This window comes from Lipophrys pholis (assembly GCF_963383615.2).
Source record: "Lipophrys pholis genome assembly, chromosome: 6".
Classification (NCBI taxonomy): domain Eukaryota; kingdom Metazoa; phylum Chordata; class Actinopteri; order Blenniiformes; family Blenniidae; genus Lipophrys; species Lipophrys pholis.
Window position 1 is genome coordinate 22,283,723 of NC_137629.1, and position 131,017 is coordinate 22,414,739.

Consider the following 131,017-nt stretch of genomic DNA (forward strand, 5'->3'; position numbering starts at 1 on the left):
TGACAGTGGGGTAGCCTCTGGGCTTTTCTGACAGGCCTCCGGGGCATTGCCAAAGCAGGATGCCACTGACTGCTTTTCTGTCGGAAAAGTGCCCCAATAAACCCGAGCAGAGGGGGACCCGGCTCTTCCTGCTCATCAACACAGTGTGGGTGCTAACGCTGCTGTTTTGAGATTTGAAACGATAATGAGGCATATCCACACATAGAAGCGTTGCATTTTCCCCCCCCCCGCTGCTCAGCTGCTCTCTATGTGAAAACTGTTAGTGCCTTTTTTTGTGTGATATATAAATTATAGAGAATTTCTGTTTTGCAATGAAAGGGTTAAATTGTGTAATGATGTGCCTATCAAAAATGTATTTAGATTTAATGAACCAGACCCACCACACTGTTTCTTACCTTTGTTTTCCATCCACCTTTATATTTCAGTGTCTTTCATGTGATGACTTACCAGTCATCGTGTTTTTTTTTATGTTTTTTTTTTTTACTATTATATAAAAAGAGCTTCCTGTAGCGGTAAATGCAAAAACATTATCCATAACCCTATCATACGCCGTTCCTCTCATCTGTCTTCACAATCTCAGAATTTCATACAAAAAAACACGCAGATATAGAAATGAGAAGAATCTCATTCAAATATTAAACAAGCAATTGTTTGATATTTTTTTTATAAACTGTCTTGTGAAGTGAGTTGTATCCTCAGACCTATAATTAATCACGGTCCTGTATGGTTTTCACAATTATAGATTATATGGATATATGCACACACTGACATTCATCATACATCCAGAGCCTTCACATTACAGCGGAGGACTACTTGTTGGTAAGGAGGAGAGTCTGTTATTTCAACCTCTTTATAGTGACATTTATGGTTTAATATGTTCTTTGCGGTTGAAGTGTCTTGTACCTACTAAAAGCTATAGAGCTCCATACGACCTTCAGGAAAAGGTTGAAGATGTCCACGACTATGAAATAGGATCCTCAGCAAAGAATCCTAACTAAACCCCTCCAGTTTCAGTTGAATCGGAGGAATACAGTACCTTTGATTGGCAGGTCCCAGAAACAAAATCGGCTCATGATCACAGAGTTGGATCCAAAAAGCAGGAACTGGAAAACCTCCAGAGTTTCACAGCAGGTACCTCTTGAAGCTGTCCATGTCAATGTGCAAGTGCCTGCAGTCTGAAAGACATTGCACAAGTTTGATTTCTTGTACGAGGAGTTCCTGGAAATCACTCAAAACCGTGTTTTTCCAATAAACATAGGCTCAAAAACCAGATCTTCTGGGAGGATGTGCCCTGAAAAAATGAATGAAAGACATATTGGCTTGTCCATATGTTGAATTCAGGCTGCGGGTAGTTTTTACTATTTTAATTTTTTTTTCTTTAGGGGGAAGCCTCTTTCCACCTGTGAAACATGACAGAAAAACATGTTGTGGTTTGATGCTTGCATCAGTCACAGATTCAGTCCTACACTCCACATCATCTCAAAGAGATTAAGCTTTAATATATAATGTGTATTCATCTGCCCAAAAGTAGTGGGTAGTGTGATAATCCCACAGGAGCAAATCCACAAAGTAATGACCCAAAAAAAATGGATGGTATTAAAATGAAGGAAGTGAAGCCCAGATGAGAACCACATTGAAAAGTTGTGAGGGGATTTAAAACAAGCTGGAGCAGAAAACATGACAAATTCTCACTTAATGATTTTATTATTTTTTTTTTTTAAAGAAAGTGCGAATTTTCTCCTCCTTTTTGTCTGAGATTAGTAGACATTTATCAGAAAAAGGAAACTCTCCTAAAGGAGCAAGGCTAACTTGCAGAGGTACCTAATGTTCCTCTGAAAAATACAACTTTCATTATTTTTAGCTGTGGAGGCAAACCAAATCACTTTTGTAGGAGTTGCTTCAAACATAATTTAATAGTTACAAGGTCATATACTATAGTATAGTATGTATTTTCTCACACGACTGTAAATGTTTATTATTGTTTATTATGGTTTGTTGATTACTGCTCTCCTCAGCATCATTGTCTGGAGGATGAAACTATTAATGATCAAATTCAAAACACACATTTTACGGGAATAAAGTCTTAAAGTATGCATCAATTAAATGTAATTTAATTTACGATCCTTGAACATCAGGAGACTTATTGCTGATTAATCTCAACGGCCATCTGTGTCTTCGTGACGATTAGGACATCCGGCATTCAACGGGCCAACTCTCACTGGGTGTGATAGTCGGGGTGGGCTGTGATTTAAACTCTTTGAGGGTGGGTCATCCTCGCCTCCCACACGGGGAAAACTTGCAATTACTGTTATGCGGCTGACCCATAACATGCTCTGTGCAGAGTATTTCTATAGTCATGGATTTTCTTTTTGTGCAATCTGTTTCCGCGTGCTGGTTTCTTCTCCATATTCTGAACAGATTTCTTGTAAACGACGAATGCCTATTTGTTGTATTGAACAACTTTTGTTGCTGCAGTTTGTTCATTTGCATCTGCGAGAGGAGCAGCTCTCTGATTTCATTGTAACATTGTGTAACGACGGCTTTCTGATCTGAAAATTTCCCACAGCGTGTTGTGCTTCCCCACGCGGCCAAAGGTCAGGTAAAACAAGCACATTTTGATATTCAGAAAATAAGAAACTCCTGTTAAATAGTCACCCTGGTGGTGTGTTTTTCACTGAGCTGCAACAGCTCGCCCTTATCGAGGATTTCAATTTGTCCATCTGCAACCCACTCGGTGCATTAGCTTGACGACTAATCAGTTGGTAAATAATTTACATGTGGAAAGCGCTGCCCTCATAATCCGGGGTGTTGCCATCACTATTGAATGATAGCGGTGCGTGACCTAAAAACTGATGGGAAGTTTTGGCTGCTTCAATCAAAACAAAACTATCTATTGAAAACTGACAGCGACTTCAAAGTGACCGTCCGAGTGCAGAGCCGAGCGCGGCGCAGCACAGGGAGGCCCACAGGCTGGAAGTTCAGCGAGAGAGTGAGTGGGTTGCATGCATGCTCCACATCCTTCCTAAGATAGTAGCCATGGGGCAGAAATGTGTTTCCTGACCTGAGGATGGGCTTGGTGGAGCGCTGACACTTCAAGGACAGGTCCTTGAGTCCTCAGATGTCCCTAAGGGGCCACAAGTATTATAAATTTGGACCTTTTCATCTGACAGAGCAGAGGTGATCTGGCTTTCCTGCATTGGGACTATAGTTTATTATTGTTAAATGAATGACTTATGTGCGCAGTTTTTTTTTTTCCTCCAATAATTTCTCCATACAAATGCCTTTGTTTCCCTTTGCATTGATGACTTTGTTTGCTCTAAAGCGGCGATGGGATTTTGATATATCCCGAGACAAAGCTTTGTCAGACAATCCAACCCGATTTAGTGAGCTTTATTCCTTTTGAACTTGAGGGCGCTGCCAGCCTGGAACCACAGGAACATTTTAATTAGAACCATTCAATCACAACAGAGAGGTGGTCTGCCATAGAGGATCTGGAGGGGAAACACAAGCCCACAATAACACACAATGATCCTTACGGTTTTACACTTTCACATTGGTTTCTTCATAGTTCAATAAAAACATTCATATCAAGAAAAAAATTGTTTTCTCATGCATCTCATTGACAACTGCTGATTAATGATTGGTGGCGAAGTGTTGAATAGTTCAACCGGCGCAGTTAGGAAGGCTTCAGATTCAAATATAGCTGCATTTTTGTTCAGTGAACCTCCAAGTGTTGACAGAGTATGCTATTGATTTCTACAGCGTGGTCCCTGTTTTATAAAAACAAAGCTGTCTGGGATTGATTATGTTGGCTTGAATTGGTATGCTGGGTTTGGAGTCTGCGTGAGGCAACTGTAGGTTGAAGCTGCTGCGACATGCGACAGGTACAAAGAAAAACAAAGCACAGTGTGTGAGTGCGTGTGTGCGTGCGTGCGTGCGTGCGTGCGTGCGTGCGTGCGTGCGTGCGTGCGTGCGTGCGTGCGTGCGTGCGTGCGTGCACGCGCAAGCCTGACAGTGCACGTTCCTCTGGTCCTCTTTGACTTTTCATTCTGAGCGTATATGGTACACGGGTTTTCAATTTTCTGAAATCTCCCTCTGTAAAATGAAACTGGGCTGCCAGCAGCTTACAACATGGGCATGTTGTGCTCTAAGTACAGGGTTTTCATTCACACTCCGAGGACTCCCTGAGGTGGGTGGATGAGGGTGGTGGTGGGGGTGGGGGGGTGGGGGTGTGTGGTTAACAGGATTTGGACAAGCACTCTGTGCAGGTTACTTTCAATGGAGGGATCACCACAACTGACCCTCTGCATGAATAATTACTGACACTTAACAGAAAAAAAAACAAAAAAAAGAAACTCCCGAATCCCTACTGAGCTCAGTTTTTATTTGTCTAACGTGAGGAGGAATTTCCTTTCCCCAGACATTGTCTCTTCTTATTGATGGCTGACATTTGACCCCGACAGATAAAATTGCACACACCTTTTGGTATTTGCACGCAGATAGTACCTTTTATGGGTATTGTTTTACGGATTTAAAAACAGCTGAAGAGAAAAAGGCATGGTGTCAGGATAAAAAAAGCCTTTAATATTCCTGTGAAGGTTCAGGCTGTGTCTGATTTTGCAGTGCTGTTTGCTCAGCTCCTGTGGTGACACTGCAGTCTTCCCGAGGCAGCTTTGTGAGAACTGCTGATGGTTTCAGGATTACCTGCTGAGCTGTTCATGATACCTTTTAAATGCTCGGGGAAATCCATGAAATTAAAATCAATATTAAAGAGTTTCTGCACTAAGGCTGCAGATGATAACCCACAGCTCCAGCACAGCATCTGTAAATGGTGTCATTGCATTGTGTTGGGCTCCATCAGCACAACACAATGCATCGTTATTCGTCAGTCTTGTGCACGGTGAATGAAGCCAGTGGGATCTTGAAGGGAGGAAATTTGTCATGGACGTTGAGGAGACCCACACCCACCGACCCTCACTCACACTCCTCCAATTCAGCTGGTTTTATGAAGTGGTGGGTGTGCAAGCCTCCAGTCACGAGCAAAGGAAAGGGAAATCATTGTAAATCCCATCCACTGCCTCATGCATCCTTTTGACAAAAAGGAAAAGGCGTTTGTTTGTTTTGTTTTTTTCAGTTTTCAGTTTCCCCTCAGCACTCCGGGCTCTGTCCTCTCTGTGCGCACCAGAAGCATCGATTAGGAGCTTCACCTGAGTTTCCCTCAGTCACGGACTTTTTTTTTTTTTTTTTTCTTTCAAGCAGCATCCCAACATCTCCCCCATTATCCCTTCTTCTTCTTCTTTTTCCCTTTTTGTAAAAATAAGTTCGATCAAGGTTGAGCAGCTCTGGAGCGGAGACCCGGAGATGAAGACAGATCTGACGTCTTTCTGTCGGACGTGGATTGGAATAGCGTGCGCATCAGGTGAGGGTGCTCCAACAGGAGAATTAAAAAAAAAAAAAAAAAAAAAAGTTTTGAGCGCCCAACTTTTTCATTGACTGGAAAAGGTCGAGCTGACACCACTTTCTTCCCAGATTTATTGACTTAAAAGTTTTAAAGCGACGATTCTTCCACCAGCTTTCTGCGCTTTTTAAGTTGTGATTTGATTTAAACACTTTTCCGTGATTGCCAAAAGTAATCCGTCAAATTCAACGAGGTCTGTGCAGTTCTTCCATGTTTGCTCACTTCGCTTGACTTGTGCTTTTAGTGTGTTTGAGGTCGCCTTTTCTCAAAGAACAAGGATGATGACTTGTGAATGACTGCAGGTTTGAATCCTCTCCTGCGTGCAGATAGGCACTAGGGGGAGGCATGCTGTTGTTGTGTTTGATTCACATGGTAATTGATGGGGGGGTAGGTAAAGTGATGTGGAGATCCCTTCAAAACATGAGCTGGCTGTTTCTGTAATGCCAGTTTATTTATTTGATTTTTGCGAGGAGAAGGAAAGCAGTCTGATCTGCCTCCACATGCGCTTTGTTGTCACTCTGCTGGCAGAGAAAATCCAATGGAGGAGAACACTGGAGAGTAAATAATCCAACGCGCAGCGTTTTCTTTGCACTGTTTGGATCAACTGAATGTGTTTGTTTGAGTTGTTCATTAGCTATCACTGCCGAACAGCTGTTCATAAAGAACATGGGAATAGTTTTGTGATGAGCAGTGGCCATATGGCCCTCTGATTCACAACTCCGGGGTTGAGGGGCAGCATTCTCTCTTAAATTTGTGACATATGAATTCAGAGCGAGAGAGCAACCTCCTCCGGTTACGACAGTAGTTTGGAATCGGATAATAAATTCACACGTCTGCTCATCTTGTCTGTTCTTTTGATGCCTTGTATAGAATTTTTCAAGGCTCCAAAAAACAAAGCCAAACACAAAATATACCTCAAACTCATTTATCCTCATGTCACATTTTAAGACAAACTTACTTGTAATGTGCTGGCTGAATGGCACACAGCGCTTATCTTTTTTCACTCTTTGCTGAACACATACAAAAGAAACAGAGCCTTTGCTGCACCGTCCAGGAGGAAAAGCACGTTGTATAATTTCTAAAGCTCTGTCTGACCTTTCTTGCCATCACACAAATCCAATACTCCTTTTATAGTAAGTGTGGCTTCGTCTATTGATAAACTTACTCATTGGATGCATGTACAGCCATACTCAGCTTTCATTTTCCTCAATAGATGCTTAAAAAAAAAAAAAATAAATTTTGAAGAAATATCCCGGAGGCAGAGCGCTTCATATCGGAGTCTTCACATTTTTCAAGTGCAGCCTCAGAGCAGGAACCGGTTGGATCAAGTGCTACATTAAAATAGTGAGGCAGCAGAAAGTGAATATGCTCTGACCTTTTGCACATCAGGTCGAATTGAAAACACATTTTTTTACTCTACTCTAACAAGTAATATGCTTCAGTTGAAGCTTCTCTTTCCCATTCGGACTAAAAGCTTCAATATGTATTCCTAAAATCAAACCAAACAAATTGTATTTTAATACTTCTTTGAACCACAAGGTGGTGTCATGAGCCTTTAACCAAAAAGTGTATTTCATGTTTTATATTCCCTTTTTCTTTTCTTAAAGCAGCCAAAAGGACCAAAAGTTATTGACTCATGTAATTAAACAATTATATCCAGGGGACAATTAGCTGGGGATTACGTGCCCACCATAGTTTATGCATCCCCCTTAAGCTGAATTTTTTTTTTTACTGCTGCGACATGTCTGCACATTAGCTTCAATTTCTTTTTTCTTTAGTTTCAATTTCTTTTTCTATGACCATGAATGGCTCTTCTCATGCAGCCCCTCTGACCTGTGGTGCACCTCAAGAGTCAATTTTAGATCCACATCTCCTTTTGCTCCATCTGCCGCCGCTCTATTTATATTCTTTTCCTTACTTTATGTCTAAAGATTGTTTGTCAGCTATACACGTATGGCTTATTAATTTGTTTTCTAAATGAAAACAGAGGTATCACAACATTTTTTTATTTTAATACGATTGAACCTAATATTGTTAGTTTTCCTTTTTCTGTCTTACATATGTGATTTAAACCAGTTGTCAGGATTTTCAAAAAATAGTTTTAGTTAATATCTAATAACTTGAACACATTTGCGTTTTTTCAGCTTTGTGCTGCATTGCAGTGGATGAAGCTTGACCCTTGACTGGTTTGGCCATTTGTTAGGCATGACGATGACTTAAAATGGGATTGTTTACACACGGGTGCTGAGGCAAAGTCACCTTCACGTCCCCTATCTATGAGATCTGTTTGTTGCTGTGCCCCTCTTGCCACCTGCTTCAGGCAGCAGCAGCATTTATTCATTCCTTCTATAAAGAGTTGAGGTTTTTTTTTCTTCAGTTGGAGCATATAAATACTGGCCAATTTCGTAATCGCAAGTGAAAACACATTTGTTCTGGAGGTTTTCATAGATGGGGCCATTATTTTTAATCCCTACCATTACAGGATACAACTACTCCTCCATTTCTTCATTAATTGTGGATTGATAGAATAAACTACTTGTTTGTTGCTACTTTTTTTGCGACAATTATGCTACATAAGTTAACTCACCAAACTTTTTTCCTCTCTTGGATTCGGAACATGACAACCCTCCAAGGCAGAAAAGGGAAAACTTTGAAGAGACCGATTTGCCTCTTGACTCATTTGCAAAACCCCACACTGAATTAATCAGACAAAAAGTTTTGTTTAAGAAGATTAAAAAACGACCCAAAATTCGCTGATTTGTCCCTAACTTGAAGGTTTTTCTAATCCGTCTTAACCTCCTAAATTTCTCTTAGCGAAATGCCTGATGTTGAGGAGACACCTCTGAGTCTGATGCAAGCCTGATGAGAGCAGTGGCTTCCCATTATTGTGATCACAGGGGAAGATTGAGGCAGAGTGGATTGTAGAGCTGCCAACCCAGGAGTCATTGTCATTTGAGGCGGATAGAGGATATAAATGACGCTGCAGCTGCATTTATGAAGCTTTGAGATTTCACCGAGAGCCATTTTCTGTCATTTTCCTGTCACGCTCTGGTTTGAAAAACGGGTGGTTCCGAAACATTCATCACACGGCTACAGAAATTCAGCCTTATTTAAGAAAGATACCGTGGTGCAACTTTGATTTTGAAGGGCACTGTTGAAATGAATTTTGAGTCACTGATTCATCTCCTTGTAATTTCCTTATTTTTGTTGCTGCATAATTAGCTGTTGAAACCCTTCTCAATAGAAAAAAAATAGGAGGGGAAAAAAAAAAGCTTCTTATGAAAGCGACGCGTCTTTTTTTAAACATTTGCCCAAGAGCCAAATGCTCTCAAGCTTACTCTGTGTCTTCTCTGCGCATAATATTGATATTTCTTTTACCAGTGTTTTCTGTACGCATGCCTCTGCTTGATCAGATCATCCCAGAAATCTGACTGAACTTTAGGTGTTATTTTAGTTGTCCACTTGTAGAGGTTAAGTTTGTTTTAGCCAACAAAACCCGTCTATTCTCAGGGCTGATCTCAGGGATTCAAACTCAGAACCCTGAGGAGCGGACCCCCTGGCGTCTGCCCTGCAATATCTTCCTCTATCAGCTGGAGAGCAGCCCGGGTGAAGGAGGAATGCTGCCTCTGCTCCTTGTGGGAAACTTTCTTTTTGCGGTAACGTCCAAATAAACAGCCAATCTGCTGCCTCAGTCATCACTGGCATGGAGCAGCGAAGCCCCCTTGGGCTTGTGGGACGTCTGATCACTCACATTCTCATCACACCGAGGCACCAACATGTTGGGAGCTGAGAGATAAGCTCTTTAACACCAGGAATCTGCAGCAAAAGCCAAATATGTGTCCGAGTTGGTGTTAGATAGTTGATGAAAACCATCTGTGGTATTTCTCGTTTTATTCCTCTGACCTCTCTGAGTGTTTTGTGCCAGGCTATTTGAGCTATGTTAATCACATTTTTGAATGGCAACGTAAATAAGACGGTCAAACACTCTGATCCAGATAAAATAAAATTAGTAACCATTTTCCTCCTCCCTTGTTGCCACTGACACGATTTGACATGTTTACTTATTCCTTTAACTATAAGTAGTTGGCTATTCAATAAACATTAAAAAAAAAAAAAAAAAAGGATCTACATTAAAGCAGAAAAATGGAGCATGGACATTTGACTTTTATATTTAGTGAAATAACTTCATTTGATCATTTAGTATCATACTCATGGTACAGAGGTGCGAGTTCTAAGAACTCCTGTTACTCCCCAGCTTTTTATTGAACATTTGTCTGAACATGACATTTTATTTTATTAAATGAAATATGTCAGCATCGACTGGCTGGAGTTTTGTGAGGAATTTTGTGCTTTGCTCAAGAAACACTGCAATAACTTCAAAGTTCCTTTCACTGTCATTCTTATTCACAACAATAGCCACAAACTGAAGTTGATTTATGTCACAATTTTGAGTTCTTGAGTCAGACTTACCTGAGAAATACCTTTTTTTCGGAGTTGCAATTTTCCAGTAATTATTAAGAAAATATCAGACGGTACAAACATAATAATAGCAACGTTTGTTCATACTGGGATAAAGGAAAAGAAATGAAAGATTGAAAGGGTAAAAAACTTACTGCGGCAACTGAAATCAAACACTCGTATCAGCCATTTAAGCACCAAATTATGTGTTGTGTTCTGCCGCCTGCAAAGTTTGTAAAGGCTTGCTGCTGCAATCATAATCAAACCTCTGCGTTTCATCTTTCGGCTTCTTGATTCAGAGGATTTCATGCATATCATTCGCCTCCATCTTCCCCATCGTGGTGATCGGATAGTTTTTTCTATCCTTCTCTCCCCCGATGAAAATCTAGGCGTCATTATTTGTCACTTCCAGCTCAGCCTCTGGTTTTATATAATGGCACGGCCTCAAAAACATACCTAACAGCAAAACCCACTACTGTCTCTCTCTTTCGCTCTTTTCGCTATGTTCCTGTCACAGATCAGCCCTGACACTCGTTTCTACCCACTCCATCCTGACTGCACTCACTCCATCACCACTTTTGTCCCTGCTTTTCAGCTGTGGATTGTGGAACCAATATACTTCAACTCATCCACTGCCTCTTCTCCTCGTTTCATCATCTTTCCACCCGGCTGCCGTTAATTCACACACAAGTATATTGGCTTGTCTCTGCCGACCTTTCTTTAAAGCCAGTTACTTAATTTGGAGATCACAACAAGCGTTTTAAAACGAGTTCACACAGAAGCGACAGTAATGGGCGTGTCAGGTTTGAAAAATGAGTCAAGTTACTCCACCAAGCTGACCAATCACAAGGTAAAGCTGGTCTCACGCATCACTGAAATGATATGTTGCAGCCACCACCGTGTCTCAGTTTACTTAATCATCAAGAGAAGCATACTGACAGTTTTGGTCTTGTAAGGATGGATGATCCCAATAAATGAGTGTGCCGTTCATCACAGACAATTACTGCTTTCGTTGCATCATATCACCACTCCGTCCTTTTGAAATCCCACACTATTGTGTTCAACTGTAACAGTATGACTCGCCTGTTCAGCTATGAGATGCACAAAGAGAATAATTAAATATTAAGAGTCCAGAGCCATCTCTTCATAGTAATTGTTTGCATCCCGACTGTGCAAATCAAATGTCAGCCGCAGCAGGAGCCGGTTTCACGCCATTTTCTTTGCAATTTGAAAACACTCAGCAACACTTGGAGTAATTACCATGCAGATGAGATTTAACCTACTGATTCGCCTCATATGTCTCTCTCTCTCTCTCTCCCTCTCCCTCTCCCTCTCCCTCTCCCTCTCCCTCTCCCTCTCCCTCTCCCTCTCCCTCTCTCTCTCTCTCTCTCTCTCTCTCTCTCTCTCTCTCTCTCTCTCTCTCTCTCTCTCTCTCTCTCTCTCTCTCTCTCTCTCTCTCTCTCTCTCTCTCTCTCTCTCTCTCTCTCTCTCTCATGCATGCAGGCATTAGTTTTGAATGCCAGGGTACTTGAACTCTGACTCTTTTAGTGTGGCAAACCTCTCAAGAGAGAGCAAGAGGCCACACTTATACATCAACGTGCTTTTACCTATAGGAGATGAAAGGTCACTGCTGTTGTTTGCGGATTTCTATAGTGTAAAACTCCAACACATTTGTTTTTAATCTTGGAACGCTAATTCAGGATGGATCAGGATAATCACATCTTTGACATGCCAATGACATGAGATTCACAAGCCAATGAAAAGACATTAAGTGTGAGGCTCTGTGGCATCTAGTACCTGATGGCAGCGCTTGTACTCTGACAGAAACTGGATACTGGGGTGCGGTGGGTGTGACACACTTAGTACAACAGTCAAAAGTGGCCCCGTTGCTTGGAAACAAGCATCATTCAGATCATTTATCAGTTTGACTCCAGTCAACGTTGTGACTACTTTGGAATGGCTCCTCAGAGTCAGCCAGCTGTGGATTGGTGCCTTGAGATTCCCAGTAGTATTGGTCAGCCTTGCCTTTGGCTGAGGGTCACTTGAGGTTCATGGGAAAGAAGCCATTGGCAAAGCCTGAGGAAATTGCCAGCTTCCCTCCCCTTTAGGCATTCAATACGGTAATTGTTGACCCAGTACTCCCTACTTTGCCCTTGTTTTCTACAGCATTTCAAGTCGCCACTCTGATTTAGATCTCTGGGTGATCTAGCGCGGCAGCAGAAACTTGTTTATGGCCCAAATCTCCGGGAATTAGGTAACAAGTGCGATAATGGGGCTCCTCAAAGTTTAGCCTCCAAACAGTCACAGCGTGAGATGTGGGAGCGTGCGAGCCAACACGGCAGACCTGGATTGTGCAAGTCTCTCTCGCTTGGTTGTTTTTCTCCAACACAGTTGTAAAGAAGATATTTCAGACGTTTCCTAAGAGAGAAATCATTGCCTGGAGCCAGGATGGAGCATTTATGGTTCACTTCAAATGAGGGAATATCTCAGTGATAAAAACGATGACAAGCAAAAAAAAAAAAACAGTGGCCTCAGAGGAAGAGTATGAGCTGTCCGGTGTGCCTTTGTGGCAGGTACAGGAAGGTTTAGTCAGGGAAAGAGGTTTAAAACATAGGAAGCTGGCCCAGATGGCTTGTTGCCCCATCCTTAATTTCACAGCCCTCCTCGGGCAGGATGTTGCAAAGGCCTGTGTCTCCCAGTAGCGGAGAGGACAGGGACGTAGTGGATGTCATCCTCCTCCATGTTAACAATGAAATCAAAGCCAGGCTGCCAGTCAGGCCGTCGCCTGGCTTTGGCCCGACCTTGTGCACAGATGACAGAGGAAGTGGACTTTATTTCTTTCAGAGGGAGAGAGAGAGAGAGAGAGTGTTGTAGCCTGAGGCCAGCTGACTCCACATCCAAAGAGCAGGTCTGTTTCATGGCCTGTTTGGCCTCCTGTCCCTCACTAGATATATGAGGGCAATTTCATTCTGCTTCAGCTTTGGCCCTTAGCCAGATACCGTGTGACTGAGGTCGCCACGTTGCTGAAGTGTCACTTCCACTTCGACCTCAGACCTCAACCCCTCAGAAAATGCATTTTTTTGGAATTTGCAATTTCCATTATCCAGCATTTAACCTTTCATAATTTAATTTGAACCAAGTGTCAGTGCAGGTGCTTTTAAATCCAAGTGCCTCTCTAGGCAGTTTACTCATTTCTACCGCATAACCACACAGCAGCAGCACAAATACTCTGCCCTAATTACTCCATCTGCAGAAACCTGCGTCTTTATTTCTGAACAGCTCCCCAGTCGCATCCCCTTTGCCAAACTAAGACTCTGAGAAAAGCTTTATTTGTTGACACAAGGCTCCTCTTTTCCTGTTCCTGTCATGTGACTGATCAGAGACAAAACTGCCGAGGAGCTCGGGAAAACACTGGCGACAAAGTCTTCTAAGCTGTCCATGAAAAAGGGAAGTGGGAGAAGCACAAATGTGATAAAGAAAACAGGAAATTCGCTCCCAATGAAAAAGACGTGCAGGTTTTCACACGAGCTCTAATGTGACGTGCCCTGCATTGCGCCGAGCGGAGAGCGGCACTTTCGTCTTACCTTTAACGCTCGCGACTCCTGCCTGCCTTTCATCTGTCTGCTTGACGGAGAAGCTTTACATTTTTAACTGGCTTAGAAGTCCTCATAGCATAGTGGCTCCCTCCCCCCCCGTGTGTGTGTATGATTTATCTCGTCAGCAGGTGTCCTCCATAACCAAGGATGTCCCGTCGCAGTGACGAAACCACTCCTATAAGTCGCCTACCGAGCTCAGCCAAGGATAATGCAAATGTACGCGCACAATCATTTGAAGTGGTTTGAGTTCTGCTGTACAAATTACAGTAAAGTTTAGCCTGGAGTAACTCCTTACACAACAACCACATTGTACGATGCGAGTACAAACTACCGTCATCTTTATATAACTGCAGAGCTACAAAGGATTTTTCCAATTTTCCAAATCTCGGTTGCAGCTTTGCACTAACAACCCCACTGATATGTTAAACCCTCTCCGTTGATGCCTATCCATTAGTAAGGCACAAGATACACGTTCGTTTGATTTGTGGATTCCTACTGCGATTAAGAAACATTGCAGAGGATGGAGAAATGTTCTGTCTTTGTGGAATTCACATGGCGCAGCACAGAATAACATAATAAATTTGAGGTCAGGGAAAGATGGTTTAGATATGAATGGAAACACGAGAGTGAGTTTTGTTAGTTGTCGGGAATGACATAATAAATAACAAGTCACTGTAATGATACTACCTTTGGCTCACTAATAACTGTTAACATTTCAAATGAATGATATCGTTTGACTCACTGAACTTTCCCTGAGCTCTCTCTCTCTCTCTCTCTCTCTCTCTCGCTCTCACTCTCGGTATCTTTCATACCTAAAATGCAGCTCAAATTTAAAAAAGAGAGATTAAAAATACATTCAATTCAAGAGCATAATTTCAATATAAATAGAGAGTAAATTTTTAAAGAAGACTAAAACAAATGAGATTATATAACACACAAGAGTCACATGCTGAAGTCAATAGTAGCTTAGTTTATCTGAGTTGCAGTTATTGGTAAGATACTCTAGGTGGTAAATACTGCGTGCTGTGCCCGGTCCAGTACACTCATTACTGCTCCTCTGCAGATAAAAGGTCCCTCCAATGGGTCATCAAGTCTCCAGATAAAATCACCCTCCTGCCTTCCCTGGACGATCTTGCCACCTCACATTGGCTCAGCAGAGCAACCAACATCACAAGCAACTCCTCGCACCACGCTATCTTTTTGAACCACCGCTGTTGGGCAGACGGCGGCGAGCGCTAAAAACACCAGACACCAGATTCAGAGGCATTTATTTTCCCCCCGACAGCCATCGTAGTCCTGAACAGACAGGCATAAAAGACTGTTACAGTCTGATCTGCTGCACTGAGCCGACACCCAACAAAACAACACTGTTTTCCCACCGTGTCCACACGTATTTATATACGTTTGTCCATTTTCTATTTTTCTTTATTTACCTCTCTCCTCGTTCACTCATTTATGTTGTACTTACTGTGTTCTTGAATGCTTCAACTGTCCGAATATAGAATCCAGTTATGAAGCAAAATGATCTATCTATGAAATACACTTGGATAGGCTTGCCAGAAGTAACTGAGTATACTTTGTTATATCTGATGTCTTCTGTATTTTACAATCAATGCTACAAAATATCTTAGAAACTTCTGAAATTAAATAATTAACAAAATTCCTCTAATATAAAACATAAAATTTAACAAGAGGTCTCATCATCCAATTTTAATAAAATGACTTAACTGTGTTTTCAGTGTAATGAACTCGGTAGATTAACAACCACAGAAATAACTTCACTTCAGTAGTGCATGGCAATTATTTTCTCTCTCTCTATATTTCTTCCAAGCAGTACTTTATAAGTATTTATCTGTCTCAATGCATATTTGCAGATGACCTAATGTGCAATTTGACAGCAATATTTGACGTAGCTCATGTGCGTTATAGGACATGAGTGGTGCTCTCTTTTGCGCCTCTATTCATCAGGCCAAGTTACAGAAGATCTTCCTCTGGCATGCTGTTTACACTCTCTGCTTGACAAGTATCGGGCCGTACATCTTCCCTTCCTGTCAAACACGTATATGAGCCTGACACATCAAAGTGTAGACTGATGCACATGCTGAGAGAACGGGCCCAGTTGCTCCTCGAAAAACGCAGACCGTTAGCATTTGCTCGTGTGTACATCTGGTTCCTCCATTACTGCACAGACATGCGGGCTGGGCAAGGCAGAAAAACAGCTGTGGGAACTCGTGTGTCAATAATGTAACCATCTCTTTATGACCTCTTGTCATTGTTTGAGTTCACTGAATTATCCTTTCCATCTTTTGCAAATCAGTTCTTTAACCAGTCATTCAGGAGAGTCTTACATTTCATTATTAAACCTTTTAAATTTTTTCTGTAGAGCCAGATGGATCTGGTGCTGGTTACTCTCTTAACTCTATTTGTAAGCCTGCACTCTCACAGCGACAAAGAGAAATCACCTCCGCAAAGCAGCAATCAAAAACCAGCTTTTTCAGACGTCTCTGTGATAGAAAACCTCGTCAAACATGCTTTCAATGGGCACTTCCTCTTCTACTCTGCTGTAATTGTTGCGGTCCGATTTAATTATCTTTTAACCAACCCCCGGAGATCGGCGTGTCAAATACTGAGAACACCGTGAGCTGAATGACAAGATTTCGAAAGTCATTAAAGGCATTGTCATCTCAAGAACCAGAAATATGGAAAAAGTACACAAATCAACGCGCGGCGCATATCCATCTGAAGTTACACTGGTGTTTATATTCCCTGTAATCGTACGATAACACAGAGAGTGAGTCATCTTGGAATGATCCGTGTTTTATCTCTTAGGTTAAAATGTGTTGCCGCTTTTTTTTTTGTTGGTGGGGGTTAATCGTCCCAAAGCTGCAGCTTATCTTAGCACCACCAGCTGGAATGCCTGGGAAAAGAGGAGATCCGAGCTCAAATAATATTTTGGCTCTCCGCCCGTGTTCACATTTGTAAAGTGGTTGTCAACGAGCCAATCGCCGTTCATTCAAATGTTTTTAAGGTCAAAGGATTCATTCTGGGTAGATAAGTAGTCTCTGAATGATTGAGTTCGCCGCAGAGACTCACCTGCAAAACAGGGCTTTTAACACTGAATTTGCATTCTTTATCACATTTTTAAACAAACTTAATACATTGCAGTTAATTCTCATGTATACTTGCGTTTCCCACGGCACTCTACCTCCCCTGCATGTTTCAGAAGCCTCACGACTCCAACACACCAGGTTGTTGTTGGATGCCGACAGAGTTTGACTGAAACATCTTAAACATGCAGGACATCGTGGCTCTCGGACCGTGATGATTGTAAGCTACTCCTGTAAACCATGTAGCTGGATTTCACATTTTGAAATAATGAACTTCTGTTTGATCCTGTTAAGTCTGTATATTTAATCTACAAGCAACAAGTCTGGATTTATTTATTTATCGCAAAGTAACATTAACATTTAATGATGGGTGTATATTATATATTAATCAGTGTTTCATGACTGCAGTGCATTGATAGTATAACAGCATTTACTATGATAGCATGGCCGTGGTATAAAAAACACATGTAATGAACTATAGATGTTAACTGTGATGGATTTCACAACTCACCAATCAAAGAATTTAACATCTCAAAGAAATATGGTAACATCAGTGGCTCTTTGTCAAGTTGGAACAACTTGTAATATATTCAGAAACATTCAGCTTGAAAGCCATGGCAGCCTTGAAGCTCACTTTATACAATTAAAGAAAGTTCAGTAATAGTTTGAGTCTTCCCACCGAGACCAGGGGCCAGGGTTCGTGGTTTTGTCCAGTAATGGACGTAAACAATCAAGAGTAAAAGTTTGATTAAATGTCCAAGGTTGTTTTGTATGTTTTCATTTCATGTGAAGTACTACTGAGAGCTGGATCTATTATTTCTAAGAAGAGAACTGACCGAGGGAGCAGCCATTGCAATATTTACAAGACCGGAGTGAAGGCAAGCACTACAGCCTGGCTTTCACACAGAAAACAATGTTCAGGCTCAGCATGACACCAAACGTACTGTAGCTGTGAGGCTCCAGTAAACCAAACTGGGGTTTTGTTGCCTCAGTGTTTGATTCCCTCGAGGTTCTTGAGTTTCATGTTGGGTCATGTTGTTCACAGTTGTGGCTCTAGTTTCATGGTTTATGTTTCATTTTCATGTCATGCTTATATGATTTTCCTACTTGTACAAATTCCTGTTTCATGTCATCGCTCTGTACATGTTAAAGATCAAGTCTGGTTTCATGTTCCCTGTCTGCAGTCATGCGCTCATTCGAATGTGAACCATAAGTGTTTCTTGTTTATTCCCCGCTCCCTGTTTGAATGTCCTATCTCCACTCCTCGCCAGCTATAAGTAACTGTGTTGTGTGTTTGTGTGCTGGTCCCGCCTTTGCTTTTTTTTTTTTTTCTACATGTCTGCTTAGTTCTCTCTTCTGATTTTCACCCATGACTTTTCTGGACTTTGCGTTTTTGTCTGCTTGGTTTTCCTGCCCGCCTTTTTGTGACCAGAGTAAATGGCCTGCACCTCCTCCCTCGACTTTATTTGCATTCGCTGTTCATGCTCCTTGATTGATAATGTGTTTTTTAGTACCACCAACGGAGAAAAACTGTTCTCAATCAGTGCTACCACTCAACCGTTTGATGTTTTATTGCATCATAAATGACAGGCAATATTATTCCATTTACTTGTTTATAATATTCACATTCATAGCACATTTCTCAGACAAGCAATAAAGTAAATAAACATGACTCGTGGTAATTCGTTGTGTCAACGAATGTCGGCATTTAATTCATCCATCTCCTCTACTATTTTATAAAATTAGAATTTCAGCGTGTTGGAGTTGATCTTAGCTGACAATGGGTGAAGGCAGGTCAAACCCTGGACAGTCCATCGCAGGACAAAGACAATGAGACGGACAGTCACATTTTACAGGCTCTATTTAATCTCAAATGCATGCACCAAGAAAACTCTTGCTCACACTGGTAAGAACATATAAACTCCAGACAGACAGCTTGATTATAAACAATTAAAAGAATAAACTTATTGGCTTCATTTATGCATGCAGTACAGTATCCGTAATTAGTTATTTCCACTGTGACCACCACTAAGTAAAGTATATGTCACAATTCAGACTACTGGTAGTCCTTTCATAAACACAACAAAAGACTGTAATAGCTTACTGCATGGAGATAGATGTCTAATGTATTCTCCAATCGTCAATATCTCATTGATAACAGCCATCTCATACGTCTGAGACAGACGGGTTCAGATGGGCTTCTCCCATTCAAATCAGATCACTGGAGAATCACAGTCTTTTAAAACCATTGATCCAAGCTGCTGTGAAGCAAACTCACTGCTTATTTGTAGGTATTTGAACTGCCTTTCTTCCATCGAAAACTTTTGTTCAGGAACAACGCCCATACAATTTATGATCGCTGTCTTTATGTGCTTCACAGTTTAATGCACATTAAGATACATGAGCCACCTCAGTGATAACAGTCATAACAATCTGTCACGAAAAGCAGCATGGAAGGTCACGGCAGAAAAATGTGTTTATTATCATGACAAGATATGCTATCTGCCGCGAACCTCTACGGATTGATGTGTTTGGGTTTTCTTTGGCATTCACCTCATATTAACGGTACATTAAAGCAGTGTGTGCTTTTAATTGTGTGTTTGACAGAATGCAAACACTCACTAATGGGATTATATATTTGCTTAAACCAGTTGCGTGGCTGACAGGCTGACCGACAGGCTGACCGGGGTCCACATACCACGAGTCTTGACAGGGAAACTCAGTGTATACATTATGCCGTACACCCGTATGGAACATATTGACATCTGGCAGTAGACATTTCCATCAGTGTGAAACGTGGGGTGAAAGTAGCTCCAGGAGCACTATGCACGGACGCCACCTGCATTATATAAGACACAGACCATGCCCTCATCCCACCTCTTCAGTCTGAAGTGTCCAAACAGCAGAGAGGTTGATGACTGTTTTGGCCCCGCGGACACGTTAAAGCTCAAACACAATAATTTTTGGGCAGCCAAAGGATCGTTGGCTGCCCTTTCCCTTTCGCTGTAGGAAGTACACAGTTGCCGCTGCCTCAAAAAGGCATACAACATCAATAAGAACAATTCACACCCTGGACACGCTCTGTTTGAACTGAACTGCCGTCAGAGCTTTAAATTCAAGGACAAGCAGATTAAAGTACAGTTTCTACCTAACAACAATCCCCACACTCAATACAGAAAAACACATTTGATGAGCAACATGTTGTATAAGACACAATGACAGGATGCATGCTTGTCTGTGAGTAATGGGTGTCTGATTGTGTTCTTCCTATCTTTTTTATTTGCTTTTAGTAGATTCTCCGCATTATGTACAGATTGGATGGCACTTTTACATTTTGTTATACTTATTACATTGACAGAGATCTTCATTCAGCAGTTCTGACCATGCCACTCAGGTTGATAAGTGTTGTATAAGATGTCCAAAATAGCAGCAAGCAATGTGGTGCACATCATTCTCTTAACTGACCTTGAAAATATACTATGTCAGAGGAGCTGAGCTCAGAATGCGCAGGGATCTTTCAGGTAAACTGTGTGGGTGTAAAACATTTGTGTCCCTCTACCTCTATGGTGAGCCAGTCTCACCATAATGCGTTTTCAGACAGACGAAGTTAAAGTCGTCTGTTGCTTAGCAAATGTTTCCTTTTTCAGGTTTCCCCAACAAACGCACCACCAGCATCTTGTTGTTTTATCTCCCGGGACACGCCAGTCAGTCATGACATTTCAGAAAGATTTACAATTTGCATCCTGTCTGTCAGTGGGCGATCTCCCGGCAGATTGGAAGGGAAGCATCCATCACCCAGACTCAGCTACATTAAATGAGTACAGCTCATTCCTCAGCCTCTACATTAGTCTTCTCACAGATTTCTCCTGTTTGCTGATCATGTTTACTGTTTTTCTTCAGGGACATTTTAAAAATCTACGTCGCATTCACGGGCTTGAATGTTCCATTTACAAATATTTGGTGATGTATTTGTCTTCTTTTGCATCCATTTATGAAATCATGGTGTGCACATTCGTAACAGCAATTTTGAAATTATTCTGACATCTGTAGACGCGGGCATTCATTTCCGGTAATGTTTGTGTGTGTGTGTGTTATAAATTTGATATTAACTATGGCGAGGCTTCATCCACAACAATAAATCATGCTATTTGTCAGGCATTCTTTTCTGTTTAGCTTTCCAAAATGGATAAATATGCGTTCCAGAAAAAGTTAATCATGATCATTCATCTTCATTTATTGTTCAGACTTTCTCATTTGCCACTTCACAGGGTTTAGGTTGAGCTAAATTTAGTCTCATTGATGTATCTTGTAATGGCTAAATGGTTGTTGCGGTCTTTGATACGACTAAGAAAACTAAGAATGGAAGCGAGTAGGGTTAAAAACAGCCATCCTGTGCATTCGTATTCTCAGTCAGTCTCCATTATCTCTGTCACAGCCCACCTTATTTCTCTTTTCACTGCAACAGCTATTACTCACACAAATTCAACATGTTTACGTCAATAAAAGGGTAACAAGCTGTGTTTGATGATGTTATCAGATGCTTTCTTAGTTGCACAACCAGGAAATGCATCAGCTTCGGCTTTTATAATGAAAGTAAAAGGCCATTCCACCGGAACCAGGAGCGACAAGTCTGAAAATATTTAGTGTTGACATGTATTGGATTATTGCCATGAGTGATTTATATGATAAAAGATATTTCAGTTGAAAACACAACTTAACCTGATGGGTAGCATATTAACTCACACAGTGCTGAAGTTGCCGGTTTAGGGTTGTTGAATTCATTCCCAGCTTTCAAACGAGCTTTATAGTCACTTGAATGTACTACACCATCTCTGACTTGGCCACCAAATGTGTTTTGCACAGGAAGAACCGAGTTCTCAATGGAAAGGTGTGGGAGGTCTACAGATTGGATCAGGACTCAGTGAGGTGGCCTCTTTTGTTCGCCTCCCTCACACTGTGCAAAGGAAAATTTCTTCCTCCCAAAATAGTGAAAATGGGAGCTTGTCCTGACAGGAATTTCCTTTCTCACTTTCCCCCCCTGTCCACAGCTCTGGGGGGGGGGGGGGGGGAGGGGGGGGGGGGGGGGGAGGGGGGTCCCATCTTGGTCCCTGTGTATATATATATATATTTGCCTGCCCTGTATTTGGCTTGACTGCCTTCTATTTCCGAGGTGTGAGGAAGAGTGGCCACAGCAGTGCTGTGTGTGCGAGCGGGGAGGGGGTTGGGACTGAAGACGGTGGAAGGTTCACATCAGAGCTGAGACAATATGTGGGGGAAACTTCGCTTCTCCTCTGAGGCAGTGTGAAACTCCTCTGAAAGAGCGGGGAAGGAAGACCCTGCTGAGAGCCAAGCTGGGAATGATTGATGGATGGCCACCACTTCCCACTTCAACCTTCAATATGTTTGTTTTTCTGTCAGCGGGAGGATATTGGCTCATATTCATCCAAGTTTATAGTCTGAGCATTGTGTGGGTTTTGAATTATTAAATGTATAATTTTTTTAACATCCTTGCAAAGACAGAAATGGACCAACCGTTTAAATCTGCAATATTATGACTTTTGTCCTCATTTTTCTGTGATGAGCATGAAAGAGGGTCAATGCCCATGGCACTCAATCACAGTCATTTCAATTTTCTAAGGCAGGTGCTTTTTTGCTTCAGTTCCAAGAGGCAAATGAGAATACCGATACAATACTCACACCTGTAAAGTGAATATGAGGCTGCAGCCAGCTGCATCATCTGTTTAGTTTGGGGTAGCAAAAGGCTTGGAGACCTCGGGGACGCAGCTATCTGCGCTCTGTCCAGAAGTAATCCACCTTTTTCTTTTTTCTTTTTCTTTTCGAGGCCCACTGCAAATACAAGGAGAAGACAAACAATCAGAAGAAGGAAAAAAAAAAACAAAAAAAAAAACAAAAAAAAACCCCACCACAAATAGCACACACACTGCAACGGAAGTAACCTTCAAAAGCAATGGTTCCAAGGGAGCATTAACAAGTGATGAACACACCTGGACACAGCTGGGACGCTGTTGTGTTTGTGGTTTTGGCTTTATGTTTCCATGGTTTGTGATTCATAACGCTCCCGAAGATTGACAAAAATACCTGTGTTGTTGGGGGAAAAAAAAAAGATTGTTATTCACCATTATATGTTTACTACATGGGTCAGATTGTGCCGATATCTTCTGTTAACCCTGCACTGTGTCTGTAATTGTTTTTCGTTCTGTATTTGCAGCATTGTGTCATGACAACATTGAGGGAACTGATTAAAATCTGAGAGCTTAGAAACAACAACAACAAAAACCCCCACAAGTGTTATAGATTGCTATAAATCATACTCATTAAATAATTCATGAAGTAAAATACATAAGCTGCTGCTTGGGGTTTCATTGTTAGAATACAGATAAGAGGCTGATCTTGATTTTCTTTGCTAATCAGCATGTTCCCCGGTGTGACCCAATCCTGATTCACAGAGGGGGGACGCTTCCCAGCACGTTTCAAACGTCTCTCTACTCCCAAACAGCTGCTTCAAATAAAATTTGTGATCAACCTCTGTCAAAGCCTGATAGCTACTTTTCCATTAGAATCAGGTACAATGGACATTAATTTCTGCTTTCAAGTGACAATCTTGAAAATCTTCCCGTGTGCCGCCTCACATATGAGTGGGAGGAAGAGCAGTTATCTCCCCTCTCCAGCATGAATGGTCTATAGGAGGAACAAGCACACGTGGATGACAGAAAACTACAGGGAGTTTTTTGGTTGTTTTTTTAGCACTGTATGTGCCACAAATCCCTTAATCATTCACTCTATGACACGTCTGTGTGGTGAGCTCAATGGCAAATTCTCAAAAGAAAACATAAACCATTACTAGGGCTCTTTAATATGAAGATCTGTTCTTTCCTTCAGCATGACGTCGAGTTGTTGGCCATTCATTATACACTACTGTACAACATTTAGTTGTAAAAGAAGAATCTGATGGTATTGATGGGAATGATGAGAACTCAGTTGTCCCCCATCTCAGGCTGTGCCCGCGTCCACAGGAAACTGAACTTGGAGGAGCCGATTTGGAGGCGGAGTGCTTTCCATTACAGCTGTTCCTATTGGTGTGTGGATGTGCTTTAAACGGGTGATAAAAGCACCATGTTATCATAATTATGTAAATCAACATTTCGCACTGTTTCTTAGCTCCTTTGATTGCTGTGGTTCTCTGATTTGTTTTCTCTTACAGGCTGAATGAATATTGGACAGATTGTGATTGTTTCTTTCTTTTCTTTCTTTGTTGGTTTCTTCTATTTTGAATGAATAAGAAATGAATTTCCCAGGGTGATAAAGGAACATTATTTTCTTTTTCATAATACACTGAGACTCCTCAAGTGGTGCATATAGGTTATAGTAGTGCATACATTCAGATGTCACGATGAAACAATGAATAACCTTTGCAGTGCCACAAATGGAGAACAGTTATTGACACAGCCAGCAACACACATCTCGCTCGCTTTACAATATTGCAAGTGCAAAGGTGTTCACGTGTAAATTGTGGAATCAGGCAAGATCGCTGCAGTCGTTCATTAGATACATAATGACTTATTATAAATTTCTTCAAAAGAAAATTTTGGGCGAACAGCTTTGAGTCCAAGTTTTTTATCTACTCCTGACTTTTGAAAGTTTAGTGTATCTTTGATGTTTTTTACTCTTTTGCAGTCTGAGAGTGAGCCTTTTCTGATCAATCTCTTTCTGCTGAGTTCAACCTTCACCGCAAACAAGATTATCATAATATTTACATAAGAAAACCTTTGCTGCACTGTGCTCCGGGAGCAGCAGGACGTGTTGTCGGGATGGGGTTTGTGTACAAGATTAGCAGCTGTCCAAAGCTTGTGGTTTTGATTGGCAGCAGGTCGTGGCTCTTATGAAACAACTCGTTGCTTTCTTCCTGCTCGCCCGTCCAGCCGGCGGGTCGGATCACACCCATTTGAGGATGCATGAGTCACTTATGGAAAAAAATGTGTATGTTTTTCTTCTCCTATTCAGTTTTGAACCCATGCTCTCTCCTCTTTGTCTACGAGAGGAATTATATTGAGCTGATGCATAGAATTATTATAATGTATTCCCACGGCTGTTTAAGATGCCGGCCCATTTGTCCTTGAATAATCGGAGTTGGAATTATTCCAATCTACAGTGTATGAATTCACTGCTCACATACCATCCGTCGTTTTCAAGCAAACTCAGTCTAAACAAAATGCGCATTTGTTTCTCAAATGGAAAGGAAGCCTTTCAACTACCATGTCAACCTCTGCTTCTGCTCTGTGTGTGTTTTGATCTCTAATGGTATCCAGGTGCTACATACAGTAAGTCATGGTGACATTTTTATATATGATAGACTGTCGGTGTGGAGTCAGACTCAGAGCTAATAGCACCCTGAGGGGACTTTGGGATGGTAATGACATTCTAGACTGGCTGTATTAAGAAAGCGTGGTGAAGTGAATGCATTAGTAATGAATCAAGGGCAAATGGTGTTTGTAGCTTTTTCAGGAACAAAGAAAAAAGGAAGCAGGGAGCACAGAGCAACACTACTTCATGAGTGGGTCATGATTCCTCGAGACGGGTGTTTTTCAGCACCCGGGGGCCGAGGCTTTGGCTGCATATTTCCTTACAGCTTGTAAATGTAATAAGAAACGTGTCCGATTTCAGATTCCTGATGTGTTTTGGGGATTTGACAGCCTCCCAGAAGCTCTGGCAACAAAAAAAACAACAACCCAGAGTTGGATGGACCTGTGTAACATGAACCTAACACAGAGGCCGGTTTTGCTCTCCTCCTTCAGGTCTGGTGATCGGCTTTTCTATGACTCCACCTGTCATAGACAACACCAAAGGAGAACTAGTGATTCCAGTTAATGCAACACTCACTGTTACATGCAGGTATGTGTGTGTGTGTGTGTGTGTGTGTGTGTGTGTGTGTGTGTGTGTGTGTGTGTGTGTGTGTGTGTGTGTGTGTGTGTGTGTGTGTGTGTGTGTGTGTGTGTGTGTGTGTGTGGCACACTGTTTAATCTTATCAATGAATGAAAATGTAATAGAGAAAACGCACATCACCTTCCAAAATACGGTAAGTGCAGTACATCTTGTACTCACATGATAGTAAGCGATGGTGACATCATACCCTTACACACCTTACAGATGCACCGATCAGCCATGCTATTATAACTGATTATGCCGTGATGATGACACCTGTCAGTCGGTGCGACATATTAAGCTGCACAGGAACTTGAAGTTCGTTCTTGTAGATGTGTTTGAAGCAGAAAAATGCAATCGTGCAGGCAATCATTTCCAAAAACTGCAGCTCCTGTGGGGTGCGCCTAGTCTACAGTGGTCAGTATCCATCAAAAGTGGCCCAGGAGGAGCAGCGAAGCAGCAAAAGGAATGATGGGCGGCTAAGGTTCGATGGTGCTATGTGGGGAGAGGAAGCTTGACCGTGTGGGCCAATCTAACAGACGGACCACAAATTGCTGCCGAAGTTAGTGCTGCTTCTGTAGTGTGGTATCAGAATACAAAGTGTGCAAAAGAAATTCTGGAGAAGAGCTGCGGGGAATTCACTAGACTCAAGGATGATGCGGAGACTTTATTACAGATGAAGTTAAGATATAAAGTATATTAGAGGATTGAGAGAGAGGAGTTCTACACCGAGGACTTGTTATCCCAAATCTACCAAGTCGACCTTCAGGGAACATATTCGTGTAAAAAGCGACAGCATACTGAAAATAGGCTGATTTCAGATAAGGGTGTGAGTAGAGGTCCTGACGATGCTTTGTCTCAGTTAAGGACACAGAAAACGTGTTTAAAGAGATTAAGAGATTTCTCAAAGTGGAGCAATTAGTTTTGTTGTTTTTTTTTGTGGCGGACAAGGTCAAAGGGCTGGGAGTGGTCAAGTTTTCTATCATATCCCTCCTCTTAGATCGAGTGATCAACAGTGCGTCACTATAAGATACATGATCATGAACCCACTCAGGAAAGGTGGAAACACCGTTCACCACTCAGATAAAAAGTTCAAAAGAATCAAACATTAAATCTCTTTCTGCATCACAGTTCGTTCTTTATGGAGCTTCTAAAGAGGACTGAAATATGCAAAGAGTAAATTAATTTCTATATAAAGTAAATCACATTTTTTTAAATGCAATCTACTTGCTTCTGATATTGTGCTTTTTTCTTTTATTAGATTACTAATGCTGATAATGAGCCAGTAATTATAAAAGAATGAAAACTACTTGAGTTAATTTTCTGTATTAAGTAGTCACATTGTCATTATGTGTATTTTTTTCACCAGTGACACTCAGTGCATGTTTCATGTGTTTTCAAGGCACAGGAGGATGAGCCCACAAGGCAGAGTTTGCACCTCATTGCATGACCACAAACTCAATGTTTTGCCCAAACGAAGTAATGATTTTTGGTTTGAATGGCAGACTTTTCACATGATCATATATTAATGTTACCAGCAATTAACATGAAGCCTTTTTCAATGTTTTAAATTTTGATATTGATATCTTGCTTTGCACTAAAGCTTGTTTCACTTTTTGATATCCATTGATATACAATACAAGAGAAACTCCTCCTGTATTGATGCATTGTGACTACTTAACATTCTCTCCTCACAGTTTTCACAACACTTGTGCTTTGTGTTTCTGATGGGAACAAGTTGAGTCAATTTTACTCCCAGACCCACAAATTACAAGTTTCGGGACATGTTCACATTGGATGATGAGTTCAAATGAGAAAAAGCTGTTCTTCCAATTCAAAGTGGGAGCCAACGTATTCCAAACCATACCCTCAAGAGGCCAATTCCCCAAGGAAAATTCTTTGTTCGAAAGCTCAGTGAGCTCTGATTTAATTGAGCCTGTGCAAAATATGAATTTGCTCATAATAAACATCTTTTATCCTTATGAAATCTCAGCTGCATTGTTCGCTGCCAAGCCGTCATTCCATTAACCATTTGGTTTCTGTGGTCAAATGGAAGAAATGCTGTCTTTGGAAAGCCGGTGATACTTTTGGACTCTCGGTGCAGGTCTTAAGTAGCTATTTACCTAAATCCTTGCATCGCTGCATGGCTGAGAATCAATCAGTCAGATCCATTTTAGTTTGTTTAAAGTTTTTGACAGATAATTCTAGAGGACCCAGGTAGATAGGCGCTAATAATAGGGCCGGGAAATAACCTGCAGAACATTCCCATTGTGCTCTGTCATTTTTCTGTCATTTCCAGTCATCACATTTCGGCTCTGCATGCACTGTCTGCAGACGTGGGCATTAGTATTAGGTGATGGTAGGTCGGTGATGAAAGCAAACACATCAATTCTCAAACAGCCATTATGGTTCGCCTTAATCTCGTTCGTAACGCCCTCAGGTTAACAAAACTGAATTAAGTTTACAAAGCAAACAGGGAGGCGTAGTCGCAGCACTGAGGGAATTTGTAGTGACACACAAACGGGCGCACACACACACACACACACACACACACACACACACACACACACACACACAGACACACACACACACACACACACACACACACACACACACACACACACACACACACACACACACACACACACACACACACACACACACACACACACACACACACACACACACACAGACGCACTGTACATACGTATGCATGTGTGTCGTACCTGGTAATTCTGATGTGATGCGAGATCTTTTCTCTTTGAATGGTTTCTGCTCAGGGGGCAGCGCACTCTGGCCTGGGCCTGGCCTGACCAGACCCTGGTCGGACAGGAACCAACAGACCGGGAGACCCAGCTGGCCACCACCCAAGAACCCGGCCGGCGGACGGCCTTAATCACCGAGTGTGCGGGGCAGCCCGAGAGGCAGTACTGCAAGAGGCTGGTCCTGCATGGAGCGCAGGGCAAAGACACGGGCTTCTATCGCTGCTACTACAAAGACGTCAAGGCCATCATTGACGGCACCACTGCCGTCAGCGTTTATGCCTTTGTCAAAGGTTAGTAACTTTCCCTCACACGCATAGACACACTCACAAGCACAACTGCTGACATGAACTATCCTAATGGAAAATTGCAAATATTCAAATGTCTTTTTCACCGCTCGACATAACATAGTCATTATAAAGGAGTGACTCCGTATTTTCTTCTCATTTATTTTAAAGGGTAATTGCGTAGGGCACATCAGATATAAAAACAACGTTTTCAATTTGGACTCAACATATAATTTTCCACCATCTCTTTGAAAATAGCCTGATGTAGCAGTGAGTCTGCATGTTTGCGGGTTAACTTTGGTGTCAAACTGTTTTTTAAAACAGCAGTTTTCATATCCTTGCATGGTTGACTTGGCTCAATGGGCCTTCAAAGCTGTATTTCTGTTTTCTTTGGCCGGTTATCCAACTGAAACAGATCTCATGTTTGAATATTACTTTCATAATCAAAGTGGCAGCTGCTTTATTAAAACTGAACGCTGTATTGAGGTCACCTCAGCAACACCTCACATACAGACAGGATTAAGGTTTCGGAAATTAGAGATGCAAAGCTTTTTATAAAGATAGGAATGATTATCCCTTGTTTTTCAAATTAAAGGAAGGAAATGTTTTTTTTTTGTATTGCAATATGGCAGCAATTGTTAATTTCTAAGAACGTTAGGTCTGATAAAAACTGTGTGATGACATCTGTTTGTTAAAGATAATTTTTTTTTTAATCACCTGGATGTTGTCTTTAATTGGCAAAATCAAATGTACTCATTGTAAGTGCAAAACGTAGTGCCTAAGCAACTCACAACTTAAAGAGTAAATTATAGTGAATGCAACATGGTGCCAAGAAAGAGGGAGCCATCTACTTATCTGATGAAGTCTGGAGCCAGCCAGGAAAGCTACAACACACACAAGGTAAACACAATGTCTTGTCAGATTATTTAACTGAAAAAGCCTGGATTAAGATGTCCTCCCAAAAGAGATGGCTGTTTTATTAGGTGTTCAAAAACATAAAATATAACACCATACCTTCAGTAAGTGGGTCCGAGTCTGTGAGATTCTGTTAAATTAACAAGTTCAAAAGTTTCCTCAAACAGTCCAGAATAAGAAGTAAACAAGGGGGGGAACTCTGTTTTGCCTGGTAATGATATCATAGCATGCATCATCTCTTCATGTCTTGAAATGAATTTATTTTACATAATTTTGTTAGGAAAAAATAAAAAGGATTTAATGAATTTTAATGTTATGATGCATGACTTAATATAATGTTGCTTTAATAGAAGTTTTACTATGATAGCTACTATTTACACACACCATGATATATTGAATGTGTGCCGTTGGGTAGGGCTTGCAGGTGATCGGTGAAAGGAAGGGGAACACAGGAGTCACAGGGTATCGGAAGAAAAAGAAGGCACACTGTGGAAGGCATGCCTAATTTATGTGATTAGGGAAATCATTTTTCTCCATGTAACCTTTCCTATGCATATTTAACAGTCAGGACGCATACCAGAGACAGTGGGCTGTCGCAGTGCAGTACCTGGGAGCTTAGGGTCAAGGCCATGCTCAGGGAAACACAGTGGTAACACGTCGGCAGCGGCATTCGGACCTGTTAACCTTGAAACGCAACCCTGGTGTTTACATATGTTTACAGGCATGGTTTTACATGTATATGTGCATGTTGTTTTGTTTCTGAGTGTTATCCCTAATGGCTTGCCCTTCTTTCTATACTCCACGCACTTTGGGGGTCATGTGGAAAGAAGAGCCTGATGCCTGTCATGTAAAGGAATCCTACTGACCAGTTCACTCATGTGAAGCGTGTGTTTATTCCTCCTGACAGGGTGCCAAAACAGTTTCCAGAGATCTAACCAGTGAGTTGATCTGAAGCAGATGAAGTCGCGACCATAAATTAGACCCAGCGTGTGGTAGCTTTACAGGGGATTGCATATGGGTTCAATTTTCCAGAGTGTTTTTTAGAACAGAAAGCAGTAATGCACTATAGCTACGGGCTTGCTCAGCGATAAACCCGCACACGTAAAATGCACAACAACTCTATTTCACCTTTTCACCTACATTCACATGCATAAACTCAGATTTATATCCCTCGTGCTTTGCAAACTTCTCTTGCCTTGGGTGTGAAATCTCCACTTCCAAAACACACTGTAGCTGAATGCCTGCAGTGATTTATTGAGATGAACTTAAACTGTGGGGACTGTGTATTATTTCGGTGCTTGTGTGTATTTAGCGCACCGCAGGGCAGAGGATACACGCCGCTCGGTAGGAGCCTTTGTTTAGCAGCTGGAAGTGATAGCATTGAATGCTAAAGAAAAAGTATGAAAATAAGAAATGGTTATTATTGGGGGGGGGGACAGTCATCCAACCACCTTTTCAGAAGTTGCTGGTATTGAAAGGAAAACCAGGGGAGATAATAATAATAATATTGCGCTCTCATGCTGTGAGGATATGAGGTTTTGTACTGATAACGACTGAAATGCAAACTGGGCACGATTGATGTAACGTCTCTTACAGCCCCACGTATCAGTGACTGTGAGTCAGGCTGGAAAAAAAAAAAGAGACACATGAAGGTATTGTGGATAAAACACAGGAGAGACAGCTTGAGATTGATTTCTAACACTATTTAGAGGATTAAACCCCTCGGCTGTCCCTCTTTTAGTGTGTAATAGCAGTTCTTAATGCCGTTTGCGAGGTGGGGACACACTGAACTGTAGCTAATCATGATAAACTCCACATAAGGTGGGTTCTCAGGGGTCATTATCAGCCTGTCTGCTCATGAAGTTTTCTCAGTAATAGCTGTCATTACCCCGAATGGTTTCACGCTTATCCTCTAACAGCTTTCTGTCGCTCCCCTCTTTCAGACCCAGAGCAGCCCTTCCTCAAGAGCGCTGGCAACGGAAATGGCCTGGACACTATTTTAATCACGCGCTTCTCCACGCACATCATTGTGCCATGTTTGGTCACCGTGCCCGAGCTGAACGTCACCCTTCACGCGGTTTGTGCCCGCCACAATTTCTCAGACTCCATTACTCCAATTGAAGCTGTCAAGCTATGCCTTAATAGATTTGCAGTGTCTGTAATTACTTCTGTGTCATCTCAGTATCCCACGCCTCTGGAGGCGAGCGGGTTGATGTGGGACAACAAGCGCGGCTGGTCCATTCCCAGACGAATCATTGAGAGCATGCCCATGCTGATTGGGTTGTCTTGTTCGGCCACACTGGAAGGGAAACAGTATCACTCTACCAACTACCTGATTCACTCTACTGGTAAAATACACCACAGTCTATGTGATCTGTGGCTTGATTGTAATCTTGGTTGTAGAATGTTACCGACTGATGGCAATTCTATATATTTTGAGGTTTCTTGTGCATATTGGATGGCAACAGGAGTTTATTTTCTGTACAATGGTCTTCCTTGATATCTTGGCTAATCTACATTCAATTACCCATTCATCGATCCTTCTGAGCATCTTCCTTATCGGCCTTATTAAAGTTATCGTCACAGGTGGATGAAGGTTTTCCAGTCGACCACAAGCAAAGGGCAAGGTACATCCCGGACAGTGCAAACACAGTGAGGCAGACAAACCTATACTTACCTGCAATTGAAAGATTGTTTTAGGAAGCTAGAGTACCTAAAAAAAACAAAAAAGAAATCCCATAAAGGCATAGATTAAAGATACAAACGCAGAAACTCCCCAGCCTCTATCACTGAGGCTTCCTGCAGTCAGGCCATGGCCAGGATGCCACCTGCTGATATTTCTATTGCACGTAATTGGAAAACAAACACAACCCCCAAACAAACAAACCAACAACAAACAAAGCAACCCATTATAATGAGACATTTTGATCTCTACCCAGAGTGCTTACATGTAAAAAAAGCCTCCTTAAACATAATTGAGATTACTGTGTTTGACTGCAAATAGCAAAGAAAAAGCATCTGGTGATAAATTTTGTCCCATAATTGACAAATTTTGCAGTAAAATGCAGTCAGCGGGGATTTTACTTCCTCTAGAAATGTAGAAATTTGTTTCTCGGTTGCAGCTTACAAGCAAGAAAATAGGAAGGATCACACAAACATGGACTTCAGCAGCTACCGAAAAACACTCCACTTCTGACTTGAAACAATATTTGAATTAATTATGAGACTGCCTTGACTTGAAGGGGAAAGTAGAAATCAGCGGGTGGAGCAACACTGACTGACTTGTCACTATAATTCAGCGCGAAGCGAGTGAGTTAATTATGTCCTAACGCACACGACTTAGGGGTTTTCATTGAATTATACCATTTCCTCAAACGCAATTCCCTTTTAGTGCTGAATGTAAGTCAGTGATTCAACAGAATTAAAAGAAAAGAAGAGAAGGGCGGTATAATTGCCTTTTTGGGGGCATTAGGATGACAAGGTGAGACTTCATGCTGAGGTTTCTTCTTGTTGTGCCTGAACTCTCAGGGACCCAGAAGCTCTTTGCTGTGTTGTGTGAGGTCACACAATTTTCTTTTCAGGGACTGAAATAAAAGTCATATCCACTGCTGGTCGCCAAAAGTAATGGGCGCATCAGTCAGGAAGAAAACTCAAGCGCAGGTCTTCTCTCTGCACAATAATGGGGTGTTTAAACAATCAGGGGCTCACAGTCTGCTGCACACTCATCACCGGTCAATGTTTTTTTTTTTTTTTTTTTTAACGCGCTGTCATTCCCAGCGATTGCAGACAGCGGCGGCTTAAATATCAGGTACACACACTGCTGTCCAAAGCTTTCTTGCCTTTTCCTCCTTATCTTTAATTGAAGCTTAACTGCGGGCCACTTTCATCCACATTCATTTCCCTCAGTGGTTGACACGCGGTCGGAAACACTGCGACGTTGTGACAGGCAGCTCCTCTGTAGTAGGATGGCTTCACTCATCCAGAGAAAAGTTGTTTCCTCTGGTTGTGCGAGGAAGGAAAATCCACTGACGAAGTTATGTTGACCTTTCCTGACTGTCTCCTTCTCCCACCCCCCCTTTTTTTTTTTCACCGGACAGGAAGTCAGGTTTATGATGTCAAGCTGTTTCCTGAGGACCCGGTAGAGCTGATAGTGGGGGAGGCCCTCACTCTGAACTGCACCGCGCTGGTGGAGTTTGACGCCGGGGTCGACATTCAGTGGACATACCCCGGCAAGCAGGTAATCACCACGGACGGGAAAAATCTAGGGTTCATTTCGCCATCGAAATTTACGATAGGATGATACTAAAAGCTTGTTTGTCCTCACCAGACAAACAGCTGGGTGGACACCAAGCCGTATCGCGAAGCCCTGTCTCACGCCACAGAGGCCGTCAGGATCCTGACCATCCACAGTGTCAATGTCACAGACACTGGACCATACGTCTGCAATGTCAACACCACAGACACAACACTCACCCAACAAACTCAGGTCATAGTTCACGGTGAGCAACTTTTCCCAACACACTTACTACGGTGCTTTGGTTTTACTTCAATAGATCAATTCCCCCAGAACTATCATGAGTAGCTTGATGCAGCTTGTGTCAAATCCTGGACCTTGATCCGTCTGAGCAATAAATGTTACCCACCTCACTTGACATCCACCAGTTATTACAGTCTTACTGTTCTCTCCATCTCTCCAGCTATCAATCCCAGCTATCAATACACTATAGGTGAAGCGGCTAACTGTTTTTCGTTACAAGTTGGTCCCAGAAGGAGCAATCTGTGCGCTGGTGTGTGGCGCTGCATGACACTTGGCCTTACCGACAAACAGTAAAGCATTCCTTTAACTATAAAGATGCAACTAAGACCAGGTAGTACCACTAACTTTCGTCCTTCAGCCAGCTCACTGTCTCTGCTCTGGCAATTTCCTCGGGGAGATGTAGGTGAATGTGGGTGAACAGGTTGGCGGCAGATGTTTTCGCTTGACATTTTCATCAAATCAGATATGATCCGACCCCTGGCCCACTTCACAGAACCTGAAATTACCTGAAAAGTTCAGTGTCTCGGTGTCATCGACGGACACCTCCCGACATGTTTGCAGTAGTAACCTGGGAGCAAGGCTGAGGCGTAGGCCGGCTGCTCGTCTGTCATCGAGTCAGGTCACTGCAAACTGCACATTGTGTGCCTGTGGAGGGGAGGGAGCGGTAGCGACAGGTGCAGGATGAAGTACCGTTTACCAAACAGAAGGTGGTCCGCATTAATGAACGACTCTGCACCCATCGCGCTCAAGTGGTATTGGATTATATGTACATAATGCAGTTGTTGTGACTCTGGTACATCTAAAGAGTTCTATTCAGCACATCAAAACATAATGAATTTGTCATCACCAAAGTTGGGAGAAAGATTGATGGCAGGCAATTCATTATTCATAGAATAATCCTACGACTGCATCAGGACATTCGTGGCTGTTGGCAGTAACACACTGCCACAATATTCCATCCAATGTTGGTCACAAAACTCTTTTCAAGCAATTATTATTACCAATATAAACACTTGCACTTATCAGTTTCCACCTCATTTCATACAATATCAATTTTACTAACATTTTTGCAGGCGTAATTACGATCCCTATTTTCACCACAATGTCCGACTGCCCTTTTAACACCATATATATAATGTTTTTTGATCAGTCGAGCATGATTGAAGCCTCATTAAGCATAAATATAATTACAGGCTTTCCGACACATATGATCTTTGGATGACAAACTTATAGAACCACAAGTGTGTTATGCGTTATGAGTTACTGTACTTGTGTCCACGTCCTGCCCTCCTCCCTCTCCTCCTCCTTTTCACCTCGAGTAGGAATAGAAAAAAACGATTTGGTGGTTTAACCAGCGGGCAGTCCTACAGGTCTGAGGGCTATGCCGAATGTTCTTGTTTTATTTTTTTGATTCTTTTTACCTGAGCTTACGCATGAGAAATGCCAGCAGCACCCAAACAAGGCAACTTTATAATTACTTCATGGTTTTCTCCTCTCTCGTTAGAGCCTGGCCTCCTGTCACACTGTCATGTCCTGATTCAGTCTGTCAGTTAGATGCTGAGGGCTCATCTTATACCTCGGTTTATTCTCTGAGAGTTGACAAACGGAATAACAAAACTTTCTGGACTGCCCAAAGTGTAATCTACTATATTTGACTGCTTTACAAACTTTGCCGAGTTACTTTGTTGGCAAGTCATTGTGTAATATTATGTTTGCATTTTTTAAATCACGATTTGTGCTGAAAATAGAAAAAAAGGAACTTGGGTTATATAAAAATGGAAAAGAGCGATGAGTAAGCTGACATTTAAAGCAATCAAAACACAATGCTTTGCAACTTATTCTTTTTTAAGCATACTAAATGTTACAAATGTGTCTCAAGCTATTACTGGTCAACAAGTGGCGCTCAGTGTTTATCGGTGAGCCATCGAAAATGGGATCTTTCATCATTTTGATCAGTTGCATTCTTTCTTGTGGTGAAAATAACTTGGGGTCTCGAACCTTCCATCCCCTCCAGAGAACTGAAACACGAACAGTATTTCACACATACAACTAAAATGAATGGGAACGCCATTAGTTGTTCTGGTAGCAGGACTAACTATTAGATCGGTCAGGGACCAAGCAGTTAAGTAACGAGGAAAACAGGTTTTTTGAAAAAGTTTTCTTTTAATTTACCTAAACAAATTCAAGAAGGTACAAACTTAAGTTTCTGACAATACAACAGGGCAACAAAACAAACTCAATATAACTAACAAACTGAGGTGTTAACACAACAAAATCAATCTAACAGAATGGGCCATGAGGGAGTTTATGTAGTGGCTGGGTAAAACCAACTAAGACACCAATTAGACCACACAAAACTAATAATGGGGAAAACTACCTAAACTCAAAAAACTCATGGCAAGAGATGGCATGGCTGATTGCGTGGGCATGAAAGAGTCTCCAATCTTTTGCCACTGCAGGATGACACCTCCCACCAGCACAGTAACTCAAAAAATATTAAACCTTATTAGTCCAACTGAAATGTGGTAATGATCGTCTTTCAATGTGAAAATGTGTGCACTCCATTTAAACAGTGTAAGACTAGGAAAAATAAATTAGAAATAACATGAACAGATCAAATGTGTGGTGTGGACATGAAACGTTTGGGGTGTGGCTGTCGGCAAAACAAACAAGGAAGTGAATGGCGTCCATCACAATATCTTAATGACCATTGAGAAGGCAAAATTTGGCAATTCTTCCTCAAGAGTAACCCACTGCGCTACTGCTCATCCCACAAATGCATATTCATTACAAACATAGTATTGTTAAGAAGGGGGAAAAAAGAATTTGAGTTTCCCATTGGTGAGATGTATTGCCAAGAATTTCTAAATGAGTGGTGTGTGTTTATTCTCGCCACATGCCGTCAACTAATAAGCAGCTTTCTTCTACATTCACATGTTGGAGCTCTTCCTCATGAGTTCATCACTAAATTCCACTTTGAGCTGGAATTGAAATGTTTCCAGTTTGGCTGCTTCTTTGCTTTGTGTAAGAAGCATAAATCAAATTAGAATCAGCTCAGTAAATGATTATTTAGAAAAACCAAATCAGCCTAAAAAAAACCATCATACAGACATTTTTTACCACATAATTTTTTTAACACGGCTCATTACTGACATTAAATTCATGTACAAATTTGCATCGTTAGATTTTGCAAGTGGAGGAAGTACAGGACCACTGCTGTAAAACCACTCTCCTATCTCGAATGCATATATCGCACACTATGTACAGGATTATAGATTTTTTTTTTTTATCGTCCACTAACTTTGCTTTGAAAGAGGTACACCACCAGAGATCAGTCAAATATACAGAAAGTATCTCTGGTTCCAAGACCCTGAGTCATTGCAAAAACATATGTTTTAAATGATCTGAAGAAAGTTATGAGCCTCTCCTTGCCCTATTCTCTCGCAAGGACCTAAACATGCTACCATTTCAATGCCTTTATGACATCTCTCACATTGATTTCAATTCACAGTGCAAAGTATCGGCGATTGATGAAAGAAGAGACTTCCACCAAGCTTTCCTGTGCGACCTTTCATGCCGACAGCGTGCACATCTATTTGATCACTCTGCTTGGAGCTTTTGAAACACGAACTGCTTTATCTGAGTGTCTGAATGCCTCTAATTCCAGAAAGGCCATTTATCAGCCTTGATTACAGAAGTGGACCTGAGCTGGAGGTAACTGTCGGCCAGAAGTCGTTTAAATTACAAGTGAATGTCTCCGCCTTCCCCATGCCCGAAACGCAATGGTAAGATCAGATTGTGGCGCATTAAATAAACACAATGGGAACTTTGCAAAAGCATGATTAGAAGTCACTCGACAGACATTGACCGATCGACTGAGGTTCAGAATATCCTGTGTGTGTGTGTGTGTGCGTGTGGTGTGTGTGATGTGTGTGATGTGTGTTTGTGTGTGTGTGTGTGTGTGTGTGTGTGTGTGTGTGTGTGTGTGTGTGTGTGTGTGTGTGTGTGTGTGTGTGTGTGTGTGTGTGTGTGTGGTGTGTGCAGGTTTAAAGAGGGAAAGCTGATAAACCAACGCCCGGAGTCCAAGATGAAAAAGATGAGAACGCACCTCAATCACGCTTTGGAGATCAAGGATGTGTGTCAGGACGATGCCGGGTTGTACACAGTGGTGCTGAAAAACAGAGCTGCTCTGTTGGAGAGGAGGCTCAACATGATGCTCTTGGTCAACGGTATGTGAGCGCTGCAGCAAGAAATCTGCACAGTGATTAACATTCCTGCCACCCAAGCATACCGTTTCTCAGTCCGATAACACACTTTACAATGTCGGTTTGATGGCCAAAATAGCAGTGGGAGTAGCTTTGTGGTATTTGGTCGCAGTAGCGAGTCAATAAATAATACTCGGTTTGTTTTCAGTCCAGCCTTTTAATGTGTCCGATTTATTTTTTTTATCTTTTGTTGTTGAAAGAGCTCCGGTCGCTACTCATTCTGACAGGCTGGGTAACTTCCACAACGTAGGACAACAGACAACCAGCAAGTTAAAACTCAAACTGTAATGTTTCCTATTGTGTCCAAACCCTATGAAGTAAAGTCATAGTGGTTTTCGCTTGGTGCTCCTGCTCAGTGGAATTTGCGACAGAACTCACACGGATCATGATTTCTTTTCCCAAAGTGAAGCTTGGTGATTATCCCCACGCCCTTCCCTTCATCTCTGGTTCATAATGTTGTGTTCTCGTAACAATCTTCCCACAGTTTCCTCCCACAGTTAGACATCTAAATGAGAAATTAAATGTTTCATAACTATCCCCATCTATGGGAGTGAGAGGCTGCTTGTCTTTCTGTTACTGTCCAATGGACACTCAGTCCGTTGCACCCTTTAACCCTAAATAGTTTTGCTGTTTGGGTGAATTGATTGCTTAGCTCCCCTCTTCTCCAGTTCCCCCACAGATTCATGAGAAAGAGGTGGCAGATCCGTCCAGTTCTTACCCCAGTGGCAGCAGCCAGACGCTCACGTGCACTGCCTACGGTCTCCCTGCGCCCAACGTCAGCTGGCAGTGGAGGGCCTGGGGCCTTTGTGTCCTCAACAGCACCCAGAGCAGAGCGTAAGAAAACCTTTCTTCTGTTCTCGACAGGCTCTGACTCAAACCCGGTGTTTTTGTGATGCAGTGCGGGAGAAGATAAGGTTTGATCGAATGGGTCTGGAAGGACGAGGGGCGTGGGATGCGGTGCATGAAGCGATATGTTAGACCAAATATCGAGAAGTCAGTGTGAAATTATCCACTGGCCCGAGAGGGGACGAGATAAGGTAAAAACAGAGGTGGTGAATGGAAGAGGAATGCAGGCTGAGGAAAAGAGCAAGGAAGTGGGGGAAGAAAAGAAGGAGAAGTAAAGGACTTCGGGGAGACTAAAGCAAAGAATGACCTCGATGTCCGTCTGGTTTCCTCTCCCACATGGTAATAATTTGCTTGCTGCTGCTTTGCCATGGTCCAGTTCTCACACAGCGGTGTCATGAGCAAACATGGACACAAAACACACACAGACACAAACAGACTCAGTCGCTCGTTCATAAATGCACTGAGACCACCAAGGTGCATTTGAGCACATCAGGGTGCAATACATTTTACACCGACCCACACAGAGAGACGCACTGAGACACATACAGTACATACATTTATTGCTGCAGGCCTTTTCTGCCGTTTTCCATCTCCTCTGAGATACACAACATGATATAATGGACTTCTGGGTAGCCATATTCACTTTTTTCTCCATATTGAGCCCCGGTGTTGTGGCCGCCTCAGCTGAATATCTATCTGATATTCACTTACAGTAAATCCTATATCTTCCTCCGGGGTGGAATTTAATTTTTTTTTCCACATATCTGCTCCGATCTTTCTCTGTGGGAATGCAGCATTAGTGCACACACAACCTGTTCATGCAACAAAACCTGTAATCATCTGACTCCCTCCATAGCACATGATGGACAGCTCACATTATGTCTTGTGCACTGTGAATTGTCAAATGTGGTAGTTTTCAGATGAATAGATTTTTTTTGCATGACAAAGGGTGAATATATTCAACTTTTTGTATGCAAAGATTTTTCAGCAGTCTCTGAGTGCTTTTACATTGTTTGCCACCTTCTCTGTGTACTGACACTGTACTTAGGGTTTAGAGTGTATCCGTACAAGATGCTCAAACTTATCGGTTTAAGCCTTTAAGGATGTTTTATTTTTTACAACTTTATTCCTTTTTGCGAGATCAAGTCAACGTTTATGCTTGCAGACCAGTTCAATTTTTATTCCGACATATTTGACATCAGACCACCAGATTTATCCTCAGAGAAACATCTTGAAAAATCTCCACAACGTCACTGTGAAATGTGAGTGTGGGATTATTGCTGTGGCATTGTAACTGGTGGAGAACTCCCTCCTCTGTCGTTACACCGGCCAATTTCCTCTTTCACTACATCTATGAATAATTTCTGAGGTCTTAATCTTCTCTACCTGTCTGGCAGCTCCACTTCCAGTATCCTTTGTCCAAGATTTCCACAAACTCTCCTTGGCGCATGTCCAAACCATTTTGATCTGAAACTTCTCCCTGGGATTTGTCCATTTTCAGTCATTCTCATTCTGCTCACTCCCAGTAAATATCTCAGCATCTCGGTCACCTCCTGCTCAGTTGTCCCCCCGTTGGACAGAACTCATTTCTCTAAATCATACATCAGATCAGGTTTTACTACTGTGAGATCTTCCCTTTCACTCTTGCTGTTATTTTCTTTGACACATCAACACAGCCAGTTGTCTCCATACTGCCTGCACGCTCTGTCCGTTGCTCCAGATGGTTGACCTCAGGTCCTTGAACTCATCCATCTTCTCTATCTTCCCTCCTGTCCCGCTCTCATTTACACACTGGCCATCATTCCTTTTCTCTCCAGTACAGGCGTCCACCTCTTTTGGATCTTTTCCACCTGCTCTCTACTGTCAGTTGGGATTACAAACAACTTCAAACGGCTTAAGATGGATAAATGAGTCTGAAAACAAAACGAATTCCACCCTCACCAACAAAGTGTCCTGCGGAGCGTGTGGTTCAGAGGCTCCACCTGTCCTGTGTTTTCTCCATCTCCAGGTCATTAACCTGTGCCGCATTCAGACTTCAATCAGACTGGACCGTTAGAAGCTCATGACCCACTTTTCAAAGGATCCCGAGCAATTTTCACACTTCGAATGGCTCCTCTGTCTGGAACAAAGTTCACACGAAGTGACAAATTTCTCCTCTGACAAAGTGATGCAAATCAAATTTGTGGATAAGAGCTGTTGTGAAGATGACATAACATCCAGTACAATAATTTGTGCAAGGTTAAACTTCAGCACAATGCATGCTCTATTTCTATCGTGGGATTTTTTACCAGCTAAGAATTCAATAACCAACCAACCAACCAACCAACCAACCAACCAACCAACCAACCAACCAACCAACCAATAACCTAGAAAATGCATAGATGAGTCCAAACATTAGTGGGAATTCCTCCTTTATGGATATCACTCATGTTAAACTTGCAAGGACACAATATTTCACATCCAGTGTTTGATCCTCTGAAGGCTCTTTCATCCCTGCTTCTTTCACACTTCAACTGGACTTCAGTCAAACCGAACCAGAACCATTTGTGGGAGTACAAAGAACGGACTTTATGAGTGCGCTCAGTCCTTTCTTCGGTGTGCTCCAGGATTGCTGCTTGCAGTTTTCACACTTTTACAAAAGAACTACTATTCACATAAAACGTGCCAGGGTCTATACATTCACTGGACCAAAAATGACACGTGCAGCAGCATCACGCTGGAAGGCTGTTTTTAAAAACCTGACATTTTTAGTTAACAAATCATCTTAAAGTAGTTAATGTCTCATTTACCCACACGCGACGCTGGAGTTTAAGTTGTACGTCTTGCTCGAGGACACATTAGAGCTGAGGATCCACAGCTGAATTGATAGATTGTATTCTTTAAAAAAATAAAAAAAAATAAAAAAAATATTATTTGTTGTTTGACAGAAAATTAACATTTATCATTATTATACCATGAAACTCTGTGAGGTTTTCTATCTCAGTAAAAATGACAGTAGTAGAAAATAAAAATACATAGGTAGTAAGATTAAGAATATTCATTTGAGAAAAATATAAAAATCTAATTATTGGAACAGTCTCGATTGCAACCAGCAGCAAGAATATTTAAAAACCTAACGTGTTCCGTGTAAAGCCTTGTTCCTCTTTCAGGAGTGGAGTCATAGATGGCCGCAGCTCTTGGATGACAATTCTTTCTCAGTCTGCTGGTTTCTGCTTTAATTGTTGTGAAGCTCTTGCCCAGAGGGCAGAGGTTCAAAGAGAAAATGTCCAGAGTGAGAGCAGTCACTGTGTGTGCCGTGTACTTTCTTTTTGATCCTGGTGGACTAAATCAAGTCCACCATATAATCTGCTCTGCTGCCTTTACCTCCTGGCTTCTGGTTTATGTGCTAAACATGAGGATACTGCCATAAAGAAATAAGAAGAAACCATCTGCCAGGCTGTGTTCAAAGGTGAAAAGAATCACCCAGTCACAAATTCCTAGACTGATGATCGTACTAAGACATCGCTTGCCTGGAATGTTTGAAGGAGGAAACGTGTGACACTGCCAGAAAAAAATAAAAACCCTCAGCAGGTTAAGAATTAGTTTGGAACAGCAATGTGGTTTGGTTTTTGTACAAACCTCTCATAGGAGATGTAATGTGTTCATTAGTGATATTCAGAAGTGTAGATCAATCAAATTTGCTATTTTTAAGAAAACATGAGTAATTGGCAGCCTTTGATATCGCCTTAATGTTCTTTAATGGTGCACCTCACACACACACCGTAACCAATTCTATGACTAGGACCTGGATTCATTTTGATTTTATGACTCTATAATTATCTAAATGTCATTATATTCAGTATAGGAACTGTGTGAGCCACCATGGTGAGTGCAAATCTTTGCTCCCGGGATTTCTGGTGGTTTTGAATTTTCTAGGTATCGTGGAAGTTTTGGTTATGAGAAGTATGGGGGCCAAATTCTGTCCTGCAAAAGAATAGCAGTAAACTACATTAGATTTTTGTGGAATATTTGCCTTTAACAAAATGCAATATAACATTTAATTTGACCGCTCTGATGTTCACACTGTGAATAATAAAAACTGATATCATAGAGGAGTTTTTTTTTCCCATTAGTTGCTAGGGCAATTCATATAATTGCCTCAGCTTTGGGATGCAAACTGATCTGCAATATGATCCTGCATGTGGATCAAATTCTCATAAAGTCTGAGGACACGGTTTGATGTGCTTCTGAATTCTCCGCCGCTGCCCACTGTCTGCTCTACATGTCAATGAGGGGAAATGTGTCTGTGCTTTTCTCCAGGGCCCGACGAGACAGGAAGGGCCGGAGTGACAAGATAGCGGACTGTCAGAACTGGCAGAGCATTACCCCGGAAAATGCCATGAATGAAATCGAAGCCATTGAAACGGCCGTTGAAGTGGTGGACGGGCGGAACAAGGTTCATCACCGCTTGTAGTGGTTGCTCCTGTCTTTTTACGAATACACCTACCCTGTGTTACCACCGTTCATGTGTAATGTGATCATGTGGTTGCAACACAAAGCGACAGGATATGATTAGAACGGAACCCAGAATGAAAGCATTTATGTAAGTGGACTTATCCGTGAACTGTGATGGCTTTACATAAGTGTCCCAAATTCTGAGCTCCATAACAAAATTTGTCAATCAAGAGCCATTTCCACAGTAGAAATATTTAGAACAGTCTTCCTCTGCAGACTTCCTGTAAGGGTTGGTTATAAACACACACACACACACACACACACACGCACGCAAAGGGGGCACATGTGCACGCACACACCCCACCCGCCGGTGTGTTTGGAAGCCTCAACCGTAAGGGGAAATCACCACGTGAACACAAAGACATGTGCTCACACATGCAAACATCCTATTTTTTCAGACACACCTGAGTGATTTTTCTCCTCTTGTCGGCCTGTCAGCAGAAAATCTGGTTCGTGTCAGCTCAACAAAGACTTACATGACAACACTGCTGCTCTTCCTTTTAAAATATGCATGTTTGCGCCCGTTGAGTTAAAATCCCATCCTCCGTCTCGCACCTCACAGATAGTGAGCAGGCTGCAGATTCGCAACGCCAGCGTTTCCATCATGTACAAGTGCTCCGCTGAAAACAAAGTGGGCAAAGATGAGAGGCTGATCCACTTCCATGTAACCAGTGAGTATGGCAGATTTTACAATACCCCAACCTCAAACTCCTAGTAGTGGTAAATAATTATTTGGGTAATTTAGTACTCATTACAGTGGAGGTGAATGGGTTTAGAAAACAGCATTAGATTCTGCCTATTAATGCAGAAATAAACGCTATTCTCAGGCACAAAAGCTGTAGCTCAACAGGTCAGGAAACCCTGAACTGTATGGTTTCTTCTGAAGTGACTCTTATAAGCCTCTTTAACAGCAACACAGCTCAGTACGGATTATGTAAGTTTAATATCCTGCTCCTTTGCAGCTGAGTCTGATCGGCCTCTTATTTCTTTCCTGTATATTTATTATTTTATCTTTGACAAAAGGTAGAGAGAAAATGTGCAAGGCAGTATGAATACATTTCACAGTCTGCTGAATTTTCCAGCTGGAAAGCAACAGAGGTCAGTATTAATAATTGTCAGTATTTGGTATTTTTGGATGATATTTGTAGGGAGAAGTATTATAAAGGGACTGTCAAACTAACCACACTCATTTCAGTATGTGGCTAATCTGTTCATTAGCACTTTTACACGTCTGTGCACGAAGCCCTGCTGCCTCATTATAGTATTTATGCCAAATAAATAGTTGCTAAGTAAAGTTATAGTGCACAGAGCGCCAGTGACAATGTTAAACACTGTGGCGCTAATATCTCGTTTTATTGACATGCTGTAGTTAGATAATCACTTGTTTAACCCTTTCACCCCCACCCTGCCATTACTGACAGTACTGATATGTTTACCTCCCATATGGGGGACATTATTTGATTCACTTTTAAAGATCAATATATTCTGTAATTAGTGATATACCGGTGATAGACTAGTGGCCTGCCCAGGATGACCACTGCCATCTCTCACAGTTAGCCGGGATTGGCTCCAATGCCATTAAGCAGTATAGAATGAAAGAAGATGAATGAATGGATATCTCACTTTCAGCACTCGTAATTGATCCGTTTGTACAGCTGCTTCACTGCCAAAAACTTCTGATTGATCGACTCTCCCTGCAGCCAAATCTCAACGAAAGCCAGTTTCAGGTCATCAAATGACCTGACGTGAAGACAAGTGGAGGTTTTAAGAGACAGCAAACAGTACAATCAAATGGAAATCAGAATCAGAGTAACAACAGATATGTAATTCACTTCATGAATTGTTTCTTGTTTTTTATAGAGACATTTTCTGTAAAAATTAACTTCTGACGGCACATCCTGGCTGTGCAATATGAAGCACTGTTTGGCATGGCCGCTGTATCAAACCACCTTCCTCCCTCTTTTACCTCTTCACAGGCATCCCCGAAGGCTTCAGCATGGATGTTCATCCCTCTGAGAATCCCCTGGAGCACGAGAAGTTGTCTCTGAGTTGCAGCGCCGACAATTACACCTATGAGCGGCTGCAGTGGTACCGCCTCGATCCCCGTGCCCTGGTGGACGAGCACGGGAAGCCCCGGGAGCTGGATTGCAAAATCTTGCACCTCTACGCTGACATGCTTCCTGGCCAGCTCTCCTTTCGGGAGCCCTCTAACAGCTGGGTCTTGGACTTTGCCATTCCCACCATACAGCTACAAGATGAGGGTCATTACGTATGCGAGGCTCAGAGCAGGCGCAGCAGGGAGAAACAGTGCCTGTACAGGAACATCTCTGTGAAAGGTGAGAGATTAGAGGAATGAAAGCTCCTAGACACAGAGAGTCAGACATCATCCGGCATAGAGTACAGTTACTGAGACCGCCGCTAATTATAGAGAAAAGCTCAACCCCCCGGCAGTGGGAACACACACACGGGAAGCGTCAGAGCTGGTTTAGAGAAGCCCAGAGGCTTAAAAATACACACACTCACAGAGAGGTGCCCACGCAGCCCGTCACCCACATTCACACATAATGGAGAGAGTACCTGGTGTTTGCAAATCGCCAATATGTTGTAACACAAAACAAGGCAGCGATGCTGCAGGCCTGAATTCATGCTTCATTCATGTTCTGTGATGTACAACCTTCCTTCAGTGCCTGGAGGACAAATGCATGTCCAGTTTTTTCTTCCTTTCGCCCTTTTTCCAATCCTTTGAGATTAGTTCTTAAATATCATGTGGGTTTACTGTCCTTGGGTTGATATGTCATAATGTCCATTTCGCTCTCTGTTTTTCTTTCATGCCCCCCCCCAACCCTTCCCATCTTGCCTCCCTCTCCCTTCACAGCCCTGGAGGCACCTTGGTATAAGCACAGCCTCACCAACCAGACAGTAAATGTGACCGAGTCTCTGCGGATGGAGTGTGACGCGGAGGGGAGACCTGTGCCCCGTCTCTCTTGGTTCAAAGACAACCAGCCTCTCCACCAAATGTCAGGTGCATGAATACACCTACTCAGGTGCATTGCAGACACCCACCCACCCACCCACCAGCACAGCAGCCATATGCTTTAATACATCCGCTATCCTTCAGAAAATGTACCCACCTGGGACTTAATTTGGCTGGGCTTGCATCCCTCCTTTATTATTCTCGGCAAGTGAGTATGAATTACAATTTGCTTGGCTCTGACATAACATCACAGGAAAAAATTGAAATAATCTTTTGCAACTTTTGGCAGATGTCGCACTTTTTGAAGATGAACGCCAAATAAGCATTTAAAAGCGAACATGCCAGCACGCACGCGCGCCCATCTATATACTGGTGAACAAACATGTGAAGCACAGCCAGTGACAGGCATACTGAAGTGTTTGCCGCATGCCCACCCGCACACGCCCACACACATGCATGCACGCTCACACAGGCCTGCAGGCTGTTAGTCAAGGCTCATTAGCTTTCCCAGTGTGCATCTTTCCTTAACATCTGAAGGAGATGAGGGGGAGATGAGTCAATATGGGTCTGAGTGACACCTTGGGACCAACTCCAAGTGGCTACTGGAACATGTGGCTCCACGCAAACCACAACAGGACGCTAATTGTATTCTACAGATTGAAATCCAGCGTTGTGAATTCTAAAATAACCTGGAGGGGCGAGGGAGTTACGCTAAGTTACAAAAGCATTGCCTCACGAGTGTCCAGGTGGGGGGGGGGGGGGGGGGGGGGGGGGGGGGGAGTTCGAGTGTCCTCATGCATGTCAGTGTTAATCCTGTGTTTTCCATGCAGGGATCCAGCTGCAGCACTCGAACCGTACGCTCAGTATCCAGCGGGTTACAGAGGAGGACGCCGGCCTGTACACCTGCACCGCCTGCAACCAGCGAGGGTGCGTCCACTCCTCTGCAGCTGTCAGGGTCATCGGTGAGACCGCCACACACACACACAGAAACACCCGGCTCGTCGCACGTTCACGCACTGATAACATGTTCTTTCAAGTGCACTTGGGCCTGAAATCAGAGTTGCCCTTGAGCTCACATCATTAGCTGCAACATGTGCAGGTCTCAAATTTTAATTATTCACCTTGCACGCTTTTTTTTTGTGCTTTTGAATCGCTCTCCACCTCTAATTCAGAGTCACTGGTTGTTGGGACATGTTATATTCAGAATGAATAATTGAATGGGTTTGCTGGCAGCACTTTAATGAATAAAACCGAATTGCATTGAACTGAAGTGTGATTGGCTCAAATGAGTTAATGTCTGCCCACCACAGGGATTTAACCTGAAGATTTAATGTAAGATTTTACTAAAAGGCTGGCACTAGTTGTTTGTAATGCAGCGCCCCCTATAGCTGGTGGCCAACACTTTTCGAGTTCTCTGCTTTTGCTTTTCTGCCCAGGCTCGAGCGACAAGGCCAACGTGGAGATCGTAATTCTCATCGGGACAGGAGTGATCGCTGTTTTCTTCTGGGCCTTGCTCATCCTCATCTTCTGCAATGTGAAACGGGTCAGAGGGCGCCGCTTTTTACTGTTCGGCTGTCTCTTTCCTGAACGAAACTAACAGCCCGTGGCAAAAGCATCGTGACCTCTGACTTACAACAAACACACTCACCGTCAGCCTCTGTTCAGGCTCCTTGACCTCGCGCTCTGTAATTATCATTCACTTAGAGAATTACTCCTGTCTGCTTTGTAGTTAGGGCTATTAGTTATGTCCACATTGAGGAGCCATCTGCTTTTTGTTTTACACTCACGGTGTCACATTTGATGGTCTGTTCCGTTTAAGACAACAGGACTTGCTTGAAGTTTAAAAGACATTTCACCTCTCGTCGTTAAACTCTCTCTAACGGGCTCGAAAACAAACATAACTGAACGTTTCCCCTGAAATACTGTTTCATATTCATATTCAGCCTTATTATGACGATAGAATAATGGAATGCATTTTTCTTACTTCCTTAAAAAGTACTGAAGTTGCCGCACTTGTGACTCAAACGTGACATGTCGAATTCCTTGGAAAAGATCCTTCTAAAGATGCATCATCAGTGTCAACTTCATGGTATTGTTGCCACACATTAGCTGAGCTGTCAGCATTGTCCCTTATTCGTCTGTCCTTCAGCCATTACACCAACTGTTGGAGCGTATAGGCGGGCGTCATCTGACCATCTGCAGTTTATTAAAGAGCACACCTGCAAAGAAGCAGTCCACGTCATTAGATGGTGATGTGGTCCTCTCTTTGGGACAAACACCCAGCTCACACTGTCTGTGGCAGCTCCGGCACAGTGGGATTTGTTTGGATAACCTTCGTGCCTGCCGATAGCTGCCAATCAAATACAGATGGCCACTTCAGGTGGATAGAGCAATAAAAAGCTGTGCTAACTTTTTCTTTCTGTCCAACATTTTTTTTTATTTTTAAACAATATAACAGCATGCACTGATAGACTAATAGATTGGTGACCTCCTTACCAACCCTCCAGGGTGCCCTTGTTGGACTTTCCCCCGCTAACTTTTCCTTCCTCCGCTGCTTGTGTGTTTTCCTTTGTGTGGCACTTTCTTTATAGCATTGGAGTGTAATAACCCTCCCCCACCCCCCGATCTCCCACCTACTCACCTCACAATACTCCTTTCTGTCTATGAACCTCAGGTTAACCCTGTAGACATAAAGACTGGCTATCTGTCAATCATCATGGACCCCGGGGAGGTGCCACTGGACCAGCAGTGCGACTACCTGCCCTACGACTCGTCCCAGTGGGAAGTCTCCAGGGACCGTCTGCGCCTGGGTGAGTAGCTCCAAATGGTGGGGGAGGAGAATGGATGGACGACGCCGGAGGAGATGAGAGGGAGGCGTGCGCGCCGATGTTTGAAACCAAATCAGTTTCCCATTTCCAGGATCCATAATGGCATGTGTTTGGATCGTCGCCAACGTGGGCACGAGTGCTGCCAAGTAAAGCACTCGTGTTAAATATGCGTTCACTCCCAGAGCAGCTTTTTCTAATGACGCCCCGAGGAGAAGCATCTGTTCCTTGACAGCAACTTATGGGGATCGTCTTGTTTTCCAAATGCTGCTATTGATATTCTAATCTCCCTCTTGTGCCATGTGCATGCATGCTTAGCGAATTCTTCCTACCGCAACTGTTGGTGTATTCCATGGAGAGTAAAACCAAACCTGCATAAATCAGGGGTTTTTTTCTGTCCATTTTCTCACACAGGAAAGGTTTTGGGACATGGAGCCTTTGGAAAAGTCATCGAAGCATCAATCTATGGCATCACCAAGAGCAAGAATTTGGATACAGTCGCTGTCAAAATGCTCAAAGGTGAAGGTTTATGTTCTCACGTGTATGCGATGTGTGTTTTATTCGAAACATGCAACGGTTTTGCAGAAATGTAAAGGTCTCCACTGGACCTCTGCCAAAAGGGATGACCCCTCCAACAGAGCTTGAACCACATTGTTGTTCTTTGCTTATTACCAGCTGTTGGGAACAACATAAGCGTAGCTCTTGTCATTACAAACATCTGGTATTTAGAGTCTTTATATATAAGCTCCTCCTGTTGTGAGAACGCTTTTGAAACATTTTATGATTTCGAACGATCTCCTTCACACCTATGACAAATTTTTGGAAATTAAAAAGTGTGTTTTAATTAAAATTACTCGTAACTTTACCCTGTACATACATCTTTATGTCAATGTTTCATCTCGGAAATACATAGAGGACAATAAGAGCCTGACCCCTTGATTTCTGAGTATGAAATTACTCACAAAGCTAAGTCTTATCTGGCTTGCTCACTTGTTAGTTTTGATGTATGAAGTTAGAAGGCTGCGGAACCTCTCTCTCTCTCTCCCTCTCTCTCTCTCTCTCTCTCTCTCTCTCTCTCTCTCTCTCTCTCTCTCTCTCTCTCTCTCTCTCTCTCTCTCTCTCTCTCTCTCTCTCTCTCTCTCTCTCTCTCTCTCTCTCTCTCTCTCTCTCTCTCTCTCTCTCTCTCTCTCTCTCAGGCTCCTTTAATCATGAGCACACACTAACAAACAAGAATCCTGTTACTGTCTCTTTAAACTCGCATTGGTTGGAGGATGAGGACTTCAGTAATCGTGACAGTTATATGAAGGATATTCAAATGTGGTTGACATCACCGTTACCCTACAAATGTTAACTTACGATCATAAGGCTTATTTGTAGTTTTGTCGCTGCTCGGCTTTGCTGTCATGACTGGATATCTTGACGTTCGTGGATCAGCCGTGTTTAAGAACTGCTAACATCCAGATCTGAGCTGAACTTAATGAGTAAATTAGTCATGAGGTCGACCCTCTCGCGCTGGCAGCTCAGTTAAAGTGTCACAGCAGCGCGGCAACAATACAGCCTGGTTAAGGGAGATGATTGACTCATACTAATCCACGGTGCATTATGCTTTGCCTTTAAAAAAAAGAAATCAACTAAACATAAGTCCTTCTTAACAACCTATGAATGAATTAGTGGATATGCAAATGAATGAACTGCATTGTGTGATATTTCCTAATGGCTTAAGTTTGACTTTGTGGATTTCCAGATGGAGCGACGGCCAGTGAGCACAAAGCGTTGATGTCAGAGTTGAAAATACTGATTCACATCGGAAACCACCTGAATGTGGTGAACCTGATAGGGGCCTGCACGAAGCCAAACGGTGAGCACACAGAGTTACACTCATCCCATGTCATGTTCATCTACAATCTCACTATCATAATGTAACACTTACTACTGGCACTGGTTGGTGCATTGAAGGACGGCTTGTAAAGAAATCAAACACTTCTTAGAGAGTGACTTCTGCCTTTTCCAGCTGGATTGTCACCATAATATTATTTCAAACCATCATTATTATCTTGTAATTTGTGGTTTTAACTTTTAATGAACTGTTAGCAACGGTTTTTACCCCCTGTGGCTTAATACCATTTTAATTGCAAATCTTTTGTTTTTCTCGTCCATTGAATTGACCCATAGAGCACATTGTTGGACAGCTGAAAGCATTTATCCTAAACAAAAGCAGCCAAACAGCCGATATCAGACAGGAATTAATCAAGCTGAAATATCCCGCCCTGTACTTTCTTGTCAGAACAAAATGTATTCCTTGACAAGCAACAGAAATCTATTGCCTGTTTTCTATCAAGTGTAACCTTTGCTTTAGCTTGTCAAACAGTGTTGTCACGATGAAATAAAATAAAGATGTGGGATAATGTGTAATCACCAGGTCCGCTGATGGTGATTGTGGAATACTGCAAGTACGGGAATCTGTCCAACTTCCTACGGGCCAAGAGAGAGTTCTTCCTCCCATACAGGGTATCGAAAATCCGCAGAAAATCAAGCAATTGCTACTAATTTAATGCTTGTTTTCTACGCAGTGGTATCTTTCCCTTTACTGTGTTTTCTACTGCTGAATTCTGTTACCTGTGACACGTGTTTCGTAACTCTTTTTTTTCCGATTGATTGTGAGGGTGGTGCATTGAGTCATTTCTCCTCTTTAGGATCGCTCTCCAAAAACCCAGAGCCAGGTGAGGCGGATGATCGAAGCGGGTCAGATGGATCAGAGAGCCCGTCAGGCACCTGCTCCGCCCTCCTCTCAGCCAGCCAGTCCTCAGAGTCCGTCGTCCAACGCGCCAAACAAGAACCCCACCGTGGAGAAAAGTGAGTCATTTCCATCCGCGAGCGTAAATGATTTGCCTCATTTTCAGACAATGAAATGTAGATTAGATTAATGCTATTCTCTCCATGAAGATCATCCTCTCCTCTGTTTTCTCTCTCTCTCTCTCTCTCTCTCTCTCTCTCTCTCTCTCTCTCTCTCTCTCTCTCTCTCTCTCTCTCTCTCTCTCTCTCTCTCTCTCTCTCTCTCTCTCTCTCTCTCTCTCTCTCTCTCTCTCTCTCTCTCCAGTGGATGACTTATGGAAAACTCCTCTGACTATAGAAGATCTGATATGCTACAGTTTCCAAGTGGCTCGTGGGATGGAGTTTCTGGCCTCAAGAAAGGTTTGTTATCAACACCACAATGTCACGTCTCGCATATAGATCTTGTTCAGTCGTCACTAAAAGTTAGTTTGAGGCTCCGTTGTACCTATTTGTCCAGGTTTTAAAGCTTGTAATTAATAGGCGGAGCAGCAAATCACAGTCGCACTGTCTCTTTCTTTTGTATCTTTCATAGCAGGTTTACTGCTGCCTATTGTGTGTGCGGATGGGTGATTTAAAAGGCACCCTATCAGTGCACAGCATTTATGACTCAGCTTTTAAGAACCGCGTGTGTCATCATGATGTATTGTTTCATGGTTTTAAAGTCTTCCACATATTGTATGGGAGAAAAGCAAATCTAGTGTTATATAAGAAATAGCTATGAACATGGTTCTTTAAGATCTTCGGTTTTGTTTTTTCTGTTGAAAAAAGAAAAGGTTAATCTGGTGTTAAATCTGTGCAGTGTGAGGTATTGCCTATAATTAAAGAGAAGCAAAACTTCCTTTAGAAGTGTAATTAAGTCCACTCGTCTTTCTGAAACTCTTTGAAACTACCAGAATAAACCTAATCTCTAAAGTGTCATTAGGCATCCTAATTCCTTGGTAATTGCAACCTGCATGGCAACGCACTAAACTGTCGGGTTGCAAATTTATGTCACTGCTAGTCTAACTTATAAATAAATAAATAAACATAAAGTATACTGTATATTACAGTGCTGTAATTTATCATCACAGGTAAATTGTCAAACTCTTTTCGTGAACACAAACCAAAAATTTAATCGATATTTTTCCATTTCTTTTCTTTTTTTTTTTTTAAAACAGGGGCAATTATAGCCGGTGCATAACCACAGCTAATTTCCAACGCCAACGCCAGCAATATAAAACTCCACACTGCAATACAACAAGAACAATAAGCAGCAAGAGGAGATTAAAGAGCAACACCATAAGAGGAAATATTGAAAAAAAAAAGAAATAATACTGATTACCACAGCCACCAGGATCTGAAAGTGCCAAAGTGCTTAAGGGCACAACATCATTTGATAAAGTGCTTTAAGAAGATTGTACAATGCCCGGATGTCGAAGATATTGTTCTGTTTCGCATTATTTGAGCTTAATCTGTTGAACGTTGGTCTGTTGCACTTTAGAACACAAACATGTGTGTGCTGATGATCAGTTCATTGAATGTTGGCAACAAAAAAAAAAAAAAAAAGAAAACATGACAGTGAAGAAACCTCTGATTTTGTGCTAAAGGCTCTTGATTCCACTTCCAGACCTGATTAAGTGAAACTGATTGTGACGCCTCATTCATCGCTGTCGCCCGCCAGGTCGTTTAGGAATGGCAGCAGACCTCTCATGTCACTGAAACTGTATTTACGGAGAACGGTTTCTAAAACCTGAACGCATACATTTGCATGTGAAGCCTAAAATGATTGAAACGTCTGAAGACTGTGAAGAGCTTAACAATTTCTCAGAGAATCACCTCATCAGTTTTAATCATCAAACCATGTGGAGACGGTCGCTTCGCCAAATGAAGACTCCGGCACACATGTGGCAAAAGCACACGCAATTTGATCGACTTAATGGAATAGCCCAGTGTGCTGTGAAGGGCAACATATTGGTTGGAACAAATTGTATTTGGTGGGGAGAAAAATGTGTTCCCACTTTTTAAACTGAGCCAAACGCAAAAACCAGCGTGCAGCTCCATCTGATAGTGAATATGTGAGCGAGATGTAAAGCAGACGATGTTCGCGTAAGTGACTCCTGTGAAGTTTGGAGATTAATTCCTCCTGCAGTGATCCCACCAAAACCAGCCTGGCTGAGACAAAGTCCAGTCCCAGTTACACAAGTGCTCAGACACACACTCAAATTTGAAAATGTCTGATAAAATAACATCCAAGTTCCCCGTCAGTCACTCACTCACTTGACATCATCAGTTCTCTCGCCGTGAAAAATAAGACAAAAACAAGGTGGAAATGGTAAACACAAAAGTACACAGGAACAAAGAGCTGTCTGCAGCGTTATGATGTATGCCCGCTGCTGTGTGTATCCTCAGTGTATCCACAGAGACCTGGCCGCCCGGAACATTCTCCTGTCAGAGAGCAACATCGTGAAGATCTGTGACTTCGGCCTGGCCAGAGACATATACAAAGACCCCGACTATGTCAGGAAAGGCAACGTAAGGCATCCGTACACTCACTGCACCAAGAGTTAACTCACTGGCTTTGTTATTCATTTTTTATTAACCCCTGGAAACACCAGGGACGCCTTCTTGTTTCTGTTCATAATCACCAGCGCGATGATTACATGTAATGGCAGGTGTCATTTCTGTTTATGTGACTGGTGTGTATTATCTATATGATTTGTTTTAATGTCCCTCCCAGGCTCGTCTACCTTTGAAGTGGATGGCTCCGGAGAGCATCTTTGACAAAGTGTACACCAGCCAAAGTGATGTCTGGTCTTTTGGAGTCCTTCTCTGGGAAATCTTTTCACTGGGTAAAATCTACTCGTACATTCTGAGCTCAATCAGAAACACTCGTTTGTTTATTAAAGCAGTAACTCCTCCCCTAATCCATCCAAATACAGAGCAGTTATATTTCCCTCAGCTGATGCACTGATTTGTGTGTTTGTCCACCTTCAGGAGCATCTCCATATCCAGGGGTGCAGATCGATGAAGACTTTTGTAAACGGCTGAAAGACGGCGTCAGGATGAGGTCGCCGGACACGGTCTCCCCGGAAATGTGAGGATATCTTCTCAAAACTGACTCAGAGATCAATAAACGTCATTAAGCGTTTTCTCACATGTCATTCAAATGGCTGACATGCACTTTTGGGAAATGAGATTTGATGGAGATTTGTAGTTACATTGATGGAGCAGTTGGTCTTGTTGTGACCGTGCGCCCTCTGCTGGCAGATATGGTATCATGCTGGCCTGTTGGCAGGGTGAGCCCACAGAGAGGCCCACCTTTCCTGCCCTGGTCCAGATCCTGGGGGACCTGCTGCAGGACAACGGGCTGCCGGTAAGGACAAGGAACATCAGAAAGACGTGGCTTTGGTTTGCGAGCACTTTCCGACTCTTTACACTTCTGGTTTTCTTCAGGAGGGGAAGGAAGACGTCGCTCTCAACCAGTCCCAGAACTCGGAGGACGACGGCTTCTCGCAGGGCTCCTCTCAGCCTGCATCTGAAGAAGACTTCAGACTGGCCTGCAACACCCTGCCCACGAGGTAGAAAAGACATTTACTTACACACAGGATATCTCTTATCTTGTCGACTAAATATTAAGTTAATAAAAGTTTCCCTCCTGGGAAGTTTATACGTTATAGGTTTGTAGCCATGTTTCTACAGGTAGCCAAACACTTGAGCATTGGTTTGGAAAGTGTTTGGTGGCTCTCCCCCAGGGGGCGCCAGAGAGCATTGGAGGATCAGGGGGATGCCTTTTCCCCGTGGGATTATTCCCTTCTTGTTTTTCTGAAGAAATCACAATGAAAAGAAATACATGATGTGTGACGCTGAAGCTGAAATTGTCATAATTTAATTTATTCTAAGTGTGATAGAGAAAAAGTTCAAATAAAAGAGCTTTGTGAAAAAAATGTAACAGTTGCAGATAAGTGAAGATTTCCTTCAAATGAATCATATGTAACCAATCTTGTGGTGCAAAAGAATATTAGACCTCATGTGAAGCATGACAATTGGGAAGGACACAATGTCGTTGAAGCTCTATGAACTCTGCTATGGAGGACCTTTGCGTTTTAATGAGTTAATCGTGGGTTATTTAAATAGAATTCCACCTACCCTCCTTGCACAAAGACATGTTCTTCTTTATTATATAGTGCGCTATCTTTAGACTGGTACAGCACCATTTAAATTCGACTTGAACTGAAATGAGTTTGACGCCTCTGCTGTAAACCCCACCACTAGATGGCACTCATACTCAGATATTGATGGAGAATCTAAATCTTTGGAGGGGAACATCATATAACCTGTTACTGTAGACGATATGAAGATACAAGTGTTCTCTCATTTACAGTCTGACAGGATGAGCTCGACATAACATTATATAGTGAATACACTGAGTCATTTCCTGGCCTACTATCCTGTCTGTATTATCAGGAGCAGCCGTGGTGTTTGGTTTCAATGTGTGCACCACAGAGTTTCATCGATAGCCTCAATATGAAATAATGTCCACCTCTTTGTTTGTGACACAGCTCTGAGGCTCCCCACCTCTTTGAATGTAGAATATACTGCTCATACTATTTCCACATTCTCTCCATCTATCAGTATGTCAGCAGGAAGTCCTGTCCGGCCTGATAATCTTCTTCTAACCTCTTGACCAGGTATTATAACTGCGTGCCCTTTGCCGGCTGTGTGTTTGTGGGGCCGTCGAAAACATGCCAGCCCAGAGTGATGACATTTGAAGAGTTTCCCCTGGAGATGCATCAGCAGAAAGCTCCACAGGTCAGCTCTTTGTCTTCTTATCAGTCACTCATAATGTGAACTGGCACCTGATGTTTTTTTTGTTTTTTTTTTAAATAATGGTACTGCTGGGCTTTGGGAAGTTTCTTCTCGTGTAATTACCGTAAGTAGTTGGGAGGTCAAGTGAAGACATATCATTGACATGGTGTGAAACTATGTTTTCTTCCCAGGACAGCCAGACAGACAGCGGGATGGTTCTGGCCTCGGAGGAATTCGAGAGACTCGAGCACAGCCACGGGGGAGCCGTCTCAAAAAGGTTAATCATATGAAAGCGATGATCCGGCGCCACTGTGTGGAGGCTGGAAGAGCCGAAAGAGAGAGCCGCCGCCCGGACCGCTCGGTCGCACCGTGTGACATTTGGACTGATACATATTTATTGGTCTCTGTGAAACAACACAGCGACTGTCAGGTCTGTGTGGGGCCTGCAGTCGTCTTAGTAAAGGAGGCATCTGTAGATACCCTGGCTACTTTATAGCCAACACGAGAAAACACACATATTCTCTTCTGCTTAGAAACTGACTCACTGTTTTTTTTCTTTAATCGTTCAAATTCAGTTACGTTAACTAAATGAAAAAAAAAACCCAACTAAATCATAAAACAAAACATTGTGTAAATTAGCAGAGGTGAAACACGACATGTACAGGTCCATTAATATCTAGAAATTCACATTGCGTGTTGGCTCTGTACGCGACGATGGATTTGTAATAAAACAATCAAGAGTTTCAGCTTGAATTTAAGGATATTTACATCTGGTTTGGTCAGTCACTTGATCTAAAAGCCTTGTGAGCATTTATTTATCTTACGGAAGACAAACCTGAAGGGGGAATACCAGCGGCAGTCAAGGCCTGGAGGAGCATCTCCAGCCCATTGACTTTTCAAGGATTTACAACCAAATATTAAAAATGACAATTTCATTCATGATTTTTCCAGTTTGTCCAGTTAAAGCTGGAAGCCACACGTAATAATGTGTTGCTTTTCCTACATCGTTCCCCTAATTTAGATGCAAATACTCTTCAAATAAAGCTGGATGTGTGCACTTTTACTTGACGTGGCAAAAAGGTCAAACAATAAGAGTGATCTCAAAGTAACATTACAAGGAAGCCTCCATAGAATTTCCTTCTGTTTGTCCAAAAGATTCATACGGAGCTTTTGAATTAGTTTCTAACTCCTTCGAGCATCTTCTACGACTTTGCTAAATATCACCACAGTCTGTTTAAGGTTGTTGGATGAACGCTCTGACCGCTCCCTGCTCCGTTTCTTCCTCAGTCGAATGGACAGCAGCAGCAGCACAGAGCCCCTGATGGCCTCCCACAATTCCCTGGGTCAAATCAGTGGCACCGGCAGCGCCCTGCACCGTCCAAACTTCTTCAACCAGCTGTCCGGCCAGACCTTCTACAACAACGAGTACGGACACCTGTCCGAGGAGGGCTTCTGCGACTTCTACTCATCGCCAGGCACCCGCTAACTTCCCTCTCCGCCCAAGGACCAAAGACAGAAAAGGCCTTTTTAAAACAGCAAGGAGCGCTGATAACATGGCGAGTATTGACGTGTCGTCATTTATTTGTTGCAGTCTAGTAATGGAGCTGTAAGACCAGAGCCGACTTCTACTCATCTCAGAATCCTCCTCTCCTCTCGAGCCTTCCAAATGGACTTAACTGCACATGCTTGAAGTGCCTCAAACCAGCCACTGAGTGGCAGCATTATGACAAAAAAAAACAAGCATTTTCTAGTCACACATTTATATTTTTTATCTCTTCTCTACTGACCTCTTTATTTGTTCAAAATTGTGACTCACATGTGAAGGAATAAAGAAATGTATCCTCCGTCTGGGTTAAACTCCTTAATTGATGTGCTGCTCGAGCTGGATGGGTCATTATTTCTGCTAATAACAAGTTTAAAGTGCCGAGTTTTAGGTGTGAGCAAGAGATGTCCAAGGTTAACAGATATTTGTGGCGCTTGTGTCACTTGGCGGAGGTGGAAACACTTGGATACGCAGCACCGCTGACATGTAACAAGTGAATGAGGTAAACAAGAGGGACGTAGGGCGAATAAAGGAGTGAGTCACACTAAGCACCTCTTATCAGAGCTGGACGTAAGCGTGATGATAGCCTCGAGGGCCCAACAGCCTCTTACCGCCGTGCATCCCAAATGACAACCTGCAGGGTGTTGGCTCCGGCTGCCAGCCTCGGGGAAATGAGCAGCGTCTGGGTGCAAAGTCCACTTCAAACGAAATACACTCACGTGCGGGTTAGTGTTTTTTTTTTTTTTAACAAAATGGGACTAAATGATATGACACTTCATTTTTTTTTTTTATTATCATTATAAAATAAACCAACTCCTTCCACCATTTGAGACAATGGAAATATAAAGTAGTAGCTTGTAAAAAAACAAACAAAACAAATTTAGTGTAACATGATACCGCTTCATCCAAGGAGAGAATTGATAAGAGCCACTTTGAAGGAACGCTGAAGAAGTAACCGTCACCTCTGGAGGAACATGTAACATCACAAGAGACGTCAACACAAGACTGAGTGCAATAAAAAAGAAATATATATATACGTGCGTTTTCGAGGCTCACAATTCATGCCATCAGTTCAAAAATAAACATCAAGGCCAACAATGTTTTCCCTTATAAAAACCGAACCTTCATTAGAATTCACAACTTCATAGAAAAACAGATTCATGTACCGTGCTGAGAGATCAAGCTAAAAATGGAAAGACATTCACCATATTTCTGAGAGCGAAGGAGAAACTAGACATTGCACAATGCTGATTTGGTAAAGTGTTGAGGGAAAATGCAAAACTCCACAGCGACTGGAAGAGGAAACGTGCATGAAAATGAGCTGCTTTCATTGGCGGACGCAGGAAGAGACATGATAATGCAAAACAGTGGAGATGTAAATGGGAAGGCACGCAGTTTGAATACTGGTGGCACTAGATGCATGATTACAGAGTAAGGAAAGAAAAGAACCCCATAGATTGAGTCCAAAATGCCCAAGGCTTATAAACCCAAACATCTTCAAATAATCCTAGTTTGTTTTTTGTTTTTTTTGGTAACTTTTGATTAAACCAGAAGACAGACTCATGTACTGGCTCAACACCAGAGAAAATCCTTCTCAGGACAAAATGAGAGGCTGGTTGACTTCTGTGACAGAACAAACAGATGGGTGGCAAACTCAAGAATAAAGCAAAATATTTAATTTTATACATTTGATCCAGTTGTGTCCCATTTCGTATCGTCATTATTTAAAACAAGAAGATTTTAACTTGGATGGCATGAGCTCCGTGGATGAGGCACAAACATTTTGGTTCTGTGCGTCGCTATGTAATGGTAGGTGATCTGTACAGGGTGTAAACTCTGTCACGTCACCTGGGATTAGACCCTTCAACCCAGAATGGGATAAAAACCATATAGACCATGTTCGTTTGGACAGACGTACACAAAGGTGTGGAAGATAAGAGATGTGACCCGATTAATCCAAACAATGACCACATCGGATGCTTCTGGACGAGACCGTTTTTAATAGAATTGACGAGCCGTTTATGAGCTACAGCTTCTTCCTACTGCGTCTTCCATACTCGGCTTGTTTTCTCATCGGATTCAGATTGTGATCCTTCTCATCCGGTCATCACAAACTACATGTACAGAGATGCTGGTCTGGAATCACAGCATTCCATGTAAACAGCAAAGAAATGTGGAGGTTTATTACATCAACCCCCTTAAAAAAAAAATCGTTTTCAAGGGACATCCTGGTCAAACAAAAATTAAAAGTTTCACTTCTAAATGTATTTTTTTTTAGTTGATTCAGGTCAGAGGGTGCCTCAGTGTTGCGCTCTGCTCGGGTGTGCTCAAGGAGGTACCGCAGTGTTAAGCATGGCAGACGCTCCCAAGACGTTCAGAGAGAATTCGATGTTTCAGTTTGACGATTTGAAGTCACTGTGAACCGACTCATGAGGTTTGGACTTTGGTTTAAAGATGTCAATAATAGGCTCTGGCCTCCAAATCACCAGCGCTCAACTAATAACCCAGAAATAGGGGATTCTGGACCAACTTGTTAAAAAGTCAACACCACCGTTCTCAACAGAACAAAAGAGGAATTATTTGTGAGATATAGTGTCAAATACGGTTTGTAGGAATAATACCAAGGAGCACTGAAGCTGTTTGTGTCGCTAAACAACTTAAGACACTTAGTTGGTTTTTTTTCTTTAATTTTCCACCCATCTGTACATGAAGAGTTTATGAATATAGTGTTAGCACCAAATTTGAAACAGCAGAGATCTCATTTCCTTTTTTTTTTTTTTTTTTTTTTACTTCATTTAAAAAGAGTCCATCCTTCCATGACACGTGGAGGTTGGATCCTGACCTCCAGCACTCAAGGTTTCATCTCCACAGTAACAAAAGAGATTCCCTCTCCGCTCCCGCCGCTGATGACGGAGAAGGCAGACATGCGTCCACACTTCAGAGCAGATGGGAGTCGGGGAGGATCTCCGGTAAAAGAGACGTTGCCGTGCAGCCTGGTAGCTATATCGAGAGCCGGAGACTCCTCGTGGGTCACCTTCTCCACAAGGAAGCTGGTTGGAGCAGGATTGGATTTAGCTAACAGGCTAACAACTTTGCACATATAAATAAAATGTGAGGAGGGCCAAGGGAGCGGTCCTCAGGACATTTTTCCGATCTGGATCTTCTTCCAGGCCTCTGAAGCTGTAAATATGCAAGAGTCAATGATCCCTGCGACCGTGAACGTCCCGCCAACGATGGCACAAATCTGCAAGAGAGAAGTCAAAACCATCAGTTTCTACATGGAAGAGCTGTGACGTGTTCCCCTCTGGTCGTAAAAGCCTTGACATCAGCTGGCCCTCCACATGTTTCTTCATAATAATACATTACCCTGACACCAAAGCATGCGCTGGAAGAAAGAAAACGGCCCTGAAGTTTGACTCACAATCTTGAGCCGTGAGTCATCGCCACACGCTTGTACGCACAGTCATCTCCTGCACATGCCCCGAGTCAGAGTGAAACCCAAACAGCCCCAGAGATAAAGAACGGTGCAGCTCATCAAGCGGGTAGCCAATTAAGAGTCCTGACTGCATGATCAGTCAGCAGGAAACCTGCTTGATGGGGCCAGAAATTCCACAACTGATCAGCTGGCAAGGGGGAGTCGAGGAACACGAAATGGATGGAGGACGTTCGAGAATGACGCCGATTCACCTTCCTGCCAACAGCGAGATGAAAAGCTTAAAAGCTTCTTATGAGCGACGACAAGCTGCAGAAAGACTCTTGGCGTCGGAGCAGAGCGAGAGGAGGGGAACAAAAAGCATTTGTTTTGCCTTGTGAAATATTCTGAGTCCATTTTTTGCTTTAATAACCCTTTATCACCAGCAGAGTAATGCAACAACCTGTAATCGCAACTCGACCACGTTGGCTTATAAAGCGGCAATGTTGGGCCACAGTTGTCCTTCTACACGTTCAGCAAACACGACGCCATCGTGTTGGAGCCAGGCGTCTGTCTGCCCACCTGACCAAAGTCCAATATTGATCCTCCTTTTATCTCCCGTGGTAAATATCAAAACTATTTATCAGGTAAATGCAGGGCAGCCAACTTTTGACTCCAGCTTTGAGGGACATTTCAAGGTCACAGTGGGGAAAGATCGTTGTCGGCAAGGAAATAAAGAATGACCGACACTTGCTTCCAAAATGAAAAACCTATGTACACCACAGATCAAGTCAACTGTTCTGTCAATAGAATTTCCGATGAATGTGTGAGCGGTTGGATGTTCTTGAGAAAAGTAACACTACACTAAGGCCACACACTGTGTTGTGCTAAATGCTAACAGACAGAGGATGACCCGGGGTGACCAAACACCCTTTTTCCATGTCCTGTCTAGGATGTGTGCTTTCTTTCTTTCTTTTTTTAAATAAATTCAAACGAGTGTCTGAATTTAAACAAACGTGGCATAAATTGACTCAACTATTGGCCGGACTAAGTGTCCTCTTTTCTGGAAATCAGAATATGATCAATCTCTGCTCTGTTTTTTTTGCCTGCAGATGTAAATTCCAATACTGAATTCACTCACTGTAGTGATGAAGCGGTACACGGGCTGCCTCCTCTCCGTGTACTTGACTGTGATTGGACTGAGGTCGTATCTAAACCAGATTGCGGGGATAATTCTCCCCGTGTGGCTGTAAGCAACATATTCCTGAAGGGGAAGAAAAGGCAAAAGTTACTCATTTTATTGTGTGTTAAAGAAAAGATGATGTATTAATGATGAGAAAAGTTAGTCAAACTTAAAAAGAATCATTAAGTTGGCGCAAAAAGTAATTTCCTGCTTATTTGAAGTGATAGCGGCGGCGCTGATGAGTCATACACTGAATTTTCTTTGGATAAAGTCATTCACAAGAGATGACTCTTCGCTGAATAACACTGATATGAAGCAATCTCGGAGGAGGTTAAGTTATTGTTAAGTGATGTCAGGTTGAATAATTCACACTATATTGAGAATGTCAATGCAGTTTGAGGACAAAACCGTGTCTCCGCTGGAACTCGGCGTGTGCTGCGGGGGGGGATGAGGTTTTAGAATTTTTTTACTCAGGCCCTCATCTTCCATGCTCCACGGCTCACCTGCACTGTTATGACTCCACACTCCAAACCCAGCTGTCAGTCAACACGGTTCTAGGAAGTGTGTTTATGGTTTGTTGACATCTAGAGAGTGTTTCCAGTCACCAGGGGTTGAGCTTTCACTTCTGGGTGAGTGCACGAATTAACATTTCAAAAACATGCCCTGGCCATATGTTAGGATGGTCAACGCCGCCTCCCTGACGAAAACAACTCAAGAAAGAAAAGGGATGATCTCGTGAGACGGGAATAAGAAGCGTGCAGGGACGCCCCGAACCTTGTTGGCAACCGTGTACTGGTAGGAGAAGCTCTGTTTGCCCGACAGGTCCTCATACACTGTCGGTACGATCTTCAATATGTAGTCATGTGAGGCCAGAGCTGCGGGGGAAACACAGTTGTTGCAATCAATAAAACCGGTTCTCTCCAAATAACGTTCAAAAATAGAAGCGCTTATTGTGATTATGACACAAAAGTGTGGAGGCGTTTTGTTCGAGAGGCTCTATCAGCTTTGTGAATCAAGTTTCCACTCAGTTCGGAGTCATGCGCTCTCCACTAGGCGTCTCATTTCAGTGCATCATCCTGTGTCAGCAAGCGGGCTTACGTAAATGTCACACTGGCGGATATAATGAGCACATGTGCGGCTGGGATACGTACGATTAGATGACAGCTTGTTGGCCCCTCCTAATGCATTAAAGGCTCCTTGGACCTTTTGTGCCTGTGTGACAAAAGACAGAAAGACATACACAGTCAGCCGCCATACTGCAGGGATTATCCTTTTCAGGTTCTGTTTGGCATTTTCTGTGCATGTCCCGACCTGGAGCTTATCGCCAAAGGACAACTTATGGATGGTGTGGGTCATGTCAGGGTTTTGGGGTTGAGCTGTGGCGCTGTGTGTTGATACGTGGAAGTTGCCAGGTACCTTCAGACACACAAAAGGCAGGAGAGTTTACGTTAGCAGCAGCACAAGCACTTGCATCGCTTTCGTTCAACTAATGAACCTGTCTGAATGCACAAACACTTGGTTGGAAACTAAATGTTCCTCCACATCACTACTCTGTGAGCGAGAGTGTTAAATGTCCAACTGCTGGGTTAATCATTTTAAATGTACTGGAAAGGCTGACGCACAAGGTGGAGGAGGGACAAAGACGGCTTCGCAGGCCCCAGACTGTACCGTCGGATGTAACTGAATCCCAGAGCAGAGCTTCCCTATTTAACATAACTCAATTTAGCCTACAGGAAGCAGAGGGGGGGGGGGGGGGTTCGGGCAAATTCCATGTAAAACTCGAGTCCAAGACAAATACACAACATATAGAACAAAAGTGTGTGATCTTCAAAACATCTCCCCACTGACGAATGCCTCTTAATGTCTACCGAGCATGAAAAGTCAATTCTGACATTTTCTGAAGGGGAGAAGTAAACAGAAGACGTCATTCACAAAGCATCTTTGGATAAATCTTCCTTCTCTCACTTTGTTGATGGTGAACTCGGCCTCAAGGCGACAGCCTCTCCCGTCGTTGAGGGGGGCCTTCATGGAGTTGTCTATGTGGCCGACCTCATGGCGGCCCATTTCATCCTGGATGTCTAAACCCAGCACTGAGGAGGAGACGAGAGTCACAGCAGGAGATTTAAAACATATGACGACAGCAGGCAGCAAAACAATGGACACTTTCTTTGGCTTGTAGCAAACCTTTAAGTGATTTTGATGCAGAGGTTCCTATATTACGTTCAGATGCTCACCAATTTGTGCATCTTTTAGATTTCAGTCTAAAACTGGTAGAAAACTACCCTAATATAATATTCACCCTGAGTTGCTTTTCTAAGCACTTTTCACAGTGACATAACACAGAAAGAGCTAGAAAAAACTGGAATTAAAGTTTCATATTTTCATCAAATTCCCTTGTCCTTCATTGCTTTTTGGAGTGTTGGATTCAAATGACACAAGTTTACATGTGTGTTCAAAGTAAAGTTAATATCAGCAACATTGCATCATAATAGAAATAATTAAATAATTCATGATCACTAATGCTCACAAAAGAGACCGAGCAAAAGAACAAAAGTAAAACTCAGTCTTGTTCCTATATAATATCTAAATCTATCTAATTAAGAAAAGAATAGGAATCACTGCAGAGACCCACAAAGTAAACAAGTCCACACAGAGACCACATGCCCATTGCCCCCTCTTCTCTCGGTGTTTTTCCATCAAGACTTAAGTCCCCCCCCCTCCCCGCCGGCCACCATGTGTTGGCACACTGGCAGTGGCCTATTTACAGAAACTGCCTGTGTCGTATGTTGGCCAGCCAGAGAGTTAGAGAGCGAGAGATACAGAGAGAGATATAGAGAAGGGAGGATGGGTGGGGTGGGGGTAGGGGGTCTGTGCTAAATGGTGCTCATGCCGTCTGTCTGACCTTTGACATTCAACACACGTTTGCCTCCCCTCCCCTTGTATCCAGATCTCAGAATACAGGTTGAAAGTGCACGAGAGAGAGAGACAGAGAGAGAGAGCGAGAGAGAGCGAGAGAGAGAGATGTCCATTTCTCCTTTTTAAGACATTTTGGACTGGAAGTGAGGGTCAATATAAGGCTATTACATGTTTGTGCTTTTCCATTTAGTCTCAAATCAAGACCAGGCGAGCCGTGAAGGTCAATGGAGGGAGTTCAGGTTTAACACTTGCACTTATTGCACGTAAACACTTAGAAAGGGGATGTGGCGACAACAAAAAATGGACCCGTGTACAATGTTAACTCTCATACTTGAGGAGCTGAGACACATGCAGTGTGTGGGGTGTGTGTGTGTGTGGGGTGAAATTTAGCAGATAAACAAAAGTACTGCACAGACAATCATCAGGCGCTTTAATCAGAAACACAACACGGGTTGGGGTTTATGCAAGCATGCAAAAAGTAAGGTTGTTTAAACATGTGGGCCACAGCTGTGTGTGAGCAATCGCTCGTATCTGGATGTAATTGTCACACAAGTATTTATTAGCTTTGCCATTTTTGGATATCGCTTTAAATGGGTAAATGTGTTTTCTGGGCTGCTGGAGAACAAACCAGTATGTGTGTGAGCATGTGTGTGTGTGTGTGTGTGTGTGTGCGCGCACGCGTGCGTTTTGTCATTGGGCATAGTTTCTGTGGGGAGTCATGAGGAGCAAATAACCAGTGACTGCTCTCCGTCCTGGCACGCTTCAACAGCCCTGCCTACCGCCATGACATCGAAGTACAGTAGACGGACCATCAGAGGCAACTTCACGCCAAAGGCAGATTGCAGCTGTCCAGCAGGAGGATAAACAGAAGCCACACAAAGCAGGGACTCTTCTAGTGTTATCTGCAAGCGTGTCACAACTCAACCTTAAAATGAAATGGAAACTTAATATCGTTTATATATTGACTTTTTCAGGCAAAATCGTCATGTACAGGCCTGCAACAGGGGAGAAAGCCACTTTCCGCCGGTGTTTATAGGGTCAAGACTTCAGGCTGACATTCATATCAAAATGTAACTGTTTGATTTTTGTTTTTCCGAGTTTATTATAATCGATCTTTCGATGAAGTTGTCTAGAAGATTTGGAGTTTGTAAACCAGTACAAACACCTAGGAACAGTTCTCCATGAAAAACTGACTTTTAAACCCCACGTGGAGTGTAAGAAGGCTCACCAGTGGATTTGTTTTTATCGAGCGCTCCGCGGTTTTAATGTGGATTCCACTTTTATGAGAAGGTTTTATCGAGCCTGTATTAACTTTCAACCCGCTGGTTTGAACTTTTGTCAAGCAGGAATAAGAATAGACTGTGTTATAAATGAGTAGAAAGCTCACTGGCATTAACACCCTCTCTGACCTGCACAAATTGAGATCTGTGGATAAGACTAGACTGATGGTGGCAGACCTCCTACCCCCAACTCCACCGACAGTTCAAGTTCATTTCTTTGTAGACGCAGACATCTGATGCCAAGATTCAGGAATGAGAGACCAAAATACTCCAGGTTCGGTCTAATTGCCCCCATGAGACAGTAAAGATTCTTGAATTTGAACTAAGAAAGCAGAAAAGCCAAATGGAAGATAATGAGAACAAAACTAGAGGTGAAGAAAGCAATAAAGAAGTCTGAAAGTGGCGTTTGAATTATTATGTTTAAGAGCAACAATCAAAACACAAATGAGATGTATAGTCAATAATGGAAGCTGAAGTATCGAATTAAAATTCTCAAACTTACAAGCCATCCCTATTATACATAGATCATTGTACATTAAGTGCTCACAATTTGTTCCTTCGGTAGCGAGTAAGACATTTTCATTTATCTATATATCTTTGAAGATGACTGTAACGTTGCCGATGAAGCATGTCAAAAGGACAAGACATGGATAGTGTGTGTTAAGGAAAAAAAGAAAATGCAGCGGGAAATCGTGGGTCTGAGACATGGTCAAGGAGAAAGCGTGTTTATATACTCACAGTCACAGTGCAGGTTTGGCAAGCTGATGTTCAACGTCACATCTATCTTCCCACCACTGTCCTTATCTGGATCGTCCACATACAGTTCATTTACCCTGCAGTGGAGGGAATAGATGAAACGGGTGATTAGAGACCCAAAAAAGAGAGGGCAAGAAATGCAGTGTACCTTACAGAAAAAAAACAAAAAACAACTTTGCGACATTTCTACTCTCATAACCTTTTCCTTGCAAACCATTCCACAAACCAGGGACTTATTTTCTGCCAATTTGCTGGGGAGAGAGCAATTGTGTAGCACTGTCAGTGTAATTTCCTTTCTGTCACACCCTCCCCAAGTCACCCCTCATTAGACAGACATTGCCAAGAGGCTGACGCACGCACAGAGCCAATTTCCTGTGAGAAAATGGTCTCCATTCATTGGTTGCAACAGCGGCCAGGCAGAAGTCATCATAATGGAGACATTGATATTCAGGAATAAGGTGTTGTCTCCTCTTGTCTTGTCGCACGCGTGCGAGTGCCAGCCTGTCGGTGGAGCAGCGGCGGAATATTAGGTGACGGACGGATGCTGCGGTACGTACATTTCAGTGGCGATGAATCCAGTGAGCTCAGACAGGAACAGGAAGAGTATGAAGAAGCAGCAGAGGATGGAAACTGTGGGGAAAGAGGAAATAAAGTAAGAGGGGACACCGTGTTTGAAACAAAAAATTGTCTCTTTTACGTTAATCTCTCATTACACCCGCTTTTTGCACAGTGATGCAAATGAGTGGGACTAACCTCGTCTCTTGGAATGACCCAAGTCGTTGACATTAATAAAAGCACAGCGGCCGTTAAGATTTTCCCTAAATAGTGGTTTTACTGGCAGTGCCAATCCTGCCATTACGCAGGCCTTTAAAGACCCTGCTACAGTAATTACAGATTAAATGCCAACACAGCAGGCCGCCATGACAGCATATCTTCTTTGAGAGAGGTGAGCTCATGCTGAGCTTCAATACAAAACAGCTCATTTTAAGTTTCCTTGGATAAACTCTCACACCGACAGCTCCCATAAAAGCTGGATACAAACCAAACTCGAAATATTCAACACTTAAAAAGAAAAAAAAGAAAGTGTGTTTTTGTTCTCTCCGGGCCAAAATGTGAAGTCTGAGCTTAAAAGGAGAAGCAGTCCAGCCGTCTGTATCGCTTCATGTGTCAAACGAATCAGTCAGGCTCAAATAAAACGCTGTCATGTGTTCACTAAGATAAATATGGAGGGAACTGATCCGTTCCCGCACAAGTGAGGTTTATCTCGTATGGCGAGAGCCATGATCAGAAAGCTCTCACTCAGCAGGTGAGGCGTGTTTATGTGGCAACTGTCTCCTAGGATCACATGACCTTGTGGCTGGCAGGATGTTGTGGCTGAACTTGCGGTTGGTGGAGGCTTTACATAAGTTAATGTTTGACCAACAAACAACAAGGAGTGCCACGATGACACATAGGTCACCAATTCAAGATCATCTACAGACTTGTACAGTAGCTCCTCCCAGGATTCAAAAGGCAGAATGCTGGAAGGGGATTATTAAGGATGAAAGGAAAAGGCTTACTTCTGATTTCAAACTCCGACAGGTGTGCAGTGGAAACACCGACGAGCCAAATGGTTTACAATTGCCTCAGATGAGTGGCTTTTATATAAACCTAAAGTCATCCGCGGTACTGAGACATTATCAAGACCGTGACAAAAGGGAATTAAATATCATAACAACATGAATGAATTCAGTGAGATCTGAAAAATCGCTTGTGCTTTCGTAATCAGATGGGCCATTTATATTCAAACCATTAATATTCTGCCTGATGTGTATTCTCCTCACAACTTGGAAATCGAAATAGTTTAGAGAACAGACAGCATTCACGCTGGGACACAAACTCAGTACTGTGTTGAAAGGGAGGTTTCTGTAATCGCTGAAAAAGCATTTGAATAAAGAAACCTTTACCCTTTACATGTTTAACTATTGCGAAATCCACATCAAGATAAAAAGTCTTACATGGGAATTTGACCTCGTTTATTCGTGGATGATCCGATTCCTGAATTTATGGGACATTGTTTTATAGTGTCCCAACGTTTTGGTTTTTCCTTGTGATTATTCTTCCATTATCCTTCTGAAGGGTGTTATGGCTTGGTTTGTGTTGTACACCCGCAATCTCCAGAATAACTTCATTGAAACTCCAAGTCACAAAGAATAAAAATTATGAACCATCCAATCCTATACAGAAAGTGCCTACTGTGACAAAAACAGGCTCATTGTTCAAAGCAAATACCATCAAAATTGAACCAAGAGGAATGTGGCCCTAAAAGAGAAGAACAAAAGCAGATGGGGTCAACTATTTGGGCTGTTGTGAAAAGGGGGGAGTCCATTTGTGTTCGCCTCTGAACCACTCAGGCTGGACTGCGAGCTGACCTGCTGCGGATGGAGCAATAACTCACGCCTCATGTCCGAATCAACTCAATGCCCTCGAGCCCAGACAGTGGATGGAGACAGGAAGGGAGTCGACTGTGAACAGGAAGGACTTCCATTTAGCTTTTCTTGGGTGGAAACTGGTGGTGTATATCTTTAGCAGATGCTCGTCATCGAGGAAGGTGTTAACAAGCTTTTCCGAACCAACTGCTCAGTATGTAGGTCCTGCTTCACGTTGCTGCGTCATCAATCTTAATCCAGGTCAATCACTTGTTTTACCTTGCACCGTCATCGCCAGATCAATAATTAACTGATACTACAATATAACTCAGAAGCATAAATGTGTCATGGGTCTTTTGTGTTGCGCCACTAAATAATGAATCGAACAGAGTGACTAATTTCTGACAGGCAAGAAAACACGTGAGCTAACCTGAAAAAAGACATTAATATTTCCACTGATGAGTCCTGAGGTTCCTGTGGTTGATGAATGAGACCATCATCAACATTCTTATCATACTCGCTGAGCTAAAACAGGTACCGCCGTGTGTCTCCGCCGAGACGCCGGGAACAGGCAGGTACTTGAATTACAGCCATCAAACCTTTTCCGTCATTAGCTGTGCCTCAACACGCGCGCGGCTCCTCGGGCTGGTACAACTTTCCTTCACATTCCTCGGGAACGCTAAATACTGAGCCGCGGGCTCCTGAGCACTAATGCTGTCCAAGAATGACTTGATGTGTAGACATGAGAGACAAACGTGATTTTTCAAATACAAACAACTAACACCATCGCTTGGAATAAACACAGCTACCTCCCCCGATTGGACACTTTCATCTAGGTCGCCGGTCCCAAACGGGACAAACAGAGAGGACAGATACACACACACACACAGGGAGAACATGCCAACACAGAAAGCGGAGAAAAAGAAAGGCCCCAAGTCCAAACTCATGGGATAATCTCACTGTGAGGCAAGATTGCTAAATACTTCACCGCCATGCAGCTTTGTCAAAAGTTCCATTTTACATACATATTATATAATCCAGTATTACTGCCACACTGTGAAACCTGATGACTGAGGCAAAACAGTTCTCAGGACTATAAATTTGAGTTCCCCCCCCCCCCCCCCCTTTCTTTTTACTTTTTTAGAATAAAAATCTAACTTGCAGAATCAGTGCCAGTCAAATAAATGAAAATTAATCTAAATGACAGTTTTTTTGCGTTTATTCTGAGGAATAGTCGAGTTGAAGGTAGTGAAATGAAAGTTGTTTTGAGAGCTGGATGATTTCTTTGTTAATTTTACAACTCAACCTTGTAAATGCCTTAAAAGTATTAAGATTATTCCATATATTTATTGGTGAAATGTCTTCCAGTCATGTGGCTCACAGTGAACAGGACGCTGAACTTAAACTTCCCCCCGATGGTGGGTGAGCTCGGTACACGGCAGCGCGCGTATACGTTCTTGTGCTGCACTACCAACTACTCAGATCAGTATTTACTATTGGGAAGTACCTAAATCTAAGCACTCATACTCATATTAGTAAAGTAATATCTGTGCTTCCCTAAATGGAAGCAGTGGGGAGTTTGTTTTAAGAAGCAAAGTAACATTTTCCATCTCTCTTTTATTAGCAAGAAGCATCTAGATTTTTCAACTTATTTGTTGCTTTAGTTTGATTTGCAGTTTTACAGAGAGAATTACATGAGGTGAGTGGTTGTTGTGACCCGAGGACAAAGCCAGACCACCTGTTACCAACTGAAATGTCTTTTAATAAGGCGCATTTCTTTTTAAACACCCCCAAGAATGTCATTGATCTTTTCCTCTAATGTTTAATTTATGCTCACAACAATGTTTAACAAATGTTGATTCATTCTGCATTTCCATGCCTAAACAAGAGATCAGCAATTTAATAGGTCAACGCTTTTATCGCTTTCTCATGACTTTGGGTTTGTGGGTGCAGAGTTACTCACTGAATGCTCCTGTGTATGTTGGCTGGGTGAGATCTTTTGGAACTTTCCTGTAGATATCGAACCTGAAGAGGAGAGACAGGAAGAAAAGGGAGTGAGAAAAACAAAACAAAACAACAACTCAAAAGCAAAAGTAAACACTACGTGCTGCGAAAAGCAGCACATTTTGTACCCATCGGGCTGTGTGATATTACAGAGGAGAGGTGGAATGTTAGTTCTGGACCGCAGCCATCACACACATAACATACCCAGACGGCCCGTCGCAACACACACATGCCTTGCACACACACTTTTTGCGGGGTCACACCTCTTCCTTTGGGTGTACGGTCTATAATCATGACCTGACCCCCAACAAAAAGCCTGCGACTGTCGATACGCACAGGAAAACACAGCGTCGGCATAAAAACACACACACACACGCCAATGAAAAGAATCACAACTTCGTATAATTCCATCTTTTTGTCGGGGGGTGATGTATAAAGCATATTTACATAAAGCAGATGATTTTACATAACTGGGATCGGAATCTAAAATAAGCTGCGTGAATCAGTGAATTGCGTTCGGATGGAGAAAATTAACACCCGTCACACGGTGCGCTGCGCTTGTGAAATACGGCCATTGCCTTATTGAGGAGCTGAGAAAGAGGGGGTGAAAAAACATTGGATACTCAACAGCAAAACTATTTAGATTCAGGACTTCTTGCGCATGTCCTTTTTCGGGCAGTGAAACTTTTTCGACCCCGAACTCCATCGTTATACACAAAACCCATCCACCCACCCTCTCTCTCTCTTTCTCTCTCTCATCTCCCCTCTCACACTCGCACTTCTTCCTCATCTTCCTTCCAAAAACACTCACATCTGTTCACATTTCTTCCAGCCAGAGCTGCCAGAGAAAGAATCACAGCTGATGCAATGCAGGGCGGGGGAGGAAGCGGGAGGGAGGGAGGGCTTCCTGCTGGGGCCCTGACCTCGCTGCTGCTCTTGTTTTACCTCGGCTCCTGCTTTCGCTCCTTTTGTTTTTATCTACTCCTGGATCCTTCACATCTCAGCCAGCCTCCCTCTCCTCAGGATTATCTCGGTGCTGATAGCAGTCGGTTTATACAGGACAGGCCCGAACAGTTGAGGAGAGACTCCTTCTCTTTCAACAATGGAGCAGGGATAAGACTTTCACACTGTTCAAGTATGCGATTTTAATGATTACAAGCTGTGGGAGAAATGCTCGACACATGTCGTTAGGGGAAGTTGTGGCCAAAGTGGCCGAGTTAGAAACAGGCCAAGTCTTGAAACGTTTGTGTGATGTAAGCTGTAAAAACACACTGCCAACTAGTACAACAAACACGGCAGAACACATTTTAGATTACTTTGAGATTAGGTTTTAAACAATAACAGATGTGCCGATATTCAGAGCAGCAGCGCGGCCTTGAATGTTAATTACACTACTTCACGGCTGACACCAAAAGAAAATAAACAATGATTTATTTGTTTGTCTCCACCAACACAAACAAGCGGTGATAGTAACCAGCCTGTAACTAGTCTGCGTAACAGGTCTTTATTACTGTATTTCTCCATTATCGTCTCTTCTGTATATTTCTATTTCATGTTCAAGCACAGAAAAAGTGTTGTGTGTCGGATAGCTGCTATTGGTGTCATCCACAGCATTTGAAACAGTTATGATGCAGCGTGGCGCTGCTGTGAACTGTCTCAGTGCTACACTGAATATCTGCACTTATATTCACACCGTCTCCAGTTTAATCTCCTCTAGAGTATGGAAAGACAGTTTTGTTCATTTGAACCGAAAGCATACATAAAATGAATCTCACTAAATTAAATAAAGAGGTTATGAATATGCATATCTATACTCTGAAACTTAGAGGAGCATATTATTCTAGATGAACAGCTCTTATTCAAGGTGGATTGTCCAAAACCTGTAATTAAGTGCAATTATGTCCATTCTTTGATTTTAATAACTAAAATTAGATTGAAGGTTTCAATGACTCGAGGAGACTCCATTGTCATATTAACAGGTGCTTACGCATGATTGGGCCAAAGTAAGAACCAATGTCCAGTAAAAGCCAAAAAGGAAAAACCTAACATTAAGAATTATTCATAAAATGTAAAATACAGCGACTGATGTCCATAGATTAAGTGGTCCTACGCATCAGCAAGCATCACTGGAAATACACAAGAAAGAATGATTTAAAAACCGGTTAACCTCCTGGGACACTTTTTTTTTTAAATTCACACCGAAAGTAACAATTGTATAATTTTCAACATAGACGATTGGGAGATACTTGGTTTTATATTGCCCTGAGGCGATAAGACAGTTTTGGAAAGACAGCGTACTTTATTGATCCCCTTGGGGAAATTACTTCTCAGCACTTAGTATTCCGTTTTACTTGTGTGATGTTTGCAGCTGCTTTTTCAACCAAGCTTTTTGCAGACTTTGTTTTAGAAGGGCAACGTGTCGGATGCAGTAATATAAAACATATTATTTATAAACTGTAGTATCTTGAATCAATTATATTATACTAAAGCACCGATCTTAAGCCCTGAGGCTGTTGACGCCTCTTAGTGATGATAACTTGTGGATTTGATTCCATCTTTTATCATAACCGTGATCCGAACCGTTTCTCTCTATATCTCCCGCGCTGTCTTACCATTTATGTCTTGAGTGTACAGCTAATTGAAAAGTGTTAATGTATTTTATTGAGGTTGTAAATGTTTAGAATACTTTAAAAAAAAACGTATAGATTAGGCTGAATCTGTGAGACTCGTCTGCGCTTGAATGTTGCACATCGAATCTCACAAACAGCTGACTGTTGCAAAAGAAACAGGATATGAAGAGTCAAAGAAGTCCTCATCCCTGCCGTATGAGCGCAAATGCATATTTTTAGCACTTGCAGTTTCCCCGCTGCTAAATTTGAATGCGTACAAGGAAAGACGATCTCCCTCAGCTGGTCAATGGAGACGTGAGAGGGAATCTGATCGTACATATGAACTGTAAATAGTCTCTGCTGGATGCGCCGCAGACGGTTTGGAACTAACTACAGGGTGTAATTTACATTTGATGCTAACAGCGAGAGTTGAGCCGCTGCGTTTTCACTGGACTTATATGGTGATTGCTCAAGTATTTCAGATGATATGATAAAGTGAAAAGGGAGCATAACCAGATTATTTGCAGTTGACAAGCCTGAGGAGTCACATGAAGAGCTCCCACATCCTATGCACTGACGAGTCGGCTTTGAAATGGAAAGAAACTAAACAAATAAGCACCGATATTACATTATAATGGAACGGCATGCGATTAGCTCACCCGTATGGCAGTCTGGAATAACGTCACTATCCCTCCACCTCTGGTGTAGTTTGAACCTCGAGGCCTGCTGATGGCAAACTGTTAAACCGTTTAATAGTCTGGCTTTGGGTGTTTTTCCAACATACCGGATGTATTGACTTTCTTCTCTGTCAAAAATAAGTTTTCACTAAACCACAATGTCATTCGTCAGAGGACTGTGACCTCGCTCTTGCCCATTCAGGTGTGTGGGGTTCTTCAGTGAACGTATCTGCCATGACATACTGTACATTGTTAGTGCAGTTTATTTGACGCTTATCTTCAGCTTTTACCACACATCACCTCAGTTAGAGGCCTGAATGGGTGACATATATGATTGTGGAATTTTGTTTAGTTTTTGCGTCAATGGCCTTGGATGTACAGATTTATTGTTGCCATTTGTTCTTCATGGAAAATGGCCATTACCTCCGTCACATGAGTCTGAAAAAATAAGGATAACAAAACAAAATGACAGGGTTTTATTTTTTCCATTGCTTTGGACTCACTCTGGCTGGTGTTTATCCATGGAAAATGACAATGTTTACTGAAATATAATGTATAAACATTGACACAGATGACATGCCCATAGATCTGCCACTGACCAGAACTTTCTTCTTTTTTTTTAAGGCAATAAAGGTTGTTTGTGTCTAAAAAATAGGGAACCTTAATAAAACCGTTAAATCAAAATGTCGACCGTTTTATTAGTAAAAACAGGTTATCATTGGTTTTATTCAGGAAATGATTTAGTTAAACTATAATCTTGTTCTGTGTCATCGCTGATGAATAAACTGGCGTTGCTGACAGAGGTAGGTAGAGGTGTGTGTGTGTGTGTGTGTGTGTGTGTGTGTGTGTGTGTGTGTGTGTGTGTGTGTGTGTGTGTGTGTGTGTGTGTGTGTGTGTGTGTAACCCTGTAAATTGCCTTTGTAACCCTGTAAATTGCCTTTGTTTACACAATTATTTATACATTTGCTCATGATATAAACATGAAATTAAACACAATTTATCTCATAAGAGAGCCTGAATGCCAAACTAAAAAGATGTAATACTTGAATTGTGGGAGGAAAAGAAAAGAGAAGTATTTGTTCAACCTGAGTAAGACCTGACCAATTCCGTTTACGTGGATAATTTCCCCATTCAGACCAACAACCACCCGCAATGACGACTAAAAATGTAGGTTAACTATCAAGGACTTGTGCATTCATTCTTATTTCAATCAAAGAATAGAATTTTTAAATATTTTGATTGTTATTCTTTTTGTACACCGATTACAGTACACTTCAGCTCAACTGACGCAATCATATGAAGTTACATTTACTACAGAAATACTTTCAATGGCAGTATTAGGTGATACAGTGAGACCAAAATTAAATAAATGATTTAAAATGTGATATATAAGCATTTGAGAAAAAAATCTGTATAGCTAGATATATGTATATTAAGAATATAAAGATGTTTGAATCTTAGCATTTTTATTTTTTTCATTAAATGGGAGCTTAGTTTCCTAATTTCCTCTACACAGAACACTTTGTTTTCATCGATATTAAAGCTGACTCCTGAGAGTTCACCTATCGGTCTGCGGCTGACGTTTGTAATTTCCTGAATTACAGTCAACACAACCCCCTCCGTCACGCTGTGCTGTCCAACCGTTAGTGTAAAAAAAAAAAAAAGAAAGAAAGAAAAAAAAGAAAAAAAAAAAAAGCTCAGATGTTTAGTGATTAGAGGACATGGTGTACCAGCATCTCTCTGTTGACGGTGTTAAATGGAGGAACAGAGACGCATTTCAAGGAAAGATCTTACTAAATAAACCAAATCTCATCAATGAGTCACAGTGAAGTTGGTAGTGCATTCAGTTTACGTATATGGCTGAGTAAGCCCACATCACGGAGGAGCAGGGTTCTCACGTCTTATCGCCTCACATCGCGGCCTGTAAGCAACACATGCCCACATACTTCGCCTTTTACGCAGGTTTTCTTTTAACGACCGGGAGCCCAACGCGGTCAAGATCGGGTCATCAGGATATATATTTGCGGCTTTTGTCAGAATACCAAAGACCCTGACTGGAGCTCTCAAGTCACCATGATCTAATCATCACATAACACACATACTGCATCATCAGGTTAGTCCACAATGTACCTCCCTGTGTCAATAAATGACATATTTGGAAGGTCAATTAACCTCAGAGATAAAAGCCTCTCAGTTTTTCCCTCTGTTCCGTCAGAAGCCCACTTATTATGGATGACGTCGTTATGATTGGGGCTGATCTTAGAGCACAAATTATTGGACTGATGAAGGCAAAACAGAAAGCCAATACATCCTGAGATGGCTAATGTCCGAGAAAGAGCTGAAACTACCGAGGCACAACGCGAGAAGGAGACACACTGGACCGCATACTGCTGCTTTTAAGGCCCCGCAACACAATAACTAAATGCTTGTGAAATTACCAGTGGAACTGCAATGATGAGCCAGTCCCTATTCATCATCAAAAACATTGTTTGACTCGTTATTCGGGAAAAATGACTGTAAACCTCTCTGAATCCAGCTTCTTTATGCCATTAATGTCTGATTTATTTAGTCCTTTATGAGAATTCTTATATTTTGATTATGTAAGACATTTTGAGTTTTAAACCGGAACAGCTAAATCAGTGAGAGAAAAAAATAAAACGACAAAAGGAATGCATTCTTAGAAATTATGATCTTCATCTTTTATTTGACCCCTTCGAAGATCATCACAGTAAATCTATCATGATCTGCATGTTTCATTTGGCACAAGTAACACTGTAAACTGTCCCCACAAAACTATTAGTGGGATTGGAGACTATGACATTCAAACTTTCAAACAAAAACTTTCCAGTCACCAACATGTTGCTTTAACCTCGAAGTCACTACTTTACCAATGGAAACCTTAATATACATTGTCATGCTTAATCTTGACTGGTATTGTGCATTAATGTCATTAAAAAATCCAACTAATCGTCTCAGAAATGAAATGAAAATGAAAAGAAAATGAAAAATAAACCACTAATCTTAAAAAAAAAAAAAAAAAGTTATCAATAATCTCCCCAGATGTTTCAGTGTGTAGTCTTTTCAAAGATTCACAGTGAAAATAAAAATAAATCAGCAGTAGCCCCGAAACACTGTGACCCGAAAGCTATCAGGGGGAAAAATAACCAGTGTGGATTTTGGGTAAATTCAGAGAACGCTGAGTGAAACTCGATGTACATTTCAAGTAATTTTTGGGTTTGGCTGAAAAAGAAAAAAAGGAAAGAGAGAGAAAAAAAAAATCACACTTACACCGCATCATTCTGGGAACACATGCCAAACACGAGTCTGTTGTAATCTACGGTAACTAAAGGTGTTGCACACTGGTGACTAATGCCTCTGTACTTGTGAGCTAAAGAAACCTTCACGCTAGTTAGTCAATCAAGCTATTTCCAGCGGTTGTGAAACGGGTTTCTTTTGATCGCCGCGTCAAGACAATGACACATTGGGACATGAGCCTGAGCACGAGAGGTCATCTCCTGTAACACTGTATTTATCGAGCATGTCACCACTTCCTGTGTGGTACATTTTCCTGTCGTTACCACACGGCTGTGGTCTCTGGGAACACTGAGAACAATCACACTGTGTTTTGACTGATTAGCCAGCGGTGCCGTTTAGTGCAAAAGCAGTTGATCATTTTTGTTATTGATTTATTTGACAATATGTGTGTTCGCTCTGTGATGGACTTGTGAGCTTTCCATCAGCTAGGTGGGTGCAGCTCAATGCCAGTTTATACCGGAAACATGCATCCTGCATGTATCCAAACAGCTTTTCTCTTTCTTACTCGGCTGATACACCCACCAACCAACACTTTAGGCACAAGTGTTCAAGAGCTGAGACGGTCGCATTTCAGGATGACAATTACTTTCGGCAAGTAAACATAGCTAGAACCGTCTAAAATTCAAACTGGGCACCACTAAGATGAAAAAAGTAACTTTTGACATGGCTATCTAGTAACGGCTTGTCTGGGTTCTACTGCAGAATGGATCAATCTCTTTAGGGCCACAGCGAATCTTCTCCTGACAAATACTTCTGGAAAGACAACGCACCATATCTAATAATCTCAGACGGTTCTTCTTGGATATGAAGACTGTCTCAAGAAACTAAAACAGCCTTCAATTACTACATCTCAATCCAAAAAAGCACCAGTAGGATAAGGGAATTGTGTTTTTATATCATGGATGTGCAAGCTGCAACGAGTCCAGTGAACACAATGGCAGATCTTCAGGCGAGACAGTCCAAACCCCTTCAGGCAAAGTGGTCCAAGTACTGTGACTCCAGAGTAAAATTCCAAGTGTCTTCAAGTTAAAACATGCTGAATCAGTTGATCCTTGACTTACGGCCGTCAATTTAATTTCTTCGGAGTACAAAGGTTTCATCCAACCACGGTACAAGACATGTCACGTGAAGACTTACTAAGATCTGATGGGGATTACTGGGGCATTTTTAGACCACGGCAAAGTTGAATACTGACTAGTGGTCAAACTGGTGGTTTTAAACAGTGTTGAAGGGACATATTAGCTGTCACTTGATTCAAAATGGTTTGTTTTGTATATTTTTTTATATCCTATTTATTTTCAATCTTGTGGCTATACTTATCCGACATAATGTTTTAATAAAACATTTAAAAAAGAAAGTGTTGTGCACCTGCATCACCATGACGAACACAATTCTTTGGGGGGGTTTAATCTTTATCATATCATCAAGTTTCATATATTACCTATGGATACGCAGTTTTGCTGTCTGAAAGTTCTGCAGTGGATAATCCTTTTTTTTTTTTTTTTTTTGCCAGAAAACCCCCCCCAAAAAACCCCACTACAGTTTAAAAAAAACACATCTAGTCATAATTAACTCATCACTTTTATGTGTCTGCTTCCTATAACAACAGGTGTGACAGACATTTTACCATCTTCTGCCTCAAGAAAGAAGAGAAACGTGACATATGAAACTCGGCAGTATTTTGCTTCAGATTATCTTGCAAGGTCATGGTTGTGTGCGTCACGTCTATGTAGCGTGAAGGCTTTAACCCAGCGACATCAATCATGACCTTTACCACTTTTGGTAGTTTGGGTTGTTACAACATTAAAATATTATTTGTAAAAACTGTTAAAGATGGACATAATCCATTTAACTGTAGCGCAAAACATGGGAACAATTATGTTTTGGCAGCCTTGGTTGGAAATGTGTTTTAGCACCAAGTATATCAACAGCATGAAGTTAAAAAGAGGATGTTTGGGTGCTCCATTTTTACAGTTTTTTCAGCTGAATTCTCTTCCTACTGTGACTTTGATTTGAACCCAGGGCCCACACACTCGCACTGAAAACTTAAGCAGCTGCACAATCAGGATTTATGTGGAATGACACTTCATCCTGGGTTATTTGCATGCAGTTACCAAGGCGTGTCCAGTCCTGCTGTTCCAGTATTCAAGCATTAGATGCTACATATACTTACAGTCTATTGTTCTCTTAATATTTTGTGAGGATGACGACCACATTCTAAGCCACTACTGGTTTTTCCTGTGTAATTCCGGTAAACCTAGCCCAGATCACCAGATGTGTTAGGCAACACCACCATGTCTGACCCAGTAACCCTAACCTAGTGAGTGTCAGGTGACTTCCCTCTACCAGAGAAGTCAATTGGATGTGTTTTTACAACATATTTTCTTGTCCTTTTCACCTTTGAGGAGTAAACTTGATCAAATTAGATAACTGGAAGGTTGAAATTTTAGTTATTTTTTTATTAAAACATGCTTTTCCAAGCATAAGTATGGGGTAAGAAGGCTATTTAATTGACATGGTTGATGGCGAAAGATAGGCTGGTCTATTTCAGAAACTACTGATCTGGCATTTTGACATACAGCCATCTCTTGGATTTACGGAGAATGGCCCAAACAAAATATCTTCTGAGCAGCAGTTCCTGGGCAAAAAGCCCAGGCGAAAGGTTAGACTATTTTGAAATGACAGAAAGGCTCAAATAAACACTTGTAACAACCAAAGTGTAAAAAAAACCTACTCTGAGCACACAGCTCATTAAACCTTGACGCGTATGGGCTAATGTGGAATATCACACCAGTTGCCACTTCCTGTCAGCAAAGAACTGAAAAGTGGCAATTTAGTTTGCATAAACGCACTAAAATTATACCACAGAAAATTGGAAAAAGACTCTGTTCTGATGAGTTTAGAGTCAGAGCATTCGGATGAGAAACTAATAATTTGGTATAATCTCATTGAAAGCATGGATCCATCCTGCTATGTGTGTGTAATGGGTCAGTTCAATGTCAATGCCTATCTGATGATTGTTGGCATTGTTTGATCTTTATACTCAAAGTGCCTCCATCCTCACTAGAGAAAAGTCATTTGGTCTGCACCTAAAGAGGAGATTCATATCATGAAAGTTGATAAATCTATAGCAAATGTGCGATGCGAGCACATCAATACTGAATGAAAACTTTCAGGAATTTCAACCTCGGGTCATATGTAGCACGGAATCTGACATTCAACCATAAATTACCAGAACATGTGGCAAGAGTTTGGGGAGGAGAAGCTTCATGGTTTGAGCTGAACTGTGAAGAAGGGCTCATCGTCCCACACTGTGAGGACCCATGACCTCTGACCCCTACACTGCGGTGATGGTGGGATGGGTAGACCCGCGCATGCGCAGGTGGGGAGCCGCACATAAACTCTTGAGAGCATACCTGAGCATCACCTCCATCCACCCACACTCAACCGAAAAAAAGAAGAAAAAGAGAGGAAAAAAAAAACCTCTCAGACAATGGAGACCATTCATAGCAGCCGTGAAACTCTACACAGTTACAACTTTGAGTGGCTCATTAGCAGGCGATGCTGGAGCCGTCGTTAATTCAGACTGCAAACCGCCGCCTCTCCGCGGAGCACAAAGACAGGGAAGACGAGTACTCACCTCCTCACATCGAACGGCATGGCGTTAGTGCGTTTGACAGCAAGGTTTTAGCGAACAGAGCTGCAAACAACGAGCGGCCACACGGCTCCCTTCAACACTACCGGTTGTTCATCGGTACCGGGCTGACGTCAGCTTAGGACGCTTTGCAGAATGTGATTGGCTGAGAGCGCCTGTGATTCTCCTTCCTCCGCGAGCGCATCATCAGCAGAGCCGGAGCAGGATGTGACCTGAGAGGAGGAGGATGTACACAGGAGAAACCACCAAAAATCATATAACAGAAAGACAGATCATCAAAATGTAAATGTCAAACATCCTCATGTATAAAATCATAAAATAAAATAATAAATAAATAAAATCATATTTTTGGATTAAATAATAGCAAGGATGTGACGTCAGACAGGAGGCTGCACACTCACAAATACACAAAATATCGTGAGGCATCTTATGGTGTTAATTCATTCCGACTATTGTGTTGTGTTGTGATTTAACCTGGATTTAGCCTGCATTATTTTGTTCTTTACAAATTGAACACATATAAGGTTTGCCCTCTCTAGCAAAGCCAACCGAATACAATGAATTATTTTTTTCTGAATTTAAGTAAACTTAAGTTAGTGCCACTATTTGACATTTTTTCATATCATACTTTCATCAGTTTTTTTCTTCACCTGACTTTGTTGATCACAGCTACATTCAAGTCTAACAGTACATTTTTAAATGGTATTTTTTTTAATACCTGCTCGTGCTTAAAATAAAGCAGCAGGGAAAAAATGCAGGCAAATACAAAAGCAAGACATACGGAATAGGCAAGACAGAATTGGTAAAACAACACTGGGATGTTAAAAAAGTAGTAGCAATCATTTTTTAAAAGCCAACAAAATGCAATCAAAATTTCATTAATACACTGAAGTCCAAGAGCACAACAACAGATTAACACAAACTGACAGAAATATCGTCAAATAAGTGGCTTTATAGAAACTACACCATCAAATCAGTAAATCATGTCGTTTGATAATATGCAAATAGATAATGTATGTGCTCTTATACATGTGTCCATACATGAAAGAGAAACTTTTCTGGAATGTGAACTTGATATTTCATTTCTATTTATTGACTACAATGTGGCAGCATCAACCACAGTAAAATAACTATACTGACTTTAGTTGAAACGATGTTCCAGTAGTTATTTCTAATCTTCCTGAATTAGTCTGTTTTTCAGTTCAATTTCAATTAATCTTTATTTTTATAGCGTCGAATACAACAAAGTAATTTCAAGGCCCTTTAGAAAACAGTCTATTATTGTGATTAGCATTTTGAAAAAAATCACAAACATAGAAATGGCAATACTTGGTTTAAATATATAAAATTATGGCCTGGATGAACTCACTGAATAGAAATAAATGTTCTCATGACTATTCTGTTAAAATGTCATTCTGTTTACATATGAGGGTGTTTAAGCCCATTTAAGAGCGTTATGTCAGGTTTTGCTGTAACTGAAAAAAAACAAAAACAAAACATATACTAGAAAAACTCCATAAACTCCCTCTGATGAGGACTTTTCCCATCGCAGCATTTTTTGGTCTGCCGTCACTGGTATTTACATGAAACAAAATATATTTGCCACAAATACCCATAAAAAAGACACTGGATAAATCCTGTGTTTTCCCAGTGATGGCTAAGCCGTTGCCCGTAGTGACAATGACAGTAAACAGGCCGCAATAACTGCAAGCGACAGCGAGGCTTTGTCATCCTCTGTTTCACTTCTCTTTCTGGATGACAGTTATGGTTTGTTACTGGTCCTAATTATGGGAATCAAAAACAGAGCAGCAACTCCGTGGCTATTTTCAGAGCTTGGTTTTAATGTTCTGGCAGCGGCGGTGCAGATGTTACCATGTGGATCCCGGAAGACATTTGCACAGATAAATGTCACCCTGAGAAGTAAAGTTTTCCTTGTTGAAACACTGGTATCGTGACAAGAGGGAAGTTTTATACATATGGAATCAGTAGGTCACATTTCATATAACATTTTAAAAAAGTCATTATACTGGAAAGCAATGAAAGGGCTTTGAAAAGCAAGTAGAGCTGCTTCCCTGAGTCACCTTTCTAGCAGCTGTCTCTGTTTGTCTCTTCATCAGACGTCTCACGTCTTTCGTAACCCCGCCGCTTCATAGCTTGAGGGGAGACGCATTCGAACAAAATGTTTGGGTACAGACTGTTTTCAGAGCCCGTTTGACCTACCTCCTCCATATAGTGTGTAACATTCTTGCTTTGTGGCATGTGCCTCACAGTTGACTCATCTCACGGGAGTGTGAGGTTAAACCGGCAAAAAGTTTTTTGCACTCTGTTGTGATTGGTTCAGTTTCTGTGCTTTGAGCTAACCCCCCCCCCCCCCCCCCCCCCCCCCTCTCTTCCTGTCTCACATAACACATCCATTTTCCTTTTGCTTGAAGTAAAACACCAAAAACAAACCAGTGTTGATGTGGATTTACCCGGGGCAGAAAGTTCACTCTCGTTCGGGGTTACAGTAAAGTGAGAATGACATCAAGGCCTACAATAATGTCAGCCTGATCCAATGAAGATGGAAACAGTATAACGTATACACATGTATAGAATATGCATTATCCAGTTGGTCAGCAGAACATAAACACATCCCTAGTTCAGAGTTCAGCCATTTTTGCAATCTTTACGTGTCCTGTTCAATAATAAAGACCATAGAAACGGTCACTGAAGAAAAAAATGTTTGTCATCCAAATAAGAATTGTAAATATGATTCCTATAACGTATATCTTAATGGACTGGTTATTTCAATCAAAACAATTGTGCCTACTGTGTTCTTTGTAAGTGTTTGCTTTTGCACACAACCTATTTTCTGAACATGTTTCATAACAACACAACATCGGTGTGTCATACTGTGACTGTCAAAACAAAAGGATTGAACACGCCCTCTTCAACAGATGAATAGTGTCCATCCATAATGGTTCCTTTTTATGAGACAGCAGCATTGCTCAGAAAGAATGAAAAGGGTTTTCCCAATAATGTTTCCTTTATATATATATATATAGTCAAGCTCTGATCACGTTTGGGAAAATATACACCTCATCCATCTGCTCAACCAGGGTCATGTACAAAGCAGGTCTCCATCTGCTGTTGTCTTCCTGGTATTCCTCTGTTTTGTTTCTCCGCGTGTGGAAATTTACTGGACTTCAGATTTCTATACAGTGATTAACTTTTATGGTTGGCCTTTGCTCTCGGGGCATTGAACACTATGTACCGCTGCCTAATAAAAACAAAGAATAAACTTTTATGGCACCCATGGCAGATATTTACTTATTATCTTGTTATTTGTCAACTCTCAGGTGAAGAGGCAAAATAGGAATCTAATTAAACACTAACATCATGGAAATTTTGCCAAATTCCTTAATTGCGGACATATTACTAATTCACATAGATGGCTAAAACTGTCAATCATAAGATTGACAATGATTATATAACTAAAGCTGTCATTGAACTGGTGATTGTCATCAGTAAAAAGGAAACGACTGAATGAATCCTATTTTGAGGTAAAAACAAAAATACAATTCGCCTGATAAAAAATATATAAAACACATGGCCGTGTTGATATAAATGTGACATACACTTGCTCTTAGCACATGGAGAACAAGTCATTCTGACGCAATCCTAACATGTGCACTATTCTAGTGTCTGTTGACTTCTGTCATCAATACGAAGTGGGTGTTTTTTCATGATTTCTGGACAGAGAGACCGTATGACTAACTGGTTGAAACCAGTTTACTATCCGTTTTGTAATTATGAGGTGAGTAAGACTACACATTGAGACACTGGTTTAAAATAAAGCCAAATTCGGAGAAGCTATATTGGATATTTTCTACAACTTTCTGGTAAATACAGTGAAGTGTAAAGATATTATGGCACCACAAATTGTATGGTAATAACCATGACTAGCAGTAAAGTCTGTCAAATTTCCTCTTTGTTATGACACAATAAAGATAAAGAACTGTAGTGGAGGGTTCAGTTACAGTTAAACATTAAATCTTAGAGTACCAATTATCTCAACAACATTTGACAGAATGATTTTTGATATAACTCTATCTATCTATCTATCTATCTATCTATCTATCTATCTATCTATCTATCTATCTATCTATCTATCTATCTATCTATATTTGAAAAAATTATTTGTCATATTATTAAGAACTTTTAAGAATTAGGAGTTGAATTAAAAGTGAAAGAAAGAAAGAAAGAAAGAAAGAAAGAAAGAAAGAAAGAAAGAAAGAAAAAAAGAAAGAAAGAAAGAAAGAAAGAACTCCAGCTACTACTCCTGTTGAAGTGGTGGCCACCGCGTGCCCGCGTACGTGCGGTACGTTTGTACAGAAATGTCCCGCGTGTGCACGCGGGGCGGTCGTGATGACGTGGGCCGCGTTGGCAGTACGCCAGGGAGGGGCGGCCCTTTGACGTCAGAGGACTCTCATTCACAAGTTGGTTTATAAGCGCTTTTCAAAGCGCCCACGAGCAGAAGCTACTCACTGTCAAATTGTGTATTTATAACTTTAAGAAAAGGACCGCTTCTACCGGATACACTAAATAAGAAGAACGGACCAGCTTAAATTGTCTTAAAACTACTTGTTTGTTTTTGGTTTTTTAAATTGTTTTTATTTTGTTTTTAACTTTTTAAAACAAGCCTTCCGGAACAAAGGACTCGCGCTTCAAACATAAGTTTGTGATATTGGAAGAGAGGGTTTTTTTTTTCTACAACTTTATGTTGGAATTAACATTTCTAACCAGCCGTACTACTATGGTCATAATGGAGGTTCCCACCATCGACTGTGCGTCCCTCTGTGGCTTGCTGGAGGGCGACGTCCCGGGCTGCCTGGTGCTGGACTGTCGCTCCTTCCTCTCCTTCAACTCGTCCCACATCTCGGGCTCCACCAACGTGCGCTTCAGCACCATCGTGCGCCGGCGGGCCAGAGGCGGGCTGGGGCTGGAGCACATAGTCCCCAACGAGGACACCCGGACCCGGCTGCTGTCCGGGGAGTATCAGTCCGTGGTGCTGCTGGACGACCGCAGTTTGGACTTAAGCCAGGCGAAGAAGGACGGCACCCTGATGCTGGCTGTCACTGCCCTGTGCCGGGACCGCTGTGGAGAGAGAGTCTATATTCTAAAAGGTGAGAAAAAAAACTATTTTTTAAATGTTTTTTTTTTTTTTTTTTAAATGTTTGTTTTTTTGGGGGGTTTTTTTACGTTGTGTTTCCTAACAACGGGGCAACAAATGCAGTTTCCAGCTGTCACCATACCAGCTGGTGCTGGGGTAAACAATGCTCCAAAATAGCCCCCATGAGCAGTTGTTCTTTATTTAGAGACACCTTTAAAAAAAAAAAAAAAAAAAAAAAAAAGCTGTTGAGTTTGTGTGGCTCTGATCACTGTGTATTTTTGAATCTGTTCCAGGTGGATTTGAAACATTTTCCTCAGAGTATCCAGAGATGTGTACCAAACCTTCTCTTCCTCAAGGTCTGAGTTTGCCTCTGAACTCCAGCCATCCTGGGAGTGCAGACCCAAACTGCAGTCCATGCAATACACCATTATACGACCAGGTATGTACGCTGATATGTGCTTGAACAACTTCAGAAACAATACACGCTCATACGTCGTGCTGTGATGCTCTACATGGGACTCAGTGGTGTGTTTCTTTTTTTTAAATGATCTAGGGGGGTCCAGTGGAGATCTTGCCTTTCTTGTACCTTGGTAGTGCCTACCATGCATCCAGAAAAGACATGCTGGATATGTTGGGGATCACCGCTCTGATCAACGTCTCTGCCAACTGCCCCAACCACTTTGAGGACTCCTTCCTGTACAAGAGCATCCCCGTGGAGGACAACCACAAAGCCGATATCAGCTCGTGGTTCAACGAGGCGATTGAGTTTATCGGTGAGCACATGCACCATCTTGTCTCCCTCAACTGTTAACCATGAGCGCCTGTCACAGCTGTTACCTCATAGCCCGTTGGTGGGAAGCAACACATACACCCAGCCCCCCCTCTTCCTCAGCTTCTCTCTTTGACTGCTGGATTTAAATTTTAAAAAGTTCCCTCCAAAACCGACCAGCTGGCTCAACACAGGCTCCTGTCCGCACAATAATGGGGGTTACATCATCACCGGCCCTCAGGCGTACTTAAAAGAAAGACTACCTCCCCCTTTTTAATGAATTGCGAGGCGGCAGCTCCAAACTAGTTTTGTAGTAGGTTGGCTGGCTGTGGTGAATAGCACCCTCCACACCACTCTTTGTTCTGACCAAACAAAAGGCAATTTCTCCTCATTCACTGTCAGCCTCCGTCCCAGATCAATACCCCCAGTGGGGGTTTGTTCCCCTTCTTTGTCCGTTCAGTCCGCCTCCCTTGGGAATCACCCCCACAAACTCACAGCCCGCACTGCTATTAACTGTCTTTCCTGTGTCTTAATGAGAGCTATTCAATTCAAAAAGAAACTGAAAGTGTTGCAAAGATTTCTGGGCGTGATGGTTTCCTGTGACAGGCTGCGTTTTACCTTCAGTTCCACATTTGTCACCTCGTTGACGCGAGCTGAGCAGTAATTTTGCTTTCTCTTTCCTCGCAGACTCGGTGAGAAATAAAGGAGGTCGTGTGTTTGTGCACTGTCAAGCTGGTATTTCCCGCTCCGCCACCATCTGCCTAGCATACCTCATGCGGACCAACCGTGTGAAGCTGGACGAGGCCTTTGAGTTTGTCAAGCAGCGCCGCAGCATCATTTCCCCCAACTTCAGCTTCATGGGTCAGCTCCTTCAGTTCGAGTCCCAGGTCCTGGCAACCTCCACCTGTTCCTCGGAGGCGGGAAGCCCCGCCATCGGCAACAGCAACACGGTGTTCAACTTCCCCGTCTCCATCCCCGTGCACAGCTCGACGAGTCAGCTCTCATTCCTCCACAGTCCCATCACCACCTCCCCGAGCTGCTGAAAAGACTATGGACCTGAGGTGCAACGCTCAAAGGACTGTGCTGAGCACTTCACAAATCACGGTCCTGAATGTTATCCATCGCCGGTGATGCTGGTATCACCGAACAGAATGGGTACTATTGTTTGGGTCAGTTCATTTGACTCTTGTGATCCGCAGGCCAAACCTTACTAATTGGCCTGGTTATTTCAAAGGGAGATTCGATGATTACCATCGGGCAGTATTGATAGTAAACCTCCCAAATGTGAAAGTCATTCACATTTTCAATCCTAAGTGACTCGCGAAAGAGTTGAGAAGTTAATGGAGGTTAGTCACGCGTAGGAATTATCCTGAATAATCTTTATTCAGAGGACTGATGTTTCTTTTTTAATGAAGGCAACTGCTTTTGATAATCACAATCATTTTTGAGCAAACTGAATGGAGAGGGCTAACAGTTGTCTCAGGAATCCTCTTAAATGTCCTTTTCGCTTTCTGCACTGGTCAAGGAAAGCATGTATTGTGAAACATGGCATGGAAGTTACACCCTTGTTTGAAGAACAATGAATGTATCCCTCTCCTCAGAGGAGACGTGGCAGGAGTCTTCATGTTCAGTTTTTGAGCGGAAAAGGTTGCCAATTCAAAAAGCAAAATACCTTTCAAGACACCATGAAACCCTGACGATCCCGACAGATTGGGGAAGCCGACCAGAAAATACCTCATATTTCCGTACTGTGTACTGCAGCGCTGAGATGGACAGAAGCCCCCCCCCCCCCCCCCAAAAAAAAAGACTAAATCCGGGGCCACACAGTCCTCTTTGACTGCATTCTGACATATTTATTGACTAAAGTAATATATTTGTTATCATATCTATTTTTGCAAATGTTTGTTTAAATGTTGTTTTTATACTGCTGAATAAATCTCATTTGTTTTTTTCGTACTCATTTGGAGATCTGCTCTTTTCTTCTTGCTTCAACAAAACAACAAAAACCTGAATAGAGATTTGCATGTCTCAACTGCATGCAAATAAAGAAGGTGGGGATAGGTTTAGTTTTACAATGAACATGATTTTAAACACAATACAAACAAAAAAACCCTGTTTAGCATTAAGACTAACTTGTGAGATCAACACACTTGAAATTCTGAAAATAAAAATAAAGTCATAAGTCAATGTAATGTAAATGGTTAGCAATACAATCGTGGACCATAAGTTTTTACTGTTGTGAAGTATAAAATACTGTACATTGCCATAGAAATCACTTCTACTAAACCAAACACAATAGAAATAGCAGCTTTGCCTCTGGAAATACTTGCTATGTGAACAATAAAGTGACCTAATTGTTTAACTTAAAAAAAAAAATCTTTTTTTAACGTATTGACTATTAACCATGATGCGTTTAGAAACTAAAGAGGAAAAGGTGTATTTATGATCCACAAAAACAAAGTCAACGGGGATCAATCATCTGGATTGTCACAAGACTCTCTTGGACCCTCCATTCTGCGTTCGATGTGATGGAATCCGATCATATATCTGCATGGGGACCCAAACAAGAGGCATGATGTCATGGCGTCAGCCATCGCTTGGGCCGCACTCCAAGGCCAGGGCAACAGCAGGAGGCTTAAAGAATCAGCCAAGGAGCCCTCCCTCCGCGGCCACAATAGGAGCAGCTGCAAGGCGTTTGGGAAAAGTGCGACAACTAAAGCGTATTCAGGGCTCAGTCAAGCACCGGCCTTGTGTCCTTGGCCTCGCGCGATAATGAGGAGGTGGGGAAAGAGATAGCCGTGAAAGGGAAAGGAATATGTTTGGCTTGCAAATGAGTCAAAACATTGGCTGTGACCCATGGCGGGGTGTGAGAAAAGAGGGACCAAGCTTCCTTTGGATGGGATCGTGACGACGCTCTCGAAGCTAATAATGGAAAATAAGTCTGCTTATAAAGCTCAGGGGGAAATAAAACACTAAAACGTTGGTAATGCTTTGAAAATATATGTACAGTTTGTAGTACTCTTCTTCATGAAGGAGGGATTTTAAAAATCAAGAAAAAAAAAAAAGAACATTAGTAAAGGCTCCTTCAATCATTACCTCACCAGCTCCGTCAGACAAGCTGTGATTTTAGTGACATATGTGCAGCCCACCCCTTACCCTAACCCCCCCCCCCTCGACCCCGATCCCCAAGACACCCCGCCTGCCATTGTGTCGTGAGGTTTCCTGCAGTTGTGAGGGAGGTGGTGGTGTTTGTGTGTCTGTCCGTGTCTTTAAAGTCGTCGGGCCTCTTCTATGATCTGATGCGGATGTTCTTAAATTGGGCTTTTTCAAAGTGTGGGGCCGCTTGGGGAGGGGGCGCCAGACAGAATCCAAGGGGCATTTCATTTTTCCCACCACGATTACGCTCCCTTCTAATTGATTTAGACAAGTAAATCATTAAAGCAACATTGTCAACGACATCTTTTATATGTGAAATATAGGTAAAATAAAACATTATTGAGTAATGTTTACTTCTTTATGTTAAAAGTAAACATTATTTAACGACTGCAAATTTAAAAGTTATGATTGTTGCAGGCAACATGCATATGTATATATATATATATATATATATATAAAATAGCATTATTTCCCCATACTTTAAACAAAACAGCTCCCAGGAAAGGAAAGAAACAGACAAACAACATGTGTATTTAATACAATTTATTGGAAATTCAAACCTTACCTGATCCCTTTGAAGGCTTCAAATGTTCAACTCTGTTTCTGTGACTCTGACGCCTGCATTTCTTGACATTATCCTCCAACATTCAGTCATCGGTCGGACGAAGCTGACTCTAACGTCATCTGTCATTTTCACCAAGTTGTCAATTGGCTCTCTCATTTAGCAACTGAGCTCTGACTCAACTTCAAAGTCATTTTAATTAACACAATCCTATGAAAACGATGGTTATATAAGAGAAACTGCTGCCAGGACAGGAAGAGGCAGAAGCCCACCCCTCCCGGTTATATCAGTCGGTTCAGACCCAGTCTGTGCGACTTGATGGTGCTCTGTTAGTTTCATACCATTCCAAATCATTTATCAAACAGTGACTGACAATTCTGTATCGCCTTTAATTCTCATCTGAGGTTACAGTCTCAGATAAATTGGTAGTAAGTAAAATAACTTATTTTTCCTGAACTCACTCCATGCTGTTTAAGTTTGTCAACAACAACAACAACAAAAAAGACTATGGTAGAAACACCCATCGTATAAATGTGTTTTATAGGGTCGAGGGTGATTAGCAATATGAGCTACATAATTCACACCCCGGACAGGTAACTTCACACAACTCACACAGAAAGACACAAACAGACAATTTAGTTACATGAATTCACACTCAGCTATTTTTATCCACGACACAGCAGCTGTTTGAGGTTAATGTACATACTGTGTAGTTGAGACCTGTGTTATTTGTTGCATGATCACAGTCTATTATTTGTATTACATGTTAACAGCGTCAATGAAACGAAGACTGACACATCCTGATGGACTGAAACTCACAATCTACTGAGGACAATGTCTCTGCTCAGCCAAGAGACTCTGTATCTCAGGGTTTATGTTACTGAATATTAAAAAAAATAAAAAATACAAACAGATCAAGAAAATAAATGGTAAAACCTTCACTACAGGTCAGATCATATCAGGAAAGTCGCATGCAGAAAAGTCGGCGAGGCAGATTGTTTTCCAATCCCGATGTCATCAGCTAGATCCCCCATCTCATCCTCTTCATGTGTTGGGTTGTATTAGGGCAGGACACCGAACCTCAGGTTATCTCAATGGCTTGTGGGAACCTTGAACGTTATAATAACGCATAGACCAGCTGCACATTTAAAAACCTTTAATTCCACTTTTTTAAAATTTATAGCACATTTGGTTGTCCTTCCCAGTTATTGGACCACTTATGCCACCCAACAGAAGCCCTCTATAATCGTTCCCTGCTGATTCATTCTGCCTTCTAGTTTACGCCTCGACACCTTGGAACTGGATTACGTCTCTCACACAGGCACACAAACACAATATCCTCAGTGAGGAGATTTAGTCCACACATTGATGTCATGGCAGAATACGCACCTGGAGTAAATCTTTAAGAGGATTGTAACAGTGACTGACGCTCCAGTAACATCCTGTAGCTGAAGCAGCTGGAGAACTGAGGTGGCTCCTTCTAATCTCTACATCTACTCAGCCTCAACCTGGCGTGCACAATCTACCGGAAACTGAGCAGAAACACGGGACGTTAATGCAAAAGAGTTTAAATTGAGATGTTTCTCGTATGTACAAAATAAACTTCCAGTTGGACTTTTTGTTAAAGTTCCTCCAAATAAAAGAATCTAAAACGTTGGCGTCAGCTTTCTACGTTTTCGTTGCGTGACAAGAGCAGATGAGGGCAGATCCGTGATACGATATCACTAAAAGGTATGTCAGGACACGCAAAGAAGTGTTTCGTCCTCTCCAGAAGTTTCCCCTTCCTTTGACAACCTGTTTGTATTAATATCACAATGTAACATTAGCATATAGTCTAGGCACTGTTTGTAATAAGTATATATTTTCCAATGTGTTTGAGATATTTGTGCTGGTCCAGGTAAGAAAAGGAAAAAAAGAAAAGAAAAGAAAAGAAAAGAAAAGAAAAGAAAAGAAAAGAACAAACGAGGTAACGCAGCAAAACAAAACAAAAAGCTCAATATACGTTTGAGTGACGGCAGATGTAAGTCGGCCATTAGTCTTTTCTGCGGCCCCATTCAGCCTGCAGACACTAAACCGGGTCAGTATTTTTCCACTCGCTGGAGATGCGGGGTTGTGTTCACAAGCAGAAGCAAGATCCTGTGTGGAGTATTCGAGGAATGTTTGGCATCTTCTACTGGCTGCACTTTGAATGATGTCACTCCCCGAGAGCACACGTACGTATGTGCACACATGAATAACAAAGCTGCAGGAATATGCCAAACTTGATTCAACTCTTCCATCACATTTTGGATCTATGGCAGCATTTTTTAGATAGGAAGTGAATGTTTCCGAGGACAGCTATCTCAACGATGTCATAACTCATATGAAAGAAATTAAAAACAGGCCTGCCCCGGTGAAACAAAGAGCAGCACGTCTACTAGGCCCACTGACATGAGTGATCAGGACAAACAAGCTCGGGAGAGAATCGGCTATATCTGCTCAAATAAGGCAGCGATATCAAAGAGCATAAATCATGCTTAGGAATCAAGACGGCCCTGGGCGAAGGCATGGGACTTCCTGAGTCTAGACCCTGACCCTTTTCAACACATTTGCACACAGAGGTTGGCTTATGAACTGCAGCAGTTCCCACATGACTAGAAAGTGATGACAACTCATATGGTGTTGTATTACTCGGGGCATTACTGCAGCTGTCGGTTCTTGTGTGAAAGGAGAGGAGAAAACTCTTGCTGGTAAACAAAAATGGGGCTCAAGCTTTGATTTAAGCAAAGAAACATATGTGTTGGCATTGCGTGGAAAAATAAAACAAAAAAAAAAACACAAAGGGAATTATAATATATGATAAACGCAGAATGTGTTGTGTTCTGTGTGGCTGCAGGTGGAGCAATAGTCGAGGGACGACAAAAGGCTCAGAAACGTGTAAATCAAATCACAAGTATGGCCGAGGCCAGGCTGCAGTACGAGGCAGGATCTCCAACAAGGATCTATTGACAGGAACCGCTCCACCCTGGTTTATTGTGTGTGAGCGCCCTCTATAGGAACAAAGTGCACACAGAAAAGAAAGCGCATAAATAGCTCCCCGTGGCCTTCCAAGTATTTAAGCAGGGCAGTTGTTCCTTATGGCTCGATCAACTCGCCCTGTCCATAAAGTGAAAGTAATCCAATTCTCAAAGGCTCAGTTGTTTTCACACAAGTGTTTGTGAAATATTCACGATGGGAGCTTACAGTCAAACACAAAGGCGCTTAGCACAAGTACGACTCGGGGGGAATGGCATAATAAAACGACTCCTAATGCTTCTCTTCGGCAACCATTTACATGCAAAACACAATTTAGCAAACACCCCGAGGTCCTATTGATGGAAGCTGCTGAGGTAAGCTGGATGAGTGGAGAGGTTTAATGGACTGCTATTGGTCAGAGAGAGTACTTTCAAATTCAAACGGTAGATTTTTGACCAGGTCTGTTAATGAGTAACTTTGTTGATGGAGGTACTCAGACGAGGTTTTTAGAGGGCAAAGGGAGCATCTGAGAATTTGAATTCTTTCAAGTTAATCATTTACTTTTGTTCTAAACTGCAACACTGACATGAAAGCAACATAAGAATCATTCAAACTATGAGATTAATCAATCCTTCTTTGGATTTACAGTGTCAAAACATGGTTTGGCAAGTTTTTGTGGGTGTTCACAGTTAATATATCGGCTTACACGGACTTTATTTTTGCCATGGAAGGAAAATAAAAAGCAGACTTAGCAACTGTTGATGAGTTGTTAGGTTTGGTCTTGGTCCCATGATGTCAAAATCTGAAGAGTGTGGTGAGGGGAGCTGTTTGAATACCAGTTCCAAATGAGCTGGGAAATTTATTGGTGGATTTATGGATCAAACACCTGTTCTGAATTCTGCCGTTAAGTTCCTGAAAGAAGCACTGAAACGTTGAAGAGTTGCACATGTGCATGAAATTTCACCCGAAAGCAGAACATCCCTCACATTTTGTGAGTGGTTTATTTCACGTCTTATATCTTAAAAACATCTATAACCCGTAAAAGATTGGAGATCAGTAAAAGGTTGTGCATTAATATTTGTTTGACGCTCTGTTGACTGCTGTTGTCGAACAAAAACAATTGTTATTTAAAAAAAATGTACAACCAATATGATATTTTCTGGGTTTTTATACAGTATGTACATTGCTTATAATCTAATACAGTGTCACGGGGCATCCATTCCTATAATTCTTGCAAATTCTACAAATCGTGTACAATCACCACTTTAAGGGAATTTAGCAGGTTTACAAATGTGGTCATTTGCCTGATAAAATATCAACAATCAGTTACTTGAGTGTTCAATTTCTACTACTTTGTCATTGCACTCCTCTACATTCTGCTTTACTTATATACCCTGAACAGTTATTTTGAATAAACCGATGAAAATATATGAAAGAAACATGCAGTTTGATCAACTTTGATGTATCATGAACTACTCCAAGAAATATTGAGCTCCAGCTTGAACAGTGATATTGACTACTTGAAGACTGCGTTACCGATATACTTAACTGTACGCTCTGTGGTGTTCACCTGTGATGGTGTGCTCACTGTGTCTCAGGGGTCGAAAATTGAAGTGGCAAATGTGATTTCAACCTCCATTCATTTCACAGCGGACACCTGTGCTCTCCCCGATGTCACATGTCAAAAGCCTCATTGACCACAGGGTAGTGTGGCAGCTGTCTTTTTTTTATTTTTATAAAAGCGGTAAAAGATATAGATTGGATCATCTCAGGCTTGTAAAAGCATTGCTTCAGGAATGGCTAAACTATTTATTCTGCTTTGTCCTTCTTCTATTCTTTTTCTTTTTTCTTTTTTGCCAGTGCATGGTAACCAAAGGCTATGGGTAAATTTCCACAGCAAACACCAGAGCTGCATGTTGGCGCTCACCTCTCAAGGACAAGATCAGTAGTCGTACGCCCACTTCCCCTTTTTAGAAACTGCAGTGTGGGCTGCAGTGACATGTGTTAATGGTCCACACACACACACACACACACACACACACACACACACACACACACACACACACACACACACACACACACACACACACACACACACACACACACACACACACACACACACACACAATGCAAACATCTCTCCGCTCTCAGCCTCTGCAGGCTGAATTCCATTGGATAAACAACAATGGCCACGTGCTCATGTTTACATATCTTCAAATTTCAGGCGGGATTTATATTTTGGTACAAAAAGAGCTCCAAATAAAATCCACTTTCACACTACTGAGAAAGTACCAACAGAAAGAGACCAGACACACAGGGAAAACCCTCAGTTTAACTGTTTTTTTTAACTTAGTTTGTGCAGTTGTTGAAGTGGAAACACAATGGGAGGCAGCCAGTCTTCAAACCCATGCATTCCCTTTGGTTTGAACAGCCTGCAGCTTCCCAACAAGGAAAAGAAAAATAAGACAGGGGGTAAGAAAAATCCTATTGTTTTCTATTTCATATGTGTCTTTTTTTTTTTTTTTTACACTAAAGCCGGCTACAAATTATAAATACAGTGTTCAACAGCAGAAGAGAGTTTATTTAATGAGCATATCTAAGATTTTTAAGTTCATTTTTTAAAAATTGTGTTGTGAAATTCAGATGTATTTTGCAAGATTTGTTTCTAAGACTAAGAATGAATCTTACTTAATCTTAACAATCATTCTTTGTATTTTTTTCTCTATCTATCTGGGTGACAGTGCTCAGACTGCCACCGCCGCGAAATGGATAGGATGGATGGATGGATGGATGGATGGATGGATGGATGGATGGATGGATGGATGGATGGATGGATGGATGGATGGATGCCTTTTTCGTCTTACATTTATTGCTTTGTCCTTTCTTGTTTGGTGTAAATATCACATAGTTGAATTGTATTATCTGCATGAAAGACTCTAAATCGATATATAAAGTTTAGATGTTACTTTACATGAATAACCCTCTGGATGTATAAACTCATGATAGGAAAAAAGAAAAACACGGAACAAAATAAATAGCATGAACAACTACAAACAGACTGAAAATGCTAAAACATCCCACATAGGCTGAAGTTGATGTTACGGACAGTGGGACTGTCAGGAGGACTGAGTCAGCCCAGGTGTGATGTGGTACTTTTCCTCCAGGAAACACAAACGCTGCTCTTCAGCAGAGACACAACAGATTACTCGAGTCCAGCAGCCACTCTGCCTTCAACAGCAACACCCCGGAACCTGAATGAATTTAACTTTAGCATTACTATTTTCCAAATGTCGATCAAACTCATTACAGTCCAGAAAAAAGGCATATTTTCCACTCATTCATAATATTTAGGACTAAACATATTTTTCACTAAACTTTCTACTAAAAAACAAAAACAAAAACAAAACAAAAAATTAATAATGGTTTAAAAATCCATCCATCCATCCACAGAGAGAATATACTGGGTTTGAGTTTCTGAGTTTGCACATACTCCCTGTGCATGTGTGGGTTTTCTCTTTGTACTCATGTTTCCCTCCACAGTCCACAAACATGTGTTTCAGGTTAATCGGTGACTCAAAATTGCCTGTAAGTGTGGATGTGGGTTTGTACATTATCTCTGTGCCTGTGTGGGATCTCTGGGAACTCCTGCGCTCTCTAATCCACAAACATGCTTATTATGGTAACTGGTGACAACAAACTCTGTGACCTGGTGACCTGTCCTGACACTACCCTGCCTGTTTAACCAGTGTCAGCTCCCATAAGCTCCATGTGGTTTCAATCACATGTATTTGTTGATCCCCTTTACTTCCTTCCTATTTGCATCTTTCTTTTTTTTGTTGCCCAACTAGCTAATTCTGAGTCATTTTACAGCATTTTAATTGAGCTAAACTCTGTTATTTATTGTTTTAGGCTGACAGGAAATGCCTTGTCACTCATACATGGCTGCATTGAGCCCCATGTGGTTGAGTAAGGTTCACGGAGGCCATGTCAGAGCTTTCCCAGACCCCTGTGGGGTGATGAGAAATAGACAAGATGGTTGTGAGAATAGCCGAGGAAGTCGCTGGTCAACAACTGAAGTAATCTGGGAGAAAAGAAAGCAAACAAACTGAATGTGTTTACGCATTTACTTTTCCTCTATTTATTTATACTTCTGCTTGTCATTGTCGCTCATCAACAGCTCCTGCTCCACATTCTGACTGTCTGAGTTCAGCCCTTCAATTCAGACCTTCATACAGAAAGAGGAAGAGGAGTGTTGCATGACATTTCAAATAGCTGAGAGGTTTTATGTCTCACATCAAAATAAAAGACAACACATTTCACTGTAACATCAAGGGATGGGAGGGCAGTTACTATTTCCATACATACCAGTAAAATGACACTAGGTGGCGCCACCACACCACAGCGACATCCCTTGAAGGGCTCTGCGTCTCAAGATGTGACTTGGCAAGTGTGAGGATGAGTTCATAGAATTATTGCTGCCAAAGCGAGGCTGCATCTTCCATCATGTTGTTTCCTGCATTAGATCATTACAAAAGACACTTCATATTTAAACATCCATTGTTCAGATGTAAACTCTTGTTGACTGAAGTCCTGGTGTTGCTGAGACATGTTTACTCCGTGATTATGTCTTGTAGCCTCAAGCAACAGGTGTGATTGTGTAATGTCCACTGGGCTTTGTTATTCCTATATGTGAAGGCTGTAGGGTACAGGATAGGCCTCTCTCCGGGGAGTCACGGTACCTGTTATGTTGGTTGTGTGCATTAGTGTTGTTTGCCGCTCACTCATTAGAGCCATGATGTCAGTAGAGGAGCTGATACTATCAGCCAGGCCGAGTGTTTTCAAGGAGGATGAGAGAGGGGAGAAAGGAGTGATGCGTAGTTGCTTTCAGATCACATCCAAGCATATGCAGCAGCGTGTTTCGATCCTCACTGCAGATGCACTGTGTTGGTGGACATTTGGTTAATAAACAAGTCTCAGTCAGCTTGTGTCCTCTGAGTGTGACATAGACCTTGGTCATCTCTCTGACACACAATCAAGCAGTTGAGTTGCATCAACATTTAATACCCTCTTAATTATTTAAGGCTGTTTCACTGAGTGTGTATGTGTGTGTGTGTGTGTGTGTGTGTGTTTGTGTGTGTGTGTGTGTGTGTGTGTGTGTGTGTGTGTGTGTGTGTGTGTGTGTGTGTGTGTGTGTGTGTGTGTGTGTGTGTGTGTGTGTGTGTGTGTGTGTGTGTGTGTGTCTGTGTGTGTGTGTGTGTGTGTGTGTGTGTGTGTGTGTGTGTGTGTGTGTGTGTGTGTGTGTGTGGATGGGCGTGCCGGTGTGTGTGTATGCGAGACAAAGAAAGAAAATACGATGAGTGGTTCTTTTATTAGCAGTGTGCTGCAGATTCAATATAGCCTATGAATGATCGGTCACTTGGATTTTATGACTACGCTAAATGCCTTGTTCACTTGCACTGATAATTCTCATTATTATAATATTGTAATTGTTTCAAAATCATTTCCTGATTTGATGTTATTGCCTTAATTACCCTTCTTAATGTAAATCTAATTTACTGATGGCACAGCTATTTAAGCAGCTATAAAATGGCTTGCAGTGCAGTGTTAGAGAAATCACACTCCATTTTTCATTAACTCTGGAAAGCAGCAGCTCAGAGTCTGATCCAGTCTGGTCTGATTCCATCTTTACTGCTGGCAGTAAATCCCATGATCTCCCTTATCACAGTCTCACTTTCGTCTTCTGAAATTCCTGCATAATAACGTTTCCTCCACCGTTTTACTCTTTGTCATATTTTCTTGTTCCAATCCACTTTTGGGTGTTCTTAAAGGAACGTTCGCCAGATGCAACCATCTGCCCACATTTTAAAACTGTGACCTGACCTGTGGAAGCTAACAATTCTGGGACTTGTAACTCTTGTTCTTAATTTCTTAATCTGCTCTGTCTCAGATTAACACTATAACTATAAACACATTTTTGACAGTTACAGACTATATCTGTTATTTCAAATTAAGATCAGTGCTCCTTCATAAGAGTGCTTTTTCCCCCCCCTGCGGATTACATCTATTTTCAATAATACTGTATCTTACAATATAAAAAAGCAGGAAGTCAGACATTCCACCAGAAACTACTACTTGGCATAAGAAAGTCGAGGGGTGGTTCTCACTGTTGTTGAAGCTCTGTCAGCGGGGGCCTTTCCTCCCACACTTTGAAAGCCCTGGCCTGGAGGAAGCTGTAATAAAAGTGATAACGAACACGCTAGATGCTGAATCTTTCCCCTCTGGATTGCTCCTTGTTGTTAATAATCCTCCGGGATATTAGATATACTTGAGGAAAGGAAGTTCTCATATTTACAAGATCCTAAAATAGCCTCGTCACCCAGCACTCTCAGTATATCAGTGTCCCGTCTGAAGCAGGGGCCCCGCAGAAGTTTCCCACACGTGTCACAGGCCCATGTCATGACAAGGAGCGAGGGAGGGGAGGAAGAGGGTGAGGGAATGGGAAGGAGGGTGGAAGATTAGCTTTAAGGCGGGGAAAGGAAAATAATGAGGGAGAGAGAGAGAGAGAGAGAGAGAGAGAGAGAGAGAGAGAGAGAGAGAGAGAGAGAGAGAGAGAGAAAAAAGAAGAGCTTTTGAATTCATGGTGGAGGGGGACGGGTTAAAACCAAGGGCTTGGATGGCGATTGACCCGATGGCAGCGAAGGGACGTGGAGGGCAGGAAAAGGGCCACAGATGGACGGAAGCACTCAGCAGTGTAGAAGTGTTAAAGGTGAAGCGAGTGTCTACGAAATTGGCCCGTGATGTTTTCCCCGCTTGGAAATCAAAGAGTTACGTAAGGGGTGTTTATGGCACGCGGAGCTTTGTCTTTCAGCCTTCGGATGAGCGAGAACACGTTGCAAAACTGCACTCCCTACCTGTTTGTGGGCCCTGCTGTTTACCTGTCGGAGCTGATTAGCTGCATACTGTACATTTCAAAGGTTCCCAGACATCAGATCAGCTTACAGAGTCATTGGCTCATGCCTCCCCGTGGCAGCTGCCTTTGATGTCCGATACGCAGACCGTCTACGGAGTGAGGCTGCCGATAGCGGACAAGCATCCAATCCGACACGTTCCAAGGCCGCAAGATCCTGATGGCGTTGGGATTAACAGATGCGTTTCAACGTCACATACTGGCAATACTCCCTTTTCCGTGTGCCAGGTCAGAGGAAGGAACGACGCCGACCGAGTTGCATTAAAATTCCATCAGCTCCTCTGCACCTTTTCATTAAACTGCTCAAGTTTACGTGGAATAAATCACAGTGGCGCTGTGTGATTTGGCGCCGTAGTCAAACCTCATCAATGGGCAATCTAATCTTGGATTTACATGAAGAAAACATTCATTCTAAAATGTTGAATTTTTAGGGGGTTTTGTTTAACTTTTGTATCAGAAAATATACAGATATGTTTATTTTGGTGCAGGACTTTGACGGAGTCAGCCAAAGAGCTGATCTGAATCATAAGAAAACAGAAGAGGCCTGGTGCTTTGCTTGCTTATCTGTCCCAGCTTCCTGGTTCAGTTGCAGTCACAGCGCTACAAATCAGTTGAGAGGAGCTCTTTCACCATGTGCACTACTTATTTTTCTTTTGCATTGTCTGGCGATATGATGATAACATGGAAGCATAGCGCAAACAAAACCTCTCGTTACCACATCACATTTCTGACTATGATTTCTGTTTAAAGATGAGATTTACTTCATTGACAACAAAAGATAAAATGATCCAGAACTAAGAAAGTGACGTTACTCTGTGAGCGTCTTTATATTTGATGTGAGACGTTGAAATGGGGAAAGTCTTGATGACTCTGTTTCGTTTGCTGCCTAATTCCATCACACTTGATAGTCTGAGCTGTGATCCTGTACCTTTCACTCTCACACTGTCGGATCAGTGATCCTGAAGTGATAGTACCTCAAGTAGCGGGAAAGAGGAGCCTCTAAAATGTGCTCATTGATGGGCATCCATCCAGAACAGAGTGGCGGCCCACAGGAGAGTCAGTACGCTCCTCGGCTTCAAGCCGCGCCATGGAAACTGGTGATGGATGGTGGCCGTTTCCCTGGAGACCTGGACTAACCAGGACCTGCTCTCTGATTACCCAGGTCAACACCAAGGCTGGAGGCACACCTCAGCTCGAGAACATTTGCACAGAAACAAAGAATACCTCTGCGACGGCTTTGTTCTAAAGTAGCTGATAGACGCGGGATGCATGGAAGGTAAAAAGACAACAAGCAAGCACATGGAAACAGGAGGGGAAGTCACTCCGGCTTTGGGGATGCACAGCTGGCGTGGAACTCAGATGACAGGTAAAACGTTACCAAAAGGAAAAATGTTGAAATTCCAGCTTTGATTGTAAATAAAAACCTCCATTCAGCAGGGCAGCTTTTGCTAGGAAGCATAACATGTGTGTGTGTGCACATTTCATCGGCGAGTTTAACCCGAGCGTCGCTTCCCTGTTCAACTGGAAGGACATGACTGCTGGCACGCTACATGAAGTGAGACAGGCCTGTACGCCTTCATTAAAGATAAAACAAAGAGAGCTGCAGGCCCCAGAATCGCCCTTGACACCATAGAGAGTCGCAGGGTGCTATCGGACCTTCTGGTGTGATGCAGCAAGTGGCCTCTGAGTCTTTTGTGACATTTGACATGGGTGACTCATGTGTGGGGCTCTGGAGGGAGATGGTTGACTTATATTCCCCCACAATGTGAATTATATGCCCTTCATGATGCACAGTCCAGAGAGCAGTGACTGCTTTGTGTTACAGCCTTTGCTTCGGAAATAATGTTGTTTTTTAGGGGGGGGGGGGGATTAATTGCGGAGACTGTGGATATTTTCTTAAAATAAAGAAAAAAAAACCAACAACATCTAATTGCATGTCATAAGGATGTTACAATAAACAGAAATCCCTGGAGCGAATTGATCTATCTCTGATTGGAACCACTGTGTTTTACCTATGACATGTGGAGTTCAGTAATTAGATGTTTTTCTGGGTTTTATAGGAAATGTGGGGCTGAAACAGCACGTATGTTACTCTTGAACCCACGGCCGGGCAGAGAAGGGGCAACAAGCAGGGAAAACATTGGAGAGGAAAGCTAGAGTTACAGAGGCTACCCTACATAGCTTCGGTCTCTCTTGTCTACTCACTGCAGAGGAATGGAGAGAGACGAGCCGGGAGGAAATATGCCATTATGTAATGTACCTGGAGCTCTCTGTCGTCCCTATATGCCCCCTCACTTTGTGCGGGGAGACAAAGGGAGCACACACCAGTGTTCATATGTGATGTGACAGCTGCTGGCGGTTGTTCTTCAACTCTCACTTAATGGAAATGCTGGAATCTGCCATTGAACATCAGGCTTTGCGTGGAGCCGCTTGCTCAGAGTGGGCTTCAATGTCTTTTTTAGCTTAAAGAGATTGCACAGGGTAATAATAGCAAAAGAATTTTGTGTCATAACCCTTAGGTCACTGAGCCCATAGCAGCCAAGGTCTGCATCACCATGGGTGGTGTGTAAACATTTTGTTACCTCTGGCAACATGTTGGAAATATTCAGGTCTGTTAATATTTGGCTTGATAAGTGTGGCCAATGAGGCTTCGCATGCCACGGAGATACATCTCCTCTTTTCATGAGTTAAGTGTTCAATTAAAGGAAAAAGGCTTTCCGACAAAGATAAAAAAAAAGAAAAAAAAATGAAGTCATCAGTGGAGATTCGTGCACATTATTACTAAAAACAAAGTGAAAAAAATGCAAAGAAATACATTTTCTCTCACAAACATCCCTTCCAGTTGAGTTAACTGTACGGTTTGAGGTAGAAACAAAAAAAACCCTCTACTTTTCAGGAACATTAACTTTAATAAACTGCTGTTGTAGCTTCAGTGAAAAATCACATTATATGATGAACACATGAAAGGGAAATAACATAAAGAAATTATGAAAATAGTGTAAGGCTTGCTGCTAAAAAGCCCCAAACTGAGCCGCTCAGCAGTTTCCTAAAACCACTCGTGTTTCTCTAATGAGATTTTGGATTTTTCTTCCTCCTGAATATTTGAGTGAAGCAATTTAGAGGTTAGAATTTGGGAGCCTGAAGGCAAATTCTGACAAGCCTTAAATTGCTTAGGAAGTAATTTCCTTTTGAACTGTGTCATAAATTCTAATGATGTTAACAGCCTTAATTGGGATTTTCTTAACTATAGGTTTTTTTGTTTAATATATACCACAAGAATTCATTGCTTTCCCTCAGTGTGCCTGACAGCATTAATGTGAATATGCCACAGAACCTTTTTTTTCTTCTTTCTTTTACAGCTGTGGCAAAGCAGTGAAAAGCTGTGGGTCAACGTTACTCACCTTGCCTTCATAAGATTATCCCATTAAAAGCATTTATACAGTTACACACGCAAACCCGCTGCATATTTACATACCCCTCTTTATTTAGCATTATATACCACTGATCTTTACAAGTTTTGCATTTATTTTTATCACGTTTTTCAAGCACAAATATTCAGCTCGACCTTGTAAATTTTAACGCTCAACCAAAAATATTCTATTTATGGAAGGTGCCTGGCAGGCTGTCTCACGCAAAACCTGCCGCAGAGTCACGTTAAAGATGAACAAAGAGCCTGACAGAAGCGCCGATGAGCTCTCCTGTTCCTCTTTACCCGGAGACGAGTTAGAGCCGTGATTAGTCCTCTGACAACAGCAAGACTCCATGAAGTTTCCACTACATCAGACGCACTTCTGTCTAGTCACTGCTTTAAAAGATGAAAGGCAAAAGAGAAACAAATTAAGGTTGAATTCTTGGGCGGAACAGTCATCCTGCGCTTAGACGAGCACGGAACAATGGAACAACTGGAACCGCATAACGGAATACCTGTTCCTGCCATCTTAGGATACACTTCGATCTGAAGCCACTATGCAAAAGGCTGGAAGAAGTTGGCCATGTTGTTCTGGGCCAAGAGTATTTCCTGCATCTCCTTCGGTGGTGCATCCGCTCCTCATCCCAGAGAACACTGAGACAATAGAACAGATGGAGGAAGAACACTGTCCGTGCATCTGGTTAAATGCATTGAAAGGCCATTTTTAGCACATCTCCCACTGACAGAGAGGCCTAAAACAACATTTTAGTCGAGCCGTGATGCTGTTTCATGTTCCTGCGCCAGAAAGTGAAAATGTATTTCTTCGTAGGTAGGAGCTACACGGATTTACTGACATTTTAATGTCTTTTAAAATGCTCAAACACAACCTCAAGTGGTTAAAAAAGCTTTCTTTCTCTTAAACCGCCCCCAGAGTGCTTCCCTTGCTGGTATGGGAGGTCGTTTAATGTCAGGATCTGGCATGTTACATAATGCCATAATTTAAACTCTTCCAATGGAAAACGACTCTGGACATTCCTCAGTTTACAGTCAATGTTTCTATCTCTGAACGTTAATATTATTTTGTATAACTAGGTCATCCCCTGTTCACTTACAGCCCTGGGTGACACATTTAGCACGCTGCTCATGTTTTGTGTTGTTTTACCGTTGGCACTTATGTAATTCAAGTCAAACATGCATCACTCGAGGTGACAGCCTCATCCTTTATGAATAAACTTAATCTCGACCGCGCTTTGCACAATCAAAACATGACAACCCGGTTTTGTGTCAGTTAGCTACATAACGCATAAATTACAAGGCCTCGCTTCAAGTCCATAAACAATCATTGTACTGTTTGTAGGAAAATAACTCATCACATGTTACTTTCGGATAAATATTATTTTGTGGGTCAAGTAGATCAGTGAAAAGTGAATTCCCGTGCAGATGTGGAATTCCTTTTCTGTAAGATTATTTGTGGAAAAACAGGGGCGAATTTGGGAAAATGTCAACATTATGTGCGGTGTGTATTTGTGCATACAGTATGTGAGATAAAAGAAAAAAACACAACTTTTCCAAAAGGTTTCCCTTAGGTATGGAGGACGTATACAGTATTATATTAGAATATTAGAATGTTGGCGGAGTAAACAGTATTTAAAATAACATTTTCATCACTATATAGACAGATTTATTGTTTTTTGTACCTTACAATGTTCCATTTCCTCCGAACAAAAGAAGCAAGTTCTTCTGTACACCATTTTGCAATGCTGTGGTTTTACGATAGCAACAAATGGAAGAACTAAACACTGGTTCGAGTCGCTTTGTAGATTTTAGTTTCTCAGCCTCGGTACGTTTTCTCACATGTGTTTCGATGGGAACATTTTGCTATAGATGTTCAGTTATGCAATTGGCAATGTCATAGATGTTGCTGCAAGATTTTTTATTTTTTTTTAAAAGAAAGGGTTGTTTGCCTTTTTTTTCCTTTTTTTTTTTAAACACATTGAACAGTTTTGTGTTAACCCAACACGGAGATTACATCAACAAGAAACAAATACAAATGAAAGAGGAAAAAAAAAATAATAACTGAAGTGTGTTGGGATCATGAGGAAAATGCACAGATGATCAATCAATAACACTGCAGCGTTCATGACAAGCAGCAATGCAATTTACACCCGCTGCCAGTGATTCTATTCATGGTGGTGTTTTTAATTTAACAAAATCTGAAATTGCAGAGGTTCAACCAAGCATGCATACATTTTGTCTGCCTGAGACTACCACAGCATTCAGTCCTATGATCTGAGGATTTTGAAAATTAAAACAATCTGCGAGGGCACCGAGCACATGGTGAGTACTCCCACTAAAATGGCTCCAATTAAAGGCGAATGCTGCACTGTTGACTTTCACGAAAAAAAAAAGCCTTTTTTCAACTTAACATGTTTCATCATCTACGTGAGAGATGTTTTACTGATACAATGGATTTGGCAGTAATTGACCTCTCGCTTGCATTTTTGCAAAGCAGGTGCTTGACTCCAACGGCCTGTTAAGAGTCGACCTAATGAAAAGACAGGAGCACACATTGGAAACAGATGTGAATGCGCTCTTGTAGAAAACAGTGCACGAACCAAAAGAGGTGACCAGAAAAACATTGTTGTATGAATGTGGCTCATTGTGCTGGCCCATGTGTGTTTGATGGAGATGCCTGTGTTCACGTCGAAGGTGGGTATGACTCACTTCATCCATTAGATCAGTGGCTGGGGTTTGGACAGCAGCCTTCCCCTGATACTGAGACCACCACGTACAAACCTTCCCAAACGGCCATCTGCTCAGCATTTCTACACTTCCTTTGAATCTTTAAAGAGAATTAGAATACTGCAAATGTAACACTTTGCTGTCCAAGGACCAGTCACTGTGCTGCGCTGCATGGCAGCAGTCACACTGCTGCGGGCCAAGTTTCCTTGAGCAAACGAGGCGTGTCTGCCCTCTTTCTCTGGAAATAACTTTATTCACTGTGGGGGCTCTTGTGAAATCGTTGTATCACAGATGCTTGATACCCAGAAGGAGGACAGTGTGCATTATGATTCTTTTTTTCTTTACAAAAAAAAAAAAAAAAAAGCATCTCTGTTTGTTTTCTACTAAATTAAACCTATTTCTGTTCGTGTTTCTTTTCGCCATTTCCTCATCTCATATCGAGTAATCACAGCAAAAAAACTCCAAATGCATGTGTCTCTCTGCTGCAGTATAAAAGTCTAAACTGAAAGCTGAGAATCTAGTAATTCTTTTGTTGGCTATTTCTTAACAGGATTAGGCAGTGCCACCTGATAATCCTTCCAAAAGTCTTATTTAGTTTCCGAGCTTATAAAAATGGGCTGCACTCATCTAATAAAGCATGCATCTGATCTAATGCTACATCTGTGTCAGGAAATACGTAAATTTATAAACTGTGTTTTCAACTGCTGCATCACATTTCCTCAGTGAAACCAGTAAAGTGTTTACCTTGAGCTGCCTGTCATGTATTACCTGCTATGGGAGAATGCACTCGCACTTTTTCATTTGCATCCTTGTCGGTTGTGTGTAACAGACAACATTGTTCAACTGGACACAATGCCCTGAGATCACTTTAGTCGAGGTTCATAAAATAGCTGAATCGAAGATTTGTTGTGTTTCCTCCACCTCATAATGACTCTCCTGTAGCATGTTGTTTTATGCAGAGCGTGCTGCACGCAGTTGAGACAAAATTAAATATGCTGAAGGCTAAAACTGAACTTTTACTGAAAGTTTTGTGGCCACTAGAGGTTCTTTTACACCCTGATTGGGAGGGTGAGGGGTATTCACTGCAATGAACTTAGATCCTTCTAAATGGATGGATAGTCCTTTTATTTCAGCTGAAATATGTAAAATTGTCCCGCATAATCCAAATGTGTATATCGGATTCTTTACAACTCGCTGAACAGCAGATGCAGAACTAACATGATCTTGTGTCTTTTAAGGTCAATCAAGAACTCAGAGTCACATAAACAAACTCTGCGAGTGGATTGTGAGAACAAAGCTGCTTGATTGGCTGATTCCTCCACCAAACTCTGGACTTCAAAATGAGCAAGCCCTTCTGCGCAGACGTATTTTTGAATAATTACTTGTAATTCGATCTCATGGTCTTTTGTGAAAAGAAAAGTGGTTGTCTTCCGATACCACTTAAGCTTCTGATTTGAATCGGTTGTGAAGAGGATTCAGAGTTTTGGCGCGGTTACGTGATCCAGACCAAAGTCAAAATGAAAAATAAATAAATAAATAAAGAGAGAAAGCAACACAATCCAGTTTGTTTTGCATTCGCTCCGACACTGTAGACATTGGACCAAATCATGTAAACACAGGCTTGACAGATGTTGTGATGTATATTATGCAAATTTGAATAACCTCCACATCAATGTGGGTCGTGACTAAAACTAACCCAGCTCATATTGAGTAGTTATGGTGGTGCTTTTACGATTTGAGCGTTCACACACGATGAAAATCTCTATTACACCACACCAACGCCAGTTCAGAAACGTTGACCTATCTTTTACAAACAGTTTAAGACCGGCTTTCTAGTTCCTCCTGATGTGCACTGGTAACTGGACGTAGCGATATAACCTCTGCTCTTTATATGTAAATGAGACCTGTATTTGGAATTATCCAGGCCATAGTACCCCCACCCCCCAAAAAAACCCAAACAAAACAATGACCTGGTTACATTTCTGGCAGATCAAACAGTGGGTCAAAGAAACTTTGTCCACATGACTATTGTGCCATGGAGACGGAAGTATTATTGTCACGGTCAGAATAATACCCTCGTGATGAGAGTGAGGTGGTTTTGCTGACTCATTTAAGCTGGCTCGACGGCTGTCATCTCTCTTCCTTCTTTTCCTTTGCACAAATCTCACTACAGCCTCCACAGCAGTGGTTTTGAACCAGGAGTCAGTCCAGGAGTCCAGGACCCTCTTTGGGCTGCGCCAGAGATCACAGGGGAGTCTTGAGGCCTGATCTGCTCTGAGGTTATCAGAATTAGATTTGCACATGTTAAAGGTCAAGATAAGATACTTTTTTGAAATCAGACCTGAGAAACTGCCTCTTGTTTTCATCTTGAACGTGTGAGATTTAATTGGCTTCACTGGGATCTTTTTTCTTTTCTTTTTTTTTTTTTTTTCAAATCAGAGACCTGAAAGGTGGTCCACAACATTTCTCAGAGGTATTCTGGGGGCCGCTCCAAGGAAAACAGTTTGAGAAACACTTTTCTTTTCCACTTGATGTATCATATTTGAGACATTGGGACTGATGTTATCTGTTTGAGAGGACTGTTTCCACTAAGTGTTTTTTTTTTTTTTCCCCAAAAAATTGTCAACCAGTCACGAAAAACTGCATTTGTAGCGTTGAATAATTTTGCAGACGCCCCGCAGCTTCTCAAATGACTGCACTGAGAATGTTCCTGAAGGAACAGTTCCTTTTCTTTGGAATAAATGCAGCTCAGCAATCATTATGCTTTCATTAACACCCCATAGTCTGCACTCCGGCAGCAGAGCAACCATCAAGGGAGGCAGCACTTGTTACTGCTGCGCTGCTGTGTTTACAGGGAAGGCTTGATTGCAGACCTCATTGCAAACTCATACGAGCTTCCTGTGTTAATCCCCTTTGCAGTCACAGCTCTTTCTTTCTGAGGTGTGGGTGAGTGTACAGTGGTGGGGGGGGGAGTCCAATTTTACTTCTGCTTTGCTTCACCCCAAGCAGAATTCACCCAAAGGCTCATATAAGGAGCCACCACATCCTGCTAAAACAAACAGCATTGAGGGGGTAGAAACAAATGCTTTTGTCTCGGCGTTATATTTAGTTCCAGTCTGCCTTCACCCAAACGCCATTGCTCACGAGACTTGTCCGCCTTCAAGCCGAATTAGATCATACAGTATGACCACGTTGTCAGCTGCTGAAGCCCAGCGGCACTTTTCCTCTCTTTGTTATATGGATCGTGTCAGCACAGCCAACCTGCTTACACCAACCACCGTTGAAAGCCCTGTGCTTTCCAATTAGTCGAAGCCTGCATTGACGTCGGAGAGAATCGTTTGCACTCATTAACAGTTTCCCATTTTGCCGTTTCCTCAAGAGCTGCTTTTGTTCACAGAATTCGACACGCGGGACGTTCAATCTCTCCATTCTGGGAGAAACGGCGTCCCAATAACGTCTTGTTCTTGCAAACCCTGCGGGCCACGGCTTCTCTGAGAGCAGTGTGGTCCAGAAGACAGGAAACAGCTTGAGAGAAGCCCAACTGTCAAGGCTGTGGGAGGGCAGAGGATAGGGTGGGAAAAAAGGGGGATTTCCTCATATGGTGCTTGAACTTCTGTCAAACGTGTGGTCCTTATCTTTGTGTGTATTCCTCTTATTAGTGTGAGGTAAATTCAGGTCACGCACCGTCATGGGCCCTCTGTTTGTTCAAGAGATTTTATTAATAGAGTCAATTATCTGTGTGGGTGTTTATTCGGATCAATATCACCTACTTTTGCTTTATGATGACTCCACCCTGGGCCTGTCGTTGCAACAGAGACATTTTCTATTGGCTGGGCGTACGGCTACCAGGAGAATATTAACCTCGAGGTGACAACCGCCACATTCCTTGGCATGGCAGCAGTGGGCTAACACTTCGCTTGAAATTGTCCTGACGAGGAGGTCCATTGCCCACAATCATGGGGCCACGCTAAAAACCCTCCGGGCGTGGGATGTGGTTTCCAGCTCGGTGGGGAGAGAGGGTGCAGCATGATCAAAAAATGATTTGAATCTTTTTGTGTAACGTTGTTTACAGCGGAAACAATTCAGGGTGTGGGGAATCAAGGGTGCAAGAAGTCTGTCTTCATTTAGACATGCATGATGAGTGTGTGTGTGTGTGTGTGTGTGAAAATATATGCCTCTCTATGTGTTTTTTATACACTCGTGAAAAAAGAAACATCTCAGCATCTGTCCTACAGTAATTGTTTTTGCTGTCAAAGTGTGCAGCATGCAGTCTGCACAATGCACACTGACATATGGCCCTGTCTTAAAAACTACACACCCATTAAGCCAATAATTAAAACATCAGGCAATTGGCTGAAAGTAAGTGTTCAAAGGCTGTGTGATGCTTTTTTTTGGGGGGGGGGTCCTCTGCTTACTGTGTCTTTAAAGTCGTGCAGAGGGGAGCCTATACTAAAGAAAGGAGGGGGCTGCTGTGCGCCAGTTGGAGGTGTCTGCCTGTCGCTGCGACTTGCTTGGGGTTGACATTAAGAAAAGCGTGTCCATGCTTCTGCGGGGAGGTACATCGCAAATTGAAGGCGCCCTTCCTCAGACTGAAGCCGCTCCGACCCGAGGATACATGGATGGACAGGGACACACTGCAATCGGAATTAAGTTGTCAGCCGGTGCGAGGAATCTCTGGATATAATGGGGAATACGACACCTAAACCTTTATTGGGTGAGACTTGTTGTGTGTTTTATCGTTCCGCGATGCTTTGTGCACTACACGGTGTTAATAGCTGGATAATGAGGGAGATCCACATGTCCAGTGCTGCTTGTGCTCGCGGCGCGCGAGACGCGCGAGACGCGCTTCCCATCACGGGGGAGCTGAGCGTGATTCCAGGGAGCGAGTCCAAGCAGCCCCGGTCCTCCGACAACAACTCTCTTTCTTGCTTCTTCTTCTTCTTCTTCTTTTTTTTCAACCCCAACCCATCATTTCTCTCATGATCACATCACTAATGAGAATATTAACGATCACTCTGATCATCCCCACCAAAAAGTGCTATTTTTTTTTTTTTCAAGGTCTATTATCAGTATCACCCTGAACAAATAGATCAGTTTGGCCTGATAATGAACATTTATACACTTACTAAAAAAGAAAAGAAAAGAAAAAAAAAAAAAAGACTGGAAACATGTCATGCAAAAACAAGCGTTGTCCAAATAATTTTGAATTACAGCACAAAATACATGTTTTTCTTCTTCTTCCCTATTCTGATATTTCACCACAGTGTCGCGCTCAATAAATTTTTTGGGGGGAATTTTTTTTTTTTTTTTTATGTACTTGCTGTTTTTTCATGATTATCCTTGCTCTTTTACTTATTAAGTGACTTTGAATGGGTGAGTTAATGATTATTTAAGGTCTGTTTTTTATGCAGTCGACATCAATGTGTTAAGTAAAAAAAAAAACCAACATAAAACAAAGAGTGCTTTCATTTTTGACACTAGTGGCAACCTGTTCACACAAAAAAACAAGGATCAAACAACATTAAGACACACAAGTGTATCAACCAAGAAAAAAAGATGTCCACATTTAAAATATATGCAACTGTTGTTATACTCTGCATTGACTTGAATAATCTAAGCTTTATTATATAACGTACTGTCTCAAGCGATTGCCAGTGATTTATAGTTGCATGCAACTTGATTGCCAGCTTCAGTTTTTGGAATGGAACTGGTCAATACCAGGTCTGAGAATGCCACTGTGGAGCCACTTTGTCATGACCCCCAGAGCACAATACTTGATAATCATTTGGCCCATATCACTTTGATTCATTGTCTGTCACACTCCCACGCCCCCAGCAGACCCACTCACTGGCTAAATGATGTGGTTGCTGCCACCAGAGCAGCTGATGTAGGGTTTGGCCTAGTCATAGAGGAGGAGGAGCAGCGTGGGTCCTACTGCTTGCACTGTATGGTTTCTATCAACATGGAATTAATCGGATATCTGCTTTTATTTGAGTCTATTAGAGATCGGCGCTGAATATCGTAGAGCCGATGAGCTCATATTGTTTTCGAGTTGTTTTTGCTGGCTTTGGCGTGATGGAAGTTATAGCACGAGCTGCTCACAAGAAATGTCATTGAGTTTTGTTGAGCCCAGAAGTTAATAACCGCAACGTTTCTGAAAAAGAAAACGATGTCACACAGGAGGCACACACATTCTACTGACTCATTGCTGGCTCAGTGAAAAGTTTACAGTTCGAAAAGCATATAGAAGAAAATAAATCACCAAATCATGCATCTGATCACCCTGTGGCCAAGGACAACTCTGACGAATGGTCACAATCAGTATCACACTTGAAAAAAAGCTTTGCTTGGCACACCAACGTGTCTTGTGCAGTCATATGATTGTATGTAATTGCGCTTTTCTGTTCATTAGGGACAAGACAGAGAGACTCCACGTCCGTCACCCGAACTGTGTTTTCTCAAGCAACTGATTTATTTGTGGTCTCAGATACACTGCGAGTCGACCGCTTTTTGACAACTGCAACATTAAAGCAATCAGCTGAGCTGACCCTTAAAATCAGTTGCCGATGAGCCGTGTGCAACAGCGTCTCCTCTCTCATGGTAATCGCCACACTTTTATTAAAATGACAGTACAGCGTCTCAGTCACGTCGTCTAAGTTGATCCATATCTCCTGCCGCCACGAACACAATGGGTTTGGTAAAGCATCATGAATCATCAATTTGCTCTTCATCATGAGGTAAAATAGGCTCATGGTTACTTACTTGTACTGTGTGTCTCTCAAGGTAATTTACAAACCTCAAAAATCTTGTAACCATCTCAAATCTCTCCAGCTGCGCGTTGAAAGTAAAATCTGTTAAACATCAACCTGAGGCTGGAAATCACATACTGTATGTTTTTAATTTGTTTATACAACATTAGAATCAGACAGTTAAAATTAATAGTATGATTCTTCAAGGTGGCATGTGCTTTTAGCATGAGTTGTCTCGTAAACAAAGTTTATTATGTTCAGTGTTACACACCAAAACACATTGTGTATTTGGAATCTAGTTATATTTCCTTGTGTATTTTGTCCAGTATTTTTGGAAGAAAGAGGGAACTTGATTATCTGGCCTTGAAAAGAGATTATGATCGCTGAGATTATCTCCCTACTGTCTGGGATACAAAGCAGAAACAGATCCAAATGAAGGGCAGGTTTGGTGACCACAAATTGGAAATTGACAACAGAATACACAAAACACAGACAGCAAAGGAAAACAGAAGAATTTGTGGCAGTTTGACAGTTGAGGCCAAGACGGAGATGCACTTTTTCCTTCACAATTTGATTACAAAGGGATCGGGAAGTCATGTTTCAGAGCCGCAAACTGTGCGAAGAGGTGTGGGTGGATGGATGGGTCAGCAAAACACTGCATTTTGTTTTAAAACCAAGAGACTTTCTTTCACATTCTGTCATATTCATAATCTAAACAGCGGGATTGTTATACCAGTCATGACAACAAATGTTATTGTTGTTGCAAAACTTTAACCAACCGCAAGAGCAAAGATACATGTGCTGTATCATCCTCCTATGAGTCACATTTCAAAGTGAGGGATGGACGTCCGGTGCAGTGATATTGTGCAACTTTACCTCTGTTCGATCTGCATTCATTTCATATAATAATAATGAGTATTCTATACAATTAGTTCTCAACGGGTCTGGGATCCACACAGGTCAGTGACAGAGATTAACTACATTGGATTTGCATGCCATAGAAAAACAACAAATAAGACATTTCTTAGGATCAACATCAGACCAGTAAAACTTGAGAGCTTTTGTATGTCGGAGAGTGGGCGTGTCCATGGGTGTTTGGCTTCACTGTAATCTTTTGACACATCTGAGATCACGTAAAGGGGCTGCAATAATTCTTGGAGGCTCCAAGAAAACACTGCTCTATATCGCCACCAGAGGTTAACAAGTCCATTTTGGTTTTTTTTAAGATTTTCTGCAGATTACTTTTGAGAAATAATCCGTGATGCAATCTTCTGCTACTGCCTTTTTCAATCCAAGACACTTTTGCTGACTTTAGCAAACAGGTTGAACTGTTCTCATGAAGATTGCCCGTGTTTACATATAATGTGTTTGAAGACTGAAGAAATAGCTGCAGAGAAGCACAAACATTTCAGTTGGCGTTTACAAAGGATCATAGAGTATATATTCGAAAGATTATCAGGTGTTTAACATGAGAGGCGCTAACGCTGAGCATGCTATGTGGTCCCTCGCTGCATGACCTGCTGGGCTATGCCTTTCATCTAATAATGGCAAACGAGTGTCTATATCAGGCTTTGCTATGGGTCTTTTACCAGCACGCTCCCAGTATGTAAGTCTGTGAGCCAAAGGCCTATGGGCAAAGCTCCGCTGGGTTTTTCATCCGTTCAGCAAACGTATGTTTTGTCCCCCCCAAAAAAGCAATGGTTTCAGAGGCGAACGGAAAAGCAGCACCCGCACGTCCTTTGAGATGTTACAGATGTTCTCGATGCCGCTTCATAGTTTAGAATATAATCAGCGATAATGCCTGATTTAGTAAATGTACTGCGGACCATTTCACTGAGTTATTGTCTTTGTTAAAAATGTAATCAATGTGGTCTGAGGATAGCGAAGGTTCAGCCCTCCCCCTCTGACTTTCAGCCAATCCATACCATAGACACACGTCCATAATGCTTTGATATTACACCCGAGCTTTCCGAGACTCATTTCGGCAAACGAGTTTTGTTTCATTTCATCTTCTTTCACTCACTTTGTGAGGCTCAGCAACAAATTCTTTTCCCAAGTAGGACATTGACTCCTGTGAAGATGAGATCAAAGATTAAGCCTCTTATTTGGGTATTTCTATAGAGACTATGCACCGTGTGATTCATTCTCCACTTCTGAAGATAACTGTGAAGGAATGAAAGGGGCTATTCAGGGTTTGTTTATGCTGTAGGCCAGGGGTGTGTATGTATCCCATAAATAAGAGGAAGACTTATCACGTCTGTTGTCGCTTTCCGATTATTATTATTATTATTATTATTTTCTTATGTTTTCTTTTTCCTGTGGTGGCCCTAATATTAGCAATGAACATTTCTAAGTTAGTTTTAGGGCAGAAATGACTTATTTAATGTTGCCCAGTCATGTATGCGTAAGGATTTCATCTAAATTTACCATGTTTTATTTCTGAGGTATAAATATGCCCTATATGGATGTGGTGTGAAGACTGATTTGGGACAGTTTGCCTTTTTACACTGTAAATGTGGGTTACATGCTAAAACGGACTTTATGTGGTTGCTGAAAGGAGCAGAGGGGCGTTGTAATCATTATGGGAAAGGAAACGTGTGTGTGTATGTTTTTGTGTGTGTGCTTGAGAGCGAGAGACTGTGGCTTTTTTTTTACATAACTGCCCCCTGCCCTCTAAAACCAATTGCCACGGGTTACTTGCAAACCAGTTATTGTGTAGATTTGTTCACTTCTTTCTCTTCCAGCTGCTCTCCCGAACGTTGCTGTTTTGACCTTGTCTGAGTCACACTAAAGCAAATCTGCTGTTCTCATACAACATTAGCCTCCAACTCAGTTGAATCATTAATGGCCTTTTTTCCCCCTCTCTCGCTCTCTATCCTCTTTATGTTTCTCCACCCACAGATGCGACTCTGCACCCCCGCCCAGTGGCTAGTCGGCAGTACTACACCCTGCCCAACAATGGGGCAGGTGTGGAGAGGAGGACCTCTGCTCCGCCGGTCAGCATCAATGTAGAGTCGCCCCGCTTTCACCCGCATGCCAAAGGCAAAAACATCCGGTTGGACGGACAGCTTCGCCGCGCCACCCGCAAGAACAGCTTCTGCAACGGCGTCACGTTTAGCCATCGGCCTGTTCACCTCTACGAGAAGGTTTGTTTGTGTCCCAGTTCTGGTTTGAAAATTGAGAAGAACCGTGACGAAGACAGTGAAAGTGACGTTTCTGTTGTCTTCTCAGGTGCGTCTTCGCTTGACCGGCGTGCACACTGGCTGGAGCGGTGCTCTGCGCTTTGGTTTCACCAGTTTGGATCCCAGTGAACTAGTTGCGACTGACATCCCCAAGTATGCCTGCCCTGACCTGGTGACACGGCCCGGGTACTGGGCCAAAGCTCTGCCTGAGAGGTTGGCTTTGAAGGACAACGTATTGTCGTTCTGGGCCGATCGCCACGGAAGAGTTTTCTACAGCATCAATGAAGGAGAGCCCATCCTCTTCCACTGTGGGCTCAGCATCGGCTGTCCGCTCTGGGCCATCATTGATATCTATGGCATCACTCAGGAGGTCACACTTCTTGGTAGGCAATTTAAAAACAAAAAAAAATCTATTTTACTTTCTGAGTGATTTCACTCTTCCTTTTTTTTAGTAGCTGAGCAAGGAATGTTTGCTCTAACTCAAGTTCTAAGTGAACAAACGTGCAAACAGCCAGTAAAGTATTGAGTCACAGATCTTTTTCTGACCTAAATCAACTCCATCAACCACCTACAGCGTCATGCATTTTGCCACAGCTTTCACAACCCCAAAACCTCAAGATCATATTTTTATAGTGTCAACATATTCACAGCTAATTTAAGGAGGTGCTTGGAGTTCAGAGAGCAGCTGTGCTACAAAGCTCTGCATCACTGCAGGCCTATTTCTCAGGATGAGGTAGGACAGCCCTGGATGACTCAAACGTTTGTCGATCTGTGTGGCGAAAACCGATCCGTGCCGCTCTGGAAAAAACAAAACCTTTGCCACCAAACAAACAACTGTCAACCATTCAGCTCGCTCTGTAACCTCGTAATCACTCTTCTCCTTCTTCTTAAACACTTTCCTCCTGCCACGGCGTCACTTTCTCTCTTTACACTGCATCCATTTCCATCACCCTCTCCCCTGCGGGTCCCTCTCCCACTCACTGGGAGTGTTTATCTTCAGTCTGACAGGAGCTATGGCCTTGTTTGGTCAAGACGGCAGATCCCAGGAGCTTTGGTGAGGGGCCAATGCACTCGACTGCTCCAGCATCACTAGAAATAGTAATAAGGGAACGTATCATAAGTCAGTAGAGGACTACTAATGCCAGGCTTGTGTATATCAACCTTTGAAACGTTGAAAAATTCAGCTGCGCTGTGAATTCTGTACAGACTGTGGCTGTTTACCGAACTTGTGTTAACAAAGAAAGGAGGCAAAAGTCAAATTTAAATAAACTGGCCAATGACACAAGATGGCGTGTTTATTTAACTCTACAACAAACATCATAAAACGAGACAAGCACACGGCTGTAACTTTAGCTCTCGGTGTCGGTGTGAATCATCCAGCACTTGTTCAATCCCCTGTTTAGCAGCTGTTTGTTGTCAGTTGCAGTGGGATGAACTAAGCTGTGGTAAATATGCAGTTAAATGCATTAATCACCAATGGTATAGAAAACATTACTGTAACTTCATCAGATTTATTGAAGACTGGATGGAAAACTGGATGTAACTCGGAGACCCCCGAGAAGTTCTGCAAAGTTGCACTGATCATCATGCATGCACTTTGTCACCGGTTTTTAAAAATGTCACAAACAAGGGTTGATTAATTCTATGTTGTTCTGTTTCCTTGGCTTTAGTCCTCAATACATTTTTTTTTTCCAAACGTGAGCCTTGTAAAAGTGAGTTCAGTTAGTAGTTATTATAACTTTCGATTCCTTATGGATTATTTGATGTTGTTGAGTTTTAATTTGATTTGGTCATAAAGCATCAGCCCGTTACTTGAGTCGACCTTTGAATAGACTTTGCGAAAACCAAGACACCAAAGTTTGTCAAGTAATGCGGATAAGATATCAGAGGTTATTGATACGGGATCCCATACTAATGTTTCAGTTGTGAAAATAACATAAAAGGAAAAAGAGCAATGGGAGAAGGAAGAGTAGCATGGCTCAAATATGAGACACTCAAGTCACATATGCTGTCTGCTTGTATTTTCCTCCACAGACAGCACATTTGCAGAGAGCGTGGGATCCAGCTGTCTGAGCGCGGCCCGCCTGAGTGCCTATCTGCCCCAGAGTAGCCACGACTCAGCCAATTACAGCAACAATCAGCTGGAAAACAACCAGGCCGCCGCTGCCAAGATGGCCAACCTCCAGCTGAATAACTACACTCAGCTCATCCCCTGCTGCTCCGCCACCTCGTCCTCCTCCACACCGTCCTCGTCTGCCTCCACTGGATTCAGCCTCCCAAGGGTGGTCCGGAGCCTCCCTTCCCCTCTGGACAATGACTTGCACTTTCACCCGATCCGCGGCTCCGACGTGATACTCTCGGCAGATCGCTCCGCCGCCTGCATACACTTTCTAGACAGCAGTCGGACTCTGGTGTTCAGCGACAGGCCGCTGCACGTTGGCGAGACTCTGTACGTGGAGGTCGGCCACCTGGGGCTGCCTTATTTCGGTGCTCTGTCATTCGGTCTGACGTCCTGTGACCCGGCCAGTTTGCACGCCGGAGACCTGCCAGCCGACCCCGAGGTTCTCCTGGACCGCAAAGAGTATTGGGTGGTGCACCGGGGCTTCCCCATGCCCAGCTCTGGAGACGTACTCAGTTTTAGCCTGCTGCCCAGCGGCGAGGTGCATCACGGGGTGAACGGAGTGGGACGTGGCCGGCTGCTGTGCGTCGACTCTTCTCAGGTCCTGTGGGCCTTTTTCACCCTGCACGGGGCCATCAACAGACTCAGGATACTCGGTAAGTGTGTTCAGTGGAAAACAGAGGGGATATTATAAACTAAAACCCTGACTTTTAAGCACGTTGTTTGCTCAAAAAATTCCTTATGTGTTACAGTTTTATTTGTGCTATTATTGTAATTAGATGACACCATTGGTCTCATCAAGGAGAACACTAAGTACGAAAGAAATACATGCAGGTCTGGGAGATAATGACTTCATATGTGAAAACAGTTGTGTACAACTGTTTGTGGTTGTGCAAAATCTGATCATTTGCTTGAAAGTGCTGTAACTTGACTTAATGCCAGCCAGAGCTACACATTTTCTGAGAAGTGGTGATGCGGGGTTTGAAAGAATTCATCCAACCTCTGTTGCTCCTCTTTGCTTTAAGCCTACATCAGCCACTGCTCGGTAAATCCAACATTTCTCAAATGGGAATACACTTTTAGAGACGGCTCGCTCATGCATAGCTCTTAAAATAACATTGCTATGATTCCTTTGATAGGATATGTCGTGAAACACATTTTAGTATCCACATTACTCCTAATGATACACTCAGTAATCACAAAAATATCCATGCAAACATGCATTTTATTCTAAGTGGTGACTGTAAATTGGTTATTGCCATGAATTTGAATGTGTGACAGTCTGTATGACTCTCTGTGTTGCCCCTTTGATCCGTCATCGATCCATCGCAGAGCTTACACAGAAAAGTTTGGAGTGACTATTTAATGTAACTGGCAAAGTACCTGGAAAAAAACCCATCCGGAGTTTAATCTCCTTAACCTTGGACAGGTTACTAGTCGGTAACATGGCCGACACACACCTCAGGACGGTTTTAGATTGACTAGTTAAGATTACAGTCTAATAATTGGTGAGAAACCTGGAGTGTCTGGAAAGAAACCCATGCATGCACATGGAGAACTTGCAAACTTTACCGACAAGCACAAAGCCAATTCTTCAATCCATTCATCTTTTTTTTTAGCCACTTCACCGGCTTTGGGCTGCGGGGAAAAAGCCTCAAGTGCTGTGAATGGAAGTGGTTTTTTGTTTTTTTTTTACCCCCCGAATTTCATTAGAAAGATAAACGACCTCAATGATATATGTTTGTTTTGCAAAACAGAGACAAGTCTTTACTCTTCCTCTTCATCCCTTTTTTCAAACAAAATCCTCTAATGAGGGGCATCAGATGTACGATACTGAAAGAAAGTCTCTCAAAGAGAGCAAATTATTGGGAATTGTGAGTAATATAGGCTCATTTTTCTTTCTTTTTCCCTCTCAAGTTTAAATATAACCATATTACAGTGCATTGCAAAAGTCCTGGAGTGCTTTTGAAAGACCTCATGAGACAATGTTTTGCATGTTCGCCCTGTGCATTGCTTTTCTCCCACAGTTCAAAAAAGTGTTGCATACAGCATTAGAAGAGATGGTTGGAATTTTATTTTTTTTCAGATGCAAAAATTAGTGAACACCCTGAGTGCAGGAGGGAAGTATAAAGGAAAGGAAAAAATGTATTGTGACAAATCAAGAGATGAACAACAGCCTGACACACACAAGACAAAGAGTGGTGGAGATGCATTTCCTTTCATTACATAAAGATAAGTGCGGCGCCGCCGACTGGAGCATGTTCATCAGACAGAGTGAGACTGGCTTTGATCGTCATGCTCAGCTCTGTGCTATAAAGCAAACAAGCATGCTTCCCAAATGTCAGAATTTTGCCTCAGTACTAAAATGATAAATGTCGACTGGAGGCCGCCCCCGCAATTATGACTTTTTTTCCCAGACTAAAAGAATGCAGCTAAGTAGTTTATGTCTGCGTGAGCTTGTCCGGCTTCGAACTCTAACCCATCTGTCCCGCTCCTCAGTCCCACTCCCATCTCCTGTGAACCTCCCACTCATCTCAGACCCCATTTACAGCTATTTCTGGTCCAAAAATATTATCCGCAAGTGAAAACAACTTTTCAAATCGCTCTTGAAAAATGCATATCAAATCGGACTGGCTGGGGCCGGTCAGCCTCACAATCCAGCGATACTTCTCAAGCAGTTTAAGGACACGGCCAGCTGAAAAATCACACCGCCTCCTCTTAAATGTACTCTTTGTCTGCTTCCCACCTTAAATGCCACCACATGAGTGAAATCATTTGGGAGTTTGCTGTTTTTTTTTTTTTTTAATAAATGTGTGTTTATCTCTGTGGTCCAGGAACAGTGCAGTCCAGTCCTCCCTCCACGTCCCCGACGGCGTCCCAGAGCAGCAGCAGCAGCAGTCCAGACGACAGCGACTCGGACCTGGCCTTCAGTGTCAACAGGTCCTCCTCTGCCTCCGAGTCCTCTCTGGGTGAGTCTCCAACTGCCGACGTCATGCGATTCATGTCGAGAACCATCACAAGATCACTGCATGTGGTTTGGAAATGAGACGGCTTTGTTCGAGAGAAATGTGCTCCGCCTCTGAGGGACAATGCTTCATGTTTGTATCGGGGAGGAAAAACTGTTCTACACTTACAGCTAATAGGTTCGGAGGCTTTTTGAAGTGTAAATGCAAACAGGATGCAATGATTTGCAACTCTCATAAACTCTTTCTTTTCTTTATAATGAATCATGCACAATATAGTAGCTATTAAAGGTGAAACATGTTTGAATTCATTGTCATTCACACATGTTGAAAACACAGCGAACACAATTTGTTTCTCATATCTAGCAGTGTACAAACAAACAAACAAACAAACAAAATCACTTATATTTATAAAGGTTAGCTTTATATATATCACTATATATATAGTTATATACTTTATAAGTTTAGACAGATCTATGTTTAGTTTGGGTTGTGATAAGGTATTTTCTAATAGTTAAGGGGTTACTTTTAGATTTTTAACAAAGCATCTGATGGTGACTATATCTCTATAAATCATTCAGGCAATCAGACTTTATTTAGAGAGCAATTTTCATCCAGTTGCAGTTTGTTGCACAAAGTCTCTTCCACATAAAAAGACATTTTAAGAAAACCCCCAACCATCCCTCCCATTTATTCATATTTTCACTCACTTGTGTGACGCGTTCGAGGCGCCCGAGGTTTTGGCATCTTTACTTTTTAATCAGGAAAAACTAGTGTTCAAAGTTGAAATAAGGAACAGATTAAGAAAGGGGAGTAACGGAATATCCATAAATAAAAAAAACAAGTGAAAATGTACTAAATAAAATGCTATCAAATCACATTCAGTTGAACGTAAGGCTGGAAAAAAAAATCCATTTTCAGTTTTCTTTCAAAATCATGAACACAAGGCACTGCCCTCAGGTCACCAATTAAACTTATGTTTAATTAAACTTAAACATAGTATTTAAAAGATGCATTTTTTATGTTAAAATAAAAGCTGGGAGCAAGACCGTGCGAAATGCCAAACCAATAAGAGAACTTTTAAACCTATTGTAGAGTAAAATCTCCTTAAGACTGGCGTTATGCGGGCTGTTCCCGTAAGCTGAAATATTAAGTTTATTTTGAGGAAGTCCAGAAATCGTTTTAATGCATTAGTGAGAAAACTGTCATCACAATTCATAATCATATAGACCAAACACACTATTGACTGACACGATATGTCTTTGCAGACTCTGCAATGCAGAAGAGTGATCATTTGACATATTTTACTCCCCAATGTGATCCTCAAATAATCTAAACAGAAACATTTGCATTTGCCGATAAATGAATACAGTGACCTGGAAATAAATAGATACTATCCACTCCATGAGTAAATCTGCAAAGTTAAACCAGGAGCAGTCTCCCTACAATAGAAACAGTCTTGTGTGCTCATGCTCCCACTGCTGCCCCATCTGAAGTCACTCACATGTGTTTCCTCTCCTCTCCTCCAGTGACTGCCCCCAGCTCCCCCCTCAGTCCTCCCACCTCTCCCTCTCTGTCCGCCTCTGAGCTGCCCCCTGCTGGTAAAAACGGAGAGTGCACCATTTGCTTCGACCAGGAGGTGGACACGGTGATCTACACTTGCGGACACATGTGTCTGTGCAGTGACTGCGGGCTGAAGCTGAAGAGACAGATCAGTGCGTGCTGTCCCATTTGCAGGAGGCCGATCAAAGATGTGATCAAAACGTATCGGCCGTGACGGTGTTAGGTGTTTGAAACAGGTGAGCAGACCTGTCGACCCCCTCTCAGGCCCCTGCTGGACGTGGAGCTGGGCCCCAGCCAGAAGATAAGCCACACCAGGATGTTATTGTGCCTATCAGATTTCCTTTTTTTTTTTTTATATGTGCAAATCATACCTGGAGATGGACTTTTCGCTCTTCGTGCTCAGAACTATGATGAAGCCATTACATAGACTGCATACACAGGCGCTTGTATTTTGAGTAAGGAAGAAGAGATGAAACATGTGCTCCTGTTTTATATTCCCCATGTGACGTCTATGATGTATTTACTGAGCAGAAAGTCCTGCTGTGAACACTTTTTGTCTCATTATCCAGGTTTCATGTGTGCTTCAGGACAATACGCGGACCATCGTCTCTTGACTTCTAGTGCCTTAGATTAATTTTTTTTTGTTGTTGTTGTCACATTATGTGTCCAAGTAATCAAAGAAACAATCTTAGCCATATTGTGGATGTACAGCAGTGCAAGTTTGAGGTTGAAGAGGCACGCACGTACTGAATTATATGCAATGAAAGCTGTTGGGTAAGTAGAAAGAAGGCTGTAACTGTGTCTTGAGAGAAATAATGACGTGTGGGAAGTTTTTTGGAAAGCACAGAAGGAAGAATGAAGTTTTTGCACATGGAAAGATGAATAAAAATGGACTAAGTTCGATAAAAGCGTGTCTAGTTTCATACTTCACTTCCCTTCAATGTGTGTGATAATTTAAAAAGTTATGAATGTAGGAAAGTACATTTAATATATATATATGTTATACAGTTCTTTTAATTGGAAAGTACATAAAAAGACTTGTATCGGGCCCATCTTTATAGCTGCTATCAATATACCAGCTCTTTTGAAAGTCAAGACAATATTTTTAGGGTGATAATCAAACATTACTGATATGATTAATGAACTTCGCTTGTAAAATATGAACCTGTCTCTTTCTTGAGGACATTTTAATAAAAAATAAAATAAAAAAATCTATTAGAGAGTGTAATTCTTGCTGTAACTTGGGCTCCAATCTATTTTATGATCCCACAGACCTTGAGGTAACATTTCGTCCACATTTGTTTTCAAGGTCAAGACTGAAGCGCTTGTGAAACTTCTACCCAACATGCACGAGTTGCTCTGAATAAATTCTGTAACTGGCAACTTAACGCTGACTTTCTGCTGAAACGGAACAATGGAAGGAAAATGGGGGGGGGGGGGGGGGGGGGGGGCTGAAGCTGCAGGAGCGCGTATCTGCAGACTCTGCAACTGTGCTCGACCCGACTGCTACTTGGGCTGCAGTTTCCTTCCCCAAGCGTCAGCCGAGCGGGTCCAGGCCCGTTCAGCATATTTCCCAGCATCCCCTCCAAGAAGCAGCACCTCTTGCATCCTGGGGAGGAAACGGGCTGAAGTTTCTTGCTGAGCAACAACAACCTGGAGAATCTCATGACGACGGAAAGGCTCAAACCCGCCGGTCCCAACCGGACAAGAAGGTCAACCTACTGAAATGTGCGAGGTTACTTTCATTACAGCACTCTGAGCAGTGACGTCCCGTTAACTGATTACCATGATGAAGTGATAATGCAGTTACAATTGAACAGCTGCTGTCTCTCAGTTTAGAATATCAAACTCTAATGATGACTGATGAACTCGATCACAGGGTTCGTGCCGTCGCTTGACTTCCAACTAACCGGTGTGACTTGATGGACCCACACGGCTTTGCTGCTGTTTCACAGCAGCCTGACTGATAGAAACAAGTAAAAAAAAGAAAGAAAAGGTAATGCATGAGGTGCTTTTCCAAGAAACTTTGATTTTCAGTACCTGGTACCGTAACTCCACGACATTTATAAAGAAGTCACTCAGATTACTCAGGTTAAACTTCAATAAAAGAAACACTATTGTCAGATAGAAATATGTAACTGAGTCTTTTAAAATACGTTTGAGTTTAAACTTTGCTTCAGCAAGTCCTTTTAAATGACACGAAGGGAAATAAACAAAAATTTACCATAAGTCAAAATTCCCTTCACACACTTAGTTTTGAGCTGAGAGGTTTAGTGGAACCGACAAACTTGAATCTGCGATTTCTTACAACATTTACTCAGGGATCATTCACTATTGGGAATGGATGCCAAAAACAATTACCACAGATTCTTTCGAATTTTCCGGATCATAATTGTTGAACTTTCAGCATCCCACCGTGAAGAAAGTCATCAGTGGCACTTAGAGGTTCCTTCTCTCGCACGCCAAAGGAACGATGTGCTTTCAGAGTTCATACTTATTTGTGGCTTTGAAATTTTTCCACTGCACAGTTGGAGGATAAGTTTTCAGCTGTCTGTGGTGAAACCAGCGACCGGCTTGGCGACAGAGGACAGACATCCTCTTTACTTTAAAGATTAGGTGCAATTTGTTTTAAGCTCCTAGTTAAATCTTGTTCAGATGACTTTGAGTATTCTAAGTATTCTGCTACAGGCCCAAACTTCTGGCGTACTGAGCCACTTTTGTGGCACTGACAAAGGGCTGCGTGGAGGCGTGGGGGTTTACGCAGAGTGTCGCTGGTTCGGCTGTGGAATCGGGGCCCTTTCTTGGCTTTCATCATCAGGTTAATTAATGGCTCAAGATCCACGATGTGTGAGTGTGTGTGTGTGTGTGTGTGTGTGTGTGTGTGTGTGTGTGTGTGTGTGTGTGTGTGTGTGTGGTTGTGTCTTAGTGTTTGTCCTGTGACGGACCGGCCGCCTGTCCAGAAAGTAACCTGCGTCACAGACGAGTCAGCTGGGATTGGCTCCATCGCCCTGAGCCGTATGTGACAGTATAAAAGACGAATGGATGCATCCATCTACAGAGTATGCCGCAACCGCACTTCACAGACTGCGTCTTTCTTTCTTGTATCCGTGATCTATTTTTGTACGTTTCTGCATCTGTCTTCCCTTCTGGAGACGCATGTTTCGGATTTCTTGCCTCACAAACACACTCTTGGGTTATTATGTCTCATTTCCTTCTCCCACTTCTCTCTACAGGGAGGAAAATAACTGCCCACCTCTGACACGGATTCTTTTTTTTTTTTTTTTTTTTTAGCAGAAAGGATGTTTCATGAATGTTTTCTAGGAGACTGAATCTTTGCTGTATGAAGATCTAACTGAACACATGCTAATGCGATGCATCCCATCTAAACACCGCAGCAAACTACAACCTTGAAAGTGTTGATTAGAAGAAAAAGAAAAGTTCAAATGAAACACCCGTGATGTTCTCAGGGACAGTTGGACATTAATACCTCTGTAAGGGCAGAAGGGCTGCACTTTGAATATCGGTGCTGTGTAATGAGAATTCTGTGGTGTGTGTAGTTTTTGATCGTTTTGACTGTGGTGCTGATTAGAAACAAGCAAGGTACACGGTTCGTCATGACCACAAAACATGTTGTTAAAACAATACCAGACGATAAGCGTCAACCCTGTTCTATAAATGTGAATCTCACAAATAACTTCATTGATTTAGATTCATGTGAACACATCAATCGTCAAATCCTTCTAAAAACTTGTATCACTTAGTCAGTAAAGGCATCATTATTCATGCCAAAAGTTCACGGTAATTGAAATAGTAATTTCAGAAGCTTTTTGCAATCCGTTCCTCAACGTGACGCACTCAAAGCAGACAAGAAGAGCAAACACCAGCACGGCACAAAAGGTTAACAGTTCACCGGACATCTTTTTTCAGGGGACATTCTAATTGTTATTGTGAGTGTTAAAGTGTTGCTTTGTCTGTCAGCTCCTTTTTGGTGTTTTTACTGCTATTGCTCAATTGGATTTTATCAAAACTCTTGAAAAGCAGCTGAAAATTGAAATGTCAAAGAGCATCGCCAGCATTTAACTAATGCCACAGTCTCAAAGGGACAAGTCAATCCAATATCATCCAGCCATACACAAGCAAGCTTACTGCTCAGACACTTGGATACAGTAAAGAAAATATCCGTCCATCCTCTGGTGCAGGTGCACCCTGGACAGAATAGAGAAACGGACAACCTGGGGAAACAATTAAGGAAACCCACACATGCACAGAATAAACAAACCACTAAACCAAGATGTGGCACCTGAGAAAAAACATCATTAAAATACAAAATGAAATGGCCACATTCGGTCTTACTTGAATAGCAGGACAGGACCATTTAATTCATTCTCCAGTGATTGATTTAAAGTGTAACTGCAGTGAACGGTCAGCAGCTTTTGTGTGGGATTGAAACAGGCAACCTTTGGCATCCCCGTCAAATAGCACATAACAGGAGCATGCTCCGTCCTATTTACAACATCTCGGATCCACTGCGGGAATCATGTGGGGATTATTGATCCCTGCCCTCTAACAGATGGTTTAAAATCAGTAGTATCAGGCTGAAAACCCACTTCATATTTCCCTCTCAAGATGAATATGATTTTAAATGTGAGTGCAGGCGATAAATCCATCTGTCTTCTATAGTCACTTTAGCCAATTTAGAATTGCAGGGAATCGCGGGTGACGTAAGCACATAGTGACTAGAGGCAAGATAAACCCTGCACAGGTCAGCAGATTTGTCAGAGAGCGAACATAGGCAGAAGAGTCACCAATAACCAAACATGTATGGGTATGAATTGTGGGAGGAACCCAGAACGAATCCGTGCACACACAGGGAAAAATCAAAAACCCCCATATTGAAAGTCCTGGAGGCCAGATCTGGTCATTTTTTGGGGGGCGAACTGCTTTACTGTAGGGTGTCCTTGACTGCTGAGAAAGGCGCCTTCAAATTAAATGTATTATTATTATTATTATTATTGTTATTATTATTATTGGCTATATGGGACAGAGTGTGATCTGGGCTTAAATACTTTGACCTTGAATATACATCTGATATCAGGTGCAGTTTCAAAGAGGAATGGGAGGGGGGGCAGCCGTGGTAACTTCAGTCATTTATCTAAAAACAGTAAATCAACATCAAGTGTCATCTCACACCAGTAGCCTGTTTTTCTCAGCACACATTTTTTAAATTTTTATTATTCAATTGCTTGTTTATAATAAGCTGAAAATGAATTAGAATTTGTGTTTCAACCAATAAAAACTGGTGACCGCAGTCAGAATGTTGTCATGACGTTCAGGTTTCACTTACTAATACTAATCTGGGAAAAGTTTTCCTGTAAAATAATTCTAAATTCAATCTAACAAGATTTTTTTTTTTTTTTAAATATATCAAAAGAAAGACAGACTAATGTAAAGCCACACATGACAAACATGTCATACGAATGCTCAGATACAGCCGCAGGGTTTTATAGCACGAATAAAAACATGCCAGTTTTCTGTTGCCTTTAACCTTGTCTTCTCTCACTGCAGCAATACGCCCCCTCCCCCTGCCCTGTGGCTTATTAAAATCACAGCAAGGGCATCACAGGACATCATTCTGAAATGGTCCGACGTACAATAAACACAATCTGATTAAAGAATGATAACAACCCTAAAACCAATACCAAAGCTGTAAATTTAGTTGATTTCTAAGAAATAAGGCCTATTTATGTCCTCAGTGTTTCCTCTGTTTGGGGTCCAGTGATGTCAATGGGTCACATGCATCTTGTTTGGTGGAAGCTCGGCTAAGTGTCGGACCAACAGAGCTGTGCAACTC

At 42.2% G+C, this 131,017-nt stretch overlaps 4 protein-coding genes across 7 annotated transcripts; 3 read left to right on the top strand and 1 right to left on the bottom strand.

Moving 5' to 3' along the window:
• The first annotated feature begins 5,174 nt into the window (after positions 1 to 5,174).
• On the top strand, positions 5,175 to 58,944 carry flt4 (fms related receptor tyrosine kinase 4). Its single transcript, XM_080465248.1, has 30 exons — positions 5,175 to 5,419; positions 25,433 to 25,529; positions 28,340 to 28,614; positions 31,467 to 31,600; positions 31,706 to 31,871; positions 33,621 to 33,760; positions 33,851 to 34,022; positions 37,728 to 37,845; positions 38,105 to 38,289; positions 38,994 to 39,159; positions 43,471 to 43,606; positions 44,228 to 44,336; positions 45,642 to 46,001; positions 46,541 to 46,687; positions 47,470 to 47,601; positions 48,076 to 48,182; positions 49,314 to 49,449; positions 49,879 to 49,983; positions 51,209 to 51,322; positions 51,884 to 51,972; positions 52,158 to 52,317; positions 52,562 to 52,656; positions 54,685 to 54,807; positions 55,013 to 55,124; positions 55,270 to 55,369; positions 55,543 to 55,648; positions 55,729 to 55,853; positions 56,964 to 57,084; positions 57,273 to 57,358; positions 58,369 to 58,944. The coding sequence occupies exons 1-30, from the start codon at positions 5,362 to 5,364 to the stop codon at positions 58,565 to 58,567; spliced, it is 4,173 nt and encodes a 1,390-aa protein (XP_080321374.1). The 5' UTR covers positions 5,175 to 5,361; the 3' UTR covers positions 58,568 to 58,944.
• Positions 58,945 to 61,385: 2,441 nt separating this feature from the next.
• On the bottom strand, positions 61,386 to 83,030 carry ergic1 (endoplasmic reticulum-golgi intermediate compartment 1). Of its 4 annotated transcripts, XM_080465255.1 has the most exons (11): positions 82,825 to 82,940; positions 72,543 to 72,604; positions 70,583 to 70,675; positions 68,729 to 68,801; positions 68,154 to 68,248; positions 65,185 to 65,309; positions 64,531 to 64,635; positions 64,371 to 64,431; positions 63,994 to 64,094; positions 63,178 to 63,300; positions 61,386 to 61,868 (listed from the first exon to the last, which is right to left on the bottom strand). In XM_080465255.1, coding segments are annotated over exons 4-11 (720 nt in total). In that variant the 5' UTR covers positions 68,731 to 68,801; positions 70,583 to 70,675; positions 72,543 to 72,604; positions 82,825 to 82,940; the 3' UTR covers positions 61,386 to 61,760. The 4 variants fall into 4 exon arrangements, 3 of the variants coding, with proteins under 3 accessions (XP_080321381.1, XP_080321379.1, XP_080321380.1); XR_013935406.1 differs by lacking the exon at positions 70,583 to 70,675 and having other exon boundaries at positions 63,723 to 64,094; positions 82,825 to 82,954; XM_080465253.1 differs by lacking the exon at positions 70,583 to 70,675 and having other exon boundaries at positions 82,825 to 83,030.
• A 4,268-nt stretch (positions 83,031 to 87,298) lies between these two features.
• Positions 87,299 to 90,716, top strand: dusp1 (dual specificity phosphatase 1). The gene is made up of 4 exons (XM_080465893.1): positions 87,299 to 88,004; positions 88,285 to 88,430; positions 88,545 to 88,764; positions 89,448 to 90,716. Exons 1-4 carry the CDS (start codon positions 87,599 to 87,601, stop codon positions 89,801 to 89,803), a joined length of 1,128 nt encoding a protein of 375 aa, XP_080322019.1. The 5' UTR covers positions 87,299 to 87,598; the 3' UTR covers positions 89,804 to 90,716.
• A 22,347-nt stretch (positions 90,717 to 113,063) lies between these two features.
• Positions 113,064 to 126,070, top strand: neurl1b (neuralized E3 ubiquitin protein ligase 1B). Its single transcript, XM_080466012.1, has 6 exons — positions 113,064 to 113,304; positions 118,241 to 118,485; positions 118,571 to 118,904; positions 120,556 to 121,296; positions 123,475 to 123,609; positions 125,133 to 126,070. Exons 1-6 carry the CDS (start codon positions 113,274 to 113,276, stop codon positions 125,378 to 125,380), a joined length of 1,734 nt encoding a protein of 577 aa, XP_080322138.1. The 5' UTR covers positions 113,064 to 113,273; the 3' UTR covers positions 125,381 to 126,070.
• The last annotated feature ends 4,947 nt before the right edge of the window (positions 126,071 to 131,017 follow it).

Bases quoted from the DNA above. Each gene is read 5' to 3' on its own strand.
- flt4 (XM_080465248.1), top strand. From the start codon at position 5,362: ATGAAGACAGATCTGACGTCTTTCTGTCGGACGTGGATTGGAATAGCG. The intron at 43,607-44,227 runs GTTCATCACCGC...CGCACCTCACAG, and splicing joins TGGTGGACGGGCGGAACAAG to ATAGTGAGCAGGCTGCAGAT. The intron at 49,450-49,878 runs GTGAGTAGCTCC...TTTCTCACACAG, and splicing joins CAGGGACCGTCTGCGCCTGG to GAAAGGTTTTGGGACATGGA.
- ergic1 (XM_080465253.1), bottom strand. From the start codon at position 82,844: ATGCCGTTCGATGTGAGGAG. The intron at 72,605-82,824 runs GTGAGTACTCGT...TCTCCTCTTCAG, and splicing joins ATGCCGTTCGATGTGAGGAG to GTTCGATATCTACAGGAAAG. The intron at 65,310-68,153 runs GTGAGTATATAA...TCTCCTCCTCAG, and splicing joins GCCAAACCTGCACTGTGACT to TGCTGGGTTTAGACATCCAG.
- dusp1 (XM_080465893.1), top strand. From the start codon at position 87,599: ATGTTGGAATTAACATTTCTAACCAGCCGTACTACTATGGTCATAATG. The intron at 88,431-88,544 runs GTATGTACGCTG...TAAATGATCTAG, and splicing joins ATACACCATTATACGACCAG to GGGGGTCCAGTGGAGATCTT. The intron at 88,765-89,447 runs GTGAGCACATGC...CTTTCCTCGCAG, and splicing joins CGAGGCGATTGAGTTTATCG to ACTCGGTGAGAAATAAAGGA.
- neurl1b (XM_080466012.1), top strand. From the start codon at position 113,274: ATGGGGAATACGACACCTAAACCTTTATTGG. The intron at 118,905-120,555 runs GTAGGCAATTTA...TTTCCTCCACAG, and splicing joins TCAGGAGGTCACACTTCTTG to ACAGCACATTTGCAGAGAGC. The intron at 123,610-125,132 runs GTGAGTCTCCAA...CCTCTCCTCCAG, and splicing joins TGCCTCCGAGTCCTCTCTGG to TGACTGCCCCCAGCTCCCCC.